The sequence below is a fragment of the Microcebus murinus genome, chromosome 19 (genome assembly GCF_040939455.1).
Source record: "Microcebus murinus isolate Inina chromosome 19, M.murinus_Inina_mat1.0, whole genome shotgun sequence".
Classification (NCBI taxonomy): domain Eukaryota; kingdom Metazoa; phylum Chordata; class Mammalia; order Primates; family Cheirogaleidae; genus Microcebus; species Microcebus murinus.
This window is the reverse complement of record NC_134122.1, coordinates 3,562,980-3,673,477: the sequence shown is the minus strand read 5'-3', so window position 1 is coordinate 3,673,477 and position 110,498 is coordinate 3,562,980. Positions and strand designations below refer to the sequence as shown.

The 110,498-nt window shown below is 57.6% G+C and overlaps 4 protein-coding genes and 1 long non-coding RNA gene across 6 annotated transcripts; 3 read left to right on the top strand and 2 right to left on the bottom strand.

Moving 5' to 3' along the window:
* Nucleotides 1-5,532: 5,532 nt before the first annotated feature.
* On the top strand, nucleotides 5,533-61,448 carry CORO7 (coronin 7). Its single transcript, XM_012743748.2, has 28 exons — nucleotides 5,533-5,699; nucleotides 7,948-8,044; nucleotides 8,886-8,960; nucleotides 12,907-12,977; nucleotides 13,495-13,675; nucleotides 15,847-15,923; nucleotides 26,623-26,673; nucleotides 31,904-31,990; nucleotides 32,479-32,561; nucleotides 53,625-53,679; nucleotides 54,164-54,221; nucleotides 54,300-54,445; nucleotides 54,526-54,618; nucleotides 54,798-54,941; nucleotides 55,402-55,528; nucleotides 55,949-56,124; nucleotides 56,617-56,725; nucleotides 56,805-56,891; nucleotides 56,970-57,112; nucleotides 57,183-57,287; nucleotides 57,369-57,454; nucleotides 58,203-58,344; nucleotides 58,440-58,529; nucleotides 59,188-59,304; nucleotides 59,565-59,700; nucleotides 60,053-60,144; nucleotides 60,607-60,693; nucleotides 60,820-61,448. Exons 1-28 carry the CDS (start codon nucleotides 5,640-5,642, stop codon nucleotides 60,823-60,825), a joined length of 2,781 nt encoding a protein of 926 aa, XP_012599202.1. The 5' UTR covers nucleotides 5,533-5,639; the 3' UTR covers nucleotides 60,826-61,448.
* VASN (vasorin) lies at nucleotides 36,891-48,086 on the bottom strand. Its single transcript, XM_012743749.2, has 2 exons — nucleotides 47,972-48,086; nucleotides 36,891-39,534 (listed from the first exon to the last, which is right to left on the bottom strand). Exon 2 carries the CDS (start codon nucleotides 39,523-39,525, stop codon nucleotides 37,492-37,494), a length of 2,034 nt encoding a protein of 677 aa, XP_012599203.2. The 5' UTR covers nucleotides 39,526-39,534; nucleotides 47,972-48,086; the 3' UTR covers nucleotides 36,891-37,491.
* Nucleotides 61,449-63,567: 2,119 nt separating the features above from the next.
* On the top strand, nucleotides 63,568-72,526 carry PAM16 (presequence translocase associated motor 16). Of its 2 annotated transcripts, none has more exons than XM_012743753.2 (5): nucleotides 63,568-63,703; nucleotides 69,816-69,900; nucleotides 70,730-70,866; nucleotides 71,215-71,280; nucleotides 71,769-71,923. In XM_012743753.2, the coding sequence occupies exons 1-5, from the start codon at nucleotides 63,701-63,703 to the stop codon at nucleotides 71,853-71,855; spliced, it is 378 nt and encodes a 125-aa protein (XP_012599207.1). In that variant the 5' UTR covers nucleotides 63,568-63,700; the 3' UTR covers nucleotides 71,856-71,923. The 2 variants fall into 2 exon arrangements, with proteins under 2 accessions (XP_012599207.1, XP_075851148.1); XM_075995033.1 differs by lacking the exon at nucleotides 71,769-71,923 and adding an exon at nucleotides 71,941-72,526 and having other exon boundaries at nucleotides 63,634-63,703.
* GLIS2 (GLIS family zinc finger 2) lies at nucleotides 72,517-91,828 on the bottom strand. Its single transcript, XM_012743752.2, has 7 exons — nucleotides 91,684-91,828; nucleotides 78,654-78,881; nucleotides 77,692-77,864; nucleotides 76,971-77,147; nucleotides 76,754-76,887; nucleotides 76,554-76,672; nucleotides 72,517-75,317 (listed from the first exon to the last, which is right to left on the bottom strand). The coding sequence occupies exons 2-7, from the start codon at nucleotides 78,823-78,825 to the stop codon at nucleotides 74,518-74,520; spliced, it is 1,575 nt and encodes a 524-aa protein (XP_012599206.1). The 5' UTR covers nucleotides 78,826-78,881; nucleotides 91,684-91,828; the 3' UTR covers nucleotides 72,517-74,517.
* Nucleotides 91,829-92,324: 496 nt separating this feature from the next.
* LOC142862415 (uncharacterized) lies at nucleotides 92,325-109,637 on the top strand. The gene is made up of 3 exons (XR_012913474.1): nucleotides 92,325-94,408; nucleotides 94,894-97,067; nucleotides 106,426-109,637. It is a non-coding gene; the product is annotated as an uncharacterized LOC142862415 (long non-coding RNA).
* Nucleotides 109,638-110,498: the final 861 nt, after the last annotated feature.

Genomic DNA, 110,498 nt, shown 5'->3' with positions numbered 1-110,498 from the left:
TTAAAGGAAAAAAAAGTATCACAGATGCTGAGAATAAAACTACAGATCCTCTGGTGATCACAGCCTCTAATGTGAAAAACATCATCCTAGAAAAAAATTCTTTTTTGTTAAAATTGGTTGTGAATTATCAACATAAAAGTTAAATTTTGTTTTTCTCACTGGTAAGATATTTTCTGTGTTATTATAAAAAATAAAAATAAGTCACTAGGTGTAGTTAAAACTTCAGAGCTCCAAGAACACATTGGTGTACTCCATTTCAGAAACAACAAAATAATATTTCAAGGTACACTGTCATGCTGAGAGAGGATAATGAGTGTTTTGCCCAATTTTTGAATTGTATTGGGTTGCATAATTATTTATTTCTGAGATAACTACATGTACCTTTCTGCATCAGCTCCTGAAATGAATAAGGTGGGGCTTATGTATAAAAGTGTTTTCAATGTGCATTTCAATAAATAGTTCAGGGGCAGATGTCTAGATCTAAGGAGTTTGTTGTTGGCATTAAAGATGGCCTCATTCAGCCCTCTCTTACAAAAACTCTGACTTATGGAAATCACTGATTTCCCAGAAGATTAGGGCCATCAAGTTGGAAGCTTTTTTCTTTGGCATCACAGTTTAAAACTGGGATACAGGGCTAGGCTTGGTGGCTCACTCCTGTAATCCTAGCACTCTGGAAGGCTGAGGGTGGAAGATCACTTGAGCTCAGGAGTTCCAAGACCAATGTGAGCAAGAGTGAGACCTCATCTCTATTAAAAATAGAAAAAAATTAGCCAGGCGTGTTGGTGCACACCTGTAGTCACAGCTACTTGGGAGACTGAGGCAGGAGGATTGCTTGAGCCCAGGAATTTGAGGTTGCTGTGAGCTAGGCTGATGCCATGGCACTCTAGCCCAGGCAACAGAGCGAGACTGTGTCTCTAAATAAATAAAAATAAAAGTGGGATATATCTTAAGATTCTTTCAAGCTTTCCTGCAGGTTTTTTTTCCCTTTTCTTCCTTGCTAGTCCCTTTTCTTTCAGTTAAATGTCCCTTCTTTCAGTTGGATGAATTGTTTTTGAGTTTTACAGAATGAGTACCTCATTACAACAGACTCCCAAATTCTTAATTATTCTTGAAAACAGGACCTGTGAAATCTAAATCACCATGCCGGCACCAGACTAACCAGATGTCATTGTTTTGCTGGAATTTGGCTCACCATTTGACAGCCAGCATTCAGGGCAAAGAGATGTCTTCCAGCATCCTTACAAACAGTGAATTTGTCTGCATTACTAAGAGTATAGAGAAACAAAGCTGGCAATTCATAGACTCGTGGGACTGAGAGGGATCTCAAGAGGGCCTCCAGTCCAACTTTGCAGTTCACAAAGTAATTTATTCTGCTCAAGTTTGCAGCAACCGTAGTAGTGTTCCCAGCACTCCACTAGAAGGAATCACTCTCTCCAGCCAGAATAGATTAGGGAACATGTGATACAGATGGTCGGATGGTCGTTTTCTGGGCCTCAATGTCCCTCTGTCTCTTCCCTCTCCCTGGCTATGGAGCTCAGCTTGGTCACTGTGGGGGTGGGAAGGCTGATGTTCTACTCTGCTTCCAACAGGCCCCCAAACACAGTCACATGACCCAGCACAGCCAGCTCCTGGGAGAGAAAGTCAGAGGTCACAAAGTCAGGTGCCAGGGCCAGGCAGGTAAAGTATAAGATTGGAGTGGCCACGTGTAAGATGACAGGGACCAGTGGGACTGTGGTGAGCAGGAGGACACCTGCTATAAAATTTACCAGAGCCACTCAGCTGCAACCTACTGTAGCCGTGTGAGAATGTGGACCTGCATTGCCAAAGCTTTCCATTTTCCAAAATAGACTAAACTGCAAACGTTTATGAAATTTCTCAGTTTTATTAGAAAACTTTTTTATTATTTTAAATTTTTTAAAAAAAATTAAAGTAGGTAGGGCAAGGATTCCCACTTTAAAAAAATTAAAACATTTAAAAATTCCCTTTTAAAAAATTTAAAACATATACTGAGTGGCTTAAATAACAAACACTTATTTCTCTCAGTTCTGGAAGTTGGAAGTGCAAGGTAAGGGTGCCAGCATGGTCAAGTGCTTGGTGAGGGCCTCTTTCTGGTCATGTCCTTATACGACTTTCCCTGGTGCTTGCACAAAGGGAGACAGTGAGCTTTAGTCTCTCTCTCTTCTTATAAGGACACTAATCCCATTATGGGGCTTCCCCCTTGTGACCTCATCTAAACCTAATTATCTCCCAAAGGCCCTACATCCTAATGCTATCCCATAGGGTTTGGGAGACATTCACCGTATGAATTTTGGGAAAACACAAATGTGAAATCCATAACAATATCTGTGGACCAGATGTAGCCCATGGTATGTCCATTTGTTACCTTTAGGGGTTAATGGCTTTCTTACTTTCTGACTATGCCCCCTTAAGGCCTATCTGACACAATGGTAGATTTTTAAATAAATAAATAGGCTGGGCACAGTGGCTCATGCCTGTAATCCCAGCACTTTGGGAGGCTGAGGTGGGAGGATTGCTTGAGTCCAGGAGTCTAGGACCAGCATGGGTAACGTAGTGAGACCCCATCTCTACAAAAAATTAAAAATTTGCCAGGCGTGGTAGCACCAGCGTATAGTCCCAGCTACTAGGGAGGCTGAGGTTGGAGGATCACTAGAGCCCAAGAGTTCAAGGGTATGGTGAGCTGTGATCACACCCTTGCATTCCAGCCTGAGTGACAGAATAAGACCCTGTCTCTAAAAATAAATAAATAAATAACCCAAAAATAACAATGAAATGACACCAAGCAAATTTCGGAGGTTTACACGAAATGCAATGTGTGTACAATGTACACAATGTGTGTACAAGTGATTTATATTTGAACCACAATGCATAATGTCTGAATGTCCCCTTACTAGAAAGTTATCTCAAATACTGTTGATGTAAACAGTAACCAAGGGATAGTACTGAACTCTTAGTAATTATAATTTAAAAACCAATATCCAGGCCGGGCTCGGTGGCTCACGCCTGTAATCCTAGCACTCTGGGAGGCCGAGGAGGGCAGATTGCTCGAAGTCTGGAGTTCGAAACCAGCCTGAGCAAGAGTGAGGTCCCGTCTCTACTATAAATAAAAAAAGAAATTAATTGGCCAACTAATATATATAGAAAAAAATTAGCCGGGCATGGTGGCACATGCCTGTAGTCCCAGCTATTTGGGAGGCTGAGGCAGCAGGATTGCTTGAGCCCAGGAGTTTGAGGTTGCTGTGAGCTAGGCTGATGCCATGGCACTCACTCTAGGCTGGGCAACGAAGCGAGACTCTGTCTCAATAAATAAATAAATAAATAAAAATAAAAACCAATATCCAGTATGGTGGTCCCTCAAACGTTAAAAAGAAAACTATCCTCTGGAAGGCCGAGGCAGGAGGATTGCATGAGGTCTGGAGTTCCAGACCAGCCTAAGCAAGACCCCATCTCTACTAAAAATAGAAAAAATTAGCTGGGTGTGGTGGTACCTGTATTCCTAGCTACTCAGGAGGCTGAGGCAGGAGGATCACTTGAGCTCAGGAGTTTGAGGTTGCTCTGAGCTATGATGATGCCAGGGTACTCTAGCCTGGGTGACAGAGTCAGACTCTGTCTAAATAAATACATATAAGTAAATAAAAGAAAAAAATAAAACTACCATATGATCCAGCAACCCCACTTTTGGGTATATACTCAAAGAACCAAAAGCCAGGTCTCAAAGAGTTATTTGTATACCATGTTCATAGCAGCATTATTTACTGTGTCCACTGATGGATAAACAAAGTGGGGAATACATAGATAGCAGAATATCATTCAGCCTTAAAAAGGAAGAAAATCCTCTCACATGCTACAAGACAGATGAACCTTGAGGACATAATGCTAAGTGAAATTAGAAAGTCAAAAAAGACAAATTTTGTATCATTCTACCTACACGAACTACCTAGTCAAACGCACAGAGACAGAAAGTAGAATAATGGTTACCAGGAGCTGGTGGGAGGGGAATGGACAGCCAGTGTTTCATGAGCACAGAATTTCAGTTTTACAAGATGAAAAAGTTTTGGAGATGGATGGTGGTGATGATTACACAACAATATGAACATACTTAATGCCACTGAATTGTACACTTAAAAATGGTTAAGATGGTAAATTTTTTAAAAAATATTTTACAGTTTTTTTTTTAAAGCAGTATCTGCAATAACTGAACACCATGATCAGCTCAAGACTGTACTAATGGTGCCTCTTCCAAAGCTGCTGGAATTCCAGAGTCCAGAGAGTGTGTGCTGTGGGAATGCTGTACACCTGGGGCTGCCAGAGTGCTTAGAACTCTGAATCCTAGGCATCAGTCAGCTGTACTGGTATTCTGTTTTTACTTCATGGAATCAAAGTTGCTCTTAAATCGCCTAGTAGATTACTAAGCGATTAGTAGGTTACCGGTAAGTCGACTTTTAGTCCTCACAATTTGTACTTGTGAAAACCGAAAAAAGAACCTGTGTTTTGGGGTCCTTTGGACCCCATCACCAGGCCAGACTGTGTGAATCACCTCTGGTGAGGCTGTCATCTGGGTCTGGTTGTGGACAGAGAACTTTTGAAGCAGCTGGCCATTCCCGAGTAAGCATTTGCATTCCTCGGATCAAAGTCCCTTTTCCAGACACGCCTGAGCAGGTGTTCGGTCTGTTTTCAAGCAGAACGCACATTCTGGAATCAGGGAGTCAGTTTTCAAAGCAAAGAGAAACGGTTGCGGTTGCGGTAGGAACCGCCCCAGGTGGAATGAACCTGCTCTCTTTTCTCCCGAGTTGTTGGGGAAGTAAGCTGGGCAGAGCACTCGCTATTTAAGGGATTCTTCATGCACTTATCTTTCTCCCTTTCGGCTCATCTGTAAAGGAGTTCATGATTCCCGGAGGGAGAGCCCTGCCGCGCCTCGCCCCAGGCACGGTAGAGACCAGGCAAGTAAGTAAGTAAGGCATGGAGTAAGGCATGGAGGCCCCCACCCTCCCACCGAGCCAACCGGGCCTAAGCGGGGTGGGCGGGAAGGCAGGCTTCTGAGTAGGTCCCGAGGACAGAGATTTGCACCAGACCTGGGCTCCTGTTCATTCTCTGCCACTTCCAGTCGGTGTCAGCTGGGGCCAGCGACTTACACTCTCCTGGAGCTAAGGCTTCCAGTCTCTGAGGTGGAGTTAATTTCTGTCTTCTCTACTTGAGGAGGTACATAGTGCGGGAGGGCGCGCCAGGCACACGGAAAAGCCTCCCGGGGCAAATGCAGCCCTCAAAATCGCGATTGCCCCCACGCGCGCACGGCAGGGGCCGTGGGCGGACAGCTGCGCCGCACGTGACCTCCCACCCGCGCCCGTCCGCCGCTTCGGCACGGGGGCGTGGCCTCGCGGGGCGGCCGAGTCCCGATTGGCCGGGAGGCGGGGCCGACGGCGCGCGCGCGGAAGAAAAGGGCCCGGGGGCGTGGCCAGGCGGGCCGGGGGCGGCTCCGATTGGCCAGGGGGCGTGTCGGGGCGGGGCCGCAGGCGGCAGGCCGCGGGTGGGGCCGCAGGCAGCGGGCGTCGCGGCTACTCGGCGTGCACCTGAGAGCCGACGCCCGGGTCCTCGAAGCTGCGCCCGCCGCCGTCCCCGCCGCCATGAACCGCTTCAAGGTGTCCAAGTTCCGGCACACGGAGGCCCGGCTGCCCCGCCGCGAGGTGAGCCCGGCCTGCAGGCCCCGCGTGCTCGTCCCTGGTCCTGGCCGGCCGCCCCTCCCCCTGCCCGGGCCCCGCACCGGGGACCCCGGGCACCCCTGAGCCCTCCTTCCCCAGGGCGCCCCCTTCAGGTCCCGGCCCTGGTGTGCATGTCGTCCCGTGGCCACCCGGAGGGCAGAGTCCGGCCCTCCTGTGACTTGCTCTGGCCGCCCGGTGATCCCAGCGGTCTGTCCGGCCTGCCCGCCTCGGCCCAGGACCCTCGAAGCGAGGCGGCGCAGCCCTCCGGCCCGGGCCCAGGCCTGAGAGGCCGCCTGCCTTCTTGGCTTCCGGTCGGCCTCGCTGGGGAGCCAGGGCTGGGGCGCTAAACTGGCGCCTGGTTCCTCCTCCCCGCTGCTTCTGATGGCCTCTGTCCCGGGCTGGGGTGTGGGAGAGATGCCCCCCTTCCCCCGGCCTCGGCCTGTCCGAGTGTGTCTGCTGAGGGGGGAGCCTCTCCGCCAGACACGCGCCCCTCCCTTGCGTTTCCGCAGGCGCTTCCTCCTCTAGCTGCTTGGGCAAGCTCTTCCCTCACTCTGGGTGATGCCGCCAGCGTCTGGGTGGGGCCAGGGGGAGCCTGAGCAGGTGGAACCCAGAGGAAGAGATGGGCCAAGTGCTGGGGGCACCTCGGACCCCGGAAGGGCAGCAGGTCTGACGAGGTTTGTGCTTCAGAGATGATGCCAGCCCTTGTCTGCTGCTCTCTGTGTTATTTGTAAGGCATGGGAGTGTCCTCGGATACTTGGGGCTAGAAGCTGATCTCAAGTGACCCTATTGGGGCCAAAGCATGTTAGGGCAGCCTGGAGCAGAGGCTCCATTTCTGTCCTCTGGGCAGTGTTTCTTCTGCACCTACTATGTGCTGTGCTAAGCTGCCGGAGCTACAACAGTGAACTTCACTGCATTTTCCTTCCCCTGTGGCACTCACTGATAGCCTCATGGAGGGACATCTGGCAAACGAGGCATTGCAGGTTTTACTAAGTGCATTGAAGGACACACATGAGGTGTGGAATGCAGAATGGTGAGGTGGGGGGTTCATCTCAATAGGGTGATCAAGGAAGGCTGACTGGAGGAGGTGGCATTCAGCTGAAGCTAGAAGGGTAAGACTTGAGAAAGAGCCTAGTGTAGGAATGGAAAGTGGAGTAATGGCTGTGGATAGAGGGCAGTGACCAGGGAAGCATGGAGACAGATGAGTCCAGAGCCGTCCTTGCGGAGCCCAAGGGCCACAGGGAGAAGTCGAGTTTTATTCTGAGTGCAGGTGGCGAGCCATTCAAAGGTTGTGGGGAGACACTTAGATTTACTTTAGAACAATCTCTCTGAGCACAGTAAGTACTGCTTGGAAGTGTCTGGAGAGTGCTTGAGAGGCCCTGCTTCTTGCTCCTGGGTGGGCCTCAGTCTTGCAAAGTAAACAGACAGGCATGGAATCCTGGCCTACAGGGAGAGCTTAAAACAGTGTATGTTAGGGAGGTGGGAGAACAGGTATCTCTCTGCCTTTGCAAAGATATTTTCTGTCACTGTGGTTATGCAGTAAACATGAATCAGGAGGGAAAAATAATGCAGGGTACTGACCTGTGGCAGGTGAACATTGAAATAGAAACTTCAGGTGGTGGAGATGGTTTCCTGGATGCTGAGGGTGAGTAGACTGGGAAATACAGGTGCCCTTTGATCAGGGCCAGGTAGGAGCACCCAGTGGTGTTTTGACACCAACAGAGAAATTCGTGTACCTTGCTGATCAGTTTCAGAAAAAGTGCTCCTCTGCCTCTGCGTGTGGAAAGGCATGTCCTGATGAGGTCAGGCCCTGATGTCTCCCCTCTCTGTCTGAGCTGGTACTCGGAGGAGGCCTTCAGCAATGCAGTTGAGGAAGTTGAGTCTGTCTTCTTAGGTGCTCACTTCTTCTTTCTCTGGTTTTCTCCCTCCATTTAATAGAAACAACCCTCCCCCCCACGCACACTGCTTAATTAGCCTATTTCCACCTGAGCTTCTTTTTGACAGCCTCCTCCCCTTTATTAGGAAACTGCCTTAGTAAGCAAAATTGCCTCTTTAATGACTGAGGTTACCATTTCAAGAACATTTTGCATCCTCTAAGGGGCAGGGTATGATCCAAAGGAATGCATCTCTAATGCTGTAGGTTTAAGGTGGAGTTCCTGGATTTTGCCGCACCTCCTGTTTTAGGCATGAGCAGAGCCCTGGCCCTCACCACACACTTCTTATTCTTTATTTTCAGGCCTGGATCAATGACATTCGGGCTGGAACTGCCCCCTCGTGTGGGAACCATATCAAATCAAGTTGCAGCTTGATTGCATTCAACTCAGACCGTCCAGGTAGGGAAGTGGCCATCGGTGTGGAGATTCAAACATCCTCACCCTAGATAGTATGGGGATTTGGAATGACTGGGGGTGGGGGCTCAGAGGTGAACATCACTCAGGGCCTTGGGCCCCTACAGACTGGCCAACATGCGATAATCGGATCAACCTTGATTACAGTGTGTGTGTATATAACTATGTTGATTGTGGTCTTCAAGAGTATGGCCAAGAGGGCCAGAAAGTGACTGACACTACTGTTTTTAGCTGTCCCTGTATGCTACCCCTGCCATCATCTGTGTGTGGTCCCAGGGATGTTGGGGTCAGTAGAAAGAAAAGATTTGAAAAACCTGGGTATTAAATGGCACTCTGTTGGTTGCTAGTGATAGCTCAGACCTCAAACTGACCTCAAACTGACTTAAACAAAAAATGGATAACTTTTTGGCTTGTCTAAGAAGTCAAGGACTTCAGGCAGAGCTGTGGCCAAAGGCTCACAGGTGCTGTTGGCCCTGACCTCTCATTTGCTCCCTCAGCTCTGCTGCCCCCGGTGTTGTCTTCTTTCTCAAGTACAGCTGGGGAAAGTGGCCCTGAGCTGACCTCTTATCTGACCCATAATGTGAACAGAGAACTTCTTTCCCCAGCATCTTCCATACATCCGATGCGTGGAGGGTTCTTGCTTGAGGCAGGAGTCTAACCCAGGACAATCACTAGGTCCAGAGGGAAGTGGTCTTGTGATTGGTGGAGGCTCTGGGAGGCCCAAGGGTGAGCTTCTGGGTCGGGTCTCCTCTGGGACCCCTGGGTGGGGAGGTAGATGGTCCCCCCAGCTAGGCTTGATGTCAGAGACCCTGTGTTGGTTTAACAGGCGTGTTGGGCATCGTGCCTCTGGAAGACCAAGGAGAGGACAAGAGACACATGGCTTACCTGGGATGTCATTCAGGTGAGTGGGTGCTTGACCTAGGAAGCCTAGAACTTGTTCCCCACCCCACACACCCTGCCCAGGGCCAGAGATCCATGGCCACTGGTCCCACAGCCCCATGGTTTGCTGGGTCCCTCCTGTCGTCCTTGCTGTGTGTTCTCTGGGAGAGGGTGGGCCTCAGGAGGCTGGTCCTGGTGTAGGAGTCCAGTCTGGGCAGAGGAGTGCAGCTGTGTGCTGCAGGTCGTGGAGCTGGCGGAGGCGGTGTGCAGTTGCTAGCTCCAGGGTGATGCTGGCTCCCTGTCACTGCTGAGCACTCAAACCTGTGTGGTTCTTGGCCTGCATTTTCTCCTGGAGACCAGCAGGACACCCTTCACCACCAGGCATTCTCAGGGCACTCCAAGGAGGTGGCTGTGCTGCTCTGCAGGGCCAGAGATGGGCCCACACAAAGAGAGCTTTTGTCTGCTGCAGCTGCTTCTGGGGGTGCCTGGCAGCCCGCCTGGCAGCCCGCCCGCCTGCAGGGAACAGTTTGCCTGCCCCAGGCTGCGGCAGCCGGCTGGCCTCATCGCTCCCTGTCCAGCTGCAGAGGCTGTGGGCCCAGTCACTCTGGCCTGTGTTCCTGGCCGCCTGTTGGGAGGCCTTGCCGGGAGGGGAAGGGGTGGATGCTTGGTCCTCGGCTGGGCGTGCAGTGCAGTGTAGGGTGTAGGGCTTCTGATGATGATGACGGTGGCTAATAACAATGGTAAAGATTGATGGAGAGTGCTCTCTGCGTTAAGTACATTATCTGTGTTTTCTCATCTAATCTTTTTAAAAAACTTATTTATTTATTTTGGAGATAGTGTCTCACTCCATCACCCTGGCTAGAGTACAGTGGCATCATAGCTCACTGTAACCCACCAAACTGCTGGGCTTAAGCGATCCTCCTGCCTCAGCCTCCCAAGTAGTTAGGGTTAGGGTTGGTTCTACAGGCACACACCACGACACCTGGCTAATTTTTCTATTTTTAGTAGAGATGAGCCTCACGCTTGCTCAGGCTGGTCTAGAACTCCTGAGCTCAAGCAGTCCTTCTGCCTCAGCCTCCCATGGTACTGGGATCACAGGAGTGAGCCACCACACCTGGCCAAAAAAAAAAAAACTTTTTAAAACAACTTTAGCTGGGTGCAGTGGCTAATGCCATGGATGATAGAGTAAGACTCTGTCTCAAGAAAAAAAAGAAAGCAACTTTACAAAAATAACAATTAAAAAACCCAACTTTATTGAGGTATCATTTATATACCATAAACATTACTTGTTTTAAGTGAATCATTTGACGATTTTTATTAAGGTTTATTAAGGTCCTTTTTGAGTTATGCACACCTAGAGTTACGCACACCGCCATCCAGTTTTAGAACAGTTCCATCACCCCCAAAAGATCCCGTGTGCCCCTGTGTGGTTAACCTGTTTCAACCCCGGGTGCCGTAGCCTCAGGCAGCTGTTGATCTGCTCTCTGCCTCTGGGGCAGAGGCAGCTGCCTGTTTTTGTAAATAGATCTAATAGAACACAGCCACACCCGTTCATTGACGGGTGCTTTCTTGCAGCTGTAGAGTTGAGTAGTGACAGAGAACATATGGCCCTAAAATCTTGAAAGATTTACTATCTTACCCTTTATAGGAAACTTTTGCCTCCCTCTGCCCTATTGACTGGCCTTTTCTGGACATTTCATATAAATGGAATCATATAACACCTGCCTTTCATATCTGGCTTCTTTCACTTCTAAGCATAATGTTTTAGAGCTCCATGTATATTGTAGTATGTGTAAGAAGTCTGTTTTCTCATCTAGTCTCAAACCTTTTTGAAGCAGGTTTTAAAATAACCCATTGGGCAGGGCGCTGTGGCTCACGCCTGTAATCCTAGCACTCTGGGAGGCCAAGGCGGGCAGATTGCTCAAGGTCAGGAGTTTGAAACCAGCCTGAGCAAAAGCAAGACCCCACTCTACTAAAAATAGAAAGAAATTAATTGGCCAACTAATACATATAGAAAAAATTAGCCGGGCATGGTGGCGCATGCCTGTAGTCCCAGCTATTTGGGAGGCTGAGGCAGGAGGATCGCTTGAGCCCAGGAGTTTGAGGTTGCTGTGAGCTAGGCTGATGCCATGGCACTCAGGCTAGCCTGGGCAACAAAGCGAGACTCTGTCTCAAAAAAATAAATAAATAAATAAAACCCATTGTTTAGTTAAGAAAACTGAGGCTCAGGAAGGTTAAGAACATACCCATTGTTCACATAGCTGCTGGCAGAGCCAGGATCAGAACTCAGGTCTCTCTGACCCTACTGACCCTATCTATGTATGTTTGCTTTTTTTGGGAGGGTAGAGACAGGGTATTGCTATGTTGCTCAGGCTGGTCTTGAACTCCTGGCCTCAAGTGATCCTCCTGTCTTGGCCTCCCAAAGTGCTGGGATTACAGGCATGAGCCACCACACCCGGTCCTTTTTTATGCAGTTTACCCATGGGGGAGCCAGCCCAAGTCATTTGCAAGGTGGCCAAGCCCCCTGTTACCAGGGCTCGCTCTCCAAACAGGAGCTGGACCAGGCTGCCGTGGGCAGATTGTAGCCTCACTGTGGCTACAACTCTCCCTGCAGAACAGCCCTGCCAGGAAGCTACTCATGGGGCTGAGCTCCAGCTCCCCTGGAACCTGCCCTAGAGATACCAGGTGCCAATCTGCTCTTGTAGGTGCTGATGGTGGGAGAGACTGCCCTGCCTGTCGGGGGCACCTTTGGCCTCTTATCTCTGGATCACAGCTGCCCTGCAGCCTAGCGGCCAGGGCAGTGAACTGATGGGGAATATCTGGAGTGCGTTTCTGGTGTCTGGGTCATGAGGGTGGGGGCTGGGAGCCTGCTCTGCTGGAGAAAGGCAGCGTCAAGTCACAGTGAGAAGTGTGGCTCTGGAACCAGGCTGCCTTGGCCTGACCCTCTGCTTCACCCCTTCTTAGCTATGTGACTCTGGGCAAGTTGCTTACCCTCTCTGAGTTTTGGTGTCCTCATCCCCTCTGGGCATGCTGCTGCAGTACCACCCAGTGGGTCCTTCTGGATATTCGGTGAGGTGCATGCCTGTCAAACAGTCAGCACTGCTGTCACCAGCATGTGCTTAGCACTCAGATCGCTCAATTGTGTTAGCACATCTCATCCCCCAGAGATGCCAGGCTGCCCGTGCTAGTGGCTACACTTGGCCAGAACCTGTCCTGCCCAGCGAGGAGCCCCCAGCCTGAGGGTGGCAGGGGTTCTGTGACTTTAGGCCCAGGACTGTCATCGTCCTGCCAGCCAGGAGTCCAGGCTGGGGCTGTCCCAAGGGTGCCTGTCTTCCCTGCATCATCTCTTCCCTGTCTCCTCCTGCCAGGAGGAAAATAGTCCTCCTCAGCCCTACTGGAGGTGGATAACAGGGTGGTGGCTGTGCTTCTGGCTCTGGTGACGCAGGCCTGTAGCCATGGTCTCACCCTACTGCCCTCCACGCCTTGTCTCTACCCACCAGACGACTGGCCTCCTTTCCCCTGTGGGCTCCTGTCACTCTGGGTCCCCCCCACCCTCCAGAGCTGAGCCGCTCAGGTTCTCCATTGCAAAGAGCTAAAGCCAACTCCAGCTTGCTTAAGCCAAAAAAGGATTTACCAGGTGGCTCCTGGGGACCTTCCACAGCTGAAGGAGCAGCTAGGTGTGTCACCTTAAGAGGGGTCAGGCTGGGAGGCTCTGTTCATGCAGGTGCCTCGTAACCCAAGGAGCTCCTGCCAACCTCCTGATGCCAGGACCCTCAGCCATCCTGGGTCAGCAGGGTTTTTGGGGACATGTGTCAGGTGGGGGCCTGTGGCATGTGCCCCCATGCTGTCCAGAGGTGCCCTGCTTCGGTGTGGGCAGAAGGTATCACCACGGAAGCCCTGGGCTTGGGGAGGGTCATGCTGGGTTGGAAACAGGACATCCGGCCAATTCAGCCATCCCTCTCCCACAGACCTGGTCACCGATTTGGACTTCTCTCCCTTTGATGACTTCCTCCTGGCCACAGGCTCAGCTGACAGGACGGTGAGTGGAGCCGGGTGGAAGAGCTGCTCGATATGCCCCCCAGGCTGGGGTCTTCTGAGCATCCAGTCCAGTTCCTCATCCCCCTCCCCCCTCCAGAGCCTGGGGCCCCTCTGCCTGTGTCCAGGGCTGGGCCAGCCCAGACCTTCTAAGTTTCTGGACTCACACCGGCTCCCAAGGGCTTGGCAGGAGCTGTCGCCATGACCTGCTCTGATGCTGCACGCCTGCCCAAGGGAAGTAGGTTCCGTGGCCAGGGAGGCCTGGGGACACAGCACAGCCCTTGCCACACTCTCGTGTCCTCCCAGCTTCTGACAGTACCTGCAGTCCCTGAGTCAGCTTTCCTTCCCTCCTTGACTTGATGTGGGGCACACAGCTGCCAGCCCAGCAGCAGAGGCAGGCGGGCTGCCTTCGACATGCCAGGCGGAGGGTGTCCTGCTGGGAGCAGCTTCGTTGCAGCACGGGCCTCGCTGGGTCAGGGGTGGTCCCCTGCCCTGGTTCACAGATGTCATCTTTCCTGCAGGTGAAACTCTGGCGACTGCTGGCCCCTGGCCAGGCCCTGCCCTCGGTGCCCGGGGTGGTGCTGGAGGAGGACCTCCCGGTGGCGGTGCTGCAGTTCCACCCCACCACGGACGGTGTTCTGGTGAGCGCAGCGGGCACAGCCGTGAAGGTCTGGGATGCAGCCAAGCAGCAGCCCCTGGCAGGTACGGGCCACCTTGCCCTGCCCTCCCAGGCTGCCCCATCCCGACAGCACGTCATTTCCTTGTTGACATTTTCAGTAACGTAAATGTAACAATACAGATCAGAGTCGTGCACTTATGTAGTGTAAAAAGTCTAAAACGTTGTATGATTCTACAAGGCTTGTGCTAAACACCCCATCCCCTTCCACTCCACGTGGGCATCTGTCTTCATCTCCCTTAGCTATTTTTTTTCCTGTTGTTTTCCTCCATTTTTCTAAATAACTTCTGTACGTTTCTTTCTAGAAATTGCTTTCAGTTTTGAAAACAAACCATTGACTGCTGTTGCTTTCCGGAGCACCCCCCCCCCCATGTGTGCCTCTCCCCCAGCCTCCCGGTGGGTGATCACAGCGCTGGGTTAGATCCCCCACCCAACCCCCCTCCCCCCGGCCGCACCCGGGGCTGAGCAGTCATGATTGCGCACATGTGACTGGCAGCTGAGCCCTGAGGTGTCCTGTGAGACGTCACACAGTTCTCTGCCTAGGGTCCTCCCCGACCTGCCGATCCCTGCTTTAGAGGTGTAGACGCAGACTCAGAGCGTCCCTCCAGGGCTGGGACCCAGAGGTCACGCCTGCCCACTGAGGCTGCGACAGCACTGGTTACTGGGGATTCAGCTGGTGCCCCTTGTGGACGTGTCTTTTGCCGTGGGGGACAGGGCCATGAAACAGGAGGTGCTATCAGGGCTTCATGACTCCTCAACATGTCCATGCTCACCGCAGCCCCGGGGGAGGTGTCGTCATTCCTGTGGTCTGGGTGAGGCTCAGGAGGTTAACTAACTTGGCTGAGGCCACAGTGCAGGTGGGTGGCAGAGCTGGCCAGAGTGAACCTCAATGTTGTAGTTATTTATTGCTTCAGAACAAGTCACCTCAAACGTAGAGCGTTAAAACAACCTGTTAGCGTTTATCTGATAGTTCGTGAGGGGCAGGAATTTGGGAGTGTCTTGGCTGGGTGGTTCCGGCTCAAGGTCTCACGTGAGGTTGCTGTCATCTGAAGGCTCAACTGGGGCTGGAGGCTCTGCTACCACATTGGAGCCCTCGTGGGGAGCCGGCTGTGGGCAGACGCTTCAGTCCTCCTGCGTGGGCCTCCCATGGGCGCTAGAGTTCCCTGCCACATGACAGCCAGTTCCCCCAAAGTGAACAGTCCAGGAGAGGCAGAGAGAGCAAGCAAGGAGGAGGAGGAGGAAGCTGCAGTGGGTTTTGTGACTTAGCTTTGGAAGTCACATGCTATCGCTTCCATCAGATTCTCTGTGTTAGAAGCGAGTCACTATGTCCTGCTCACACTCGAGAGGAAGAGAATTAGGTGCCATGATTTGGATGAAGGCATGTTAGTTTCCTAGGGCTGCTGTAACATAGAGCTGCAACCAGGTGGCTTAGTCCACTGTCTCACCATTCTGGAGGCCAGAAGTCCGAAGTCAAGCTGTCAGCAGGGTTGGTTCCTCCTGAGGCTACAGGGAAGGGTCTGTTTCAGCCTCTCTCCAGCTTCCATAGCCTCGGGTGTTGCTTGGCTTGTCGCTGGCTGTCTTCTTTTGTCTTCACATCATCTTCCCTCTATCCATGTCTCTGTGTTCAAATTTCCGTTTTTCCTAAGATCACCAGTCATATTGGGTTAGGGCCCACTCCACAGACTTCAGCTTAACTGGAGCATCTGCAAAGATTCTGTTGTCAGATAAGGTCACATTCACAGGTACTGGGGGTTAGGACTTCAACATCTTTTTTTTTGGGGGGGGGGCACAATTCAACCCATAACAGGAGTTTCAGAGGACGTATGGATGTATTTTACCACCCCACCCTAGGGGAGGATAGCAGAGATGGCAGGAGCTGCAGGCCAGGGCAAGAGTGACCCTATGGGATGGGAAGATGTTGGAGAGTGACAGAAATGAGCTTGGGAGGGAAGTAGAGTCTGGCCATGGAGCAGGGAGCCTCAGGAGGTTGTTGAGTGGCAGCACAGCCAGGCGAGGGTGGGGTGGAAGGAAGAAGCCCAGGGGTGCAGGTGCAGTGTGGCTAGGAGGAGCTCTCTTCAGCTGAAAGGGCCCCTTCTAGCTGTTGCCCTTACTTGGGAGTTACCTCAAGCCTGGCTCCCGTGCCTGCTTCCCTGGTGCCCTCACTGCGCAGGGCCTGACCTTGGCTGTTTCTCTGCAGAGCTGGCAGCCCACGGGGACCTGGTGCAGAGTGCCGTCTGGAGCCGGGACGGAGCCCTTGTTGGCACAGCGTGCAAGGTGAGCAGGCCGGTGGGAGTGCCTGGGGCTCTGTGCAGGCCCTGGGGGCGGCGCCTCTGCAGCTGTTTGTAGGACAGAGAGCACTGAGGTCAGGGTGGGCATGTGTGAGCCCCCACCCCGGCTGCCCCTGGTGCCTCCGGCTCACATCTGCACCCAGAAGCCCCCACTCTGCCTGAGTCCCTGTCAGATGAGAGTCTCACGCTGCCCCATGCTGGTCCCTGGTTTGTGCCGCTCAGTGTCCATCTCCACCCTCAGCCAGCCTCCCCTAGCCACCTGTCTGGTTCGTCTGAGCTGCCTTCCCTTACATGAGGCTCGTGCTGCAGCATGCTACTGGGTCCAGAGGAGCAGACCTGTGACACGGGCTCTGGGAGAGGGACATGGTGCTTTGGGGTGGTTGGAGAGGCTGGGGAAGCCAGGGGTAGGTCAGACAAGGCCAAGACTGGTGAGTAAGAGTCGTGCTTGTCCCATTGGAGCAGTGGGAAAGGAGAGGTGTGTTAGAGGCCAGAGAGGGGCAGGTGGCACTGAGAGACAAGCAGATTTGTGTTTGGAACCCTGTGGATCAGAGCATGGCAGGGTGGGCCATGTCTACAAGTGGGCGTTGTCTACATTGGATGTTGGGCAGCCATGGGAGGAGAGGGCCATCCCTGACCAGGGGTGGTGGAGCCAGGTGGTGGGTGGGTGTAGGAGCCCTGTGGAAGGAGGGGGTGAACGGTGCTCGAGGTGGGCTGTGAGGCGGGGCGGGTTGCAAGGCTGGCTCCTGGTCGCAGGAGGAGTTGGGTCGCACAGCAGGTGTGGCAGTTGGAGAGGCACCTCATAGGAATTTCCTCAGCAAGGCCACGGGCCACGCTGCTGCTCCGGGGGTGGTTGTAGGTACGTGAGCTGGCGGTACCTGGAGATGTCCTAGGGGAGGTGCCAGTTGAGTCTGGACCCAGAGGCTATGAGCAGACTGCCGGTTGAAAGGGAGAGGTTGGCGTTGGCATTGGAGAGAATAAGAAGTGTGGCTGGGAGGGTCACAGGCCTGCAGGGAGCAGATAGAAAAGGAAAGCCAAGGCAGGGCTGGGGCCGAGACCCCTGGCTGGGGGGCTTCCCCAGGAGGTGGTGTTGAGTCTCTGAAGGCCTGTTGGACTGGAGGATGTGGGCCACCGTCAGGACCTTTGGAGTGGAGCTCAGGGCCAGCAGACACATGTGAGGAGTGGGTGGGGGTGAGGGAGTGGATCGGGAAGGGGAGGGGACCCACTGTGAGCACCCCGTTCCAGTGACCGTGCATACTTGGAGGGACCCTATTTCCAACTTTTTCTTCTTTACCATTTTTGGGGAAGCTGCACTGCCCCATCTTCATCATTTTTCCCATGTTTTTCCTTCAATGGTGGGTTCCGGACACTGGCCTGAGCCCTGGGGGTTGAGATGTCATAAGGCCTGGTTGTCGGCCCCTCAGCAGCCTGCTTGGTGGGGCCTGGTATGCTCACCCCAGCTTAGTCATGCCAGGGATGGCTTCCCAGGACAGCGAGATTGAGGCCGATCCTCGAGGGATGGGCCCTGGTTGAGAAGGAGGGGCCAGGTGTCCTAAGCAGAGGGGACAGCCTGAGCCAAGTGTCAGTAGACTCAGGGGTGGCCGCTTTTGGACCACGACCTCCCCTTTCTTTGAGAGACCCTCTCTGCTGCATCACTGGTGTGTTGGTCCAGCCCCTCCTCTTTGGGCATCTGAGCCCCATTTACCATCAGAGTTGGGCAGGGGAGGACACCAAACAGGGCTGTGGGTCACCAGGAAGCACCCTCTGTGATGGCAGTCATGCAATATCCTGCTGGCAGGGCCACTTCTTGCCTTGCCTGCTCGTGTCTTTCGAGGAAGAGTTGGGAGTGCAGGACTAGGGAAGCTCGGGCTGTTTCCCCCGCTACACCCAGAACTTGAAGTTGCACAGATTTCCCACGTGTGTGGTGGGAGTGATGCTCAGTGGGGCAGCGACTCCTCCTTCCCTAAGTCTGGTTTCCAGACCTAGGTTTATACCTGTTGAGGATGTGGTGTCACCTCCAGGCTGCACCTGTCAGCACATGCTGGGACCAGTGGTACCTCAGCCCTGCGACCACAGCTGCCTGCCTTTGCTGGAGAGGGGGCGCCTAGGGGTCCCGGGTGTGTTCATCACACAGGAAGCCCATGCAGCGTGGGGCCTCCCTGTGACCGAGGGCCAGGCGGAGACGCCCCTGGGTGTGCAAAGGGTGAGGGCTTGTCCTGAGCAGCGGAGGGAGCTGGTGGATGGGCCACTGCGCAGCAGGGAGCCTGACCCCTCTCTACCGGTGATCGCCAGCCTGGCTCTGGGTTTGCAGCAGCGGAATGTGGGGGCCACTCTGCTTCCCGGCAGAGCGTGGCGGTGGCGGGGAGCGTCCCCCGCCCTGGCGCTGCTCTTGTCCTGGCTTCGCCTCCCAGGACCCAGGCCAGGGCTCAGCCGCGAGGGGGCGCGCGGGATTTGCGGAGGCGGCTCAGGGCTGCGCTGCGCTCTGCAGCCCGCGCTCCAAATCCTGCTGTGACCTCAGGGGAAGGGGTGCAGGAAGGACGTGTATCCCGTGGCCAGGACGGAGCCCAGCCCCCAGCCACCCCAGAGTCTGCTGCGGGGCCCAAGCCCTGGCTCAGGTCAGAGCCGTCAGCGTGCAGCTGGCGCTGGAACCCAGGCCGTGTCTCCCCAGCTCCACGGGGCACTTGCTGCCACGAAGTGTTTTATCTCCATCTCTCCAGATCCCCCACATCCTGTCCCTCTCTTGCTGCCCTGTCTCTGTCCTTGGACTCTAGTTCTCTGTCCCTTGCGGTCACTGTCCCCTGTCTCTGTCCCGCACCCTCCTTGCCCTCTTTCTCTCACTGCCCTCACTTGCCTGAGCTCCGTCTCTGCCCCCTGAACCTGAGGCTGTGGCATGGGGCAGTGTTTACATGCTCATTCCTGGACTCTGCCTGGTGCTCACCTGGCACAGAGCAGGTGCTCAGTAAACTGCCACTGGGACGCTTTGCCAGGAGCAGCACAGAGCCCTGGGCCCAGCCGAGGTATGCCAGGGAGGCCTGGCTTTTGGGGCCCTCTCCAAGTGAACCTCCCGTCTTGTCCACCTGTACAGCTACACACGTCCCCATCTGTTCCTGCCACCTGCCTCACATTGGCCTTCTCCCCCTGACGTCACGCACTAGCAAGCTCCTGTCTCCACACCTTTGCTCATGCTATTCCACCTTCCTTGAATGCCTTTCCCTTCCCAGTGTAAGCTCTGCTTGGCCTTTGAGGTTCAACTCCAATCTGAGTTCCTCCCCAGCATTTCCTGTGACCAGCCCTGGGCTGCAGGGTCCAACACCTAGCCACGAGCTCAGTGTAGCAGGGACTGGTCCTTCATCCCGGGAGGTAGGGGCTGTGCACAGAGCAGGAAGTCCCGTGGTTTTCGCCTTCATTTTGTTTTAACAAGTAATTAATAGACTTTATTTTGTAGAAGAGTTTTAGGTTTACAGAAAAACTTGAACATGGCCGGGCATGGTGCTCACACCTGTAATCCTAGCACTCTGGGAGGCCGAGGCAGGAGGATTACTCAAGGTCAGGAGTTAGAAGCTAGCCTGAGCAAGAGCGAGACCCCGTCTCTACTAAAAATAGAAAGAAATTAATTGGACAACTAAAAATATATAGAAAAAATTAGCCGAGCATGGTGGCTCATGCCTATAGTCCCAGCTACTCGGGAGGCTGAGACAGTAGGATCGCTCGAGCCCAGGAGTTTGAGGTTGCTGTGAGCTAGGCTGATGCCATGGCACTCACTCTAGCCTGGGCAACAGAGTGAGATTCTGTCTCAGAAAAATAAAGAAAAAAGAAAAACTTGAACAAGTGGTACAGAGATTTTCCATATTCCTCTGTCCATCCTTCCTCCCTCGCTCTGTCCTTCATAGTTCCCTGTCAGTGGGGTACGGTTGTTACAATTGATGAGCCAGCATTGCTACATCAGTATTAACTAAGGCCCATGATTTACTTGAGGGTTCCCTCTGTGTTGTACATTCTGTGGGTTTTGACGAATGCACAATGTCACATGTCTGCCACTGTAGTATCACACAGAAGCACTTCAACTGCCCCAAAGTCCTCTGTGTTCCAGCTCCCTTCCTCCCCTCCCCTCCCCGATGGCAAGCCTGGTCTTCTTGCTGTCTATGGATTTGCCTTTTCCAGAATGTCATATAGTTGGAATCAGATAGTATGTAGCCTTTCCACACTGACTTCTTTCACTTCGCGGTATACATTCAAGGTTCCTCCATGTTTTTTTGTGGAATGATAGCTATGTTTTTTTAAATTGTGGTTAAAAAAACATATATAAAATTTCCCATCTTAACCATTTTTAAGTGTGCAGTTCAGTAGTGTTACGTATATTTACATTGTTGTGAAACAGATCTCAAAAGTTTTTTTCTTCTTGCAGAACTGAAACTCTATACTCATTAAACAACAGTTTCCCTTCATCCCACCCCCAGGCCCTAGTAACAACCATTCTGCTTTCTGTATCTATGATTTGACAACTTTAGATGCCTCATATAAGTGAATCATATAGTTTGTCCTTTTGTGACTGAGTTAACTTCACTTAGCATAATGGGATGCCAACTCCTCAAGGTTTATTCACGTTGTGTGTCGCATATGATAGGATTTCCTTCCCTTTTAAGGCTGCGTAGTCTTCCATTGTACATATATATACACCATGCTTTGTTTATTCATTTGTCTGTCAGTAGACTCTTGGGCTGTTTCTACCTCTTGGCTATTGTGAACAGTGCTGCCATGAATGTGGGTGTGCAGATGTCTCTTCGTAACCCTGCTTTTAATTCTTTTGGATATATACCCAGCGGTGGGATTGCTGAATCATATGATAGTTCTATTTTTAATTTTGGGAGGAATTGCCAACATGTTTTTTATAGTGGTTGTACCATTTTATAATCCCACCAATGGTGTGCAAGGGTTCTAAATTGTTTACAGCCCCACCAGCACTTGTTTTTGTTTGTTTGTTTTTGATAGTAACCATCCTAATGGGTATAACTCATTGTGGTTTCCATTAGCAATTCTCTGATTAATAGTGATGTTGAACATCTTTTCATATACTTACTGGCCATTTGCATATTTTGTTTGAACAAATGTCTATGCAAGTCCTTTGCTCATTTTTTTTTTTTTTTTTTTTTTGAGACAGAGTCTCGCTTTGTTGCCCAGGCTAGAGTGAGTGCCGTGGCGTCAGCCTAGCTCACAGCAACCTCAAACTCCTGGGCTCGAGTGATCCTTCTGCCTCAGCCTCCCGAGTAGCTGGGACTACAGGCATGCGCCACCATGCCCGGCTAATTTTTTTATATATATATCAGTTGGCCAATTAATTTCTTTCTATTTATAGTAGAGACGGGGTCTCGCTCTTGCTCAGGCTGGTTTTGAACTCCTGACCTTGAGCAATCCGCCCGCCTCGGCCTCCCAAGAGCTAGGATTACAGGCGTGAGCCACAGCGCCCGGCCTCTTTGCTCATTTTTTTAAGCAAGTTATTTTATTTTTCTGTTGTTGAGTTGTAGGAGTTCTGTAAATACTCTGAATATTAACCCCCTGTCAGCTACATGATTTGCAAATATGTTCTCCCATTTCATATGTTGCCTTTTCACTTTGTTGACTGTGTCCTTTTTTATTTTTTATTTTTTGGAGACGGGGTCTCACTCTGTCACCTGGTTAGAGTGCAGTGGCGTCGTCATATCTCACTACAACCTCAAACTCCTGGGCTCAAGCAATCCTCCTGCCTCAGCCTCCCAAGTAGCTGGGACTATAGGTGTGCACCACCATGCCTGGATAATTTTTCTACTTTTTATAGAGACAGGGTCTCACTCTTACTCTGGCTGGTCTCAAACCCCTGCCCTCAAGCAGTCCTCCCGCCTTGGCCTCCCAAAGTTCTGATATTACAGGTGTGAGCTACTGTGCCTGGCCAAACTTCTGATGAACAAAAGTTTTTAAGTTGGATGTAGTTCCATTTGTCTATTTTTGCTTTTGTTGCCTGTACCACTAGTGTCATATCCAAGAAATTATTGCCAAATCAAATGTTATGACGTTTTCCCATATGTTTTCTTATAGGAGTTTTAGGATTTGGGGTCTAAACTATTTCTTTTTATCCTAAATGATATGCCATTGTATGAATGTTCTGCAGTTTATTTATCCATTTACCTATTGAGGGACATTTTGGTTCTTCCAGTTTTGTAATTATGGGATAAAACTGCTATAAACATTTATGTGGATGTAGTTTTTAACTCATTTAGGTAAATACACTTAAGCAGCACAATTGCTCTATCATATGATTGTCTATTTAGCTGTGTAAGAAAGTGTCATCTTGGCCAGGTACGATGGCTCACACCTGTAATCCCAGTACTTTGGGAGGCTGGGAGGATTGCTTGAGGCTGGGAATTTGAGACCAACCTGGGCAACATAGTGAGATGCCATCTCTACAAAAAATTTTAAAAATTAGCCAGGTGTGGTGGTACTCAGAAGACTGAGGGAGGAGGATCCCTTGAGCCCAGGAGTTCCACCACTGTACTCCAGCCTAGGTGACAGAGTGAGACTCTGTCTCTTAAAAGAAAGAAAAGGAGAGAGATAGAGGGAGGGAGGGAGGAAAAGGGGGGAGAGAGAGAGAGAGACGAAAGGAAAAAAAGAAAGAACCAGCCAACTATCTTCCAAAGTGGCTATACTATTTTGCATTCCCATCAGCCATGAGTAAGAGTTCTTGCTGTTACACATCCTTGTCAGCATTTGATATTGTCAGTTTTTTTGATGTTAGTCATTCTAATAGGTGGGCGGTAAAATCTCATTGTTTTAATTTATAGTTCCCTAATGACATATGATGTTGAGCGTCCTTTTATATGTTCATTTTTCATCTGCATATCTTTCTCTTTTTTTTTAGGATATAGTCTTATTTATTATTTAACTCAAAAAATCTTATTTTTGGCTCGACTCAGACTTAGAAGTAGATGCTCTCAGAGAGGACAGCCTACGTACGTCTCTTGGCAATCTGTTCCTGGCCCTTTTCTTTGGCCTCCTTCATTCTCTTGGCCAAAAGTTTAGCATATTCTGCAGCCTCTTCCTTATTTTTCGAAGTACGCTGCTTCTTCAGAGCAATACGCCGGTGTTTATGTTGCAGGACATGTGGAGTAACAAGTCGCTGAATCTTGGGTGCTTTGGTCCTAGGTTTCTTACCTTCTTTGTTTAAGAGCTTTCTCACAACATATTGGCGAACATCATCTTCTTTAGACAGATTGAAGAGTTTGCGGATTCTGCTAGCTCTTTTGGGCCCCAGATGACGAGGTACTGTAGTATCAGTCAGTCCAGGGATATCCTTCTCTCCTTTTTTTTACGATAACCAAGTCGAGAATGCTCAGGTTGGCATCCACAATACAATCATGAACAGATTTGCGCTTTCTTTCTCCAGTTCTCCTTGGTCTGTAACAGGAATGCCCCTTACTCAGTAGCAGGCGAACACGGCCATGGGTCAAGACACCCTGCTTCATGGGGAAACCTTGCTTGTTGTTCCCACCACTGATTCAGACCATGTAACCCTTCCATTCTTCACACAGAGCGTTGATAGCAACTTCCGTGGCCATACGCTTCTCATAGGAAGTATGAAGTTTGCGTTCATTGTCCACTTCAATGAGTTTCTGGCAGCCAGTGGCTGGGAAGGAGATATTCAGCTTCATCGTGAAGCAGCTGATTGCCTACGAGGCGCCACGAAAAAGAGCTGCATATCTTTTTTGCAGTAGTGTCTTTTCAGGTCTTTTGCCCATTACTAAATTTGGTTATTTGTTTTATTGTTGTTGAGTGTTCTTTGTGTATTTTGGATATAAATCCTTTATCCAGATACATGTTCTAGAAATTTTTTTCTCCTAGTCTGTGGCTTGTCTTTTTATTCTCTTGATGGTGTCTTTTGCAGAATAGAAGTTTGTAATTTTAGTGAAGTCTACTTGATCAGGTTTTTCTTTAATGAATTATGCTTTTGGTGTTGTGTCTAAAACGTCATTGCCAAACCCAAGGCCACCTAGATTTTCTCCTGTTATTTTTTGGGAGTTTTATAGTTTTGTTTTTTTATGTTTCTACCTATGATCTATTTTGAGTTAATTTTTATTAAAGGGGTAAGTTCTGTATATAGGTTCTTTTTTATTTCCATGTGTATATCCAATTGCTACAGCACCCTTTGTTGAAAAGACTGCCTTTTCTCCATTGTATTGCCTTTGTTCAACTTGGTCAGAGATCAGTTGACTGTATTTGCGTGGATCTTTCTTGGGGTCCCTGTTCTGTTTCACTGATCTGTTTGTGTAGTCTTTTGCCAGTGTCACAGTTCTAGGTTACTGTAGCTTTATAGTAAAGTTGAGTAGTATCAGTCTTCCAATTTTCTTATTTTTATTTTTTTTTTGAGACAAAGTCTCACTCTGTTGCCTAGGCTAGAGTAAGGTGCTGTGGCGTTAGCCTAGCTCACAGCAACCTCAAACTCCTGGGCTCAAGCAATCCTGTTGCCTCAGCCTCCTGAGTAGCTGGGACTACAGGCAATGCACCACCATGCCCGACTAATTTTTTCTGTATATATTAGTTGGCCAATTAATTTCTTTCTGTTTATAGTAGAGACGAGGTCTTGCTCTTCTCAGGCTGGTTTCCAACTCCTGACCTTGAGCAGTCTGCCCACCTTGGCCTCCCGGAGTGCTAGGATTACAGGTGTGAGCCACCATGCCCGGCCTCAATTTTCTTCTTTTTCTTCAATGTTGTGTTGACTATTGTGGGTATTTTGCTTCTTCATATAAATCTTAAAATGAGTTTGTCAATATTCACAAAATAACTTGCTGGAATTTTGGATGGGATTGTGTCCAATCTATAATGTTGGGAGGAACTGATTTCTTGACAATATTGAGATCCTATATCCATGAACATGGAAACTCTGTTCATTTAATTAGGTCTTTGATTGTTTTCATCAGGGTTTTGTGGTTTTCCTCATATAAATCTTGTACATATTTTATTAGATTTATAATTAAGTACAAAGAGTCCCTGACTTAAGATTTTTTGATTTTACGATGGAGTGAAAGTGATACACAATCATAAGTTTTCAGACTTTAAGCACCGGTGATTCTTTGAACAATGGTTTCCTGGGCTGCGCTTTTGACTTGATATATTTTCAACTTATGATAGGTTTATTGGGATAAAACCCCATCCTAAGTCGAGGAACTTCTGTATTTCAGCTTTTTGGTTCTGATGCAAATAATGTTTTTTTTTTTTTTTTTGAGACAGAGTCTCGCTTTGTTGCCCAGGCTAGAGTGAGTGCCATGGCGTCAGCCTAGCTCACAGCAACCTCAAACTCCTGGGCTCAAGCGATCCTCCTGCCTTAGCCTCCCCAAGTAGCTGGGACTACAGGCATGCGCCACCATGCCCGGCTAATTTTTTCTATATATATTAGTTGGCCAATTAATTTATTTGTATTTATAATAGAGACGGGGTCTCGCTCTTGCTCAGGCTGGTTTCGAACTCCTGACCTCGAGCAATCCGCCCGCCTCAGCCTCCCAGAGAGCTAGGATTACAGGCGTGAGCCACCGCGCCCGGCTAAATAATGTTGTTTTTAATTTCAAATTCCAATTATTCGTTTTTTTTTCAAAATACGAAAATAAGAATCTGTGCTGATCGAAATAAAGTGGATCCTTTATCCAATTGGGGTATGTGAAAAAAATAAAAAAACAGAGCAAAATGGAGTTGTGCTAAGATGTAAAAGGGGAAAGCTAATCAGCTCCCACCTTCCCCACCTTTGGTTCCCGGAATTAACACACTGGCTTGTGCTGCTTAGCAAACTTGCTCAATGTACAGGATGTACAATTTTTGCCTATCAATAAAAACAAACAAAAGATACAGGATCATGGTCACACAAATAGAGAATGTTATTTATTTTGACCATACTAGAATTTCACCATGCCATGTTATTCTTTTTTTTTTTTTTTTTTTTTCTCGATCTATAGATGAGCATATGCCATGTTATTCTGCAACTTCCTTTTTACACTGAACCATTTATTGTGGCCAAGTCCGTAAATAGTCAGTGGACACAGATTCTGCCCGTTCTTTATGCATGTTCATCTGTGTGCAAACACACGTGTGCACGTGTGGACACAGATTATTCCACAGAAATAAGGCCCTATACAAGGTGTGGACATTTTACTTCAGTGCATTTTTTTTCTCTTTCTTGTCTGTTTCCATCCTTACTTGGAGTAATTGAATCAGTCACTGCACTGAGTGGACGGTTGTGATGTGTGAGCCCATCTTCCTGGTTAGATGCTAAATTCTTTAAGTGCAGAAATGATGTGGTCACATGAGCCCCTCTGGGCTGGGCGTAGCCTAGGCTTTGGCTCTTGGCCTCTGTTTCTTCTTCTGTGAAGGGGTCATGGTGGTAGCACTGCATCATAAGGTAGTTGGAGAGATGAGAAGGGATTGTGTGTCTGGCATGCAGTAGGTGCTCAGGAAGGTGAATTCTTGTCACTGAGTTTACTTTTCTGGGTGGCTGGGCAGGTAGGAGCTTGTCCCCCTTTGGCAAGGAGATAGAACCAGGCTGGGGAAGAATCCTTTGCCCAGAAAGCAGGTGTGTAATGCCAGCCCTGTTACTGGGGCCATGCTCATCGGAGCCTGGAATAGGGAGACAGGACCCCCTTCCCTAATCTGTTTCCTGCTCTCTGCTTTTCCAGGATAAGCAGCTGCGGATCTTTGACCCCAGAGCAAAGCCACAGGCCTCTCAGGTGAGTTTCCTGGGCAGCAGGCCTGTGTTGAAACCTCCGCTTAGGCTACAGGCCCAGCAGGTGCAGGTGGGGGCAGGCTCAGGCTGTCTACACTAGGGGTCCCGGTGGAAGTGGGCTGTTGCTGTTCTAAGCTCCTTCTGGGAACCCTGTCTAGGCTCTGGGGGGACTTGGCTTTGATCACGAGGTGGGGCATAGCCAGACTGCCCACAGGCCTTCTCAAAGGTATCCTGTGGCTTTGGGCAGGTAATTTGAGATTCTGACTTCCTCTCTTCCTTTGAGACCCTCAACCCTCCCCTTGGCTGCAAGGTCAATGGACCAAAAAGAAACAGCCCCACCCCCTGTGCCCCTGTGGTCTGACAGTGCAGCGGGCCCTGGGTGGGGCCTGCTAGACCCGTAGGACCCAGGACCTGAGTGTGTGTCTGTATGTGGGATGCACTGGGCCCAAGTCCCTGCACGGAAGCTGGAGTCTGTGTTCACGTCTCAGTCCTGGAGCCGCTGGGGAGTCATTGCTCCGCAGAAACCTCTAGGCAGGAGCTCGGTGCCCGGTAGGGAACACTGAAGAGCTGGACACAGGGCCAACCCTGGCATAATTGCTGGGATGGTCGGTGCTTCCCTGAGCGACTGGCCGTGGAGCTGGGATTGCGGATAAGGTCAAGGGACACATATAGGCGGCCTGGGGCGGGTGAAGGGCCTGTCACTAGGGCTGTGGGAAACCACCAGAGTTTCAAGCAGGAAGTGAGATGAGTGGATTTACATTTCTAAAAAGAGCTTTCTGGAAGCTGAGGAGGCTTTTTCCCTGAGGAAGGTGAAGCCCAAAGTCTTGCTGCCTGCCCTGGGGAAGAGCTGCCCAGCAGAGCCCCCGGTCCCTCACAGATAACCTGCTCCATGTTTCTAGGACTTCTTTCCCACTCGGGGTCAATGACAAACCACCAGCCTAAACCTAACTAGTCTAGGGGCCCTTGAACCCCTCAACTCTCTCTCACATATTCAGTAACCCAGTCACGTGGCAAATTGCCACATTTTGGCCCAGATAGTAAAATCAGTTCTACTTCTGTCCAGTGGGAAACCGAAAGGAGGCCCTCTGACAGGTGTAGGAGCTCAGCAGAGGGTTGTGGCCATACCCCAGCCTGCTTCCTGGGGAGGCTGGCTGACCTCTTGGCCCCAGGGGACCTGGGGCTGGTGCCTGGAGGCTGTTCAAGTCTCAGGCTGGGGGGGGGGTTGTGACAGCCCCCCTGTAGCTTTCTTTGGCCTCCAGGCCTTTGCCCAGGCTCAGCGTGGAGGGGCAGCTGAGGCCCGCCCTCCCCTTTCCCAGGCTGCCCTCCCTCCCGGAGGGCACCCCTGTCCCTGCCCTTGACTGGGCATCACTTGGCCACCTCCCCTACCCCATTTCCTTCTTCTTCTCCCCTCCTCTGCTGCCTCATTCCAGCCTTCCTCCTCCTCCTCCTCTTCCTCCTCCAGAGCAGGGCTGGGGGCGGCGATTGATGCTAAGGTGGGGATGGAGTGGCTGCCGGCCAAGGGGCTCCCAGTGCCTCAGAGAGAGAGAAGATTGGTTCTGGAGGGAGCCCCCGTGGGCTCAGGGACAAGGAGACCTGGGAAGGGCGTGGGCGGCTCGCACCCCCTCTCCCAGCTGCTGGGGTGGCGCCGGGCTTGGCGTGCATGCGGTGCAGGGCTGGGATGCCGCCCTCCGCGCTGCCCTGCCCCCACTTCCGCCCAGGGCATCTGGCCCACACCTGGCTTCTATTAGGAAAACCGCTGCTGGCGAGGGGCCAGGTCTGGGGAGAGGCCTTCTGGGGGCGCCTTTTCAGGAGGCTGGGGGGTTGTGACTGAGGGCCAGGGAGGGTGCGCTGTCTTCCTCCCCAACCTCTGTGTACTTGGTTCTCACCTCACTTGGGCCTTGTGCTGTCCCCAGGGCCCCAAGGCTAGCCATGAGGGCCAGTCCCCCTCTGCTGCCTTCTTGGGGCCCTGCCTTGGGGCCTGAGCTTGGAGCAGGGCGTCCCTGGGTGGTTTCTTCCATTCACACCCCTACTTTGTTTTTAGATTGCAAGTGTGAGCATTTATTATGTCTAAGGCACTTGGCATGTTCGACTTTCTTCTAGGTGAGGACACCGAGGATTAGGATGGTGGTTCTATAGCTGCTCCAGGGTCCTACTACAGCGTGGCAGTGTCGGGCTCATCTGTCTGACCCAGGGCCCCTGCTGCTGCCCCTTCCCTGTACCTGGGCCACTGGGGAGAAGGGGTGGGGGAGGCCCTGGAGCTGTGGGTGCTCCAGGGAAGTAGCAGCACTAAAGCTGGGGGTTGCTCTGCGAGTGGCACCCTCTGGTGTGGCAGGCAAGCCTGTGCCCTGAGCCCGTGCATCAAGCTGGCCTGGGGGAGCCTCTCATCTAGCACTGAGCCCCCAGGAGGGGAGTGGGTGGGTGGTGGGGTCTTACCCCTGGAGCAGGTCCTCGCCCCAGGAAGGTGCCCAGGGCTGCTCCCAGCCGCCCTGCCCCACATAGGAAGTGTTGCCATGGCAACGGAGGGGGACTTGGCTGCCCCAGCTGGAATGCTGGGTATGCGCCTCCCCTCCTGCGCCCCTGTGGTCGGGCTGGCCCTGCCTGGCCACAGCCCTTCCCCTTCTCTTCTCAGGGCCAAGGTGTGGGAGGACTGGGGGACGGTGAAGCCCTGTTGGGGCTTCTCCATGAGCAGGATGCCCTGCTGCCTGCAGGGCCAGCGGGACCTGCCTGGCCATGTTGCCTCAAGGAGGGAAACCCGCAGTCCGGCCTCTGGTGCCTTCCCGCAGGGCCTCCTGTGCCAGGGGTGGGCTTCAGGGCAGCACTGTGTCGCCCCCTGCCAGCCCAGGGGAATGTGAATCTGAGGTCAGCAAAGAAGAACTTTTCATTTTTGATACTGAAAATCATTCTAGTGATGAAAGGGGTTGGGGGGCGTGGCCACTGACTCTCCTCCCCCACCTGGGCAACTTCCCGCCCCAATGCCCCTATCCCAGCTGGGCTGACCGCTTGGGAGCGCAGGACTCACAGCGCATGCTGCCATGCCTAGAGGCCTGGCTCTTCCGGCAGTGTGAGCTCCCTGCAGTGCTTGCTGGAAACCAGAGGGTGTCTGGAGGGCAGCTGTTGTCCTGGGCTTCTCCCTGTCCTGTCTCTGCTGCCTTCTAGCTGTGACTTTGTACAAGTCTATCAACTGCTGTCTTCTAGCTGTGACTTTGTACAAGTCTGTCAACTGCTCTGAGCCTCAGGTCCACTTGTGCAGATTGAGGAAGCAGTGATGGCCCGGCTAACAGGAGGTGGCCCACAGCTGTGTTGCTGGGCCACTTTGGGCCAGTGGCCTCTTCTCTCTGGGCCTCGGGTCTCCATGTGTGAAACAAGAAGGTGGGAGACATGGGCCATGGATGTTCCTTACTCAGTGGCATTCCGGGGCCTGCAGGCCTCCCTTACCCTGCCGGCTGCACCTGCCTTTCTGCTGCCAGTTCCTGCCTCTTCGCAGATGCTGGTCCCCTGCCTGGCTCACACCTGCCCACTCTCATGGCTTAGCTCGAATGTCGCCTGAGGTTGACTTCTCTCAATTGTACACTTAGTGTACCATTGTCATCCTATAAAAATGCACATTGGACATGTGCCAGACATAGTCCTGAGCGCTTTGCAGGTGTTCACACTCCTGCAGCGGTCCTCAAAAGTAGGTCCTGTTGTGGTGCTTTTCACAGACAGGGTAGCTGAGGCACAGAGGTGTTGAGGGCTCATCCTGGGGTGGGGCCAGGGACAGCGGGGCTGGGTTTTCGCTCAGGCAGCCCAGCCCAACGCCAAAGCCTGCTCCCGTGACCTCCGCACTGCTCCTTCATGGCACTTACGATAATGCTCCATGACACAGTGTTCCTATTTGGCCCATATGCGCCTCCTCAACGTGCATATTCCACGGGCTTGGGGACATTTTATGTTTTGTTCCTGTGTCTCCAGTGCCTAGCGCAGTGTGTGGCTTGAATATCTGTATTCTGAGAGAACAAATGAAGGAGCAGCACTGCTTCCCCCAGTACCCAACCCTTCATCTGAGAACTGTCTGGCCCACTGCCAGCTCCTAGCCCGGCTCCTGGCTTGTGAGGGCGGGGGCCCTGGCATGTTTGTTGAATGAATGAACGATGTGTGGACACGTTGGGAACCATCTGGTTTGCTGCTCACACCAGTAATATTTGCACACCAGTGAGAGGGCGAGAGCCGAATGACACTTCTGACCCACTCTGGGGTGTTGGGGGCAGGTCTGGCCAGCGGCCTCTTGCTGTGACCCTGCAGCCCCTCTTACGTGGAGAGAAGGGTGTGGGGCCCTGGTTCTCAGGCTCCAACCCTGACTTCCTGTGCCGGCTGCTGCCTGGTGGGAAGGAAGAAAAGCCCTTGAAGGACACAACGCGGAGCTGTTTCCGATGGTCTCCCACGCTGGGGTCGGCCTGTGCGGGCTGGGGAGGGGGCGCCGGGCCAGCTCCTCGCGGCTGCTTCCCTCCCTCATTCATTCCCAAGGAGATCGTGGGAAGCTTGGAGGAAGCTGGCCACGGTTTGGGGTGAGCTATTTTTGGAAACAGGGTCCTCCATCTCAGGCTCCAGGGGCCGGGGTGGCCGGGAGGGAGCTGTGTGCATTTCCTCCAGCCCCCTCAGCTCCCCCCTGCCAGGGCCCGGGGGACAGGGCCCCGCCTGCCATGTGAACTTCCCTCTCCTCCCTGGGGTTGGGAATCTTCCTGCTGGCAGCTCCAGCACCGCAGGAGGGCTGATGGGCACTGCTCTGCCCTCTCTGGGACGTTCCTGAGCTTGGCCCCCAGCCCTGCTTCCTGCTCAGGAGGCAGCGGCAATCCTCACCTCCCCTGGGTGTGCACAGCAGGCCCTGTCTTTCCACATGGCAACAGCCCCAGGAGTAGGTGGCATGGGTAACGTGAGACCCGCACATAGGCGAGAAAAATGAGGTTACTGGAGGGTGTGGGGCCCCCAGGGTCACTCAGCTCTTGGGTTCCAAAGCCTGGGCATGGGGACTCTCAGCCAAGCGCCTCCTCTGGGTACCTGCAGAAGCAAGAGAGTGCTGGTGCCCATAGCCCCCCAGCACTGAGGCAGGGGGCCTGGTGGTAAACGAGGCTGCATCTGGCCCTCTTAGGAGGAGGGACTGGTGGGCAGCAGAACTTCCGGGCTCAGGCCTACTGCAGGGACCCTCAACCCCCAGTGGGGGCTCCTGGTGGCTTAACTCCTCATCTTGTGTCCTGCAGAGCACACAGGCCCATGAGAACAGCAGGGACAGCCGGCTGGCATGGACGGACACCCAGGAGCATCTTGTGTCCACTGGATTCAACCAGGTAGGGAATTCCTCCCAGATGAGCAGGGCACAGCCAGGTGGGGACCTGTCCAGCCCTTTGAACTCCTGCCCCAAGAGGCGGGGTGAGGCCACTGGGAGGCGGGGGACTAAGGGCCGGCTCCAGGCCTGTCCATATACGGCCTGGCCGTGCGGCCGGGTGTCGGAGCCCCAGGGGACCAAGGGCTGCTGAAAACTGGCAGATTCCATTTGCAAGAGCTAAGCCTGACCCCGGGAGCTATGGTGGCCCCATAGGGATCAGAGTCCACTGAGGGAACCACCCCTTGTCCCTTGTCACCTAAGGGTTCTTAAAGGGGCAGGACATGAAAACCCAAACTCTCCCTCCCTGGTGTGACTGTCCCCCACTCCAAGCTCTGCTGTGGGGCAAGTGCCCTCTTGTCAGGCTGCGCCCTCTGATGCTGGGTTCCCTGGGGGCTGTGGGGTGGGCTGAGGGACAGGCCCCTCTGAGCCTCTCTCTTGACCTCCCCACAGATGCGTGAGCGTGAAGTAAAGCTCTGGGACACCCGGCTCTTCTCCAGTGCCCTGGCCTCCCTCACCTTGGACACCTCGCCCGGGTAGGAGTTGCGGCCAGTCGGGTGGGACAGTGGGCTGAGGGCCCAGATGGTGTCCCGAGTCTAGGCCTGATGGACACGTGCTTTGGGCTCGGCAAGGCGGGCCGACCACCCGAGTGACCAGGCTGTGAAGGTCTCTGCAAAGGAAACCCGCTCTGTGCTCCAGGTGCTCCCAGGCTGTGCCAGTAGCAGGTGATGAGGTGCCGAACCGGTCCCTGGCAGTGGAGTGGGCCCTTGGTCACGGCAGGCTTCACGACTGGGTCAGCGCAAGTGTGTTTTGGCATTGGGGAGAGGGTGTCGTTGGGAGGCACAGGAATGCACTGGATTTTGCTATGGACGTCTTGGTGGGGCTCAGGGCCCAAGGAGGCCCGAGGCTCTGACAGGAAGGACGATGCAGGTGGACCTGGGGCAGTATTGGGACGGACTGGCAGGCATGCAGGTGCGCCTGGAACTCTGTGGTGGTTTATGATGCCCGCTCAGCACCAATCACACGGCTGTCCCTGGTTTTCCTGGGGTCTGTCCCCCAGTGGGACTGGTGCCCAGGCAGCCTGGGGGTCCAAGTACACGTCATCCTTCCATCCGCTCCAGAATCGTGCGGAGAGGGTTCGAGGCTGTGCCCAGCAGGGCAGCTCTGTGCAGGGGTGGCCTTGGTGCACCGCAGCTCGGGAGCCAGGCACCAGCAGGCCCCTGGCGAGTGTTTATGAATGACCCATCCATTCAGTCTGTGTGACCACGCACATCACATCACAGCTGAGCAAACTGAGACTCGGGGAGGTTCAGAGACCAAGCCAGGCGGGGCCTGGGGAGGAGTCAGGGATTGGTCCCTATTCTGTAGCCTTAGCCTGTGTCGGTCGTGGCTCATGGAGGGGCCTGTGGGACTGTCCCAGGTTGGGAATCTGGGAGTGTTTGTTGGGTCCTTAGCTGGCTTGTCCAGCTCCTGCTTCCATTTCACAACTGAAGAAACGAGTCACAGAGGGGCAGCGACCTGCCCAAGTCCCAGTGGCAGCAAGGGTGGTGTGTCTGGGCCAAGGAAGGCTGCGGGGTCTTCCTGGGACCCTCCAGAAGAGCCCCCACCTGAGTGCAGAACTCCTGCCAGGGGCTGCCCCTGGCTGACAGCTCCCAGAGGAGGGGTAGCGGTCAGGGTGACGGTGACCCTCCCTCCCATCCTCTCACACCAGGGAGGGGCTGAGAAGCTGGTGAGGCCCATTTTACAGATGAGGGAGACGAGGCTGAGCAACACTCAGTGCCTTCCTTAAAGCCACGCGGGGGTGAGAGGGTGATCCACACTGGCCTCAGCCTCCTGCCTGCTCTGGGCCCTGGGGACTCAGAGGAGCCAGCAGGACTGGCCCTGCCCAGCAGGAATCGGAGCTCCTGGGCCGCCAGGCTCCATGTCCAGTGTCTGTCCCCTGCCTCCATCGCCGGCCTTAGACTGCCCTGGCATCCTGCTCTCCAGGCCTTCCCCAGCCAGACAGCCCCTTCCCTGCAGGGCCCCCAGCAGAGGCGTTGGCGGGCAGGGACCAGCGATCAAGTGCTCTTCCACCCACCACTTCCTGCCTTCCAGACTCCACCCCCAGGGACAGGATTCTCCACCCCCCCACACACACACACAAGCATCCCCTGCCCAACCCCAGTGTGGCCCCTGGAGGAGTAAATGATGCCCAGACCCCATGGTGCCACTGGCCAAGGCTGACCCTGTAATTACAGCAGTTAAGAATAGCCTCGAAGGACCAGCAAGGACTGGAATTTCTCAAATCACTCCCAGATGGGCGGCCAGGCCAGTGTCCTCCAGCCCTGGCCCTTGCCCCAGCAGGCTGGCACCATTGGCAAGGGAGCCGGGACTCTCCAGCCCCCACAAAGCTGGTGACACCAAGGGTGTGTGCCGCCCTCCAGGCTGTTCTGAGAGAGGGTGGGTCCCCTGCACCCTGGGGTGCCCAGGAAGCCAGAGCCCCACTCACTGCCTGCCCGGGGTTCTGGGGCCATGAGGGAATCTGGACGGAAGATGGAAAGTGTGCGGTGTCAGCTGTGGACACAGCTGAGGGGAGCTTGGCAATGGCGTCTGCTCCACCACCCTCGATTCTTCCGTTTTACAGATTTTCCATCTTGGTTTGGGCAGAACAGTGTGAGCTCGTAAGGGAGCTACAGGGGGTCTGGCCTCAAGCTCGTGCCCCGTCCCCCTCTTTGTCCTCTCCTATGGGCCTCCCGTTAAGGTTCCCACCTATGTCCTGTCCTCCCCTCTCACTTGAGGAGTGTCCGGGAGGAGGCGTGCCTAAATGGGGAGCGCCAGGGCCAGGCCAGCCTCAGCCTGTTGGGGTCCTACCTGTGAAGCAGGGCTTAGGCAGCTGGTCCACAGTGGGCTGTCCCCACTTCATGTGCCTGCTCCCCGTTTGGTAAGGGGGGAGGTGGGGGGATAACCAGAGGGACCGGCAGAGCCTAGTGCTGAAGGAACAGCTTGTGCTCTGGTCTAGGAGGTTCAGAGACACGTCCTGTGTCAGGTGCTATGCACGTGGGTGTGAGTGAGAGGGACATGAGGGTGCTGGGGGAGCTGTATTGCGCCCTTCCCACCCCCACCCCCACCCCCCTGGTTCCCTGTCCCACAGGGCTAGTTGCTTATGTGGCTCACAGCGGGGCCCCGCGCCCTCCCGCATGGCTGGCAACCTCATCCTGGGCCTGTGAGCAGATGTTCAGGTCCTGTCCCCACTTGCTGTGCACAAGCTGCCATCTCGTCTCTCCAAGGCTGTGCCTCTTCTGTAGAGGGAGTTTAGGTCATGAACTGAGAGTACGAGTTGCCTGAACAGCAGGGGCCTGCTGTAGTCAGGACCTGGTGATGGGGGTGAACACATCCCACCGCCAACCCTGGTCCTTGGCCCGCAGTCATGGGATTGTCCTGGGTGGGAGCTGCACTTTGGCCTGGTCCACCTTTGGCCCAGGCTCTCCCTCCCCAAGCCACTGCTCTGACGGGACACTCCAAATACCTTTCCCCGGCTCTTTCTTTCTTTGGGTCCTGCCACCCACCCCCTGCCCCACCGTCCCAGCAGATCAGGTTTGCTTTGCAGCGAAAACATTTACTCGGCAGCGGCCGTGTCCAGCCCAGGCCCACAGGCCCACAAAGGCCCCTTTGAGGAGGCTGCCGAGGGGGGCAGGGCTCGCTGGCTGCTCCCCTAATGGGACCCAGGCCTACAGGAAATCCACCTGGGCCGCCACTGCCTCAGGAGGAAGGGGCCCCACCCAGGCCCACTGCCACCACCCACTGCCCGCCAGGACCCACCGCCCGCCTCCTCCCTCCTTGTGCCAGAGCCCTCAGCAGCCGCTAATTGAATCCAGAGCCTCGCGTGGCTGCGCCTGACTCGGGGCTGACATCAACACCCCGAGCTGAGCCACAGGGCCTGTTCCCCAGGCCTGGCGGGTCTGCCGCCTTCCCGCCAGGGCTGAGGCCGGAGGCCGGGCCGTGACCCATGGAAGGACATTGGCATGGGGCCTCTGGGAGGCTCACTCTGGCATTAGCTGGGCCTCTGCACAACCCTCTCCTCGCTTGCTGGCATCCTCATCTAAGGCCCACAAGCAGATGTTGGGGTGCTGTCCCCACTTGCTGTGAGCAAGGTGCTGGCTCATCCCTCCCAGGCCACCCCGCTGAGAGTAACAGGAAAAGGTGCTGCGTTGCTCTCGTAGCCACGGAGCTCCATCCTCCCACCTCAGCCTGCAGCCTTCCTGGAAAACACTCCCACTTCCGGGGTTTCCAGAAAGCCTGGGCATATCCCTAGTTCAGGGGGTGAAGGGGCATCCTGAGGCCACCAAGCCTGGCACCATCTGCAAGCCATCCTCAGCCCTCTGGTCCGTCCCTGCGGCTGCCCTGGCCACCTACCCATCAGGCAGGGTCCTTGCTCTGGGCGACCTGTGCTTCCTCTCCCACCACCATGCTCTACAGCGAGGCCACCCTGCGGGGGGGCTCTGGGGGCTGCCTGGTCCCTGGACCATCCATGAGGCCTGGAATGAGGCAGCTCAAAGTGCCCCTCCCTAGAGGAAGGCAGGCAGTGACTTGCCTGTCAGACCCGCCCTGAGGCAGCCCTGACCTCCCTGGGGACCCTGTTGTCCCTGCCTCACACGCAGGCACCACAGCGCCTGCTGGCAGGAGGCTGGGCCTGGGTGGGGCTACTGTAGGTAGCCCTGGGCCTTAGTCGGGTTGCGGTGGACACCATCTGGGTCAGGACACCTGGCAAGGCCGCCCTCCTGGGCACAGCCCTGAGCAGATGGGATGCTGGGCAGGGGCCAGCTGCCAGCTTGTCCCTCCACGGCCCCTCCAGCCCTGTGCCCTGGGGCTGAGCCTGAGGAACATACTCATTTCATTGTGTTTTTTATTTTTCTTACAAAAGGCCTTCATATCATCGTTTGTCTTACAAAAAGCAAAGTTCTTGTCTCTGAGTTTGAGACTTTCCCAGCATAAATGGGAAAGGATCTCTTATAAATATACTTTTAAAAACAAAAGCAAAGCTCGCTCTTAAAGCATCTTCCTTTCCAGTTTCTTTTGTTCCTTCGATTCCTAGGGCCGAGGCTTGAGCCACACGGCCCGTCCCCCAGCACGCCCCCGCTGCTGCTCTCGCTCTGGGGGTTCCTTCACTGACCCAGAGTCCCCTTGGGCTGAGGGAGCCCCGCAGGGCCCTGGCCTGTGTTACCAGCACACAGCAGGGCCCACCGCGCCCGCCCCAGGGATGGCACGTTGCAGAGGGCTGGGCTGGTGCCGTCCTCGCAGGCATTCCTGGGTCACAGCATCTCACAGATGACACTGAGGTCCAGAGAGGGGCAGGGACCGGTTGTCACACAGCCTCAGCCTGCATGTGTCCCACTGTAGGGACTGAGAACTTCTTGTGGTGGCAGCAGGAGGGCAGTGGTCGGCTCCATGGCGAGAGCCCGGCCCCCAGGCTGTGCATCTCTCCCAGGCTTAGACGTAGGGCTTGGCGTGGAGGGGCCCCTGGAGGCTGGGCCCTGGGTAGCCCATAAGCGGCACTTCGCACTCAGGACCGCTGGGCAGGGCCTCCCCGCCACTCTCAGGTGCCTTCGGGCCTGGCTCCAAGGGGGCCTTCACCCCCTCCAGCTCCAGGGGCCCAGCCCCTGGCCCCACCTGCCCTTTGTCCTCAGCCACTGCTGCCACAGCCCGTCCCCGCCGCACACAGTAGGCGGCTCCTGCTGCGGCCAGGGCAGCTAGGAGCACCGCGGCCAGGGCAGGTGCGATGAGGAGTGGCAGGTTGCCCTCGCGGGCCTGGGTGACGGGGGCGTGGTTGGAGCGGACGGCTGGGGGGGTGCGGGCCTCCCCACAGGCCTCCTCACCCTCGGGTACCCGCCCGGGTCCCAGGAGCATGACACAGATGGAGTAGGTGGCATTGGGCCGCAGCTGGGTGACAGTGTACTCCGCAAGTGAGGCGGGCAGCCGCAGTGTCACCAGCCGCTTGTCAGGGCCCGACAGGTTCCTGTAGGTGAGGCGGAGGCTCCTGAGCTGCACGGTGCTGCCCTGCAGGTAGCACTGCAGCCCCACACGCAGGGAGGTGGGGCTCACTGGCTCGATGCCAAGGGGTAGGGGCCGAGGTGGCCTGGGGGTAGCTGGCGTGGGACTGGGCTGCGTCCCCTGCTCCACCTGGCTCTCACAGTATAGGCCCGTGAAGCCCTTGGGGCACAGGCACTCCAGGTGGCGCCGCACTCCCAGGTGGCAGGTGCCCCCATTGAGGCAGGTGGAGGGAGGGCAGTCCTGGGGCTGTGGGACAGGTGCCAAAGTTGGTGGCGCAGTGGATGGTGGGCTGGGGGCCTCAGTGGCTGGCTCCGTGGGGCTGGGCCAGGTGGGAGCCAAACTAGACGGCGAGGGGGTGGGCTCCCATACCGCGGGCCTCGTGGTGGGCGCCATGGCCGTGGTGGTGGTGGCCGGGCAGCCAAAGTCAGCATAGTCGAGCTCCAGGAGCAGCCGGCCAGCATTCTTAGGCGGGAAGTGGCAGCGTGTCTCCTCAGGGCTGGCCAGCGTGACACGGCTCTCGCGCACCCAGGGGCCAAACCAGCTCAAGGGGCACACACAGTTGAAGGGGTTGCGGGCAGCCGCCAGGAGCCGCAGGCGCGGGAAGAGGCCGGAGAGGTCGCTGGGCAGAGCCTGCAGGCTCAGGTTGCTCAGGTCCAGCTCCTGCAGGGCGGCCAGGCCAGCCAGGTCATCAGGCCGCAGCTGGGCGATGCGGGTGTTCCCGGCCAGCCGCAGGCGCGTCAGGCCCCGCAGGCCTCGGATCACGGGCGGCACCTGTTCCAGCTGGTTGTCGGACACGTCCAGGTCATGGAGGTTGCGCAGGCTGCTGAAGAGCCCCTCGTCCAGCTGCTGCAGCCCCAGGCCGGCCAGCCGTAGTGCCTCCACGTTGGCGGTCTCCAGGATGCCGGGCTTCAGGGCCGGGAGGCTGTTGCGGCTGAGGTCTAGCAGCAGCAGGCGCGGCAGGCGCAGCAGGGGCAGTGCCTGCAGCTCGTTGTCCTGCAGCTTGAGCTCCAGGAGGTGGTCGAGTGCGTCGAAGGCGCCGGGCTGGATGTGGCGGATGCGGTTCTTGCCCAGGTAGAGGCGCTCAAGGCGCCGCAGGCCACGGAAGGTCTCGTTGGTGATTTCGTGCAGCCTGTTGGCAGTCAGGTCCAGGTTACTGAGGTTGGCGAGTGACTGGAAGACCCCACCGGGCAGACTGGCGATCTGGTTCTGTGACAGGTCCAGGAGCTGCAGGCTCGGCAGTCCGGCAAAGCTGCCCGAGTCAAGCGTGGTGATGCCGTTCTCGAAGACGTACAGGCCCACTGTGTTGGGTGGCACGTCTCGGGGCACCGTGGTCCCTTGGCGGGCGGTGCAGAAGACTGTCTGTGGCTGGCTGCACTGGCAACCAGATGGGCAGCCCTGCACCCTGGGACCCAGGGCAAGCAGAAGCAGCAGCAGCAGCAGAGGCGGTGGTGGCAGGGGTATCCTGGAGGGCATCTTCTGTCCCTGGGGGCAGAGAGGAAGCCAAGATGAGACTGTGAGTCAGAGGACCAGATGGAATTCATCACTTTCCCCACCAAGTGCAAGACAGCCCCATAGGTACAAGTCAGGGCCCCAGAGCAGCCACCCAGCTCCTGACCCAGCCCCGTCACTCTCTTGCTATGTGACTTTATCCGTATGATGTCGGCTATCACAAGCATTCAGCGGGCTGATGCCCAGCAAGTGCTCCCTCCTCCAGAACCCCAGGCGCTCTGCCTCTGCCTCCGTGGCCAGTCCTTCCACCATTCCTTGGCACAGTGGTAGGGAAGGAGAGAGAACTATGGGTCCTGGAGTGGCAGCCCCTCCCTGCAGCGTCTGGGAGAGACAGGGCGGCCAGGCGCGTAAGCAGAGAAGCTGGCTGCCCCGGCCGCCGGCCCCAGCCACCACGCTCCACGGCCCTCCCTCCTCCAAACGAGGAGAGACCACAGTGGGAAGACTTCACATGGAAACTATGGGATCGGTGTTTTTCCACTTGTGAAGTCAGACCTGCCCAGGATGGGGGCTGCGGGCTCGCCAGGATGTGGCCAGCAGAAAAGTTCCTGAAGGAGGGGGCAGAGACTAGCTGCAGCCATTGGCAGGTGTCCCCTGTCAGAAGGGTGTGGATCAGGGAGGCAGGAACCCTCCTTTCAGGTCCCCTGCCTCTGAGGCTGATGACAGAGCTAGAGGTAAGAGTCCCCAGGGCTTAGGTGACAGGACTCTGGTTACATGGTGGTCCCACAGGCAGTACCAGGCCTGTAAAAGCTCTGCAAGTTCTTTCATCTTGTACTTCCTGGGGTGTGCCCTGGGCTGGGTGCCTGAGACAGAGGGGAGCAGCAATGCCAAGTCCCTCCCACATGCCAGCACCCACTACACATTTATAGTCACCTCTGTTCCCCCAGCAGCCAGTTCTGGAGAAGCTATTCTCATCACTCCCAGGTGACGGGAGAAAGTGGGGCTATGGAGGTGCCCATTGCCCAGCCAGCAAGTCTGAGCTGGAGCCCAGATCCTGCCGCCTGTGATGAAGTCCACGGCCTCCAGAGGCAGCAGGGGTAGGGGCCCCACCAGCCACCCTGGGCTCAGCTCTCAGCTGGCACTGCCAAGACGGGAGGGGTCCACAGCTCTCCCCTGTGGCTCCTGGGGGCCATACCCAGGAGCAGCCCTCACCTTTGGCGCCCCCTCTGGTGGGATACCAGCCTGTTCCTGGGAGGTGTCCTGCACAGTGGCGGGCAGCACCCCTCCCCCTTCAGGCACCTGCCTGCACAAGGGCCTTTTGTGCTGGGCCAGCTTCCCCTTCCCCCACTTCCCCCACACTGGCCAGCCTAGGTAACACGACCCCCCACCCAGCCTGCTTCTGCCCCAGGCTGGGGGAGGGACCCATTTATGGGCTCCTGGAATGTAAGGAGGAGGGGCAGGTAGTCCAGAACAGATTAGACAAGTCACTGGTGAAGTGGCCACTGAGGTCTGGGGCCAGCCAAAGGTGAAGGGAGGAGGCCTTGTCCCCCAGGTTCCTGATAAGAACCAGAGGTGAGAGGGTCCCTACAGGCCCTTCCCACTGGCCGCATCCCTTAGTGGGGTAGTCTCCCCCAGGAGCCTCCAACCCCTCACCCATGAGTAATGAACACCCTTCAGAGGCCAGTGGGGGCCCCCCTCTTACCTCCCCAGGCCAGACCCTGTTTGCCTCTGCTCCAGGGGTCTCCAGAGCCCACTTAGCTCATCTCTGCTAAGTGAACAGCTGGGCAGGGCCTTCCCTCGGGCATCAGATGAAGCTGGTATCCCAAACCCTGGGATACCAAACTTGTGTGTCTCTGGCCCTGCCGGCACCACCCCATGGGGTCTGATGACCTATGGCCCTTGGGCCCACCCCCCTGCTCCCCCCCATGGGACCTGCTCCACCCTCACTGACTCAGAGGACAGGGGTGCGGCCTGGCCTCCAGATGTGGGCTGTAAGTGACCCCCACCCACCCCCATCCACGTGGGGGGTGAGGCCACCTCCCCTTGAATCAGCCCTCCCAGCGGGGCCAGACTGGGGTCAAGAAAGGAGCAGCCAGGCTCCAGGGTGGGAGGGGCCCTGCACGTGGCCAGCCTGGCCTCCACTGTGGCCTCAGCTCCTCGTGGGCCTGGCAGAAGGTCATAGTTGAGAGCTCTCACTCCAGGCAGGCAGCCTGGGCTTGGAGGTGTCCAAGCTGCGAGGCTGCAGGCAGCCGCTTTACTCTCAGCACCTCAGCTTCTTCATCTGCGCATCTGGGACGTGTCAGGGCTGCAGGGGCAGGACGCATGTGGTGCACTTTGCACGGATAGGCCGGATGTCCAGGCTGGCCCACAGGGGTCTGGGGCACGTGCTGGGGCATGCTGACCACTGCACTGGGGAGGGGGACAGCGCTGGGCTTCATGATCTGTTGGGCCTTTAATCAGCAAAGTCAGTAGAAGCGGGGAGGGACCCTGTGGGTCTGTCTGCGGTGGGCGGCAAGATGGCTGACAGGTAGGAAACTCAGAAACGCACATCTGAGTGGGTGGGGAAAGGGACGGGGGTCCTGGGCTGAGGAGACCCTGGCAGGCAGCAGTGAGCCTGCCTCCTGCCCCCCAAGATGCAGGGGTGAGCTTTTCCACCTGAGTGCCGACTCTACCCCACGCAGCAAGGTGAGGAAGCAGGGAGCCAGTGCAGGGGCTATGGAAAGCCCTATAGTTTGCAGCCACGGGCAGGCAGCTCAGGGGCGCTTTGCCATGGGTCCTGGCACCGAGACATCAGACAGCCCCGGGAGTGAACCCAGAGAGGGCAGAGGCTGACCGGGGAGGGGACAGGTGACTGGGCAGCAGGAGACAGAGGCCTGAGTTTGGCCCCTAAATAGACTCCCAAGGCTTCTCTCAACTGGGCCTCAGTTTCCCACCTGCAGAGTTGGCGTAAGCAGCCCTAACCCCTTTTCCCTCTGGAGTTGTGGTGTTTTGTTGTTCTGTTTGTATTTAATAAGGAAGTTCTTTTAAGAAGTCCTGGGGGCCAGGCGCGGTGGTTCATGCCTGTAATCCTAGCACTCTGGGAGGCCAAGGCAGGCAGATTGCTCGAGGTCAGGAGTTCGAGACCAGCCTGAGCAAGAGCGAGACCCCATCTCTATTATAAATAGAAAGAAATTAATTGGCCAACAAATATATATAGAAAAAATTAGCGAGGCATGGTGGCGCATGCCTATAGTCCCAGCTACTCGGGAGGCTGAGGCAGTAGGATCGCTTGAGCCCAGCAGTTTGAGGTTGCTGTGAGCTAGGCTGACGCCACGGCACTCACTCTAGCCTGGGCAACAAAGCAAGACTCTGTCTCAAAAAAAAAAAAGAAGTCCTGGGAGACATCCCACTGGTCTGGGCATGCTTGGTGTGTGTGTGCACAGGGTGGTGGTGTGGGGTCTCATCGGGGGTCGTCGCAGGGGTTGCTGTACCCTGCGCTGCCCATGATCACAGCAGCTCTGGCAGGACAAGGGGCCTGGCTTTGATACTGTGATCTGTTAAGCCAGGGCAGGGGGTGAGACCTTTTTCTTTGCCAAAGGTGTAGGGAGAGTTCTGGAGGCAGCCTTGGGATTCAAGGGCACAGGAGGCAGAGGGCAAGAGTGAGGGTGCAGGGTCTCCCTCTTCCTCCAGGGCTCCTCAGTCCCCGGTGTGGAGAAAAGAGGCAGGACGCAGGTGTTACGGTCAGGCCTTGCTGCCTCCAGGGCAGTAGCTGGGACAGGGTGTCATGGTCCGACCACCAGGGTTCACAGCCTGCCCGCCACCCCCTACCAGCTCCCGTTTGTGCAGTGGGGGCTAATCATTGCTGCTGTTTCTCAGGGTGGTTTGGTTTGTACTCAGAGCACATGCTAAGTGGTCAGTAAACAGTAGCTGCTGGAGTGTCACCCATAAAACCCGAGCCCTGCCTTCCTCGAGGGTGATGATGCCTCGGTGGGAGGGGCTTTGTATCAGCCTCATGTGGACAGGAGGCCCCTGGTCCAGGGTCAAGGCCTCTGCACTGAGGCTGCCCTCTGCCTTCAGAGGGTGGGGAAGTCAGGTGTATGAAGGGGTGAGCTGTCCCTTGGTGAGCCCCCTTCAGCATGTGACCTCAGGGAGGAGCCCTATGAGTAAGGAAAACTGGGTATTTGCGATGTCAACTCTCAGGAGGACCCACCCACCCGACACACTTGTGGGCACCCACTCACACGCACACCTGGGGTCAGGCAGGGATGGGCTGGTGGGTGGCGTAGGGGGGGAGCAGGACCCGGGTGTCTACACCAGACCTGGGGCTGGTGTCTCTCACTACTCCTTGGGAAGGCTGTGTGCTGGGCAGGAGGGGGATGCGCTTGGACAGACAGCCAGAGGCCCGCACAGCCCCTCCCCCTACAGGCTCGGGTGCTGCAGAGCTGACCTGTGCTCGGGGCCTGGCTCCCAGGGCTGGCCCGCCTGGGCTCTGCGCTCTGCTCCGCGCGGCCAGCCAGGCCTGGCAGGGGCCCAGCCCCGGGAGTCTGCCAACCCCCTCCAGGCAGGCGGGACCGTGCCGGCGGCCAGGACGGCTGGCTCCGGTTTCGCTGACGTGTCCGAGGAGGCTCAGGGCCTGGGCTGGGTTTGCCCCATCTCCCTTCCCTGGGAGTAGTCCCTGGCCCAGCAGGGCAGAGAAGTCAAGGGTCTCAGTCCAGGCCCTCACAGAGGGGGCAGGGCCTCAGGTTCCTCAGAAGCTGCTCTGGCTATGCCTTCTCTCCAGGTGGGGAGGCCATGCCCTGGCTAGTGATTAAGCTGGGGGTCCCCACTGGTCTCAGCCTCTTGGTCTTGCTCCATCCACCGTCCCAGGCCAGCTCTGTCCATTCCACAGATAACAATGCCGCAGCCAAGAGTCAGTCTGACACACACTCACTTTGCAACCTCACCCACTCAGCTGAGCTACTGGCCCTCCGTGGGCTTCCATCTCAGCGTGTGACCCCCACAGCCCCCCAGGGGCTGCTCAACCAGAGCTGCACATCAGAATCACCCAGGAAGCTTTTTAAAAATAGTGATGCCCTGGGCCCCACCCCCAGACCAATTCAGTAAGAATTTCCGGGGGTGAGGCCCAGGCAGAGTTGTATTTGGAAAAGATCCTTGGGTGAGTGCTGTGCTCTGCCCAGCCAGGGTTCAGGACACCAGAGCAGAGGGTTGCAAATGGGACAGTTAGGATGTCAGCTCATCTCCCTGTCCAGGGAGGGGACTCTGGGTTCTGGGCCAGGTGTGGACCAGCTGGCAGGGCTGAGAGAAGAGCAGGAACTGGCCCCTCCTCCTCCTCCCTCCACCCAGGGACTGGCCTGGCCCCAGGTGGATGCCTTCAGTGGCACTATGGGTGACCTGGCAGCTGCCAGACCTGTCAGCCCAGGGCAGGAAAACGAGTGACTAAGGCCAGTCCCCAGCTCAAGTGAGCCCTCAGGGTAGCAGGACGTGCCATCTCAGTCAGGAGAGGTGCCACCTGTTGGGGGAGGACACCTGTAGCCCTGGGAGCTATTTGGTGGCTGCAGCCCAACTAGAAATGGGCCAATCCAGATGCCACTGTTGGCAGGCGGCAGGTGTGATGCCATCAGAGCTGGGCCCTGTCCACACCCAGGGCTAAGCACCCATCTAGTAAGGCCCTAGCCCTGCAATTAACCCTGAACTTGCCAGAATAACACCTTAGTCACCAAGGGAGGCTGCCAGCCCCAAGCCTTGTGGGCCCAGGGGTCTGAGAAGGGAGTGGCCCCGGCAGGGTGCCTTATCCCCACCAGTCTCCCAGGGTTCTTGGCCCTTACTGGGGTCTGTGATCAACAGGCAGGTGGGAATGATTTGGGGAGGCAGAGCAGACCCCTGGTCACTGAGCGACAACCCTGTCCCCACATGGCTGTCACTGCCCAGCCGGGCTTGGGGCCCAGGGCCAGCAGGGGCCCCAGCGGCTGCCCCAGCTCCTTCCCAGTGCACGCCAGCTCCCTCCTTAATTAAATCTCTCCGGCAGCCTCTGAGGAATGTCAGAGCCTTATTGCATTCCCCAGGAGGAGTCTGGTGGGGGCTGTCCCCAACCTTAGAGAAAAGCTGGCCCTTTGCCTATCCCCAACCCCCCAAAACCAAGGTGGCCAGAGGGAGCCTCCTCCAGCCTTCTGGGGGGGGGGCTGGAATGAGGAAAAGCGGGAAGGCCTGGGGCCAGGAGCAGAGGGAAAGCGATCTGGCTGCCTCTGGAATGTGGAAACCGATAAAAGGAAGGAGGCTGAGCCCCCGCCCCTCCCCAAGCACACACAGGCTCCCCAGGCACCCCTGCCCGGCCCCAAAGACACAGCCCTGCCCCAGTCACGCGCACGCACACACACCCACGCCAGACACACGCCCACTGGGCCGTGCTCCTGCGCGGGCGGACAGGGACACACACACACACACACACACACAGCCATGTGCCCTCCCCCCTCTCTAAGAACTCACAAAAATTCCACAGCAGTGAGGGGAGCTGGTTTTCTTGGCAGCACAGAGCCTTGGGCTCCCCAGCCCAGGGAGGGGACTACAAGGAGAGCTGAGGATGGCTCTAGGAGGGGTCACTAACCCAGTTAGGTGGCCTTACCGCCCTTCCCACGAGCTCAGGGCCTGCCAGTGGTCCGGGATGCCTCTATGAGCAGCCTCGCCTCTGCTCACCGAGGTGGGACTGTGCAGCCAGCCTGCTGAGGTGGGAGCTGCCCGGGAGGAAGGGGCTGCCCAGCCCTGTGGTGGGATCCACTTATAAGCCCCCACAAGGACTGACTTTACTTCGGACTTGTCCCAGCTCCCCCAGGGGCTGTTGGTGGGGGTGTCAGTAATGGGAACTAGGAGCTACGGACCCCTCTGCTGCCCAGGGCATCACCTGGCCCAGGGCTGCCTACTAGAGGTGCCTTCCTGGGCAGTTCTGAGGGGCTCCTTGTGTTGAAATTCCCTCCCCCATTTCCAGAGAGTGTGGAGAGGGTAGTGTCATCTGAACAAATGCCCTGAGACAATGGTCCCCCACCCCACCCCCATCTGACCCTCTGGACCCACAGGTCTCAGGGTGGCTGTTCCAGTGGGCAATAGCAGCAGGCTGGGGGAGGTGGGGACAGGCAGTACCCAGGCCCCTAGGCTGGCACGTGTGCTCATCCTCCCTCCTAGGGCCCAGGAGAGGCTAGATAATCGTCTGGAGGGACTCCAGCTGGGCTGCTCACTGCCAGAGCCCTCTTCCTGCCTCTGACACTCTGTTTACAGAAGCTCTGGGGCTGACTCCCCTGGGAGAAGACAGTAAACCCAGGGGACTGCTCCCCATCCCCCCACAGCCTGTCCCAGCTCTGCTGGGCTTTGCTAATAGCTGGGCTCATACTAGACTTCACTGCCCACTGGGCTGGCTCTGATGGACCCCACTCAGAGGGCACCAGCCTGGCCACCCTTCTACAACCCCAATACCCAAAGTGCAGCCTAGCATGAATGGACCTTTCAGATTTTGTCCAGTTTCCTGCCTTGGAGGCTCTCTCTTGGCCTGGGGATGGGGGCTCTAGGTTCTGATGCCTCCAGAGCCTCACTTGCCCTTGGTGCAAAAGTTAAGCAGAGGGACATCTAGACCCTCAGGACCTCTTCTTTCTTTCACACTGCAGATTCTACCCCTGGGCCATAGCAGGCGAGGCGGTCAGCGCCCTTGGCATGGTAATCGTTAACGAACCAGGCGTGAGGCAGAATGGTTGGCACCAATCGGCCAGCCTGCCAATGACCACAGGGGACCTCAGCAGTCCTCAAGCCCCAGCACTGCCAGCCCAGGACACAAAGGACTAGGCTGGCTCCAGGCCATTAGGTTTGCAGGCCAAGCAAAGCCCTATCCCTGGCAGAGGCAAAGATGGGGCACCCTGATACCTCGGGCACTAAATGCCCTGGCAGCCAAGGTGCATCCCCCACCTGGAAGAATAGGCCATCAGATACCTACCAGCCATCCCCCAGCCCCTCCCCAGCGCTGCATATCTGCAGCCCCCTGGTCTGTGCTGAGTGACAAGGGTCCTGAGGACCCTATGCAGCCCGTCCGCACAGGGGCACTGGGCTGCCCGACCCGAGGAGGAGAAGTAACCCAAGACCACGGCTTGACCATCGCCTGAAAGGGGTTTGATTCATAAAACTGGTCATGCCGGAGGGCCCAGCCGTGGGAGGAGGAAGCAAGGGGGGGGGGGTGTTTATTTTGTCTGCTCGCAGCCTTGCCGGCTCACTGTACACACCAGCGCGCACCCAGGCCGGCGCGGGGCTGCCAGCGCCCCAGGACGGCCCGGGAAGGAGGCGCACCGGGCCTGCCCACCGCGCGCCCCGTCGGCCCAGGTGACTGCGGGGCTGGGGGCCGCGGTCTCGCCGGCGAGTGCGTGTGCACGCGGCGGGGGTCCGCGCGTGAACGGCGCTTGTGCACAGCCTGACCGTGGCGCCCCGGTCCCGTCCGCAGCCCTCCAGTCCCGCAGAGACTCACCGGAAGGCTGCAGCGGAGGGAGCCGGGCAGGGCGGGCTGCGGCCTCAGTCCTTCCCGGGCGGCCGGGGTCCCGAGACAGCCGTGTCCGCGTCTCCCCGCCCCGGGCTTGGGCTCCGGAGTCGGCTCTCAGGAGGCGGGTCGCGCCTTAAGAGCCGGGGGGGCGGGGCCGCTGCACGCGGGGGCGGGGCGTCTCCCCATTGGCCGGGGCGGGGCCGCCTGGAGGCCTGCCCCTTCCCGCGCCGAGGGCCGCCCCCGCTCCGCCGGCCGGAGTCTCACCCCGCCGCCCCCGACCTGGGCCGGCGGGACCTCGCGCGGCCTCGGCTCGAGTCCGGGCTCCGGTGTGTCTGCGCTATTGGCTGTGTGATGCTGGCGGGGTCCTGCTTTTTGTGTAAAAGCAAAGCGACTGTTGAGGGAGCCCGGGCAGGTGGCATAAACGGGAGAAACAGCTCCCAGGGCCATGGAGACTTGGCGAGGCGGAGGGTCGGGGAGCGAGGCTGGTGAGAGGGCTCAGGCCTCATGACCAGCCCCAGCTTGCCAGAGCTGCGGATTTTAAGAGAACTGGAAATCCAGATTTTTAGGTGAAATCCCTCAGCGTGTTAGTGGTGGTTAATCCCAATTTCAGAGAACTCCCGAGCAGGCCACATAAAGCCTTTTTGAAAGCTTCCTAAGTGCAAACTCTCATGCCAAATCTGTTTGGGGTCCTGTTAGCCCTGACAGCCCTCGGGGTTGGGAGCATCCCTGCAGCCCCTCACCCCATATCTTAGGCAAAGGGACTGAGATAGGAAGGGCAGGGAGGGTCTGCCCAAGCCCCAGCTTCAAGTCCAGGATGGGGGGAGCTCACTGTCAGTGGGTGGGGCCTGGCCTGCAGTTGACAGTGGCCCTTGATTGGGCAGTAGGGGCGGATGCCAGGGGCTGGATTAGTCCAGAAAAATCCCCTGCCTTGGAGGATTCCAGGAAAATACTCTGCCCCCCTCCCTCACCCTCCGTGTTTGTGGTCAGAGTCATGCCTCAGAGCCTTTGGGGACCCAGCTCAGCTCCCAACTTCCAGAGAGCCCTGGGACACTCACACCCCCTCCAGCCCAGCTTGCAGCCAAAGCCTCTGGCTGGGCCAGCTCCAGTCTTTAGGGGGCCTGAAGGCTTGTCCCGGGAGGTTGGGCCACACCAGCTGGAGGGTTGCATAGTCTCCGGAGGACTCAGTTGCCTTCGGAAGGCAGGATAGCCTCTGTCCAGTCATTGTCAGGGGTAAGCAAGGTCCGTCTGCAACAGTCACCTTACAGATGTCTCCTCCTCAGGGTCTTCTCCCCACAGGGCCCCTTCTAGGACAGGCAGGGCTGCACACCCCACACGTTTCTCAGTATATGTAGATGTAGCACATGGCTTGCGAACCTCTGCTTCTGGACTGGACCTGGCCCTTAGGGATGTTTAGTGTGGCCTACATGAGAGTTTTGTTTTGTTTTGTTTTAATTTTTTTTGCAGAGGGCGGGGTCCAGAGGTCCGGACACCACCCCCATTGTTTTGTTTTGTTTTTTTGAGACAGAGTCTTGCTTTGTTGCCCAGGCTACAGTGAGTGCCGTGGTGTCAGCCTGGCTCACAGCAACCTCAAAACTCCTGGGCTCAAGCAATCCTCCTGCCTCAGCCTCCCAAGTAGCTGGGACTACAGGCATGCACCACCATGCCTGGCTAATTTTTTCTATACATGTTAGTTGGCCAATTAATTTCTTTCTGTTTATAGTAGAGACGGGGTCTCGCTCTTGCTCAGGCTGGTTTTGAACTCCTGACCTCGAACAATCCGCCCGCCTTGGCCTCCCAGAGTGCTAGGATTACAGGCATGAGCCACCGCGCCCAGCCTGTTTTGTTTTTTAAAGAGCATTTCGCTCTGTCACCCAGGCTAGAGTGCAATGGCATGATCATAGCTCACTGAAGCCTTAAACTCCTGGGCTCAAGCAAAGCAATCCTCCTGCCTCAGTCTCCCAAGTAGCTAAGACTATAGGCATGTGCCAACATGCCTGGCTATTTAAATTATTATTATTATTATTATTTGTAGAGACAGGGTCTAACTATGTTGCCCAGGCTAGTGTGGAACTCCTGGCCTCAAGTCATCTTCTAGGCTTGGCCTCCCTAAGTGCTGGGAGTTTTTAAAACTTTGAAGGCATGGCCAACATTGCAATGTCAGGTGATTTCACATTAAAATGGGGTTTCCCAGCTTGTCTTTAACAGGAACTTTCGCCTGGGGCTGAGTGACAGCTTCCCCCTCTGGCCAAGGCTCACGGGTCACCCTAGTCCCTGCCTCTCCTTCTCGTCCCACGCCAGGCTCTTCACTCCAGTTTCCTGCCTGGCCCCAGAAGCATCTGAGTTTGCCATCAGGGCCATGTGGCTTCTTGCCAAACTATTCCTTTGCCTCTTTCCTTGGGCCATGTGTCCTCTGAGGCCCTCAAGAGCATCTACAGATGCCTGGGGCCAGGGAGGAAGGTCCCAGAGCCTCCAGCCTGGCTTTTCCCTAGAAACAGGACTTTCTGACGACTCTTGCCTCTCACCTCTGTGGCCAGTTCTCGTAATGTGTCCACCCCCCTCAACCCTGTGCCCTGGGCTCACATAGGTCCCATCCACCCAGAGGCTCAAGGGCAGCTTCTAGGGACCATCCCCAGTCTGCCCAACCTTTCTACCACCCCCTTAGAACCGGGTAACCAGCAGCCTCTGTGGAGGCTGGGGACTAGGGAGTGTGGGTTAGGTTCAAGGGTCCTAACAGCCTAACCTGCATGACAGGGACAGACGAAGAACCTGGACTGCTTTGGATCAGGGGCAATGACATGCTGTCTGAGTTGGTGGGAAGGGACATGAAGGGGGAGAGAGGCTGGAGGGAAAAGCCGAGAAAGGGTTGGGAGCTGCTATGCCTAGCCACCCATCCTTGGAGCTGGCATTGTGAGCTGGAACCCCCTCACATCACCCAATTGGTACCACAGTTGTCCTCTACTTCCAGGGCCTGGGCTGAAGGCTGGGGGCAGACCTGGACTCTGAACCTCCTGTGTTCTCCAGTCTGGGCAGGCCCCATGACTGGGTCAGGGTCAGAGCCCTTCCCCCACGCTATAGTGGGAGAGGTGCCGGCACCAGCTCTCACCACCACTGGCCCTCTGCCAGGCCAGGCTTGTGCCCAGCGTTCTGGACCCAGACCCAGTTTGGCTCTCTTAAAGATGCCTTGGGTCAGGCCTGTGCCAGCTGTTGGCCAGCCCTTGGGACTGGGTGCCATGACCCCATTCCCTTGCCTGTGCCGAGGCGGGCAGGATGCTCCTGCCTGGCAGAGCTGCCCATATGGCTCCGCCTGAGGCGAGGAAGACTGGCCTGACCTGTCGGAGGAGCCAGCCCTGCCCTCCCTGGCTTCCTGCCCCCTTACCCCCAACGCCTGAGTCAGTGGGCCGGCTGGCTGGGGCTGAAGGGGCGGGGTGAGGGAGGCTGGCCAGGCCAGGCTTCTTTAGGAGGCTGGTTCAGTGCACAGATAAGCCATCAGTGCCACGATGGAAGCCGCAGGCCTGTTCTGCAGTCCCCACCAGGGCAGCAGGGGGCCATAGGAGCCCCTGCCCAGCCCACCTGCTCTCAGCCTCTGTGCAGAGCTGCACCTGCTCCTGTTCCTCCTGGCCTGTCCCCACGTAGCAGCCAGTGTGACCCCTGCCCAGTGCCAATATGTTCTATCCCCCTTTGCTTAAAACAGGCCATTAGCTTTTTGTCGCTTGACTGCTGGAGGCAGAACTCACCTCTCCCGCACCAGGCCTTTCCATGCAGCTTCTGCCCTTCCAGCCCAGCCTCATCCCCTCACCCTCACTGCCCAGACTACTGGGTGCATCGTCCTTCTCCGTCTTCCAACAGGCCCTGTACCCACCTGCCACAGGACCTTCACATATGCTGCTCTCACTTTAGAACCCTCTCCTGTGACATGCTTGACTTCTCCATAATCTTAGGTTGCAGGGAGCACTCTGTCCCTCCTGGCCCTGGGCCAGTCCCCTGCCCCCCACTTCATGTCCTCAAAGAACCTTTCCTTCATATATTTGTCTGTGGGATTATGTCTGCCTCTCTTGCCAGGCTGTGACCAACTTAAGGACAGGGGTGGGGTCTGTCACATTCATCTGTGGCCATACCTGCAGGTCCAGCCATGGGCTGGGCATAAACCAGCTCATCAAAGGAATGAATGATTGTCAATGAATGAATGATTGAGTGAAAGCCCTGTTAGAGCTACTGAAGGGGTCATGCTGCTGGTTCCCTTCTGGGAGCCAGTGTCGGTGTGGAGGGCACCTCAGGTCACACAGTACCTCTGTCCCCCACCCACCTGCTCTACCGCAGCAGGCAGTGGTCAGGCTAAGTTGAGAAGGGCAGTGCTGAGTCGGGCTACCCTGGCCGCCGGGGTAATTAGGGGCCTGTGTTACTCACAGGTGACCGGCCCAGGGCACTCCAGGAAGTTGTGGAGACACTCAGAGCCCCACCCAGACTCCCAGCCCACTGTGGCTCCTGGCAGGTTGGGGAGGTGGGCAGGAAGACGTGGGGGGCAGCTGGCCAGGAGGGGATGGCGTGGGAGCAGGGCTGGGCCCTTTGTTGCCTGGGTGAGGGATAGAGGCAGCTGCCACAGCTGGGTGACCTCTGACCGCCAGGACCACAGTGGGGATTGGTTTCTGTTTGAGGGTGAGTGTCAGCATCAGGTTGGGAGTCCAGGCCTGTGGGTCCCCAGGGACAAGAAGCCAGGAGCAAGAAACGGGGCAAGGTGTCCGTCAGAGTTTTTCTGGGCCCCCCACTCCCCCAGAAGCGGGAAGGCAGCTCCTAGACGGCTGGGGCTGAAAAGGGGCCTCCTCAGGGCCTGGGACGGGCAGTGTGAGTCCCTGGGCAGTGACGGCCAGTGGCCGAGGCCGAGATGGGCAGAGAGTGGCGGGGCCCTGGGGGCTCCCAGCCTGCTGTCTATGTTCCTAGCTCCCACCCTTCCTGCTGTGCCTCCACCTGGGGCACAAAGAGGGCATGGGAGGACCGTGCCAGCCTCTTGGCCTGCGCCGTAGCCCCGAGGAGGCAGGGGGCCCGGCAGCTGAAGGGCCCCTTCTCCTGGGCTCTCGACTCTGGCTCTGGCTTGAGGGTTCCAGGTCAGCGTGGGGGGGTGGGTCTTGAGTCTCTAAGATATCGTTGAGGCCCACAGAGCATGGGCTCACTGAGTAGATGCCCCCGAAACTTGGTGCAGATTTGGGTAGGCAGCACTGGGTGGGGTGGGGGCCTCCCTGGTTCTGGCAATGACCCCGTCACCATCCCCAGCAATGCAGGCCCAGTGTCTAGGCCGACAGGTGGGACAGGGTTAGCATGTATGTGGGGTCTTCTTGGAGGATCACAGGGGATGGGATCTGGCTTGAGCTCCCCCATGCCCAGGCCCAGCGTGAGTCCTGGAGTGATGCAGGTGCACAGGTGGAGGGCCCAGGGGACGAGCTGCTGGGCTGTGGGTGTGTGCCAGCCTGGGCCTGTTGGTGGCACAGGGAGAGGAGGCAGAGGGTCCCAGCAACCAGGCTGGATGTGGTGGGAGGGGCTGAGAGCTCCTGGGTGCTGGGGCACCTGTCTGGAGCTCCTGCCTGGGTCACGGGGCTTGCAACTCTCCCACTGCCCCTCACCTGCCATCGCCACTTGGCCCTCTCCCCAGGTCTCTGGTGCCCCTGCTAGACCCGGACTCCAGGCTGCTGGTGCTGGCAGGAAAGGTGAGCCAGGGCTGGAACCCACCCATGTCACCACCCAGAGTGTACCCCTGGGCAGCTGCCCTTACTGGCTGTGCCCCTGAGAGAACAGGGCAGCCTGGGCTGCTGCCCAGGCCCCACCGTGGCTGGGAGAGCAGCCTCCTGCCAGGGCCTCTGCATCTTTACTGGTATAGCCGAGGTGACTGTGACTCCCCTGGAACATTGGCTTCCCGGGAGCAGGCAGAGAACAGAGCAGCATTAGCACACAGGTGGCACTCCATAAATACTAACGCAAAGCCTGGTGCTCACCCCAAGGTGCCGTGCTGCTGAGCAAGTGAGGTGAAGCGTACCTCGGGCTCAGCTCAGCACGTGGGAGCCTCCCCAGACTTCTGCTGGGTTCTGCGGCTCAGGTCCTGGGGGAGGGTTGGGGTGAGCTAGGGCCAGACCTGGGTGACCCAGGCCACCAGGGCTCGGGCAGCAAGTGGAGCTCAGGCTGGGCCTGTTTCAGGGCGAGAGTCAGCTGTACTGCTACGAGGTGGCCCCCCAGCAGCCAGCGCTGAGCCCAGGTAGGTCTTGCCCGCTCCTGCCCCTCCCCGGCCCTCCCCCTGCCCACCCTGCCTGTCTCCTTGTGGTGTCCTCGACAGTGACCCAGTGTGTCCTGGAGAGCGTGCTGCGGGGGGCAGCCCTCGTGCCCCGGCGGGCACTGGCTGTCATGGGCTGCGAGGTGCTCCGTGTCCTGCAGCTGAGTGACACAGCCATCGTACCCATCAGCTACCACGTGCCCCGCAAGGTGAGGGGACAGGGAGCAGGGGCCAAGGGCCTAGAGTGGGGGGCCCAGGCCTTACCGGCCATCTGCCTGTCTGCCACCAGGCTGTGGAGTTCCACGAGGACCTGTTCCCAGACACCGCGGGCTGTGTGCCTGCCTGCGACTCCCACACCTGGTGGGCTGGGAGCAGCCAGCAGGTAGGCCAAGGTCTGGCGCTTCTGGCCTCTACTAGCCCCGTGTCCCCAGTCTGTCTGCACGCCAGCTCAGCCGGGCCTACCTGTGTCCCCGTCCCTGCTCTGTCCATCCTCCATCCCGGGGCTCCCTCCTGTCCTGGTGGCTTGTGCTCCCATGGCCTCAGCTGCCAGCCTCCCCGCAGGTGCAGAAGGTCAGCCTCAACCCTGCCTGCTGGCCCTGGCCTAGCTTCACGTCCTGCCTAGTTCCTGCCGTGGACCCCCCCACTGACAGAGCCCAGCCTCAGGAGCCACCCGTGGGTGACGCAGACCCGAGCACAGACCCGAGCGTGAGTACTAGGGCTGACCCCGCCTCCCATGGACACTGTGGTGTTCGTCTGCCCGACGGCCTTGGTAACAGAGACAGAAAACACATGCAGCGTCAGAAAGGAATTTAACAGTGTTTTCTAAATTGAGCAGACACCTAAAAAGCAAGACTTCTCACATACAAAGCTAGATTTTTGGCTCCTCTTGAAATGCTGGCAGATGTACCCTGCCGGGAACACCCTCCCGCAAGGCGGGGAGCCAGCCCTGCCGCCTGCTGTCCCCAGAGCCTGAAGCTCAGCCGGCCTCCCATCTATGTTCCCCCCAACCCATCCCCTGCCACCAGTGGGGGCTCATGCCTGCCGAGTGTCCTGCAACCCCGAGGGGACACAGTGATGGCCCTGGAGTCACCCAGCATCTCCTAGTCCCTTCGTGCCGTGGTCAGCGTGCCCAGGGTCCTGCCCCCTGACCCGCACTTCCCCCCAGGAGGGCTTCTCCTCGCCGCCCAGCTCGCTGACCTCGCCCTCCACGCCCTCCAGCCTGGGGCCCTCGCGCTCTAGCACCAGCGGCATCGGGACCAGCCCTAGCCAGCGGTCTCTGCAGAGCCTGCTGGGTAAGCGGGTCGGATGGAAAGCTCACCCCCTACCATGGGAGTTACCCCACCCTGCCATCACCCTCCCCTGTGCCCCCCAGCCCTGCTTTTGTCCCACCCTGAGGGGAGGTCTCATGCAGGGCACCCCCCACTCCCTCAGACTTGTGGCTCCAGCAGGGTCACCTGCCCTGGGGGCTGGAGTTGAGATGCGGATCCTCACCTGCAAAATAGGAGGGCACTGGGACCACTGTTTCCCAGCAGACCCCTGGAGCCCCAGGGGTCCTGGCGGGGAGCAAGGGTCTCGTGCCCAGGCGTGATTCCCAGGCCCGTGCTGTGCACCCATCACCCGCCCATGGTGAGGGGCTCCAGTAGCCAGGCCTCAGTGCAGGGCTGGCCGGCATGGCGTCCTCACACGAGGCTTCCTGTCCCCACCACCTCCAGGCCCCAGTTCCAAGTTCCGCCACACTCAGGGCACCGTTCTGCACCGAGACAGCCACATCACCAACCTCAAGGGCCTCAACCTCACCACACCTGGCGAGAGCGACGGTTTCTGTGCCAATCAGCTGCGTGTGGCTGTGCCCCTGCTCAGCAGCGGTGGGCAAGTGGCAGTGCTTGAGGTGAGGGCCGCCACCTTGCCAGGGCTGCCCTCCGCTCCCTGCAGGCAGCGAGGGTGCCGAGGGCGTTAGCCACCCGCTGTGTGTCAGACCCCTGCCCAGCCTGTCCTATAATCCTCCCTGCCGCCCCACACAGGGCTGCCACTCTTATCCTCATTTTACAGATGAGGGTGAAGAGGCACAGAGAGGTTTAGTGACCTGCCCAGGTCACACAGCTGTGTAAGTGGTGGAGCTAGGATTCAAACCCAGACCACCTGAGCCGCAAGCCTGAGCTCCTCCCACCAGTCCACGCTGCCACCCCCTCACTTTCCGGGGCCTCATGGTTGGCACTTGGGCTTAGAGCACAAGATGGCTAAGGCAGAGAGCTTGGGCCACGCAGTGGTGGGGGCATCTGCTGCAGAGGGTGGGGGCCCCGGTGCGCTGCTTGTCCCGCGCCTTGGGAACTGGCTGTCCTGCCTGGCGCTAATGACTGCTGGGTGGGGGCACCTCCCGCAGCTGCGGAAGCCCGGCCGCCTGCCTGACACGGCACTGCCCACGCTGCAGAACGGGGCAGCGGTGACTGATCTGGCCTGGGACCCCTTTGACACCCACCGCCTTGCTGTGGGTAAGGAGGCTGGACACCCGGCTTGAGGGGGGTCCTGGGTCCTGAATGGGCCCAGCAGTGATGAGCTGTCGCTCTGCAGCTGGGGAGGACGCCAGGATCCGACTGTGGCGGGTGCCCCCAGAGGGCCTGGAGGAGGTGCTTACCACGCCCGAGGCTGTACTCACAGGTCAGCTGGGCCTGGGATGGGGACATGGGTGGGCAGTGGCTCCTGACGGCTCACTGTCACCCCACACCTCTCCCCTAGGCCACACAGAGAAGATCTACTCCCTGCGTTTCCACCCGCTGGCAGCCGACGTGCTGGCTTCCTCGTCCTACGACCTCACCGTTCGCATCTGGGACCTTCAGGCTGGAGCCGAGCAGCTGAAACTGCAGGGCCACCAGGACCAGGTAGGACAGCTGCATTCAGGGCACAGCCATGAAGTGAGAGGCTGTCTCTCATGTCGCTTCCTGTCCCCAGATCTTTGGCCTGGCCTGGAGTCCTGATGGGCAGCAGCTGGCCACCGTCTGCAAGGATGGACGTGTGCGGGTCTACGATCCCCGGAGTGGCCCTGAGCCCCTGCAGGTGAGTGAGTAGGGGCTGGGGGTGGCTCTCAGACCCTGTTCGGGGGGCTCTGGCTGGGCTTCATGTGATATATCTCAACAGGAAGGCCCAGGGCCTGAGGGGGGCCGTGGAGCCCGCATTGTCTGGGTGTGTGATGGTCGCTGTCTGCTGGTATCTGGCTTTGACAGGTGAGGATTCAGGGACCGCCATTCCCAGGCTCTAGCAGCCACCTGCGTCCCCTTCCCCAAAGACACATACACCCTTCAGGTTTGCAGAAGCTGTCCCTGCCCCTGGATGGTTGAGTGGGTAGAGGGACGGATGAATGAGAAGATGAGTGGGGAGATGGTGGATGGGGATGTAGATGGATGACTGGAGGGAGGGGTGGGTGAGTGGTTGGGTGGGAAGGGAGAGAGTCAGTGGGGGACCCAGAGGGACGAGAACCAGGTCCTGCTACAAGGAGCCCAGGTGAGGCACAGGAGACAGAACCAGGCCAGCTGGAGAGACCTGAGACTTGGGTATCTGGTGCTTTGCGGGGGACCAGGCAGGGCCTCCCAAGGGATGCGTCATCTGAGCTGGGTCACAAAGGGGCTGCTGAGCAGATACCTGGAGGAGAGGGCAGGCGGGTCTGGGTGGAAAGGCCAGGAGGCTGCCCAGCCTGGCTGGAGCAGAGGGCGAGAGACAGGACGTGGGGAGAGAGAGCCAGACTCAGAAGTCGCAGTGGCCAGGGATGGAGCTGCGGCCGGGACTGTGCTGGGCTGGGGCTGGGACAGAGGGGCAGGTTGGGACACTGCTGCCCGAGACCAGGTGGGTAGTGCGGAGGGCCAGCCTGGGCCTCTCCCACAGCCCAGAGAAGGGTGGGGGCCCCGTTGGAGTCCTTGGCCTGCCCTCGCCTCTCCAGCTCTAAGGACCTGCTTCTGTACCGACTCTCCTTTGCAGCCGAAGTGAGCGCCAGCTGCTCCTGTACGCAGCCGACGCCCTGGCGGGCGGCCCCTTGGCAGTGCTGGGCCTCGACGTGGCCCCCTCGACCCTGCTGCCCAGCTACGACCCGGACACCAGCCTGGTGCTCCTCACCGGCAAGGTGGGCTGGGCTGGGGGTGGGCGTTGGCGGGCAAGAGGAGGTGGGGTCAAGGCGGGTGTAGCTGGACCACCATTTGCCCCCCTGCACCTCCTCAGGGCGACACCCGGGTGTTCCTGTACGAGCTGCTCCCCGAGGCCCCTTTCTTCCTGGAGTGTAACAGCTTCACGTCTCCTGACCCCCACAAGGTGAGGCCACCGCACCCCGGTCCAGATGGGACCACGGGCTTCCTCGCCCTCTTGTGGCCATGTGGAGCAGTGCAGGGGCCTGCAAGGGGGGGGGGGCGGCCAGCCTCCTGGGCTGAGGCTGGTGGTGACATTATCTAGGAGTTTTGAGAGTAGTTGTTGTACTAACCATTATTAATAAACTATAATAAAAGTTAAACTATATGAACCCACAATCTGAATCTACACATAAACATATTAAAAACCAAGGTAATAAATCCATAGTTTATCACATAGTTTATCACTTCCTACTTAGTGTATCAGATTTTCCTATTATCTGTGCTGTCACGGTCACACACGTCTGTTGGACTCGTGTGGTGGCAATGCCATGCGATGCATTATTGTACATCTCTTCCTAACAATACGCTCAGCGAGTTGAGTTGGTAGCTTGAAATCAGCCATGGCTGGAGTTTTTACTCTGGAAATAGGCAAAAGCTACAAATCAAGGCTTTTCCCTCCAGAAAGCCAGTTGTTCAATGTTACTAGCATGTCACTGTGCAGGGACAGGCCGTGGTCCTGGTGGTCCTAAGTGAGAAACACTGGCTCCCTGGGGATGCTGTATGCCCGGCCACGAGCTCCGGGCTCCAGCCCCAGCCCCAGCTCCGTCCCCTCGATTCCACAGGGCTTCGTCCTCCTGCCTAAGACAGAGTGCGACGTGCGGGAAGTGGAGTTTGCCCGATGCCTGCGGCTGCGTCAGACCTCCCTGGAGCCCGTGGCCTTCCGGCTGCCCCGAGTCAGGGTGACGTTGGGAGCCAGGGACTCTAGTGCCCCTTTCCCAGCACCTGTCTGGGGCTTTGGGTCCTGTCTGACCCTGCCCCCAAACTGCCCCACTCATCATTCGTTGGGGCACCTACCCACTTATGCTGAGACTCTGAAACTCAGGGAAACCTCAGACTTGAGGGAGGGTCCCATGTCTTGCCATGTCCCTCTCCCGACAGACACCAGTGTGCCCTGGGCCTCTGGGCAGTGTCTCACGACAGCCCCTTCCTCCCCCTGCAGAAAGAGTTCTTCCAGGATGACGTGTTCCCAGACACGGCTGTGAGCTGGGAGCCGGCGCTCAGCGCGGAGGCCTGGCTGCGGGGCACTAATGGGCGGCCCCGGCGTCTCAGCCTACAGCCGCCTGACATGACCCCAGGTAGATGGCGGGGACAGGTTGGGGGAGGCAGCAGGGGCGTGGGGGGCGGGAAAGGGGCAGCAAGCCCAAGTCTAGTCTCCATTCCTGCTGGCACACAGAGACCCCTGGCACTCCCAGGGACACGGTGGCTGTGTCCACACTATCTCTGAGTCCCTGGAGGGCAAATTCCTACCCCTCACACACACACACACTCACGCACGCACGCCCTGGTGCTCAGGACAGGCCTTGCGAACAGAGGCCTTAGTGGCTGTTAATGCCACCTCTTGGGTCTGTACCGCAGAATCCCTTAGGGCCTGGCACCAAGGAGTCCCAACCCAGGGACTCTCTGATGCCTGTCCTTACCCTGCCCCAGTGAGCCAAGCCCCCCGTGAGGCCCCTGCCCGGCGGGTCCCCTCCTCGGTGCAGTACCTGGAAGAGAAGTCAGACCAGCAAAAGAAGGAAGAGGTAGGCACAGGAGGGAGCTGGCTGTGCCATCATCCCTCAGTCCTCCGCCCCGACCTGGATGAGGAGAACAGCCGCATGTCACACCCACCACGTCAGAGCTCAGTGGGGCAGGGGAAGCCGGGGAGGGCAGTGAGAGCCCACCCTGCCCAGGCCAAACCCAGCCAAAGCTGAAGGTTTTGAGCCCAAGTGCTTTTGGACCCTGGAGTACATTTGAGTGTTTGAGGCAATGTGTGCAAACAGCGGCACCTGTATCTGGTACCAAATGTCATAGTCTGTCCCTGACTCTCCTGTCACCGTCTTTGTGTCTTTTTTAATGAAAACCCATCAATTTTGTCAGGGCTGTAATTAAAATGGCTCTTTTCATAGCATTGCTGGGGTTAAAACCCGGGGCAGTGGGTGCCGATGTTCTTGGAGCCAGAGAGCCCTATTCCTTTTCCAACACTTCTCTTGCCCCCTTTGCAGCTGCTGAACGCCATGGTGGCAAAGTTAGGGAATCGGGAGGACCCACTCCCCCAGGACTCCTTCGAAGGTGTGGACGAGAATGAGTGGGTGAGTGGCCAGTGGCCTGGCTTCCCCAAAGGCAGCACCACCCCACCCCTCCCGCACATGCTGAGACTCCTGCCACCTCCCTCCCCTGCCCTCCTGACTCCCTGCCATCCTGTTCTATCATCCCAGGACTAGCCTGCCTGCCAGCCGCCTCTGGCCCTGCCTGCCGCTGCCACCTCCCAGGTGCTCCTACACACCTCACATCTCATGCTCAAATTGGAAGATGCCTCTCCAACCTGGCACCCCTCATCCCAGGAGTCCTGGTTTCCCGTGGGCCCAGGGCACCTTCGTAGCCACTGGGCCCACTGTCACTCCCATGGATCACCCGACCTCTGCTTCCTCTGGGTCCGGCTGCTGCTTCTCAGCTACCTGCTAGCATGTGCAGCCAGGAGTGTGGGGGCATGGGGTGGTCGATAGCATGTCCCTGGGCAGGCCCTGGGCTCCCTGTCTCCCCTGCCCTGTCCCCTGTCCTGGGCTGGTCGCTGGCTTCATCCAGCACCTTCAGTTCCTACACATCGCCCCATCTTGCCTGCTGCCTGAGTTCTGGTCAAGAGCCTTGGGGGCTGGTCCCCCACCAGACTGTTTGGAACAGCACCAGCCTCAGGGGCCTCGGACCAGTTGCCTTGCTTCCCAGGCTTGCAGCCAGGAGAAGGGGACATCACAGAGCTGGTGGTCCAATAAGGGGGCTGTTGAGCCCCACAGGGACTGGCCCACACATCTCCTGGATGTTCTCAGCAATTAAACTTTTCTAAGCTGGCCACTCTTGCGCTGTGTGATCACTGGGCTGGTTGGGAAAGGCAAGGGTACAGGGACAGGCATGTGGGTGGCCCTGGGGTCCCCTCATCCAGCACATCCTTGATCTGCTCCCAAGGCCTGCTCAGCTGAGTGCTGCTGGGTTCCAGGTGGCAGCTGCTGCAATGGACGGGGAAGAGCTTCAGTGTGTTGCAGCCTGTTATGCAGGGAGCAGACTGTGTGCAAGTGAGCAGGCAGGTAGTGTGGAGAGAGCTATAAAGAAGGAAAATTGTGTGAAAGGCAGTGACTGGGATGAAGGGAAGCAGGGTGTTCAGGGGTCTGAGAATGTGACATTCGAGCTGAGAAGGAAAACCCGAAGGCCTGGGAGAGCTGTTGAGAAGAACGTTTCATCGCTTCTTGGCCTTTTGGCTAAGATCAAGTAAGAAGAACGTTTCAGACTGGAGGGAGGACAGCGTGGCATGGAGGGGGGGAATTCGGAGAGTTGGGGGAGAGGGAAGAAAGGCAATGGTCCAGCGCTTAGCCTGAGGCATCTGCTGCATGTCTGCCATGTGCCCAATCCACTTCCAGGTGCTTGATGTCCAAGACTGGAGAAAAGGAAAAGTCCTGCCCACTGGGAATCTACATTCTAGTGGAAGGGAACAGATTATAAACAATAAATGTAAAAATAAACAAATTATGTAATATGGTAGCAGGTGATAAGAGTTTTGGAAAAAGAACAGAGGGAATTGAAAATGGAGAGAGAAGCCAGTCACAAAAGGTTGCATATTGTACGATTCCCCTTCTGTGAAATGTCCAGAACAGGTAATTCTGTAGGGACAGAAAGCAACAAAGCAAGACTCCGTCTCTACAAAAATTAAAAAAAAAAATTTTTGGCAGGGCGTGGTGGCTCACCCCTGTAATCCTAGCACTCTGGGAGGCCGAGGCGGGTGGATTGCTTGAGGTCAGGAGTTCAAAACCAGCCTGAGCAAGAGCGAGACCCCGTCTCTATTATCAACAGTAAGAAATTAATTGGCCAACTAATATATATAGAAAAAATTAGCTGGGCATGGTGGCTCATGCCTGTAGTCCCAGCTACTTGGGAGGCTGAGGCAGCAGGATTGCTTGAGCCCAGGAGTTTGAGGTTGCTATGAGCTAGGCTGACACCATGGCACTCACTCTAGGCTGGGAAGCGAGACTGTCTCAAAAAAAAAAAAGGAAAAAAAAATTTTTTTAAGTTGGGCATGGTGGACCAGGCATGGTGGCTCATGCCTGTAATCCTAGCACTCTGGGAGGCCGAGGCAGAAGGATCGTTTGAGCTCAGGAGTTCAAGACCAGCCTGAGCAAAAGCAAGACCCTATCTTTACTAAAAAAATAGAAATTAGCTGGACAACTAAAAATATATATAGATATTAAAAAAATTAAAATTAGCCAGGCATGGTGATGCATGCATGTAGTCCTAAATACTTAGGAGGCTGAGGCAGGAGGATTGCTTGAGCCCAGGAGTTGGAGGTTGCTGTGAGCTAGGCTGACGCCACGGCACTCTAGCCCGGGCAACAGAGTGAGACTGTCTCAAAAAAAAAAAAAAAAAAGCTGGGCATGGTGGGGTGTGCACCTATAGTCCCCACTACTGGGGAGGCTTAGGCAGGAGGATCGCTGGAGCCCAAGAGTTCAAGGTTGTGGTAGCCTCCAGTGTACTCCAGCCTGGGCGACGGAGTGAGGCCCTGTCTCAAAAAGAAAGAAAAGAAAGAAAAAGGAAGGTAAGTTACAGCGTTGGTAAGGAGCCTAGGCGAACCTCATTTGAGCAGAGGTTTGAAGTAGGGCATGAGCTTCCCAGACAGAAGGAATCTGCAATTAAACCTATCTTGAAGTTTCCTGTTTTCTTAAATAGTCCTGAGAATTTGGCATCCTACTCCATATTATGTTCATCTCTTATGTTTTAGTCCTAAATATTGTGGCAAACTCAAGGGCAGAAATCGCCCCTCGTTCCTGGCGCCGGGATAAGCTTGCAGGCCAGAGGGTCCCAGCGCCGTCCCCCGTCCGCCCCGCGCCGTGCGGATGCTGCAGCGGCCGGCTCCGCTCAGAGTCAAACCCCGCCCCGACTCCGCCCCACAGACACGTCACCGCCGCCGCCCCGCCCCCGGACAGACGACGCGCATGCCCAGTGCGGCCTCGCGCACGCGCTCTCTGCAGCCTCCCCTGACCTCTGACCTGCTGGCCGACCTTCAGCCCCGGCCGCGGGGCCAGGAAGCGGAGCCCGCGACCCCGAGGCAGAGCCGCCATGGTGAGGCCCGAGTCGGGTGCTGCCAGGGGAGGGGAGACCGAGTCGGGGCCGGGGCCAGGGCTGCGAGCTCCGGGCCGGGCTGCGGGCGCCGTGCGTGTCGGGCGGGAAGCAGGGTCTGGGGGCGTCGCACCTGCGGGACTGGGGCCTGCGGCAGCGGCGGCCTCCGGATCAGGGAAAGCCGCCTGGCTCGGAGGCAGGGCGGGCTTGGCTGGCCGGAAGAAGCCCAGCAAATATGGTCGCCCTGTGCCCAGCCCGCGTGTGAGCGAGCAGCTGCGGGCAGCGGAGGTGGAGGCTGGGTCCTCCCGAGGTTATCTACTCTGCCCCGGATCCTGTGACTGCAGAGTCGATGTTGTCGCCCTTTTATCCCCATTTGAAAGTTGACTTTTCCAAGGCAGCGGCAGATCTGGGACCTGTAGATCCCCAGCACCGAACACTGAGCGTTTCTGCGGAACTATCGACACCTAGAGCCAGTCCACAGACTTGTGCTGCACTGACTGCGCCAGGTTGCTTGGGGGAACCTTTAAAAATACAGATGTTTTTTTTTCTTTCTGGGAAGAAGTGTCACTCTGTTGCCGGGGAGAGTGCCGTGGCCTCAGCCTAGCTCACAGCAACCTCAAACTACTGGGCTCAAGCGATCCTCCTGCCTCAGCCTCCCGAATAGCTGGGACGACAGCCATGCACCACCACACCCGGCTAATTTTTCTATATCTACAAGAGATGGGGTCTTGCTCTTTGCTCATGCTGGTCTCAAACTCCTCAGCTCAAGCTATCCTCCCCCCTCAGTCTCCCAGAATGCTAGGATTAAAAGCATGAGCTAAATATGCAGATTCTTGAGCTCTGTCCCTGCAGGCTCTCTCTGTACAAGTTCCCCAAGTGATTCCGATGCAGCTGGTTTAGGGAGCCACTTCTTAACTAGTGGTAAGGATAATGTAACAGCTTACAGATGCCAGGCCATGAGCTGAGGCTTTGTGTAGAATCTCAGGGGTGCTCAAACTTTTTAAACAGGGGGCCAGTTCACTGTCCCTCAGACTGTTGGAGAGGGCGCACTGTGGGCCCGGGACCAGTCGGGTGCTAAGCGTGACAGGCAGTGGTGTCAACCACCCAGAGGGCAGGATAAATGTGCTAGGCAGCCGCATGTGGCCCTCGGGCCGTAGTTTGAGGATGCCTGGTGTAGATTCTCCCATTGAATTCTGAAGTCATGTTGTCATTGTCCCCATTTTACAGATTAGGAACCTAAAGCTCAAGAGAATTTGATTCTTCGAGGGTCATGTGTCCTACAGTGTCAGAGACCTGTTTTGAGCCTAGCTTTTTCCGTGTCCCAAGAATACACATTACCAGTACATTGTTCCTGTCTTGTGATGGTAACTGCGATTTATTGAGGACCTATGATGAGCCCTCACTGAACTGGGTCCTTAGCATGTGTTACCTCATTTACTCTGAGCCACCCTCAAAGCCGAATAAAATGTAGTTCTGGAGGAGTTTGTATCCTAGAGGAGACAGCAGGGGAGTCCATAAAATAAGACAGTGTGACATATATTAATAGGAAAAGAAAGTGCTGTAGGAAGGTATACATGGAGGAGCCTGGGAATGTTTGGGGGAGGGGACAGGAGTGGCATGACTGGCTGAGTCCTGAAGGATGTTGGGTTTTGACAGAGTATCACGGTAGGATGGAGGATATTCAAGGTGGAGAAACTTGGAGCAGCAGCAAAGACATTGAAGAGTGAAGTATGAGGGCCGATCTAGGAGTAGAGGGTGTGACTGCAGCCTGGAGAGGTGTAAGGGGGAGAAAAAACCCAAGAACCAAGTTGAGACCAGACAGAGCTGTGAATGCCTAGCTGGAGAGTGGACTGAATTTGTAGGCGGTGGTGGTGAACTCTGTGTGTTTTGTTCTTCAGCAGAGAAGTTAGGAGACATTTGGAAACCTGTCTGGGGACATAGAGTTTATGAGATTCTGGCTTGGCCAAAGCAGAGCTGACGGTGGTCAAGTCTCATTCATTCAAATGTGTACTGGGCACTTGCTCCGCCAGCCACTGGCCAGGCCCCCTGGGAATATTGGGGCAAGTGCTGCAGTTGTGGTCCTGACCGTCCTTCTGCCTGCAGGGGCCTAGGGTGACTAGTGCCCCCTTCCTATCTCAGTGCATCCATGAGAAGGGTGTGAGTCTCGGTGGCGGTGTGCTCACCAACCCAGGAGCCAGGAACTGTGCCTGGAAGGAACATTGCACACGGATCCCCTCTTGGTGCATGTGACACAGTCGAGATAAGCCCCATTCCGAATGTCCCCCAAGTGTTGTCTGTTGTCCCTTGCCCCAGATGCAGGGCTTTGATCCTGCCTTGGGCCACATTGCTCCCTGATGAGAAAGTGTATGTGCTGCCCACTGTGGGTCCCAGGTCAGCATCCTACGGCTCTGACCTGGCACCTTTGCTGTCTGACAACTTCAGGCCTGAAGTTGGATGCCACATCAGCTGGTTGCTTCAAGCCCGAGTGTCAGTCAGTGGACAATGGGATGTTTTGGGGCTTTCTGGGAGGGGCCTCAGCTAGTGGCTGTTTTGATCACCTGTGGCAGCTGCAGCTGGCAGAGCTGTGCTCCCCGTGTACGCTCAGCTCTGGGCTCAGCCTGACCCATAGCCGGTGCTCAGGGAGCGTTTGGCTACTGCATAGGTGGGTGAGAGGCTTGGCTGCACCTCCAAGCAGGGTCTGGTCCTGGAGCAAAGGCATCTGTTGAGTTCCTGCTCTGGGCCTGCCACTCTCTGTCCACTTGGTTTTATGTGCGTTGCCTCCTGGGGCTCATAGTCCTCTGAGGAAAGTATTCTCTCCATTTTGCAGTTAAGAAAAGAGGTCCAGGCCGGGCGCTGTGGCTCACGCCTGTAATCCTAGCTCTTGGGAGGCCGAGGCGGGCGGATTGCTCGAGGTCAGGAGTTCAAAACCAGCCTGAGCGAGACCCCGTCTCTACTATAAATAGAAAGAAATTAATTGGCCAACTGATATATATATATAAAAAAATTAGCCGGGCATGGTGGCGCATGCCTGTAGTCCCAGCTACCCGGGAGGCTGAGGCAGAAGGATCACTGGAGCCCAGGAGTTTGAGGTTGCTGTGAGCTAGGCTGACGCCACGGCACTCACTCTAGCCTGGGCAACAAAGCGAGACTCTGTCTCAAAAAAAAAAAAAAAAAAAAAAAAAAAAAGAAAAGAGGTCCAGGCCGGGCGTGGTGGCTCATGCCTGTAATCCTAGCACTCTGGGAAGCCGAGGTGGGCGGATTGCTCGAGGTCAGGAGTTCGAAACCACCCTGAGCGAGACCCCATCTCTACTATAAATAGAAAGAAATTAATTGGCCAACTAATATATATATATACAAAAAAAAAAAAATTAGCCGGGCATGGTGGCGCATGCCTGTAGTCCCAGCTACTTGGGAGGCTGAGGCAGCAGGATTGCTTGAGCCCAGGAGATTGAGGTTGCTGTGAGCTAGGCTGACGCCATGGCACTCACTCTAGCCAGGGCAACAAAGCGAGACTCTGTCTCAAAAAAAAAAGAAAAAAGAAAAAGAAAAGAGGTCCAGAGAGGTTGAGTAATTTGTTCACATCCACATAACTGTCGAGAAACAAAGCTAGGATTCCAGTCTGGGTCAGCGTTGTTCTCTTTCTTCTTCCTTGCTGCTTCCCAACTCCTGGGGGAATGTAGTGCGAGGTTTTTAGCCTTCACCCCTGAGGAATCACAGGGCCTGTATCGAATGAGCTGCTGTGTTGGAAGAAGCTTTGTTAACTCCATAGCTCCTGGTCATTGTCAAGTTTTGTGAAACCAAGAATATAATAAATGAAAGGCCACGTTTATTGAGCACCTACTGTGTCTTTAGGCTCTGTGCCAGGCACTTTACAGGCGTTATCTAATCCCTACGACAGCTGTATTGCTGGCCACATTTTATGGGTGAGGAAACTGAGGCTCAAGGGGGTTGAGAACTTGTCAAGGGTCACACAGCTGGGGTTTGCCCACAGGTCATCCGAAAGCCTGCTGGTGTGCCTATAACACCACACTGCCTCTTCTGGGAGATGCCTCCCACAGGAACCTTGGTGGCCTCACCCAGCCATCTGGGCAGCTCCCTTGGCGGGTGGGATAGCTACTGAACCTTTGCAGGTCAGCCCACCTTCCCTCCAGTCTGGGCAGCCAGAGGCACAGGCCCCCATACTGCTTGGGTTGGATGTGTGTCGGGGATGGTTGGAGGAGTTCCCCTGTCACAACTTCAGTTCTTAATGTTCGTTATTTAGCAACAGTCATCGGCCTCGGCAGAAAAGTAAACAGGTGATTGCAAGGCACATGATGGCAGCAGATGGTGGGAGGGGTGTTGCAGTCTGAGGGAGCCCTCTGGAGTCAACTACTGGCCTGTCAGCTTCTGTCCTTCAGACCAGCATTCCATCTCAGAGCCTCCCTTCCCACGTGGGAGTGGCTGTAGGCAAGGAAGGGAGAAGTCAGGTGAGAGACCGGTGGGTGGTGCGCCCATTCATTGTCCTCCTCACACCTGCAGCACAGCTGGCTGCGCCGCCCCTGGCTTTGATCACAGGAGGGTCTTCTCTGGGTTCCGCTTTCCAGAGCTTATGGAATTCCACCTACTTGTGAAATCCAAACCCACTTCTGTTCGTTCCCCGAATGGCCCATAATCACATCCCGCCTGTGAGGAAAGAGCAGGTCCTTGGAGGCTGAGCACGGCCAGTTCTGGAGTCTGGGATCCACTGGAATCTGACAGGCCCCTGTTTGGCCTGTGGGTTGGGTTCTTGATGCTTGTTGCCTGCTCAGTCGTCCTCCCTCCAGCCCTGGGGTTCTGCGTGCGCAGCCTCAGGTTTCCCGCCTGCGTCCTGCACACACTCGCCGTGTGTCCTCGGGCCAAGCACTAACCTCTTGAGTTGTCAGGGTTAAGTGGCACAGTAAATAGACCGTGTTTGGCACAGTGCCTGGCACACGGACTCAGTTGGTACTTGTTGACAGAGGAATTCTAACTACAGAAAACTACAAAGAGAGGGAACGTCACCTGGCTGTGCCATGTGAGCACTGTCAGCCTGTGGCGAGCATTCTTCCAGCATCCTCCCACACTGGCTTCTACCATTTCTCACACCCGCCATCCGTTCTATGCGCCGTCTGTGCATTTCACAGTGTGCGCCGCGCTCCTGTCTCCTCCGGCCAGCCTAGGCTGCTGGCTGCTCCTCCCAGCTCTGGCTCAGCCCGGAAATCCCCGATATTTCTGTCATATTCTACCTGCTGTTCAGAGCTCAGCCCAGGGGAAATACCCTCTTCTCCCAGAGTCGCCACCTCATGCCTGAGTTTGCCTCTGCGGATCTTCCACGCTCCGGCGCGTCTTACCGAGACTCCCTGCGTGCGTCTGTGGCTCATGGAGTCGCGCCTCAGTCACGGGGTTTGCGCCACCTCGCTGTGCCGCAGCTGGTTTCCCTGCCAGGCCGTGTGGGTGTGTGGCCAGCTCTGATGACAGAGACCAGGTTCTGCGTGTCTCTGTACTCAGTGCTGGCGGAGTAGACTCAGGAGGTGGATGCGTGAGTGAAGCACCGGCTGAAGAAGTGAACTAGGCCCACTCTGCGTGATCACCTGGTCCATAGTGTGTCTGCCTGAATACCCTCCTAGTGGGCGTTTAGCTCCTCGAAGGTGGAGACTGTCGCTTTAGTCTCCTCAGTGAATTTGTTGTGTTGAGTGGGACGGACTCAAACAAGAAAATAAAATCACAGGACTTGAATAGTGTTGGGAGAATTAGGATGGATCTGAGTTTCTCCACTTGTAACATAAAGGTTGGACCAGACGATCTTGGAAGCGCAGGAGGCGCCATCATTGTCCCTGGGGTCGAGAGAGAGTTAGTGGCAGCTCTGGGTCTGTTTCTGTGTCCTGACTTCCAGTGCTTCTCTGAAGCTGGTGGCCTCTGTCCCCTGTGTCAGCTGAGTATCTGAAGCCACCTGGTGCAGCTTTTATCAGGGTGCTTTGGAGGAGGCCTGTGGCTGCAGCTCTGTGCGTCATCACCTCAGATCTCCAGCGACCTTGCCACTCTACAGTCGTTTCCAGGGTCCCCTCTCTGAGGGCCCTAAGAATGCAGCCTGCTAACCAGATGCCTGCTTTGCCCACAGGCCAAGTACCTGGCCCAGATCATTGTGATGGGGGTGCAGGTGGTGGGCAGGGCCTTCGCCCGGGCCTTGCGGCAAGAGTTTGCAGGTAAGCCAGGAACCCTGTTCCCCCCCCCACCCCACCCCCGGGCGGGGAGCTCCTGCCCAGGCCGGATTTTCCCCGTGGCTGTGGGCGCTCAGGCTGGCTGGCTATGAATGCAGGGTCCCCTCGGGCTGGGGTTCTGCCACTTGGGTAGCCTGGCGCGCTTTCCTGTGGTGGGGGTGGTGCCAGACTTTGGGACGCTCCTACGTTTTATCTTCAGTGGTGCCTGGTTAGTGTGAGCAGCCCGGCAGGAGTCAGCAAACTGGCCCACCTGGCCACCTGTTTTTGTAAATAAAGTTTTATTGAATACAGCCCTCCCCAACCCCTTTTAGGCAGAGTAATTCCAGCACAGACAGACTGGCCTGTAAAGCCTAAGATATTTACCGTCTGACCCTTTAAGAAAATGTTTACTGGCTCCTGACTTTAGGAGTCACCAAAAGAGAAGGGTTTGCCCACTCAGCCGGCTCAGGTGATCCCAGCAGAGCCATTGCTGCCTCTCCACGCCCACGGCTTCACTCTAGTCCCCCCCATGGCCTAAAGCTCCCCCAGGATGGGGGGAGAAGAGGGACAGGGTCATCTCGTTGTCTCGGTGGGGATCAGGAGTGAGGTTTGATGGTCAGACCCTGCCGTTATCTTCCTGTGGGCCGTGTCTGTCCTCACTCTCCCCCTCCCCAAGCCCCTAAAAAAGAAACCACTTCTGGGGAAGAGACAGCTCCCGGTGGCCTCTGTCCCTCCTCACCCTATGCCACCTGGCAGGGATGAGCCACCCACTTGGATGGCTCAGGGGGAGCTATGGTCTGCCAAGGGCTGAGCGATCACTCCCATGTCCACACAGCCAGCCGGGCAGCAGCCGATGCCCGGGGACGTGCTGGACACCAGTCTGCAGCCGCGTCCAACCTCTCCGGCCTCAGCCTGCAGGAGGCACAGCAGATTCTCAACGTCTCCAAGCTGAGCCCTGAGGAGGTCCAGAAGGTGAGGCCACCAGGCCATGCCCAGACACGCCTTGCCTAGACTGGCCAGAAATTGGGGGATTAGGGAGGATGGCGGGGTGGAGGGCAGGCAGGTGCAGAGGCTCTGGCCACAGCCAGCTCAGACTGTGACTTGGGGAAGCCACTGTTGCTTGTTTTGGGCCCGAAGCAGGGCAGTTGTAGAGACAGAGTGCTTGCCGCTAGCAGCTGAGCCCGCCCTCACCGGCACTGTCCACAGCTCTGCTCCTCAGTGGCCACGCAGCTTCCTGTGCCGCACACGTGGTTCTCGGGGTGGAGGGGTAGAGCCCTCCAGCCCAGTCTGCAAGCCTTCTCACCTGTTTTCTCTCTGCAGAACTACGAACACTTATTTAAGGTGAATGATAAGTCCGTGGGTGGCTCCTTCTACCTGCAGTCAAAGGTGAGTGGTCTTTGATTCTGGAAGGGGGAAAAGCCATGGGAGTCGAGCTCTCAGCAGCCTCTCACTCGAGGTCCCTCGTTTCCAGGTAGGGGGGCTGGCATTAAGGCAGTGGCAGGTAGGAAAGTGTGCAGGGAGGGGCCTGAACTGCCATTCCTTCTGGCTGCCTTAGCTCCATGGGGCCTGGCCAGTCAGGCTGTGTCACCCTGGACAGTGGCCCTCCCAGCAGCTGGGACTTTGAAGGGGCAGGAGCACCAGCTGGTGATCTATGGGAACTAGCCCTCTGGCATGTGCTGCGTGGGGCTCGGGCCCCCAGGCCACCCCTTCCACCCTGGGGCTCAGCTAAAGGGGGCATCACATCCATCCAGGGCTCTCCAGGTGGGAAACCAGCCTGGCCCTGGCCCTGGGCTGGGAAGAGGCCCGTCCCAGGTTGGCAGGGGGCACGGGTCAGAGGCTCCCGCAGCCTGATTATCTGTGACCCCCCACCTCAGGTGGTCCGAGCGAAGGAGCGCCTGGATGAGGAACTCAGAATCCAGGCCCAGGAGGACAGAGAGAAAGGGCGGACACCCAAGACGTGACTGCTCGGCTCCCCCACCCTGCCCTGCCGCCTCTAATTTATAGCTCAGTAATAAATGTCTTTTCTGCATTTCTGTGTGCATGTAGGTTCCGGAGGGCAGGCTGCTCTTCCTGCCAGTTGTAGGGCTGTGTGTGCTGGGGCAGGGGAGGCAGCAGCCTCTGACAGCCCAGAGGGGGCCGGAGTGGGCGAGGTTGGCAGCCAGCCGGGCCCGGGCCGAGTTCCATCACGTATTGGACACAGCGGCTCCTGCTTCTGCAGCACCCGCAACAGCGCCAGGCTCCCTTCCGGGGCATCCTGCCAGACCCTGGCCCTCGCACAGGACGGAGGACCCCTGCCCCAGAGCTCTGTCCCAGGCCACCTCTCCCTGGGGCCGGTGTGAATCTAGCATCTCAGGAATCTGGGGAAGACAGGCCTTCGGCTTGTGGACTGAGGTGCCACTCACTAGAGTCGCAGGGGGTAGTAGTTGGACAAGTTGCGATGCTTAGTCTGGAATCTTCCGTCTCAGCTCCCAGTACCTGTGCCCCCTGAGCACCCACCTCCTTCCCTCCCAGCGTCTGCTTTCGGCAAGCCGAGGGGCAGCGGCACCTGCGTGGTCAGCCCACACAGGCACATGGTCTGGTGCCCGGTGGCCCAGCTCCTGGCACGTCCACAAAACAGAAACCATCTTTGCAACTCACTTTTATTGTTTCTTTATAAACTTCCTCTCACATGGAGGAATATATTGTTATAGTCATTAGCTTATCTCTTTTTTTTTTAAAACTCTATGCTAACAGCAATGGAGCCAAGAGGAGGGTAACAAGCTACGATAGAAAGGCACTTAGAACCTGTTAAAATACTGATATCCTGGAATGTGCAACAACAAACCAACAACAACAAAAAGTACACCGGCCTTCTGAGCCTGGTCTATCACCAAATCACATGCTGAGCTAACGTCACCTTCCAGTGCCCTGTTCCTCTGCTCTGCTTGAGTCTCAAACCCATAGCCCCCACCTGGGCCTTAAAGCCTGGGCCCCTGGTAGGGTGGGGGCGCATGGGTCCTGGTGGGGCCCAAAGAAAGGAGACCGGCTCCCTCCTACTTGCTCACAGCCCCTTCCAGGGGCAGAGCCAGCATGGCCAGGCCCTGTCAGGGCTGGGGTCCTAAGGCCAGCAGCAGGGCGGCCAGGTCAGGGTGACCCCTCTGGGACAGAAGGGCAGTCCAGGAAAGGATGGGGTGAGCAGAGCTGCTCAGAGGAATGCAGGGCTCTGGAGGACCCCACTGCCGCTGGCAGCTCCTTTGTTCTGCAGATGGGAGGTGGAAGGGCTTGGCCACTCTGCAGCCTGGTGACAGGACAGGCCTAGAAGCCCAAGCTCCTACCTGGCAGGTGGGCAGGGGGTGGTGAGAGGCCCAGGGTGGGGAGGCACCGCCATGGGGTCTGGCAGTGGGCTGTTGGGCACAGGAGCCTCCTGCCAAGGGCCCTGAGTAGCACAGACCCTGGGGGAGCTGATTGGAGGAGTTCCAGGGGTAGGGGCAAACTTCTAGGAAAGGGGCCCAGCTGGGAAAGCCAGAGGAGACACCATGCCTCAGGCCCCCCTTCCCAGGCAGAGAGGCCACCCCCAAGCCTAGCTCCCTTCCCTGAGGCCCCCTCCCCCACGACATGTGACAGCACCCCCAGACTGGGAGCTGACCCAGCCAGGATCCCTTCCTGGAGCAGGACTGATGCTCTGCAGGGCAGCGCTGCCCAAGATGAGCCCAGCTGGGCATGGATACAAAGATGGAGCTTGGCCTGGCCCCACCTGCTCCCTGAGCTGGCGCTGGGCCAGATGCCCAGGTCACCTGGGAGTCCTGGCCCCACAGCTGCCCATCTGGCACCTCCCCTCCAGCTCGGGGCTCCCTCAGGCCTATTCCACACGTCCAGGGTGCTCTGGGAGGAAGGAGGCCCAGGGTGCAGGGCCAGGCGAATGGCCAGCTATACCCTCCCATCGGCAGTGCTGTCTGCCTGGGCCTGGACGACTGAGAAGGGACAGCTGGCACAGCGGGCCCCCCTTCTCCTAGAAGCCGGGAGGCACCTTGTCAGGGGCAGGGAGGGGGCTTGCCCGCGTCTGTCTTGCTCTCCCTCTGGAGGGTGGGCCAGAGGGAAAGGGGTCCAGGGAGTCCCCAGGGCAGAGGCTGAGTGGGGGGTGGGGCCTCTGCTCCTGCAGCTGCCCGCTGTGGGTGGGGAGGGAGTCTGGTGCCCACAGGGAGGGCAGATGCCACTCACCCGTCCCCACTGCTGGGGCATGGGCAGCAGTCTGCCATCCCCATAGCTGGCAGGTAGGGAGGGCAGGCGAGCTGCCCAGGTTGGCCACTGGATGAGGGAGGCACCAGGGTGAGAGAGAAGGGGACCTAGGGGTAGGGGAGGCTCTTAAAGAAGCTGTGGCACAGGAGGGCCCTAGGGGAGTGAGCCTCAGCACCCAGAGCACGGCTCTCCCCGGACTGCAGGTCCAGGTCGTCACTTGGGAGCCGGGAAGCCAGCAGTGACCTAGCACCATCCTTGCTGCCCAGCGGGCTGGCACTGCCTTGAGGGGGGGCACAGCCAGCCAGGCCCCAGGGCAGTAGGACATTATTGCTATTTCGCAGAGAGTTTCCGTTCCTCCGGGCAGGGCCGGGGTGCCGGCTGGGCTGCCTCAGGTGTCCGCTGGGGGTGTCAGTTCACCACGGCCGGTTTGAGCAGCACGGAGCCCGATGGGATGACCACCCAGCCAGGGGCTAGTGCCTCTGGGCTGCTGGCCGCCGAGCTGACGCCCGTGGACAGGTCCAGCACGGTGCCTGGCAGCAGGGGGAGTCCGTCGGGGCTAGGCCGGGAGCAGCTGCTCTCCGTCCTTTCGAGGGGCGTCTTGCGGCCCTCCATGCTGAGGGCCCTGGTGGGCACCGGCCCACGCCCCTTCTCCCCCTCGGCCTTGCCGCCAGCGGAGCCAGCGAGGAGGGAGACCACAGGCAGGCCCAGTCCGCCAGCCCCAAAGGGCGAGGGCAGCAGTGGGTTCTTGGCCAGATTGAGAGGCAGGACGGGGCCTGGCAGCCCAGGGCCCATGCCCCCTCCACCCCCACTGCCCCCACCATTGCCACAGGCCAGGGCGCTGAGGTCCAGGGGACCAGGGGCCAGGGGCAGGGGTAGGCCCGGCAGGCCGGGGCCTCCGAAGAGGGCGGCTGGGTTGGGGATAATGATCTGTGCCCCACTGACATAGGGGCTGCCGTCGGGGGTGGGCAGTGGTGGTTTGGGGGGTGGGCGCAGCTGCAGGAGCTCTTGCTGCTCGTGGGACACGAAGTGACCGTGCGCCTTGATGTGCTTGCGCAGCGAGCTGGGGTCTGTGTAGCGCTTGTGGCAGCCGGGCATCTTGCAGTAGTAGGGCTTGTCCACGTAGTGGGTGCGAGTGTGCTTGAAGCGGTCACTGGAGTTGGAGTAGCGCTTGTTGCAGCCCTCGTAGGGGCAGACGTAGGGCTTCTCACCTGCAGGGTCGTGCGGTGCCGCCGTGAGGGGCCTCTCCCTGTCCCTGGTCTCGCCACCCTTGCATTCAGCATCCCCCAGACCAAGAGCCCCATGAGAGCACAGACTCTCCCATTTTCAGTGGGGGGTATCCCCAGCACCTGGCAGATCTCACCCCGGGCGGGGGCACCAGGACATGGCAGCTGAGAACGCAGCCGCGTCAGCCCTGCTCCGCTGCAGTGTTGTCCACGCCGGAACACAAGCTTGGAGGCTGTGTCCTACTGGGCGCCCGGCACAGACCTGGCCGTGGGGCATCTGCCTGAGTGCCAGCCACCCTTGCATTTGGCCCCTGTGCAACAAAAAGCCTCAAGATTGACCGAGCCTCTGCTACTGCGCTGGTCAGGCAGGAGCCAATTTGGCCACTGAGCCTTTGACACGCAGCTCTCCAAATGGAGATGTGCTGAGGCTGGAACTCGCACCAGACCCGCAGACTTTGTATGACATGAAGGATTTCGATGTCTCATTGATTTGTTTTTAATATTGAAATAACATTTTAGATATATTGGGTTCACTGAAGTATATTATTACAATTAATTTCACCTATTTCTTTTTGCTCATTTTTATGCAGTGATTAGAGATTTTTTTTTTCTTGAGACAGAGTCTCTCTCTGTTGCCCAGGCTAGAGTGAGTGCCGTGGCGTCAGCCTAGCTCACAGCAACCTCACACTCCTGGGCTCAAGCGATCCTCCTGCCTCAGCCTCCCTAGTAACTGGGACTACAGGCATGCGCCACCATGCCCGGCTAATTTTTTCTATATATTTTTAGTTGGCCAATTAATTTTCTTTCTATTTTTAGTAGAGACGGGGTCTCGCTCTTGCTCAGGCTGGTCTCGAACTCCTGAGCTCAAGCGATCCTCCTGCCTCGGCCTCCCAGAGTGCTAGGGTTACAGGTGTGAGCCACCGCGCCCAGCCCAGTGATTAGGAAATTTAAAAGTAGGTCTGTGGCTCCATCACCAGGGCTGCTCTGCTGTGGGCTCAGGGTGCAGTGAGAAGTGAAGCAGACGCAGCCTCTGCCATCACGGAGGCGGCATTAGATGATCATACAGACGGTGGCCATGCTCCAAGAGCACATGCTGGGGTGTGACTCACAGGAAGGGCTTCCCCTAGCAAGTAGCACTTGCAAAGGGACCGCCAACCACTGAGGTGTGCCCCTTATCTCTGAGGCCCAGGCCTTCCTCAGAGTCCCCTGCCCCGGCCTCACCTGTGTGTGAGCGGTTGTGGATCTTCAGGTTCTCCAGGCGGGAGAAGCTCTTGTTGCAGGTGGGGCAGCGGTGCGGCTTCTCGTTGGTGTGCGTGCGGATGTGGATGAGCATCTTGTACCTGCTCGGGGGAGAGAGGGAGATCAGCTCGATGGAGGCCTGAGACCCGAGCTCCTCCCTCTTCCCCTGTCCCCCGCCTCACCTGGCGTTGAAGCCACGGCCGTGACGGGCACAGCCCTCCCAGTGGCAGCAGTAGCCCGCGTCCTTCTCGGGCTTGACGTGGTAGTCATTGACGTGGTCCACCAGGTCTTGCAGGAGCTCGAAGAGCTGGTTACACTGCGGGGCCAGGCAGGGTTCTGAGCCCATGTGGGTGGCCGGCCTGCCCCAGACTCCATGCCACCCTCCCGGCCCCCACTCACCTTGGCCCAGCGACACACCAGCTGCTTGGGCAGGGGCAGCTCTGGTGAGAGGCACTTGTCCTTGGGGGAGGTGAGGAAGGAGGAAGCAGGCAGGTGCAGGGCCCCCCCGGAGCCCAGGGGCAGGAAGAACTGGAAGGAGCTGGGGACACCGTCCAAGTAGCGCAGTGGCTGGAAGTCCTGTGGGCAAGGGGACAGCTGGTTGGGGCCCTGCTAAGTCAGCTGGCCTGTCCACTGGCCTGTCCCCCTGTCCGCTTCTGTAGTGGGCTGAACGGTGTCCCCCAAACAGACACATTCGAGTCTTGCACCACCCCCTGCCCCGTACCTGTGCATGTGACCTGATTTGGAAATACGGTCTTTGCAGATGTAATGAAGTTAAAATGAGGTCATCCTGGATTAGGGTGGGCCCTAAAGCCAGTGACTGGTGTCTTTGTAAGAGAAAGAGGGAGATGCAGACACCCAGGCACACACGGAAGGAAGAAGGCCGTGTGAAGACAAACTGGGGTGACATAGCTGCCACGCTAGGAGTGCCAAGGACTGCCAAGGAAGCTGGGACACAGGCAAGGAAGGGCTCGTAGAGTCCCTAGAGCAGGCATGGCCCTGCCGCCACCTTGACTTCAGACCTTAGCTCCTGGAGCTGCAAGTGAGTAACACGTGCCTGTCATTTCCCACCACTCAGTTTGGAGGTGCGTTGTTATGGCAGCCCCAGGAACCCTCTCCTTACCGGAGCAGCAGGCACTGGGGGCAGGTCTCCATTGCCCTGGCGCTCGGGGGACAGCGAGCTGCTGCCATTGGGCGAGTCCAGCCCAGATGGTGGGGACAAGCTGAGGTCCACCAGAGGGGCTGTTGAAAAGCGTCCTTCCACCTTCTCGGGGAACTTGGGGTTCAGCAGGAAGCCTAAGGCAGAGGCACGACTCAGGGAGTGCTGGAGCCTAAGCGCTGCCCCCCGGGCCACTCTGGGGCCCCAGGTGTCTGAGGAGCACCCTCTACAGCTGACTGATAAGATGATGCTGCCCATCACGTTTGACCTCTGCCACCGTGGGAGCTTGGCCCTTGTGAGAGGGGAATTGAGAAGTACCCATTTTACAGGTGGGAACAGCCTGGCACACAGAGCCAGTAACCAAATAGGACCCGAACCCAGGGCCTCTGGCTCCCAGGCATACTGGCAGGCAGGGACTTTTCTAACTTTCCCTGGGCCCTTTCCTGCCTCAGTGCTCCCTTCTTTAAAATGAGAGGTTTGGGCTGGGCTGCTTCCAGAACCTTCCAGCACTGACATGTAAATCCGGTGTTCAGGGACTTTTTGGAGGCAGGGCAGGAGGGATGTGTGCCAAGCATCCCTGAACAGCACTTGCTGGGCTGGGTCCCCAACCTACAGCCCTGGTTTACCAGCCGCACTGCCTCAAAGCCCAGGAGGAGTTGACATCATGGGACATTTGCTACTCCTCGGACACCCCCCCCCCGTACCAGCTGCTTCACGTCCTCCCAGGGGTCTCAGCTGTAATCCCAGTGCTGTGTGCCAGCTCATGAGCTCCTCCCTCCAGAGATACCCTGGTGAGGGAGGGGATCAATGGTGGTGGGGACAGCACCATGAACCAAGCTGGGAGGGCTGCGACCACAGGCCGGGGCAGACACACCTGGGGCACTCTTCCTGTGGCCACTGCTCCGTCCCCTGCTTAGGGACAGTACCTGAGGGTGGGGAGCCTGGGGAGCCAGGTGTGGGGCTGTCATCTACCAGGCCGAGCTCCCTGTGCAGAGCACGGGGCCGGACCACACCCAGCGTCCTCTCCCTCTTCTCTCTCGCCGCCCGGAGCTTGGTGATGCTCAGCTTCAGGTCAAGCGGCTCGTCCAAGGAGTGCATGGTGATGGGGCTGGAGGTGGCAGCAGGCAGTGGGGGGCTGGTCTTCAGGCAGGAACCTGGGGAAGAACAGGAGCTACACTGTGACACTATGACCCCAGGCTCCTCCTTGGGCTGCACCCATTAAAGCCCACAGGAGCAGGGAGAGAGGGTGTGAAGCTGTCTCCCGGGGTAGGGGGACCTCTGAGTGGCTGGTCAGCAGGTGTCACGGAGAGTGCCAACCACTGACTCAGAGGATCCACATCCGCTGCTCTTGGGTCTTTAGGGGAGCTCATGGTCTCCACTTTGCCATGAAACTAAGTTTTAGAGGCACGGCCTCAGGTCGCAGAGCTAGGAAATGGCAGAGCCGTCAAATTCAAGGCTGAAGGCCGGATCTCCCTGGAACTGGCAGCCAAGTGGGAAGCCACGCCCACAGTTTGAGCCCAAAGACCCAAAACCAGCCCAGGGGTGGAAGGTGGCCATTAGCATTCCGCACCATGCCGAGCATTCACATGCCTGGCAGGCAGCTCGGACCACCTTGAGGAAACCTGGCAAGCTGGGACTGGACGCAGGCAGGGGCCCCTCCGCCCTCCCAGGTGAGGCCCCCAGGAGAGGCTTCAGCAGCCACAGGGAGCCCGAGGGCTCTTGGCCACCACCAGGGGGCAGCTGGGGACTGTGGTCCAGCCAGGCCATGTGTGGCAGGGCCGGTGGAGGGGTAGACCAGCTCTGTCTGGTGCTTAATAAAAATATATATATTAATTTTCACTGGTGAGGATATTCTTTTATTGTAAGTTCTCAATGCTGTAATTTCCATCATTTTCTTAGAATTTCTCATTGGCATAATTTTCTTCATATACAAATGAACTCAGGGTATCCACTGACCCAAGAACAAGGTCAGCTCTTCATTCTGAACCCAGACTTCTTTGTATAACAGCAGTCTTTGCACAAGCGGTGGACGCTCACGGTGTTCCCTTGCATTGGTCCATGGAGCTTGTCACCCCTTTGAAGTCTGCCTGCTAAACAGGCCTCGCTGTGAGACCCCCTCTGCCGTTCACTCGCTGCATCCAGGCTTTACAGTTTAACACAAAAGGGTGGAGGTAGCAGACGTAGCCACCACCTGGTCAGATGCTTCAGATATTTCACCTGTGTGTGTCTTCTAGGAGGCTGGTGTGGCCCCTTGAGGACACGGAGCTGCCAGGAACGCTATCCATGGGGCAGGTGGGGAGGACAGAGCCCATGTCCCTGCTCTCCGGGCCAAGCCCCCAGCAGCTTGGTCCAGTCTCCACTCAGTCCCCGGACCACCTGCTTACCCCGAGAGCTCCACAATGCTCTCAGCACAGTCTCCTCCCTCACTGGGGATCCTCTAGTTCTAGGGACACGTCCCAAGATCCCACCTGTGCATGGCTAACATGGGACTCTCTGAGCACAGGGAGGCTACCCACCTGCCCGAGGCTGGGCCACCGGAGCTGGGGCCGCTGCAGTTGGGACCCAGCTCTGTGACTTGTCCAGTTGGAGCTGTCAGATCTGTGTGAATACGCCCGCCCCCCCAGACCCCTGCCAGCAAGTAGGTGGGTGACTGACAGTGGCAGATGGTCCTGGACCCCTCCCACTATTCGTCTGCTTGGGCAGGGAGCTGCCCTCTGCCTGACCCCTCCCCCGCCCCCATTATGTCTGTCTATCTGTGTTTCTGCCTGTCCGTCTACCTGTTTATTTTTAGACACAGGCCCAGTCTAACCTCCCTGAAGCGCCTCTGTGCTGGGAGCCTGGAAGGGGAGGAAGGAAGTAAATATTTATGCTGATTAAGAATTCAGGAGCCAGGAAGGGCTGGTGGCCTGGTCCCTCAGCTGGCCCAGGGCCACAGGCCTTCCCACAGCCTCTGTCCCCGCCCCCACCCCGCCCCCCCACCCTTCCGGAGAAGGGGACCACAGGGCAGAGTGGTTGGGAACTGGGAATTCCAGCTGACACAGACTCTCACTCACTGGCAAGGCTGTCCAAGCAACATCCCTTGGCACCTGCCCGCTGCCCCCCCCCAGGCCAGAGCCAGGAGCCCTGGGCCACCTTGTTCTTGGAGCCCACAGAAGACACTCCCTCCACCTAGAACTGTCTCCCAGGTGGGGTTGGCCACGGCACCCAAAGCAGGAGGGACTCCAGTATCCCCTTTAATCAGCAGGCCCAGTCCCCAGGGACATCCCACACAGACTTCCTGCCCCTGGGTTCATTGCCATGGAAGCCAGAGCCCAGCCCAAGGCCCGCCTCTCCCTCCCAGAGCGGAGGAAGGCACCGCCCCAAAGCCCACAGCTCCCAGCACCCCGCACCATGCCACCCCCACCCCAGGGGAAGCGGCCCATAACCCAGTCCTGTTCTGACCTTGGCCACCGTCATAGTATCCCCTCCACCCCGTCCCCAGTCCCCAGCCTGCAGTAGTCAGTCTAGACTCTGCTCTGCTCTTTGTTCCAGGCCGGGTGAAGGGGGCAGCCGAGAGCCAGGTTCCTGCTCTCCTGAAAGCCTGAGGCCCAGAGGAGGGACAAGCCAGCCTGTGCCCTGGGCCCCACCCTGCCAGCACTCCTGAGGCCAGCCCCACCAGCCGCTGACTTAATGCTGGGACAAGGAAGGTGGACAGCGACCCTCCCAAGGGTGAGGCAGCGACCAGCCTTGCAGAGGGCAGAGGAGCTCAGCCAGGGGTGGCCCAAGGCTCTGTTTACTGCCTCTGGCAGTGGGGAGATCCAGAGAGGGGTGGGGGAGGCACCCAACACACCTCACTGGGTGCGGGGGAGGTCAGGGTAGGGGCACAGCCTGCTGGCCCGCCCTTATCACCACCCTCTGAGCCTCATGGCAGACCCTCCCATGCCTCAGTTTTCCCCACAGTTAGAAGGCGATGTGCCTGGTGCCCCTGCTCTTGCAGTGTGGAGGTGCCATCAGAGCTGAAGCGCTGCATGTCCCTGAGCGCGACACCCCCAGCCCACGAGGAGCCCAGGTGCTCCTGCAGCCGCAAAAGGAACTAATTAGAGCAGATCGATGGGAGGAAATGTGCTCAGGGGCGGCCAAGGGACCACCAGGGCGGTGGGGGCTGGGGTGACCACCACGCCTGCCCCCCCCACTGGCCCCACTGGGGGGGAGGGGGGGTCACCCACAGGGTGGGCTGGGCGGCCCCCCAGGCAGCCCAGCGAGACAATGGATGCTATTGTGCCTGAGCCCAGCAGTTGCCCCCAGCTGGGCCCCCAACTGCAGCCCCAAGGCGCTGCCGGCCCCAGCCCCCAGGTAGGCCAAGGAGGAGCCCACCCTCCCAGCTGGAAGGCCCAGCACACTCTGGGAAACTGAGGCCCAGAAAAGGCACAGAATTCTCAAGGCCCGAGGTTGATGTCCAGTAAACACGACCGTGCATCAGGCCTGTCTGTCCACGAGTTCACAGAGTCCTCTACAACCCCTTGTGAGTAGCTGCTGTCATTTTCCCTGTCACACAGATGGGGACACTGAGGCTCAAGGTCACCAGGTTAACAGGGAGCTGGCAGGGGATCCTGCTCTGCATGAAGTTCCTCCTTCCCCACTTGGGGGTGGATGGCTGGTCCTGAGCCCGGAGGGTGCCTGGGTGAACTGCAGGGGGGGTCAGGGGGCTGTGCATGCCTACCCTGAGAGCCACACAGTGTCCTTGGTGGAAGCAGAGAGAGGACCTTCTGTATGACAGGGGCTCAATGCTGGCCATGCACAGCAGTGTGGGGTCAGGTGAGTGACCCCGGTGGATCAGTGCTGTCAAGGGCAATGTGAAGGGCACCCCGTATTCCCGTGGTAGTCTTCAAACTGCCCCTTTGGTAGCTGTGGCCCGTCCAGCCTAGCACTTGGGGACAAGGGCCCACGATGCATGTGGTCCATGTGGTCTGCTTATTGAACGGAAGGGAGAAGCAAGCCTCTGGCCTCCGCTGTGCTGGTCAGCTAAGGCTGCTCCGCGAGTGTCCCCGAGTTTGGTAACTGGGACCATCACTGAGGGCCAGGGGGGAGGCACCTGCCCCAGGCCGAACAGGTGGGTGGCAAGCCCAGAACTGGAAGCTCAGATGAGTATCATGACAGCACCCACGGCCAGCTGTGGAGCCTGGCAGCATGCCTGCACCAGGTAAGGCAGGTGCCCTTTTGTCCCCATTTCACAGAGGCAAAAACTGAGGTTCAGGGGACTTAGGTGACCTGTCTGGGGTCACACAGCTTGTCAGTGACAGCTGGTTTCAATCCCAGCTGTGTCCACCGTTAGCCCCCACTGTGCCTGTGGATGTGGGGTGGGGGTGCCCACAGAGGGGCTGGGAGTGGAGCCCAGGAGGGCAGCCTGGCAGCTGTGGCGGGGCACCGGAGGGGCCAGCTGGGGGTGGGGCCACCAGGAGGCTTGGAAAGCTGAGGGCAGACCGGCTGCCAAAGCAAACGGCCCGCAGCCCCGCATTCCTGGGAACTGGCTGTGGCTCCCTGCCCTGGCCAAGAGCTCCACCCTCCTGGGCCGCCCAGCAGCGGGGACTGGAGGGCCAGGCAGGCCTGCCAGGGGTGGGGGGGCCCAGACAGGCCTCATCCTCTGGGGGCCCCTCCGGCTCAGACAGCAGAGCAGGGCTCCAAATGTGGGTCAGACCACCGGGGCCTCCAACCCAGCTCTGCTGCTTCCCTCCCGTGTGGCCTGGGGCAAGTGGACTTCCTGTCTGAGCCTCATCATCTTCATCTCTGAAATGGGACAATGATGATAGTAACGGGCCCCCGGGTCAAGGTTTGGGGAGAAATCAATGCAATGCTGCACATCCAATCACAGTGTTTGCCATTAGCGCATAGTATGTCATATTCAGCACCTAGAACTGTGCCGGGTGCATAGTAGGTGCTTAATAAAACTTGTTCAATGAACTGTGGCCATTGCTGAGTCCCCAGCCCTTGGCCCATCTACAGCTAAGGTCAGCAGAGTAGGGACTGACCCTCCCCTCCACACCCACAGACACCCCAGTCTCATCCTGAACTGGAGAGCCTGCCAGCCAGGGTGCAACCCTGTGTCCCTCAAGGGCCTCAGGCTCACGTTGGCCCTAGTGACCTTCCAGAGCCCGACTACACCAAAGAAAGGCCACTGGGAGGCCCGGGAGAGGCTGGATCAGCCCTGGAAGGAGCAGGCAGCAGAGAGGCCTCCTCCCGGGACGAGGGGAGGGCTGACCCTGAGCCCTGGCCTGGCAGGTCCCCGGAGGGGCCAGGGCAAGCAGCACTTCCTGCGAGAGCATGGAACTCTGGCTCAGCAGGCAGCACCCCCAGGTCCCCTGGGTGGGAATGCATGGGCCCCTTGAACTCTCTGCTCTCTGCTATGTGGGCTTCAGCAAAGCCCCCAGCTGAGTAGCACCTGAGGACGGCGTGTTTATAGAGTGAGACCAGGCTACCTGGTTCAAGTCCCCTGTGCCACCCCTGGCTGCAGGAGCTCAGAGAGGTCCCTGTTACTCTCCCTGAGCCTTGGTTTCCCCCTTGGTAATACAGGCACCACAGTCATGGTCCCAGGGACTCAGGGCACCCTGCAGGGTGAGCCTTGGCCTGGTGCCTGCCACAAAGAAGGTGCCAGCAACTGGTAGCCCTTACGATTCTTTTCTCCAGCCCCAGGCTGGGGGTGCCCAGCAGCAAGTCAGGCCCGCCAAGGCCACGCAGATAGTTCAGGCGGAGCCTAGGCGGGAGGCGCGCTGCTGGCTCCCCCGCACCCCTCACAGATGCACCTACTTCTCCAACGGCAGCAGGGGGGCTGACACGGTGCTGGGGGGCCTGGCGCACACGTGCACACTGACACCGATGGCCACAGCGAGCCAGCTGCAGGGCCAGCGTGGCACCAAGTCCTCCCGGTATTGGTGGCTCTGGGCCCCCATCGCAGAGGCCCCCGCCCCTGCCGCCCGCAGCACCTTTGCACAACTATGTCTGGTATTTTCCCGTCTGCGCAGCTTGAGGGGTGCGTGGGGCTAGCACTGCCTGCACCTGGGCCCCTGCCAGGGCGAGCTGCCCAGCAGCCCCACGCCTGCCCACCCGCCAGGAGCGCTGGGCCCAGGCCACCCAAATCCCTCGGAGAGGCCGATACGGGGGAGCCAGACAGGGACACACACCCAGCAAGGCCAGGGCACAGGCAGCCCAGGACCTGCCAGGCAGCACTGCCGTCCTCAGTGTGTGGGCAGGGCTGGGCACGCCACCAGAGCTCTCTGGGGCCAGCAAAGGCCTTGGCCGGCATCCCACAGAACGTGGATAGGCACCCGCAGCACCCTTAGACACACAGGCATGCACACCTATCACACCTGTGCACAAAATGGCCCACACATGACACCTTGCTCTAGTGTCAGGGTCCAAGACACAGCTCATGGGGAGAGAGCAGGTATGAGGGCCCATCCCTTCCCAAACTAAGCCTGGCCACAAGCAGCCAGCAAGGACCTCCTGAGTTCCCGGGAGGCCTGTGGGCCACCCCTCCCACTGCCCTGGGACAGGCACCTGCCGCTCTCAGAGCAGGAGGCGGGCGGGCTCTGGACTTTGGCCTGTCCCTCCTCCTTCACTCCTCCAGCCCAGTGTTTCTGCGTTCCCACACCCCGCCCTCTGTAGCTCCAGGGGGCCACGGAGGAGTCACCTGGAACGGGGCCTGGAGGGCACCCAGCCCAGGGTGGGGTGAGGGGGACAGGCAGGGAAGGAACAGTGTGGGGGTGGCTGCTGCTGCCGGTGGCCAGGGGCAGATCCGAATCAGCCACATGGGCATGGGATGAAGAGTCTTGGGGTGCAGGAGCATGGGGTCCACGAAACGGGCCGGGACCCGGTCTGCATGCCTCGCCATACCACCCGGCTCGTCCTGAGGCCGCATGGGAGGCGCTATTCTCCTGATCCACGAGGCTCACCCCACACTCCAAAGCCCACTCTGGGCGTGATGCTGCGGGGGCCCTGAGGTGTGGCCCCCACTGACACACAGTAAACCCACCTGTCACTGACCAGGGAGGCTGGGCCAGAACCTGGAGGGCACTGGGGAGCCACAGTGCTCTCCACAAAAGAGTGCTCTCCACAGAAGAGTGCCCTCCGCTCTTGCAGTCAGAGCCTCCTGCCCGCAGCTCCCTGTCTCAGGGTTCCCTGCCTCAGAAGCCTGATGCGCACCTCTCAGGTCCTAGCTCCTGTGTCACCCCTTCCACGCTCCCTACTCTCCGCTGATGCCATTCCCCCTCTTCCAGCAAGTCTTCCCTGATTCACCCCCTCTGTCCTCAGCCCCCTGCAGCTGTACATGGGCTGTTCCTCCAGGTGCCTGAGAGCCCCTGAGTAAGGATCTCCCTCTGTCCCCCAGCTGGTGGCCCAGTTGTGGCCCCGTCCTGCCACCTCACTTGCCCTGGGTCCATGTCCTCACCCATGCATCACGAACACTACAGTGTCACCAGCTCTGAAGCACGCTCTGCGTGCCTGGCCCTGAGCATGGTGCCGTGAGCACTGCCTCCCAACCTTTGGCCCCAGCATTCTCCCCTGCCAAGAAGGGGGACCTGAAGTGGGCAGGGGGCTGCCTGAGACCTGGGCAGCCCCAAGCCCACAGGGGTGTTGAAGAGGCCTCACCCCAGACCACTGCCCCAGCTCCCACAGCTCCAAGTGGGCACCAAGCCCACTTCTGCCACCACAGAGCACTGGCGGCGATGCAGTCTGTGGGATTCCGAAAAAACAGACTGACCTGACTTATGAGGGGCAAGGCCCCGGGCGCGGGTCCCCATCCACGAAAGAAGGGGGCAGAACTGGAGCTCCAACACCCAGACCATCCCCCTTGCCCAGCATGGTGGCGGCTGCCCCACATAAATGTCCGCTGAGTGAATGAATGAATGAGACCATTTGCTGCACCCACCTCCCAGGAACGGGGCGACTTCACACCCACAGAGAGAAGTGATCTGCCCAAGGTCAAGAGCAGAAGCAGGGCCTGGTCCCCTGACGCAGAGGCTTCCTCCTCCCCATCCCAGGCAAGGACCCAGGGCCAGACCTAGACCAGGGTGGAGTGGCCAATCTGGGTCACCCTGACCAGATGGGACGACTGGAGGGCCAGTCCCCTCAGCTTCATCTCCTGCCACTCCCACCCAGCACTGGCCCCGAGCCCCAGAACAGCTGGGCAAGGCCAGGCGCAGCAGGGCACCCACACAAACTCCAGACTCCACCCCACGCCCTTCTTCCGGCCACCCCTGCCCCTCCCCTGCTCGCCCACTCTGGGCAGCAGAGCAAGTCCAGAAGCCGGGGGCAGCCTCCAAAGCCATCGCTGTCCTTTTCCTTCCAAAGGGAAACACCCACTGGTCCGGGCCTGCCAGGCCTGGCCTGCTCCGGGCCCTTGGGGCCCAGGGTCCACAGGTCCAAGCAGGGTGACCACTAGGTGTCCGGGCGGGTGCTGGGCGCATGGCCTAGAGGAGGGTGGGGCTGACAGGCAGCCTGCCAGTGGCACGGGGTGGGGGGACTTCAGAACGGGGAGGACAATGGAGGGCCCTATGGCCCTGGGGGGAGGACATCACAGCTGGGGTCAGTCTGCCTGCAGTGTGGGGGTGGGGACTGGGGCCTCTGGACGGAGGAGGGAGAGGCCCAGGGGAGAACTGGCCCAGGCAGGCTGGGACTTGCCAGCCAGACCCAGGAGGACCACGGGGGAAGGGAGAGAGGCTGGCTCCAGACACATCTGCCAGCATCAGGCCCTTGCTGTGGGGGGAGTGGAGCTGGGGGACACCAGGCTGAACTGCCATTTCAGGGGCTGGGACCAGACAGCCCCAGATTCTGCTTCCCCTCTGTCCCTCCCTGACCCCAACTGACCTCAGGCCAAGCCCCCAAATCTCTTGGCACTGTTTCCCCCACCAGCTCCCGTGGGCTCTTTACTCCCAGGGGCTGGCGAGGCCCTGGCCTCTGAGACCCTCTGGCGGGCAGCGCTGCTTCCGGAGACTCCCAGCTGTGGGCTGACTCAGTCCACTCGGCTCGCTGTCCCCTGGGGCCTCCGCCAGCCTCCCACCGCCCTTGGCCGTGACCGGTGGAGGGGGCTGGGTCTGAATCCCCTCCCCCACAGCCATCTGCCAAGGCTGGGGGGTACCTGCACACACAGGACACACTCGAGGGCCAGGCCCTCCCCGCAGTGGGCAGTACCTGGCCACTCAGACAGCTAAGACAAAGGGCTCGGCCCCCCATCAGGGGCCCCGCCCAACTGGAATTACTTCCCACCTCTGTGCCCCCAGTCCCCTCTTAGCCTGGCCATCAGCTAAGCAGAGCCCTCCATGTCCTCGGGGTGGGGGCATGGAGCCCTGGGGCTTTGGTGCCTGCTTCCCTCGGGGAAGCTGCCCAGCCAGGGGGGCAGGAGAAGGGCCACCCTGGCTAAGGAGGAACCTGGGTGTATTCCAGACCTCATACCCCCATAGAAGACCACCGCCCAGCAGCAGGTCCTTTCTTGTCCCAGGGATCAAAGCAGTGGCCCCAACCCCAGCCCATCAGCAAAGCACTAGAGGTGCTTGTTGAAAAGGCTGAATCTCGGCCACGCCTGACTTAGAATTCACCAGGGTGGGGCCCTGGCAGCCACCTCAGAAACCACTGGGCAGCAGATGTGTCCCAAGAGCCTTGCTAGGGCTGCGGTCCCCGACACGCACCCGGGGCTGGCAGCAGCCTGGGCAGGGTGAGTGGTCCCCCACCCCTGGCCCGGATGTTCTCAGGGAAGCGAAGCCCTAGACACATGTTGGGCCTTGGCCCATCTCTGTGGACTCTTCATGGCCTGGGAAGGAGGGCAGGTGGGCAGACAGGGGACACCCACCTCCTCCTGGCTGGTCCCAGACACCCTGTACCCAGCTGGGAGAGGGTCCTTCATTGCTCAGCACACAGCTCTGCTGGCCAGGGATGCCCCCCACCCCTGAGAAGGGTGCTTATCTGGGTGAAGAAGGACCACCCAGTACCTCCAGGGTCCCCGCTAGCTTCGGTCATCTGGTGTGAAATAGAAAATAACAATCGTGACCCTGAGGAGGGGAAAGGATTCCAGGGAGGCTTTTCTCTGCAGCCTCGGAAAAGGCAGCCCCTCCTTCCCCCAGCCCCGGCACGGCCCCAGCCCAGGGCCTCTCCTCTGGAATCTGAATGCCCCACTTGGGTGAGGACCTCCCAGGCCTCCCCTGGGATGAGGAACCTGCGTCTGGGGCTGGAGGGCAGCCAGGAGCGGGGGTCCCACAACCCAGAGAGCCTCCCCCAATGCCATGCCCCAAACACCTCCCAGAGAGCCCCGACCCCAGCCCCAACATCTGGTCCCCCAGTTGCAGCTGTCGCCGCCCTCCCTAATCCACGGATTGCCCCGAACTCTGTGCAGCACCGGCCCTCACCCCCTCTTCCAAGAGGGAAATTTGGATTCCTGGCAGTGGCTGGGGTGGATGGAAATGCACATGGGAAAATGTCGTCAGGAAAACACATTCTTCCTTCTATACCGCAGCTCAGACCCTGGGAGGATTAGGTGGCGAGAAGACACTCCCACCGCCCGGGACCAAGGCGGGGGTGGGGGGTGGTCCAGGGCTCTCTCCTGGCCCCAGCAGGGGCCCTGGCAGACCTTCTCTTCCGGTGGCCACTTGGCCCTCTGGCCCCCCACATGTCCTCCCAGAGGGGAGCCCAGGCAGGAGAAGAAATCGCTGTGGCTGCCCATTCGCAGCTGGGCTTTTTAGAAACAAAAGCTTTGGGGGACGCGGTTCACACGATTGTTTAGAATGAGGTTTTGGGATGTCTGTGGCATCCAGTTATTCATACTAGCTCCACCCATGGATAATTGAGAGTTGGCTTTTGTTGGACTTACACCCTCCTCCTACCCTCCCACCCCCCACCCACTCCCCCTGCCCCCAACCCCCACCCACCCACCCACCCAGTCTTCCCAAGGACTCTGGAGCTCAGGAAGCTCACCTCGTCTGACCCTTCCGTTTACAGAAGGATGAGGAAACTGAGGCCCGGAAATGGGAAGAACCTGGCCCCTGGAAGTTGGTAGTAGAGCCAAAACTCGAACTCAGGACATCAGACTGCCAAGCCAGGGGCTTTTCCCATTCACCCACCAGGCTATGACCTGGTTCCAGCCAATCCCCAAAGCCACTGACCCCCAAAAAGCAGTGGGGCCTGGAAGTGGGGTGACTCACTGGCTTCCTGGGGCACCCCCTCTCCAGTGGTGAAGGAGGGACTGGCAGGTGTATGTAGAAAGCTAAGAGCAAGGAGAGAACCCCCCCACCAGGGGACCTGGGCCAGGGTCACTCAGGGGCCAAGGAGCCCCAGCTGGAGGGATTTAACACCAAAGGTCAAAGGTCACAGACAGGGCAGGGCGGGCAGGCATAGGGGGTCAGAGGGTCAGCACTAATGGCAGCTCCGGAAAGGAGGGGGAGGAGAAAAGGCTAAGAAAAACAGGGCTGCTTCCAAGGGGTCCCCACTCCCTAAAAAATGATGCCCCCAACCCTCTTAACACTGCCTCTTTGGCCGGCTGCAGACAGGGCCAAGTTGAGCTGGAGGTGGGTTGTGAAAATGGGCTGGAGCCAAGCAAGGGGTGACCTGAGAGAGGCCCCCCAGGTGCAGCCCCTCCCCCAGTGCAGCCCAGGCCAGCTGGGAGGCCCAGCCTGGGCCCAGGGGAGAAGGAGCAGAGAGGAAGGTCACCAGGGAGGGATGTGTGGGCTCTGCTGGGACAGCTGTGGTGCCGTGGTACCAGAGTGGAGCTTGGGGAGGGGTGCGTGGGGGACAGACCCAAGGGGCCCAATTCCCCTGCCCTGAGCCTGGGGGCTGCGAAAGGCTGTCTTCTCCAGCCACAGCTCAGCCCCACCTTCCCTCCAGGATGCCAGGACACACAGGATGGTGGCCTGCTACCAGTGCCAACCTCCAAGGACCGTGGCTCAACCCCTGTCCCTGGCTCAGACCAAGCCCAGGCCTTGGCCAGGTCCTGGCTGGCCTGGCTGCCCCCTCAGTGTCAAGCGCTCCCTCCAGAGCCAAGATCCTGGGCTGTGATGGCTGGGGGCCCAGGGCTCCTCCCAGAGTCCCTTCCAGCTTCCCAGGCCCCAGGGCAGGGCCAGGCAGCTCCCTGAAATCACTGCTTCCCGGCCACCCTCTGGCCAGGCTGGGCAGGCCCTCCTGGACAGGCAGACAGGCAGCACGCTGCCCTGCTGTGGCCCGAGTACCCTGCTGGGCAGGGCAGTGTGCCAAGGCCTCCAGGTGCCAGCCTGGATGGCAGCCCCATCCCAGGGGGCCAGCAGGAGAGCAGGCGCAGCTTCTCCCTCCCTCGGGATGCACCTGCCTCCCCTCCTCCGCCCCCTCCAGACCGCCTCGGGCGAGTTTGGACACTCCTGCCTTCCCCGCCCCGCCAGGGCCCTCGCCTGCTTCCACCCAGACGGCAGGGGAGGAATAAGTGCCGCGGAGACTCCAGCTCCCAGTCCCGACCCCCGGGGACGCCTCCTCCCGAGGCCCAAGGAAGGGCCGGGCTTGGGAGAGGCGGCCGGAGGGAGACTTTCCGGGACAAGGGAGGGAGGCAGCTTCCAAACCCTTCCTAGAAGCAGCCCGGCGCGGCCGTGACGCGGGGCGGCTGCCCCAGACAACTTCGTGCCGGGCTCCCGGCGCCCCCTCCCACGTCGCCGCGCGCCCCCACCGCGGCCGCCCAACTTCCCCGCTGAAGTTTGCGTCCGCCCGGCCCGGCCCCGGCTCGCCCGGCCCCCGGACGGAGGGAGAGAAGCGGGGAGAAGAAAGACGAGAGATCCGCGGCCGGGGCCGGGGAGCCGGCGAAGGAGGGAGCGCGCGAGCCAGCGAGCGAGCGAGCCCAGGGGCCTCGGCGAGGGCTCACAATGGCCCGGGGCGCGGACGCGGGAGGGGAGGCGACCCTCGGGCCCTGCAGCCCCCACGCGACAGGCGGGCCCCCCGCCCGGGCCCGGTCCCCAAGGCGCGACGCCCGGGGGTTCCTACCTCGGCGGCGGGGGCGGTCGGGCTCCGGGCTGCAGGCTCCGGCGGTCGGGGGGCGGCAGGGGCAGGCGCGGGGGAGGGGGCCGGGGCGGGCGGGGCCGGGGCGCGAGGCTCACGGGGCGCGGGCTCCCCTGGCACGGCCGCCCGGCGCCCGGCCGCTCCGCCACATCTGCAGCTCGGGCAGGGAAGGTGGCCGCGGCGGCCGGGCCGTGCGGGGATGTCTTAGGGAGGAGGGCGGGCGGGAGGAGGGAGGAGGCAGGCGGCGGGAGGAGGGACCGGCGGGCGCGGAGGAGGGCGAGGAGGAGGGGCGCGGGGGGCGGCCTCGCTCCCTCCCTCGCCCGCTCCCGCCCTCCCAGCAAACCCCTCTCGCCGCCGCGGCCCCAGGCCCGGGGCGCCAGCTGCCAGGCGGGGCGTGCGCGTCGGGGGGAGGGGGCGGCGGGCCGCGCCGGGCGGAGGGCGGGGGAGGGGAGGGCGGCGCGGGCGCGGGGAGCGGGCACCGGGAGGGAGGGAGCAGCGGGGGCGCCCGGCCGCCGCCGACCGCGCGTCCTCCTCGGCCCCGTCCTCGCTCCCCCGCGGCCCCGCCCCCGGCGCGAGGGCAGCTCTAGGACACGGCCTGGCGGTGGCCTGGGGGGGCCGGGGGTAGCCCGAGATGTCCCGCCCTCGGGGAAGCCCGGGGAGGGGGGCCGGCCGCGGGCCCAGAGGAAAAGCCCCAAGGATGGGAAGATGGAGGAGGTCGCGACGGCCGAGGGGGCGGGGACCCCTCGCCTCCTCCTGCGGGGTCACCTTGGCCAGGCCCCCCGCGGCCCCGGGCGGCGGGGAGGGCGGCAGGAATGCTCTCCGCAGGCCCCGATTTCTCCGCCCAGCCCAGTTCCAGGAACGCGCGGGCAGCGCCCTGCGGGCAGAGCCTCCGGGTCCCGATTCCCGGCGGCGCAAACCAGGGTTCGAGGCCCGGCTCTGCGCCTCGCGCCTTGCCCTTGGCCTCAGTTTCCCTCAGTGTGGAATAAGAACGAGGACTGATCCCGGGCAATCCGGGCGTCCACTCAGCCCCTATCTTGATCCCGGCAGTTGGGACAATCGGCGTCCAGGAGCCTGGGCACCGCGGGGGTTCTCGATCCCGCCCGAACCCTCAGCGCCCCGCGGTGCCCGCGGTCAGTAAGTGCAACGCGTGAGGCGAGCGAGAGCGCCCCGCACCCCGCCAAGCTGGTTTCCACCTCCTCGTGTGGAAGCACAGCCTCGAGTTCCTCAGCGTGTATTAGTTGGGCTAATCCTGAACCCCCGCCCAGTCAGCTTCTTGCTGCGGTGCTGTCGGGTGGCAAATCCGGGTTCAAAAACAGCCCGCCTTACGTGGTCGTGGTGGCGCACGCCTGTAGTCCCAGCTACTCGGGAGGCTGAGGCAGGGGGATCGCTTGAGCCCAGGAGTTAGAGGTCGCTGTGAGCTTGGCTGACGCCATTGCACTCTAGCTTGCGCGACAGAGCGAGACCCCGTCCTTAAAATAAAAAAAGCAAAACAACCCAGTCCTGCTGTGGGCCGACCCTGCACTTCGCTGTTGGCTTTGAGGAGCCGGGAGACGAAAAGGCGTTTTAGAATCGGCATCCCCTAGAGGTGAGGCGTCTGGCTCTGTAATTCCGTCTTCATTCCTGCTGTCGCTGCCGCGGTCCCCATCCTCTGTGACAAAGCCTGAAGGGCGTGGGTCGTGTTTACGAGGCATCCCCGGTGCATGGCACAAGGCTTGGCACACAATAGGCGTTCACGAGCCGTTTGCTGGACACACAGTAGATGCTCATTATATTTCGAGTATGGTGAGTGAATGGGCAAGCACATAGTAGGCACTCATGGCATTGTGGGTGGATGGGCAGGCACACAGTAGGTGTTCATAACCTATTTTGTGGACACAGATGCTCGTTATGTGTTAATGTAATAGACAGATATTAGGTGCTCATGACCTATTGCGTAAATGAGCACATAGTAGGTGCTCATGACCTGTTGGTTGATACAAGAAAGGGAAGGCCCATTTGCCTGGAGGAAAGGCCAGGAAGGCAGTGATTTGGAGGTGACCTCCCCCCAGTCGGTCCCCATCCCACTGCAGTCTCCCGAGTGTGGATAACGTGGAGTGTGGCCGGGTTAAACATTAGCCGGCAGCTGGGCCCCGGGGGAAGGCCAGCTTCGGGACCTAGCGCTTCCAGGAGGGGGCTCTTAAGGGCCGACTCTCCGGGTCCGCGGACTAGCGCGTGTCAGGAGGAGCGGAGGCTAAGGGCCGCAGAGCGCCCCCTCCCGGCGCCGGGAATCGCTGCGACTCGAACAGGATCTCAGACCTGCAGCCAACCGCCTCCTCCTCAGATCCCAGCCGGGCAGAGCTCCAGCCCTGGGGAATCCAGGTGTGTAGAAAAAGGAGCACAGATGCTGGTTTAAATCTGTTAGCAAAAATGTTTATCGAGTGCTTGCAGGAGTGTTTTTTCTTTGTTTGTTTGGTTGTGGGTTTTTGTTTTGTTTTTTAGGCTCTAATCCAATATGAAGCTTGCAGGAGATAGACCTCAATCAAGTGACCAGAGAAATCAGACGACCCCTGCGCCATGAGGGAGCCTGGACCATGAGAAATTTCACCCTCGAGGGTCTTTCTCAGAGATTGTTTTTCTGCATGTGCTCCCAGGAAGAACTTGGACCTGGGATCCCCCCCCTTCCGTGTTCCCAGATTTGTCCTTTCTGAGGCTGTTGTGAAGATGAAATGAGGTACGCTCTCAGTACACGTTAGCATTCACTGCTAGGTGTCGAGCCTGGCCCAGCTGGTGTCTGTTTTGCTGCCAGTAATCCCCTAAACTTGGCTGTTTGGTTTTTGCAAAACCGACAAGAGGGAAGAATGAACTCTGTAATCTTGGTGGGGCTCACCCAACCAGAAACCCCGAATTCTCATCCAGTTCTTTCCCTGTAGCATACCTTTTATTGTATTCACAACAACTCTGAGGATGGGTCCTATTATGATTCTCATTTTATAGAGGAGGAAACTGAGGCACAGAGAAATTCACTAAATATGGCCAAGGTTTGAGACATAGTCCAGACTGCAGTCTCCTACCATTGGTCTGGGGTCTGATTCCCAAGCACGGTGCTCTAAACCACTGCCTCCCTGGGGCATCAAATAGCTGGCAAGGTGGGGTTGGGGACATTCAAGAAGGCAAGGCTCTGAGCTGTTTTCTCTGGGTTCTGCTTTCCCACGACAGGAGGCAGCACCTGCTATAACAGCCAAGCCAGGCCCGAATTCCTCCTTGTTAATGAAAGGTAGGCAGGGAGGGATGCCCCCTCATTGCCATCCTGCTGGGCTTCCTCTGGAGGGAGGATCGTTTCCTGTATTATACTGTAAGTTCCCCAAGGAATAGGACACTGGGACATTATCTGCTTTGTCCCTCTCCCTGCAGGGTCCTACCCAGGGCCTGGCATATAGTAAATGCTTTCTGAATATTGCTGATTGATATGTTTTGGGGGCAGAACTTGCTTCCCTAATCCTTCACCAGTAAACATTAATTGAATATCATCTAGGTTCCTGTTCATTCAATAGATGCTTATTAAGCATTCTGATGTGTTCATTCAATAATACTTATGGACTGTCTACTGTGTGCACTGGGCTAGGCAACCCCACCCATGCCTTCAAGGAGATAGATCTCTTGGTCTAGTGGGGATACCTCATCTGTCAGTACCTAGAGGGGACACAGCTCACTCAGTCACGTACATGCACCTGCCACTGCAAGGAGGGTGTCTTACACAATGTAGGAGCTTAGTAAATGGCTCTTTAATGCACAATGCTAGGTCCAGTAGGGTATCAGCGGCTACTATAGGCACAGTTCCTATCTTTTCAGAATCTAAGCTGAGAGTAATACCAGACACCGTAAAGAAGTAAGCCTTAAGACCTACATTGCAGGTGTAGGAGAGATGATAGGAACCAGGATGGATAAATAGCGGCAGATGCTGAACTCTGGCCCTTGACCTAAGCCAAGCCCTTTGACCTCTCTGTTTTTTTGGGGTTTTTTTGTTTGAGTTAGTCTCACTCTGTTGCCTTGAATAGAGTGCCATGGCGTCAGCCTAGCTCACAGCAACCTCAAACTCCTGGGCTCAAGCAATCCTTCTGCCTCAGCCTCCTGAGTACCTGGGACTACAGGTGTGCACCACAATGCCCAGCCAATTTTTCTATTTTTAGTAGAGACAGGGTCTCACTCTTGCTCAGGTTGGTGTCAAATTCCTGATCTCAAACGATCCTCCCACCTCGGCCTCCCAGAGTGCTAGGATTACAGGCGTGAGCCGCCCGCATCCAGCCTCCTTGACCTCTCTGAACTCAGTTTCCCCATCTGTTATATGGCAATCCTCAGGGTGCCTATCACCATGGGCTGTGTGAGGCTCAGTGCAGAGAACACAAAAAGGGCTTCCACCAGCACCTGGCAGGGAAAAAGAGCACAGTAAGTGGTAGCTATTATTAATGCAGCAACCCCTGGTGAGCAGGGCCCAGGCACAAGCAGGAGTGATGGAGGGAATGAGATCAGGATGACTTCTCAACCTTGAGCTGGAGGCCTGGTGAGCTTCTCTCCCCATTGGCGCTGGCTTGCTGAGCCTGCAGGGCTGGGGCTGTCTATGGGTGGGGTGTTTATTCTGGGAAGCAGCCTGGCTGCTCCTCACGCCCTGCTCCAGGGAGAAAGGAGGCCCTGGAATGGGAACGGAGGCCCTTGCTGGGCCTGGCACATATGACATAGCGCCACCTGCCCGCAGGGCCCAGGGCTGGAAATGCCCAGGAGACACAGCCCTAGAGCCTGGCTGGATCTGGCAGGTTTGAGACACTCTCCCTGAGGGACTCACCTGCCCCTAGAAAAGTTGTCCTGGAGCGCCTGCAATGTTCAGCTTTTGGAAGTCTGGAGACTGGGCCCTGCATGCCAGGGCAGGGATGAGGCTCCTGGGCTGGGGGCAGAATGACAGCGGTGGTGGAGATGTCCATGCTGGCTTTGCTGCCCTTAAAGGAATCCCTGGGCTTCATCGTGGCTGGCTTCATGAACATGGGTGGGAACTATGCAACTGCAAAATACCCTTAGAAGGGCCCAAACTTGGTTGAATGTTCTGTTCTGTTGTCACCATCTTGAAATTCTTAATCATTTTTGAACACAGGGCACCCTCCCACCCCCGCATTTTCATTTTACATTGTGCGGCCCGCCCTGCCTTCTTGCTTTGGTTTCGCCCAGCATGCGGCTTCCCCCTCACATCTGGGCACGCAGACCCTCCCCTCAGCCACCCCAGCAAGCCCGGAGAGCCTCAGCGAAGCCCCAGGTCCGGAAAGGTGGTGGGGGACCAGCACCTGTCCTCAGCCCGTCCGGACCAACCTTTCCCGAAAAGCCGGAGGCGAGCTGTGTGATCCTGGGTAAGTCACTCAACAGTTCTGGGCTCCCGGGTTGGTAACCTTGCACAGGTTTTTACCTCAGTTGAACTGCTGGGAGGGTGAAAGGCAGGGTGCCTGACACAGAATGAACGCTCAGGAAATTAGGACTATTATTCTGTTTTGAAAACGAGGATTATTACAGGCGCTAACTGAGGGGGGGCCGTTCGGCAGGGATCCCCACGGACCTGCCCCAAGGAGGAGGAGCCGTCCTTCCCGGGGCCCCGCCCTCCTGCCTTCCCAAGGAGGAGACCCCCCGAGGGCAGGGACCGGGGAGCGGAGGAGCGGGAGCGACACATTTTTGAGTCGTGACCAAGTGGAAACTCCCTCCCCGAGGCGGAAGCCGGGGGCGCCCCACTGGGGCCGGAGCCGCAGCCGGGTCGGGATTCCAGGCCCGGGGGCGGGGTGCCGCGGGTGACCTGGGCCCCGCCCCTCGCCGCCTCATGAATATGGATGAGCCGGCTGGGGAGCGGAAGTTCTAGGCGACTCTAGCCCGGGGGCTCCGCCCCCGCCGCGGGCACGCGGCTGGGGGCGTGGCCCTGCCCGGACGCCCCGCCCCTGCCGCCCCTCGCGGGGCCTCCTTCCGGCCGGCGCGCCCCGGACGTGACCTCGGGGGGCGCGCGCCAGAGCCGCCGACGGGAGGCGTCCGTGGGCCCCGCGGGAGGGCGGTGTTCTGTGTTTCTGACTGGAGCCGGGCTTCCAGTCACTCCCGGGAATATTCATTCCTCCTGGCGCTGGGGACACTGGAGTGAAATGTAGAACGGCTCTGTCCTCATGGGGGTTACGTTCCGGGCGCGAGAGGCCACCCGCGAGGCGAATAAGTAACACGTCCAGGACTTAAACGAATGCCCGAGGCGAGGACATGGCAGGGGACCTCACTGAGAAGGTGACTTGAGTCAAGACCTGAAGCAAGCGAGGGAACAAACCATGCGGGGAGCTAGCAAAAGAGCATTCCAGAAAGAAAGAGCATCCAAGGCAAGGGGACAGGGGCAGCCGAGCATTGAGACCATCGTGGCTGGAGTGAAGGGGGGAGAATAAAAAGGGTGGGATAATAACAGTAATGTGCCAGACAGTATGCTAAGTGCTTTATGCATATTATTTCCTTTCATCCTCAGGACAACCCAGAGGTGGCTTAACTATGTAACTATGGTTATTTGGGAAGAAATTAGGCTCAGGAAGGTTAAATAACTTGCCCAAGGTCACACAGCATGGAACTGGCCAGATCAGCACTGGAACCCAAAGAGACTGATGCCGTTGTCTGAAACATAACCCAGGCAGAGTGGGATGACCTTGACCAAGACTGGTCTTCCATGCTGTGCCTCAGTTTCCTCCCAAAATGCTGAGAGAGGGGGTGGTGATTGACCTTCTGAAGTCAAGGGTGGGCAGGCAGGGCTCTGTTTGCTGCCGGTCAGCCTTAGAGCCAGCCTCCCATAATGCATGGCCAGCAGCCGGGGCCCTGAAACCCAGCCTGAAATCGGTGCACAGAACAAGGGTGTAGCAGAGCATTTGCGGACAGCTGTTCTCCTGGGAGATGCTTTTGTTGTCTGGCAAGCACTTGTCACCTCTCCAGGCTCTGGATCAGGTACAAGTGGCTTCAGGAAGGGAGGGCGGAAGGGCGGGAGCCAGAAAGAGGCTGCCTCTGATGGCAAGGGAGGGAGTGTGGGGGCCTGTGTGGCTGAGGGCTCTGGAGCAGCAACAAAGGCCGGCTGCCAGCCAGCAGCCACCTTGAAGGCAGTGTCACCCAGCCTCCCTCCGTGCCTCTCTCCTTAACACACACACACACACACACCACCCAACCCCGTGCCTGCTGCCCAGGTGAGGGGTGAAGGGCTTCAGGGCTGCCCATCTGGACTCTGCTGGCTGTGTGATGGCTTCTCTGCAGTGGGAAGGGGAGAAGTGTTTTTGTGCTCATGTGACGATTGGTATGTGTCTCTGGTCCCAAGGCACTGAAGGCCCAGGGGTCTCTAATAGGGACAAAATGGCAAGTCATCTAGAATTCGTCCCTTCTCTGGCTTGGTGTGAAGGCGCTGGGTCAGGAGCGGGACCCCACTCTCTGTGTGTGAGGAGCTGGGCTGCTCCATGAGCCCCTGCCTCAGGTCACCAGTGAGTCTGAGGTCCTGGTGTGACAGGACCGAAATGGAACCTACTGTCAGGCCCATTTTGAGAGGGAAGCTCAGAAAGCTAAGTGGTTGGCACAAGAGCACACAGCTGTAGAGTAGCAGAGATGGGATTCAGTTCAAACCCTTTGGCTGCAGGGTCCAAGCCCTGTCCCTGGGGGAGCTCATTCACCTCAACAAGGAGGGTGTACTTTGCATTTGGCCACTTGCTTGACCAAGTGGGGTCCTTACTTGGAGACACCGTTCCCCCCACACACTCTGGAGGGGCATAGGGATGACAGGGGATAATGACCAAAGGAGACAGACACTTTCTGCTCTTCCTCCTTCTAGCCACACAGTTCCCAGTTGCCTCAGCCTTAGCATTTGGAGTGAGTCAGTCAGTCCCTTCGCAGGGTGAGGCTGGTGGAGTTGGGACCAGAAGCACCTGAGAGGACAGCTGGCAGTGTCACCCACCAGGGGCCTCTTCCTGTGTGAAGTCGGGGCTTTGGTCTTGGAGCTGGGCGTGTCAGGTGAATGACTCCACCTGGATGCCTGGGACTTCTCTGCACACCTTGGCCTTGAACTGCATGCACAGCTGGAGCTACAGCCACTGCCCAGATGGGTGTGAGTGTGGGATGCTGGGGTAAGGGGTAGCTGGTGGGGGCAGGGATCCCCTGGGTGGCCCCAGTAAGGTCTGAGGCCACACATGAGTCATGAGACTGATGTAGAGAGAAGACGGGAATGGGAGGAGGGTCTCGTGGAGACAGTTATTCTCTGTGGCCATCGTTGCATGTTGAGCTGGTCCCTTTTTCCCTCTAGAGTCCTCACCTCTCTAGTGAAATTCTGGGTCTTAGAGCCCCACTAGGCTCTGGAACTCCCAGCTGAACATCTGGGCGGGACCGGGTATCTGTGTGTTTAACAAGGTCCTATTGTAACACTCATGGTCCTCTGACTAAACCTTGAAAACCACTGTCCTGGACCTCCCAGCCAGGAGAAACCCCTTCCGGAGCCTTCCAGCAGCTCCCAGCCCAAGCGGGATGTGTGATTGTTTTCTGGGACTGAATTGAAATGCATTCCAGTCCCTGTAGGAGCACTGTCATCATCAGTGAGTGGCTCTGGCCACAGCCCTGTCTCTAAACCTCCCCTGCCAAGTTTCTGCACAGATTGGTTACCTGAGGCCACCCACTCACTGCTGAGTTCCAGGCTGCCTGTCCTTCCTTGCTCTATCCTGAGCTGTCTCTACAGCACTTGGCACTGTGACCTTGCAGCTGAGACCCCAGCAGTCAATGGCTTTTCCTTCACGTTCCACTCACCTCCTAAATCCCTCCAGGGTCCCTCCCTCTGCCAAATGTTAGGGAAGACTGAATATTCCCTGAGGTTCTATCCTGGAACTCCTTTGCTTGAGGCTTTTCCTCAGGTGACAGGGCCAGAGTGAGGGGCAGCCCCGTCTCTACTTGAAAGAGCTCCTGGCTTTCACATGTGGCCTCTGGGCTCACTGGCCTGCATTTCTAGGGACTTGCTTGGTATCTGGAGCTCTTCCAAATAGACTCTTCAATTTGAGGGGAATCTAGCTACACCTGTCACCCTAAGGTGGCCCAGCTGATTCAGATTCTGCGCAGGGCCTTCCTGAAGTTGCACACTCAGTAGAGGAAAGCTTGTGATATTGACAGGGCCCCCTGAGTAGCCGGACCTCCCTTCCAGAAACTTCTGAGGTATTTTTCTTTCCCTGATAAAATGTAGTGCCATCTCCTCTTCCTGAGCTGATGCCCCTGCTGGTGTGTGTCCTGGTGCCTCAGGCTTGCAGCTGGGGGTCTCTGCACCACTGCCCTCCCCGGCCCCACCCAGGCAGGCTCAGTTTCTGCTTCTGCAGGTGTCCTGTCTCCTGCTGTCCCTGTCAAAGGGCTCTGCAACTCCAGCACTGGGGCATCAGCTGAATGGGCAGGTCCCCCCTGGACCACGCTGACAGGCTCAGAACTGCCAAAAGTCCCATCTCACAAGGCACTTGGGTTGATATCACATGACCACGTCTGCCAAAGTCCCTGGCACATAATATTGCCTGATTTGAATTATCACGTTCTGTCCTCAAAATCACCCTCCCTGGTGGTCGCGACCATGAAGCACACTTTGTAGATGGTGAGAGGGAGGCTCAGAGACGCCAGTGGTTCACCAAGAGCGTGAAGCTGGGAGATGTCAGAGGTGAGGTGGGGTTCAGTCCACAGCCCGAGCCTCTACCATCTTCTGCCATCCTCTTGGTGCTCTTACTTCATCTTGTGTTTGTTCATCCGTTTGACAAGTCCTTATGGCCTGCTTGCTCCGTGGGCTTGCAGCAGCGAACAGACGGATGGTGCTCTGCCCTCACACAGCGACGTGCTAGCAGAGGGACTTGCCCAAGACCTCTCTTTCTCTCTGTCCCTGGGGTCACAGACCTGGACCGCCCTATCCAGCTTCCCCCCTGCTTCTTATGCGTGGTGGCCTTCAGACAGTAGGCATGGGCTGGATTGGGGTTTGACCGTTGTGCGGGAGGGCCTGGTTGCAGTAGGGGCTGCTGTAGGGGTTTAAGGCATTGGCATCCTCAGGGTGGGGGCAGTCGCATGGAGGGAAGAGGGCTGAGTTGGGCACCACAATTCACAGGCCAGGCCAGGAACAGGCGGATGACCTGGAAGAAGCCATCAGTGTCCCCTGCCTGGGGCATGCCAGGTTCCTAGCAGTACCCACACTCTGCCCTGGTTCACCAGGGTCCCCTCCACTACCCACAGTCTCCTCACTCGGGGGAGCACTGGTGCTGCATTAACATTAGCTGGCCTTAATCTGGCTGAAGAGGCTACTTCACACCAGCTAGGATGGCTGTGATAAAAAACAGTGTTGCTGAGGACGTGGAGAATTGGACCCTCATACACTGCTGGTGGGGTGTGAAGGGTGCAGCCACTTTGAAACAGTCTGGCAGCTGCTCAGAGGTTAAACGTAGAATTACCAGATGCCCCAGCACTTCCACTCTAGGTATACACCCAAGAGAAATGAAAACAGATCTACACAAAAACTTGTACAGGAATGTTCATAATAGCCAAAAGGTGGAAACAACCCATGTGTCCAGCTGATGAATGGATAAGCAAACTGTGGTCTATCCATACAGTGGAATATTATTCAGCCACAAAAAGGAATGAAGCGCCCATACATGCTGCAGCAGGAGCAATCCCTAAAAACATTGTGCTGAGTGAACAAAGCCAGGCAAGAAGAACCATGTACTGTGTGGCTTTCTATGAAGTGTGTGGCTTAAGCAAATCTGCAGAGACAGAAAGTAGATTAGGGGTTGCCTGAGGCCAGGTGTGGTGGTGCAGGCAGCAGGGTTTCTTTCTGGGGTGATGAAAATATTCCTGAATTGATGGTGGTGATGGATACCCACTGTTGTGAACATCCTGGAAACCAGCAAATTGTCTACTGTTGTGTAATTGTAAAGTGGAGAAGTGTGCAGTGTATGAATTATATCTCACTAGGGCTCTTATAAAAAGCGTTAGCCAGACCCCTGCTGCAAAGCTGACAGAAGGTGCAAGAAGAGGACTCAAGGACTTGCTGAGCACTTGGGGGAAATGCTTCGGGCTTATGTTTCTGTAGTTTTGGGGAAGTGATCGCACAATTGATGGGACAGAGGAGGTTTCCATTCATCTTCAGGCCTCAGCTTACATGTTATCCCCTCAGAAAGCCTCCACACCCCGTAACTCTCCCTTGTCACTTGCCTCTGTCTCAGCCTGAGTCTCTTCCTTTGACAGCTCTCCCCACACTTGGAACACTTTCCTGTCTGTGGACCTCATATTGTCTGACTTCCTCAGCTGAGGTCCATGAGGTCAGGGGCTTGTGTGTATCTTGTTGATCACATAATCAGTGTTCAGTGGATACCTGCGGGATGAATGACTCCGTATGGATTGATAACAGCTGTGAGTGTAGGGCCCTTTGGGTTGAGGTAGTGCCCAGCGCAGGGAGGGAGTGAGCAGAACAGCTCAGGGTGTCTAGCTGGTGGTGTGTTTTTTTTTTCTCTCTCTCTGTTCCAGCTCTGGGAGAATGTCTCTGGAAAGGAAGCCCAAAGCCTGGTCTGGCTGGGAAGAGGTGGGAGGGGAGGGGAGGGGGTGCAGGGCGGAAGTCTGCAGCCCCAGGCTGCCGAGGGTGTGGTGTCTGTGTTTGCACCTTTGGAATGTGGCTGATTCACTCTGGGGGGAGCCATATGCCGCCACCACCGCCTTGGATCTGACATCTGGAGGCTGAATTCCAGGAGGAGAGAGACAGATTCCTGCAAGTAGATGCCAACTTTGAAGGTCAAAGTGAGAAATGGAAGCGCTTTAGGCAGGGGCCGAGAGGGTCCAGCACCCCCGCCAGGGGCTGGGAGGGAAGCAAGGTTGGTCCCCAGGCTTGTCGCAGCCCCTGAGCTGCCACAGCCTCCGTGAGCTCTGTGGTCACCTGGGCTCAAAGGCCAGTTCCTTAACAGCTCCTGGAACTGCAAAGGCCAAGGCCTTACAGGGTTCAGTGCTCAGCAGTGTGGCTGGGATGCCGGCTGGCACCTCCTGGCCTAGCTTTTCTGCGTTTGCTTTACTCTGGGCCAGGGCCTCCTGCGGGTTCCCAGCTTGCATCTCAAGGATTAGCAAGAGCCTGGGCTTGCCTTTCCGTGGTGGGAGTTGGGTCCCAACCCACCCTGAAGGGATCCCTAGGCTGCTGATTGATGGGTCCGGGTTAGGAGTCGCCCCAACACAGGGCTGACACCCCTAGTGTCCCGACCTGTGGGACCTTCTGTTACTCGTGGGGGTCGAGGGGGACCGTGCCTGAAAGAGATGGGCGAGAGAAAGGAACAAGACCAAGCAAATGGTTGTCAAGGTCTACTTTACTTGGATTCTTAGGTTTTATATACAGAAACAAGGAAGTAGAAACAGAAAAATTGAGTGGGGGGATGATGAGGCTTGGGTGTGGGCCAATCAGCCCCAATCAGCGTCTTATCGGCATCATCGGAAGCTGTTTGTGATTGATCACTCAACTTCAACCTGGCAGGGGGTCGGGAACAATTGCAGGTAGCATGCCCTGAAGCAAGCACGTCATGGAATGCATTCTTCTCGGAACTATAGCTGGAGGGCTGGGTGCTATTTTCGTCTTAGGCTATTTTCCGGGGCAAGGCCTGTGAGTAGGACAAATCGTTGGGATGTGGAGGGTCTTAGTCTCCAACACCCTAGGGCCACATGGAGAAAGTGGGAGATTCCTAAAGGAGTGGCACCCCAATTCTGCTAAGCTGCCTTCACTGGACTGGCCACCAGGGCTGAGCTAGGCGCCGTGCTCAGCTTCTTGGGCTTTTCCCGACCAATGTGCTCCTTGGGTTAAGTCTCTCCTTTAAGCTCTTGGAAGCTCATTTTCTCCATCTATGAAGTCTCCTAGGCTCCTTTGGAGGACTGAGTGAGACGGTGCATGCAAATCCTTGGTATGTGCCTGGCCTAGAGGAGGCGTGACAATAACTAGCATCTGGTTCCCTTTCCCTGTCCCTGTGTGATCCACCGTGAGCTTGTGTGTGCATGTGCTTGTGTGTGTGCACACATGTTCTCCAGGGAGTTTTGTGTTATTGGATCTCTCCCCCACAGCGTTAGGGCTACACTGGAGAGGTGGGAGGGGCAGGAGAGGGGTGAAGGGAGAACACGAAGCCTATCCCAGCGTGTGGGCCTCAGCTGTGGGGCCGCGTGCCCAGGCCTGTCTCTGGGAGGCACCTTCTGTACCCTCGGCTCCACCTGGGGCTGGAGGAGGGTCCCAGGCGTCCTCCCGCCCCAAAGAACTGCTGCCTGCGTCCCTCCCACGCCACATCTGGACCACATCTGGTCATTTGACATTGGTGGAGTGGCCCTGAGTCAGCCTTGCTGATTACCCATGTTCTCTTCCCTGGGACCCTGGAACCTGGGGGTAGCTCAGAGAGGAAGGGTATTCTGGGGCTCCTCAGAGGAGAAGACCCAGTGCCCAGAGTCAGAGCCTCTTGGACACTTCAGGAGTGTCTTTGAGCTTCTGGGATGGCAGAGAACAGGTTAACTCTAAGCTTTTTGCTGCTATACATGAACCACCAAAGTAAGGCACCTCCTAGAATTCACCTGGGGTGGTGGAGTGTTAGAGCTAGTGTGCCACCCCCTGGGCTCAGCGATGTCCCCCTCTGAGCCGCTGGGTGCCTGCCTGACTCACCACGCCCCCTGAGTCCTCCCAGTCTCAGCTCCAACCCCACCTCCTTGGACGAGTCTTTCTGGACTGGCCACTTAAACCATGGTTATTCTTGTCTATATGGTGGCCATAGGTTCAATACCTCTGGACCTTCATGGGGACACTGCGTCAGTCAACACCACAGTCAGTACTTGCCCACGTCCTGCCTGCACTGAGCACTGTCTGGACAGTCCTCCCAGGCTCTGCCAGGGCCACACTACTCAGCTCTCTTCTGGGTGTCAAACATTTTTTTAAATTCGTTCATCCGGCCTCTTCCACTATACATACAGCAGTCCCTGAAGATGAAGGACACAGTAATGAGAGTTACATTTTCTGAGCTCTTAACTAAGTGCTTTTAACAAATCAAGATATAATTCACATACCATAAAATTCACCCCTTTAAACTTTATAACTAGTGGTTTTTAGTGTATTCACAGAGTTGTGCAACCATCACCACCATCTAATTCTAGAACATTTTCACTACCCCCAAAAGAAACCTTGTACCCACTGAGCAGGCACTCCTCAGCCCTCTCTTCTCCACACCCATGGCAACCACCAATCTGCTTTCTGTCTCCGTGGATTTGCGTAGTCTGGACATTTCAAATAAATATGTGGTCTTTTGTGACTGGATCCCTTCACTTAGTGATGTTTTCGAGGCTCACCCACATTGCAGCATGGAACAGTACCTTCTTCCTTTTTAAGGCTGAATAATATCCCATTGTGTGGATAGATTACATTTGTCAGCCATTGGTCAACATTGGGTTGTCTTCATCTTTTGGAAGTTATGAATAATGCAGCTGTGGATATTTGGGTGCCAGTTTTTACGGGGATATAGGTTTTTAATCTTTAAGGGCTTTTTGACAAACACTTGGTTAACCCCACAGCACGCCTGTGAGGTGGGTACTGGCACCCTCTCTCTCCCCTCCTGCAGGCGAGGAAACTGCAGCTGGGAAGGGTGAGTGGAGGTCCCAGGGTCCGTGGCATTGGATTGTCTGGCTCCTGATGGCTGTGATGCCGACCGAGGTGTTTCTGGTCATTTCTAGCAGTGACTGGCCAAGTGCTACCACAGGAAGTGTTGCTGACTCTTCAAACGGCCATGAAAACTTGCAACCTGAAACCCCAGAAAAAATCTGCAGTCTGTCCAGGTGAAAGTCTCCACTGGTGGTTCTCTGACCCAGGGGACACTACTCAGGTGGTCAAGGGAGGTCCCTCCTGCCACAGCAGAATCACCATTCCAGATCTGGGAGCCAGGCTTTTCCCCGGCTCCCACTGGATGCTGTTCACAGCCTGCACCACCTCGAGGGGTGGCAGTCCCAGACGCTGTCGGCCTTTTTGTCTTCTGCTGCTTCCTGTAGGACCCAGGGCTGAGTCTCATTGCTTGCCCTCTTGCATGTGGCACACAGATCATTTGGCTTGGCTGGCAATGAGCTTTGCTCCTTCCACTTTTTTGCATGGCACAGTGGGTGTGAGTCCAGCCACTGGACAAGCCCAGGTTAAAATCAGCCTTGCCACACTCTGCCTGAGTGGCCTTCCGGCAAGTCTCTGCTCCTCTCAGAGCCTCTGTTTGCTCATCTGGAAGCTGGGGTCACAGATACAGTACTTGCTCACACAGCAGCTGTACGGCTGCTGTGAATAGCAATAGGGTTCTCACCCCGTGCCCAGTGCTGCTCACAGCTGTGGTTGATCTTGTCCTTAGTGTATCCCATGGTCCTTGTGCAAAGGCAGGCTGGCACCCCTGCCAGGAAGGGGGTGGGAGCCTTGAGTCTCTCCTGCCCCTGGCAGCAGGAGGCTCATTTGCCTGGGAGCTTCCTATGGACTCAGTTTGGCTGCAGTGGGGAGAGTCCAGGCCAGGCCTCTGAGGCTGGGACCCAGAGGGACCTCCTTGTCCTCCCAGGTTCTCCAGGCTCCCCTCTTCCTCTTCCCCACCCACTGCTTCCTACAAATCTCGGCAGGGCCTGGTGTATTCCCTGCTGGTCACCTGGGCACAGCCCTGCATAGCACAGACCCGTTGCTGCCTGGTGGCTAAAGGGCTTGGACGCTGGCAGTGACCATGGACCACCCCAAGTGGAGTAGGTGCCACAGTGCCTGGTCTGAGGCCGGAGCGGCAGCTGTATGGCAGGGACGTGGACCAAGGAAGGGAGGACCAGGTGCCCTCCTCTAGCTCCTGCCCGGAAAACCGTCTTCCTTGCTGCTGCTCAGCCCTTCCCAGCCCTGCCCCTCACCCTGCTTCTCACATTTCAGCTTCTGAGCTACTGGCAGCAGCACACCAGACACGGTAACCCAGGGTGTGCTGGCGGCAGCACAGCCTGAAACGGGCAGCAGGGGCCCAAGGTCTGCTGAGGTGAGGGAGAGAGAATGCTCCTAAAGCCAGTCCTGTGCTCCCCACACTGCAATGCTTATCTGGCTTCCTTCCTTGTCTGCCCATACTTGAAGCCGCAGCCTCTTCTGACCCCTGTGAATTGTTCTTTCCTCTGACCGTCTGGCACGGACTGGCCACAGAGTGTGGGTTGTGTGTCACCTCGAACCTGACCTTGTCATTTCAAGGATGGCCAGGCGTTCTCCCTCCATACACCTCACCACACCCAGCTGGACTCCCCTCTTGCCCCTGCCCTTACGTGGGCAGGGCTGGGCCTCCAGGACCAGGTGAGCTCTCAAGTTCCGATGCCAGCAGGAAGCCATTTTCCAGGGCTGCCGCGCAGGACTCTGGAAGGAACCTGGAAGGAGTCCAGGCTCTGGCAGGGACCAGCTGTGATGAGCTTGGGCAAGTCCTGGGGGTATGATAATAGGACTTAGGGTGCCCTTGTGTGGGTGAGACAAGGAATGCAAGGAGAGCCACCCAGGCAGCATCTGGCACACAGTGGCGCTGACCACTAGTGCTTACAAACACGTGCCTCCCGGGCTCACGCCGGGCTCCAAGCCAGCTCCTCCCCAGGAGGGCCAGTCCTGGTTTCCCGGCCACATCCCCCACCTTGCAGCCCACCCGGGTCTGATTTTTCATTAGCGCCAGCCTCTGTCCCTCCCCTGTCCTGGCTGGCCCTAGCCCTCCCTTTTCTAGTCTCAAATGGGACTTGACATCCCACCTTTTCTCCCCAACCTCTGTCCATTCCATGGGAGGAGAGCCAGCTGTCTAGAGGGACCCTGGAGACAACACTTACAGTGGTCCTCTTCCCACATCCCCTGCTTCCCACCTTCCTCCTGAGCCCAAGACACTCCCTCCTGGTTCCAGGTGGGCCTCATCCAACCCTTCACCCTCCCCCATCCTGTCTGGTGGCAGACTTACTCTCCTTTGGGGGTTCTGCCCTCTCCCCCTCCCTCTGGAGAGGGGGCCAGGCTGGGTGGCAGGTGTCTCCATTCTGGTCCCATCTTTCCTGCTAATTCTTTGAGGTTTCAGTGTCAACATGCCTCAGGCTACTGGTCGACCTGGAGAAATTATGGTAACTGTCCTGAGGCCCTACAGAAAATCAATCGAGGAAGCGGTTAGACAGCCACTTCTGTCTAAAACAGAAATAGCTCGGCCTGCGTGGCCATGAATTGAGTGTTTCTATAGGGAACGCTGCAGTTGGAGCAGCCGAGTGCTGGGTTCCTCCTTGCTGACACCATGAGAGGCAGAGACACTTCCCTTGGGGAAAAGTCCCTCGGGGAGCTGAAAACCCCTGAGGGGTGTGGGAGGAGGAGGGGCCCAGCGCAGGACAGGGCAGTACTGAGGGGCAGGAAGAGGTGGGCCACAGAGAGGGCATGGGGACTCCGGCCACCTCCAGTAGGGCTGCCACCAGCTTTGTTCCAAGGTGAATCAGCTCCAGCTGGATGATGGAGGTGGGCATCGGAGGTCAGGCCTACCAGGCACCCAGGCAAGCCGGGCACCACCCAGCTGGATCTGCAGGGCCCAGGGGGCTGCAAGGTGTCAGTCAGTGCTGCACCTCAACACCTGCCCTGCTTTCCCCCAGGCAGCCTGTATGCCGGGCGCCCCCTGGTGGTTGGGGAACCCCAGCCTTGTGAGCCCCAAGAATTGGAGAAGACCAGAGTATTGGGGGATATTGAGCTCTGCTGCAGACCCCAACAGGGGCATCTGACCCCATTCTGCCTTCCTGGGAGCAGGAGGCTGAGGCAGGAGGATCGCTTGAGGCGAAGACTTTGGGCCCACTGTGGCTGAAGAAAGGAGGCCTGAACCCATTGCTGCAAAGGATCCTGCCTCTTTCTGGGGCCCCCAGACTCCTGGCCATCTTCAGGGTTAATAAAGCTGCTTTTTAATAACAGCTTTACTATGTATAATTCACATACTACATAATTCACCCATTTAAAGTGTACAATGCAGTGGTTTTTAGTATATTCACAGAGTTATGCAACATTACCACAGTCAATTTTAGAACACTTTCTTCACCCCAAAAAGGAACCCCACACCCATTAGCAGTCACTCCCCATCTCCCTTCCTCTCAGCCCCAGGCAACCACTCATTTACTTTCTGTCTCTGTGGATTTGCTGCTGTGGCCTTCCGTGTCCGGCTTCTCTCACTGATCTCACGTTTGTTTTTTTTTTTTTTTTTTTTTTTGAGACAGAGTTTCACTTTGTTGCCCGGGCTAGAGTGAGTGCCGTGGCATCAGCCCAGCTCACAGCAACCTCAGACTCCTGGGCTCAAACAATCCTCCTGCCTCAGCCTCCCGAGTAGCTGGGACTACAGGCATGCGCCACCATGCCCGGCTAATTTTTTTTTCTATATATTTTAAGTTGGCCAATTAATTTGTTTCTATTTTTAGTAGAGATGGGGTCTTGCTCTAGCTCAGAACTGGCCTCCAACTCCTGACCTTGAGCAATCTGCCCGCCTCGGCCTCCCAGAGTGCTAGGATTACAGGCGTGAGCCACCTCGCCCGGCCTTGATCTCACGTTTTCAAGGTTCATCCACAGTGTGGCATGTGTCAGTGCTTCATTCCATTTTGTGGCTGAATAATATTCCACAGTGTGGCCAGACCACATTTCATGTGTCTATTCACCAGTAAAGCCTTTCGTAGGCCGGGCGCGGTGGCTCACGCCTGTAATCCTAGCACTCTGGGAGGCTGAGCTAGGTGGATTGCTCGAGGTCAGGAGTTTGAAACCAGCCTGAGCAAGAGGGAGACCCCGTCTC

What these genes read in the sequence shown, in the direction of transcription:
- GLIS2 (XM_012743752.2), bottom strand. Translation starts at nt 78,825, where the DNA reads ATGCACTCCTTGGACGAGCCGCTTGACCTGAAGCTGAGCATCACCAAG. An exon ending in CCCAGGCTCCCCACCCTCAG is followed by an intron (nt 77,865 to 78,653) that starts GTACTGTCCCTA and finishes CCTCTGCCTTAG; the next exon opens with GCTTCCTGCTGAACCCCAAG. An exon ending in CCACAACCGCTCACACACAG is followed by an intron (nt 75,318 to 76,553) that starts GTGAGGCCGGGG and finishes ACGACCCTGCAG; the next exon opens with GTGAGAAGCCCTACGTCTGC.
- PAM16 (XM_075995033.1), top strand. An exon ending in GCCCTGAGGAGGTCCAGAAG is followed by an intron (nt 70,867 to 71,214) that starts GTGAGGCCACCA and finishes TTCTCTCTGCAG; the next exon opens with AACTACGAACACTTATTTAA. An exon ending in CCTTCTACCTGCAGTCAAAG is followed by an intron (nt 71,281 to 71,940) that starts GTGAGTGGTCTT and finishes GTGTGCATGTAG; the next exon opens with GTTCCGGAGGGCAGGCTGCT.
- VASN (XM_012743749.2), bottom strand. Translation starts at nt 39,525, where the DNA reads ATGCCCTCCAGGATACCCCTGCCACCACCGCCTCTGCTGCTGCTGCTG.
- CORO7 (XM_012743748.2), top strand. Translation starts at nt 5,640, where the DNA reads ATGAACCGCTTCAAGGTGTCCAAGTTCCGGCACACGGAGGCCCGGCTG. An exon ending in CCCGGCTGCCCCGCCGCGAG is followed by an intron (nt 5,700 to 7,947) that starts GTGAGCCCGGCC and finishes CTTTATTTTCAG; the next exon opens with GCCTGGATCAATGACATTCG. An exon ending in TTACCTGGGATGTCATTCAG is followed by an intron (nt 8,961 to 12,906) that starts GTGAGTGGGTGC and finishes CCTCTCCCACAG; the next exon opens with ACCTGGTCACCGATTTGGAC.